Consider the following 141,249-nt stretch of genomic DNA (forward strand, 5'->3'; position numbering starts at 1 on the left):
AAAACATGAGGAAACAAGAACCCAAAAATAATGAGAATAGAATAAGCAGCCTCTGGGACAACTTCAAGCGTTCCAAAATGCACACCATAGGGGTGCCAGAAGGAGAAGAGAAAGAGCAAGAAATTGGAACTCTATTTGGAAAAATAATGAAAGAAAACTTCCCTAACTTGGTGAAGGAAATAGACATGCCAGTTCAGGAAGCACAGAGAGTCCCACTCAAGATCCATGCAAAGAGACCCACTCCAAGACACATCATAATTTAAATGCCAGTGGTTAAAGATAAAGAGAGAATCTTAAAAGCAGCAAGAGAAAAGAAGTTAGTTACCTACAGGGGAGTTCCCATAAGACTGTCAGCTGATTCCTCAAAAGAAATTTTGCAGGCTAGAAGGGATTGGCAAGAAATATTCAAAGTCATGAAAAGCAGCGACCTACAGCCAGGATTCCTCTACCCAGCAAAGCTGTCATTTAGAATCAAAGGGCAGATAAAGAGCTTCCTAGACAAGAAAAACTAAATGAGTTCATCATAACCAATCTATTATTATATGAAATGTTAAAGGCACTTATTTAAAAAAAAGAAGTTCAAAACTATGAACAATAAAATGGCAGTAAATACATATCTATCAACAACTGAAACTAAAAAACAAACTAAGCAAACAAGAAGAACAGAGCTAGCCTCATCTGTACAAAAAGCATTTTGATGGTTGCCAGAGGGGGTTGTAGGGGAATGGGTGAAGAGGTGAGGAGATTAAGAAGTATAAGTAGGTAGTTATAGAATGGCTATGGGGATGTAAAGTACAGTATAGGAAATGGAGTAGCTGAAGAACTTATATGCATGGCCCATGGACATGAATAATGGTGGGGGGATTGCCTTAGGGAGTGAGGTGTGCTGGGTGGAGGGGGGGGCAAAAAGAGAAAACCAGGACACCTGTAATAGCATAATCAATAAAATATTAAAAATAAATAAATAGAAAAGAAAAGTAAGCAAATAACACAAGATAAACAAAAACTCAAAACAAAACTCAATGGAACACCCTTCCAACTCCTTCAAAGTCCAGGAAATAAAGAGTAATAGTGATTTACCACATAGCTTCATTCTGAATAGAAAACAATTATAAAGTGAATACTCACTGTTTATCTAACTATCTCCTGTGTATAAATTATGTAAATTATAACAGTGATAAACATAAAAATATAAAAAGAAAGCAAAATTGATTAATTAAATTTATTTCACTTTTCTGGAAATAACTGTTTAGATTAAAGAGATGTTTATAATTATGAACTCTTGGAAAGAAAAAAAGCCATACTTATATTTCTTTATATTGGTCCTCAGCTCCTATCAACATTTCTGTTTGTTCCTAATATAATTATGTAAATATTATGTTAGCGTATGATTTTGCTTTTTCCAGAACTCTAATTAAGATTTTCAGTAAGTATGACGATGGGAATCTCTTATTCACCCTTGTTAAACACCTTTCCTATTTGATTATAATTCCACTTATTAATTCCTCCTGGCTTTTGTCTTCCAAACAATTTTTGATTTTTATTACATGAATGCAGTTTGAACTGGTTCAGAGATGGTTTACAAGGTCCAGGTGCAAAATAAATTGGCAAACTAAATAGAAAAGAAGACAACCATCAGGTAGAAAACAGTGATCAACATTACTTCAGCATATCTGGTAATTAGAAGGACCATGCTATGACTTTTTTTCCAATTCACTTTAAGTATTTTTAGACACCCACTCTATAGTGAGCTTTATGATAGTAATAACAGCCAACAGTCAAGTATTCACTGTGTGCTAGGTTCTAATTGTTTTACCTACTCCTAATTTAATTATTGCAGGAACCCTATTATGTAAATACTTATTATCCCCAATTTGTAGACAAGAACAATGAGGCATAGAGAGAATAGGTATGTTTTCTGAATTCTTTGGGAAATGGTGGAGCAGGGAATCAAACCTATGGAGGAGACCACAAAGCCAAAGAAGAGAGAAATGAATTAACTATTGAGTACTTTGCCATGGTCTAGAAAGTTCTATCATTGTATGTAGTTATCACAACAATGTAATGAATGATTATTACTTACTTATACTTGTGAAAGAGGTTAGGAAACTTGTCCAGAGTCACAGTGATAAGCCTCAGCCCTAAAGAACCTTATTTCTCCTGAAAGTTAACATCAACAATAGGAACTGGCACAACTACAGATGATGTCAAGTGTGTGCTATAAATAAAAGCATAGTAAGATCTCCAAGGAAGGAATGTGGAAGCTAAGGGAGATGCTGGTGAGGCTCCCTGGGCTCGATGTGTCCATGTTGGATAGACAAAGAGGAGGGGTGCACAGAATTGCTCCTGGTTATTGTTCTTTGCTGTATTTGATATTTTCCTCTTTTTAATAACTTTATTATTTTACAAAATATTGGTTTTTATGTTGACAAAAATAATTTCTAAATTCTCTTCTTTTTATAGAAATTTCAAAGTAAAGATAAAGCTTAAAAAATGATATGTATGGATGAAAGAGCAAAATATGGGAACTCAAGAAGATGGTTGTTCTTTAAGGTTAGAACAAAAGGGAGGAGAGGGTAAATACTGGGAAATGAAGAGATGAAAGGACAGAAACATTTAGAATTTAGGAAAGAAAATTAAATTATCTGATGGAAGTCTATTTTGAGAGAGGACTTGGATTCAAAGTCTTTGTGGCTCAGCCCATTGACCTGAATGCTCTTGGAGAGGTTTTCATAAATAGGATACTGCCACACTTTTTTAAAAATAAGAAATCCCGGTGTGTGGGTGATAAGAAAGGTTTCTCTCAGCCAAGACCTTTGCAGTTCCTTCAGATCAGTCTCAGTCTCAGGAAGTTTCTGCTACTGCTTAGCACCTTGGATGAAGTCAACAGTGATGGTCAGCAATATGGGTTCCATTTACTTGAAAATAATTGCCTTTGCATCTTGTGACATCTCCCATGGACTCTGAAATGAAAATCAGTTATAATCCCTTTTGGTGGGAGAAACTAAATTAGAAAGAAAAATGATTAGAAACAGAAGGCAGCTTGACGTTTGTGTTGCCAGATTTATTCAACATGTGATTCAAAAGCCGTGAATAAGTTTTCCTGGCTGTTCTCCCAACTAACAACCTTTAGCTTACTTAAAAGCCAAAATCCATGACTCAAAAGAGTGTGCTAGGAAGAAATTTTTAACAGATAAAATTAACTGTTCCTAGCAACATCAAATAACATATATACATACACTCTTGTACCTTTTTTTTGAAATGAAGCTCAAAATATATCAAGATCTAACTCAAACTACTCCCAGAGGCTCCAAAACTCAATCATAATAGCTAACACTTTTCAAGTGCTTACTATGTACCAGGGGTTACATTTAAATTTAACACCCAAGATCAAAAAGAAAACGACGGAGCCATGGCTGAAACTCAGACTCAATTGCACTCTTGATAAAGTCCTTATCCTCAAGGATTTCATAACCTTATAGTGGATTCAGACAAGTACCCTTCAGTTTGGTAAGTATACATAGTAAAAGTATGAAGGACCTATATAGGAAGACCATCTAACTTTGCTTTTGGGTATTAAGGACAACGAAAGGGCCAGCTAAACTAAGACAGAAGGTAGAAATGGTGAAAGGGAGAAAGTTCCAGAGATAAAGGCAATCTCAGAGAGGAAAGAGGGTGCCTGGAAGGAGAGGGATAATACAATGGAGAGTCATTTTGAAAGATTTTAAGCTAAGAATGGGCCTAATTTGCATTTCTAAAACTTTTTTGGCTGGTTTGAAGAATGACTTGTGATTAAAGTAAGAAAAGAAGCAGGGAAATTTGTTAGGAGGCTACTGCCTTAGGTGTAAACCAAGACAGACCAATCCAAGTGCAGAAAAGCAGAGGAAATGGAAAGTTATTCACATAGCAGACTCGACAGAATGACATCAAAGGCAGCAAAGGAGACAGAATCTGTCTTGGAAACTGGATGGATAGGATGCCATTCACCAAGAGGGGAAATAAGAAAGAGTAACGCATTCAAGAATGCAATTGAAAGAAGATAATTCCATTTTGACTGTACTGAGGTACTTATGTAACATATAAATACATAGGGGGATCATTCTTTGTAAAAGAACAACTCATGTGAGTTATTTTAATCGCCTAGTTCTAACATGTTTTTAAAAGCTTGAATCACAAAATATTTTCCAAGAGAACTTTTTTCTTTGCATCTGGTTATCTGCAACTATCAAGACATATATATACACATTTTATCTTATCACTAGGACATTTCAAACATCATATTATTTCTTTTTATTTATTTAATTAATTTTATAATTAATATATTATAGGATATAGAACTCAAAAACAAACAATAGAAAGGTTGGTGAAGATGAATGAGCAATATATTAAAAAAACAAGGGACTATTTAACATGTTAGCCTCATTAGTAATCAGAGAAATGGAAGTTAAAATAAGAGTAAGATCGTACTTCTACTTATCAAATTGGCAAATATTTAAAAGAACTAATTGTGAAAGAGGATATTAGGAAAAAGTTATTTTTATAGGAATATAAATTGTTACTTTCTGTATCATTTTTGGTCAATATGTATACACAAAAATTACTTGGCAATTATTTCTGGATGGTGGCGTGTTTAAAGTTGTCCCAGACATTCTAAAGCCTCTCCTCATTTTTTTCAATTCTTGTTTCTTCATACTGGTTGACTATTTCTTCCTTATGTTTCAAATCACCATTGGTTTTGTGTGGTTTTCCCTCATTTCACTTAGCTTAGCCTTCATTTCTTTCCTTATGCATTTGCCATACTCAGTATGTCTTTCAAGTCTGTGAGCATCGTTATCACCAGTGTTTTGAACTCTGCATATGTTAGGTTGGCTATCCCTTTATTGCTTAATTCTCCCACTGGAACTGCTCACTCTTTTGGGTCATACTTCTCTGTCTCCTCAACTTGACAAGCTCTGTGTTTGCCTCTATGTCTTAGGTAGAGCTGTCACACCTGTTACGTTGTAAGGGGCAGAGCCTTAGGTCATCATCAGTGCTGGATGACCAATTTCACCACGTTGTGGTGCTCTATGGGAAGGAGAAGTCTGAGAGGTAACAATGCCACTTGCTCAGCACTTGCCCCTTTTCCAGGCACTTCTCCCACTTCCCATATGGGACTGGTGCCCCTCTATCTGTTGCCCTGATGGTGGTTCCCAGAGTGGGTGGGTTTGCAGATGTTGTAGGACCGTGGGGGTCCTCTGAACAAATGAACTCTGCTGAGAGATGAGCAGTTTCTTCTGCTTCCCCAACCCCCACTGGTTTGCACAGTAAGAAGCAATGAGGCTTTATTTTCCCTGGTGCTAGAACCATGAGCTGCATGTTCTGGTCTGGTGCTGGGATCACTCCCCAGGGGTCCCTTCCTACTTTTATAATGTGTGACTGCACTTTTCACCAGCTGGCCACAGCCACTGACTTGCTGCTGCTGTCACTGCCGCCACCACAGCCACTACAGCCACCACACCAGATCCTCTCCTCCCCTTCTACCTGTCTAGATGAGTATTGCTTCTTTATATCTTTGTTTGTTGGACTTCCATGCAGTTCAATATTCTGGTAGTTCTGGTTGTTTTTAGTTTTGAGGTAGTTGTATTTCTTCTTATTGTTGTGGAGGATCGAAGCGTGTCTACCTATGCCTCCATCTTGGCTGAAAGTCTCTCAGGTTCGGCAGCAACTGTTGATGTCTACAGGAGTTAAGTACCAGACACTGTGTGAGGCCTTTTTTACTTGTAATTGTATTCAAAAGACAGGAAGAGGCTGATGATAACAGGACAGGGAGTGGATGATCAATTAACATGAAGCCTCTGAGAAGCTGGATGGTTGAGAACTAGGACACAGGTAAACTGATCAGCCTTGAGTAGTACAAGAAACACCCCCCCCCCTTTTTTTTTATTGCAGTGGACTGAGGATTCAGGTGAGTTTGTAGGTTCCACAAGGAAGTCTTAAGTATAGGACCTGGGTTCCAGGAATTCTGGTATAATTTTAGCAAGCCCCATTAAGTCTGCTAACCTTCCTCTCTCCCACAGTAACTTCTGACACCAGTGAAGGCCAGTGTCCTTCAAAGGTATCTTAGCCTACTGGCAAAAATTCAATAACTTTTCTGTTTCAGTAAGCCTCTATTCTCAGAGCCAACTCCCCCAAAGCCATCTACAGAGAGTCTCTTCAACTCACTTCCACCTTATCCCATTAAAAAAACCCTGCCTTTTTTTTTGTTTTGTTTTGTTCACTGCTGACACCTCAGGGTCTCACCCCACCTGTCACAGCTGGTCAAATAGACCTTTTAAACTCACGACCTGTCCTGTCATTTCTCTTCTCACTCTTGCCATACCTAACAGGGTGTTTCTTCCTAATGGCTTCTACTTTCTTTGTGAAGTTGAAGAAGTTACTGAGAGTGAGAGAAGATCTTTGGGTCAAGGGTTTAAAAACTATGGAGGCACCTTTGCCAGTGTAACTTGGTTAGAGCATTGTCCAGTACACTAAAAGTTTGCGGGTTAAGTTCTTGTTCAGGGCACATAACTAGGTTGCAGGTTCTATCCCTGATCAAAGGTAACCAATCACTGTTCCTCTCTCACATTGATCTCTCTCTCTCTCTCTCTCTCTCTCTCTCTCTCTCTCTCTCTCCCTCCCTCTCTCTCCCTTCCTCTCTCTCCCTTCCTCTTTCCCAAAATTAATAAACACATTTTTAAAGAATGTATAAAAAAAATATGGAGACACCTGTTGAAAACAGACAGAAGAGATAACCAGGGAAACAGAAATGCCGCCAGCTGGTGCTGAGAACCCCACTGAAGGAGGAGCTGGAAGTGACATTGACACAAATGTGACCATGATATGCTTGTGTCCAGCATCACTTTCAGTCTGAATGTAAAAATGGAGAAGTGGGTAAAACATAAGTCATGGCTCAAGCTAGAAAGCACTAAGAATTCAGAAAGGTAAATGTGCTTTTTTATCCCTAAAATGTGTGAAATTGAATCAGGTTCAGATGGATGGAATTTGATTTAATCAGAGGCCTTAAAACATTTGTTTAGATTTGGGTCTGTACATCACTGTCCCAGAAAAAAGGAGGCAAGAATTCTTCAGTTGAGCCCTGGCTGGTAGCTCAGTAGATTAGAGCATTGTCCTGATGTTACTGGACAGGGACCTGGCCCGAGTGGATCTGCTTAGGACCAGCTGTAATGTGTGGGTTCTTGACTTCAAAATATTTCACAGTGCAAGTCCAGGTGACTATAAGGGTCCATTTATTAAATCTGGGGACAGTAAAACAAAGAATGGCTTAGCATAGAAGCAGCAACAGGAGAGCCTAGGCTGAGCTGCCTTAGCTCACTGGGAAGTCAGAGAAAAGGGGGTTTTGGGGACAGGTTCAGGGGATCAGCCTGGGACAAGCTGAGAGCTGCCTATTGCCTTAGAGTTTAGGAGATTTGAGCCTGTGAAGAAAGTGTAGGGTGGGGGAAGAAGAGGGGGAAAGGAAATGGCTCAGGCGGCTTCCCAGGGGAGAGTGCTTACTGGATCCCTTGTTTTGAGGCTTTTTTCTCTGGCAGGCAGGAGTCTCAGGGGAGGGTTTTGGTAGCATATTCATCAGTTTTCCAGGTGTGCCCTTTCAGGGTCACAGTCTCCAGCGATGGGTCAGTGCCAGGGCAGGGGGTCTTTACTCATTGCAGTTGGTCCTGGCATCCCCTACCTGATTTTGCTGCTTTTCTGGGCCTGGAGTTGACATACAACTGAGGCCTAGATGTTATCTCTAGAGAGGAAGGCCAAAGGAAGAAAGGTTATCCTGGAGGCCAGGCCCTTGTTGCCCAGTTTTGCCCCTGCCATGCACTCTGCCCTGGTGACAATCTGCACCTGGCTGTAAATTGCTTGGCCAGTTTGTTAAGCTACCTGTCTCAGTTTCCCTATTCTACTTGCCAAGGAATTTTCCTAGCTTCTTACTATCCTATCCCACTGATACATGAAGGTTATGGGTCTGATCGCTGGTCAGGACACATACAAAAACCAACCAATGAAGACATAAATGAGTGGGACAAGAAATTGATATCTCTCTCTCTCTCCCCCTTTCTTTATCTCTCTAAAACCAATTTTAAAAAATTTTAAGTGTTCTTCAATTAAACATACCTATACATTCTTTATTATTCTTTTTAATCTTACAGGGATCCTAGTTCTAGAAGAAAGTGCTTTAAGAACACTTTTAGTTTTGAGATTTTTAGATTCTATAATTGGATTTTAAGATGAGCAATACTTTTAAATGACTTTTAAAATAATTTAAAAACTAGCCCTGGCTAGGTAGCTCAGTTGGTTAGAGCATCATCCCGATATGCCAACGTTGCAGGACTGATCCCCAGTAAGGCCACATATAAGAATCAACCAATGAATGTATAAATAAGTGGAACAACCAAGTGATGTTTCTCTCTCTCTCTCAAATCAATAAATTTTTAAAAAGTAATTGAAAACTAACATATGGACCTAGTAAAAAAAGAAAAACTCAGACAGTACAAAATACAGTAGTCCCTCTCTATATCATGGTTCACTTATTGCAGCCTAACTGTATTGCAGAATTTTAAAAAATATTATATTTAATTATTTATTGTGAATTTTTCACTATATCGCAGGATTTTGTGGTACTGTATACCTATGTTGTTAAAGTTATGTAGGTTTAAGAGTGTAGAATAAATGTAAGGTTCCTACTTCGTCAGAGGAGTCTGGAACATAATACCCGCAGTAAGTGAGGGAATACTGTACTGTGCAATAAAGGAATTCTCTTAATTAGTATGAACTTACATTTAGCTTAATAGATATAAGATAGTTACATATAGAAATATTATGTATGTGTTTATGTACATATTTTATAATATATTATCATATATAAAATACTATATGTAATATTATTTCATAATATACTCACATCTATTTCTTTGCTCTATCAACTGATAGGGCCTAGAAGCAATGATATTTCAATAGCAAAGAGCACACTTATTCCCACATCTTGATTTCTAGCAAAATTCTACGGTGAAAGAAATGAGGTTTCCTTGGAGCATCTTGTAGTGCCAGAAAGCAAGGAAGTGCAACAAAACAAAAAACAAAACCACCCTATGTGGTTTAGGGAATTGTAGGCCCGGCCTGAGCATGACTGCTGCCGGCATTCCAGCTGTGCTTGTCTTTAAGTCTCAGCATAAGGCTGTGTATGAAACATAACCGAACACCACTCAGAGGGTTTCCATGGGAATTCAACCTAAAGAATGCTTGTTATGCTTTAGAACTTGCTCTGCTTTCTTTTTCATTAATGTAAGATGAACACTCTCTAGCAAGGAATGTATGAAACCTTGCACCTATTGCCAGTGTGGCATCAAGATGTTTGATAGACCCTGACACAGACTAGTACATGTAATCTGTTACTGTCAACTGTAATCCTAACGCCTCCAAACTACTGATGATTCATGAATCTTGACCTTGTATCTCTCGTATGTATCCTTCTCAATAAAAGGCGTGATGGAAGAAGGTCTAATCGTTGTTCTCCACTGGAGAGGCAGCCACCTTCCTTCCCCCAGACATAATGAAATGTCCTGTGTAAAAGTTAGTTCACCAGACATAATAAGATGTCCTGGGTAAGAGTTTGTTCCGCCATGGTCACAAAGACTCTGCTGGACAGAGCAGCTTCCAACTGAGCTTAGGGTGTGTGAGGCACATCCGCCTCAACCGTACATGTTGAGGGCTTGTCAAAGGGGCACAAGAGCCAACTGAAAAAGCTTCCTAATGGACAAAGCTAGAACAATTTGATCAACAAAATAAAATACTATTGGGTCATAATGCAAAATATAAAATAAATACTCTGGTTCCATACTGACATAAATGATTGAACAAAATAAATGTGGAGCAGGGGAGACAAATGTCTATTGCATAACTTCAAGTAATTTATGTATATTTTCTGCCCTCAAGGACTCCTTAACTACAGGCTGCATGAAGTAACTTCCTTCCCAAGAGTACAGTATAGAAAAGGGAGTGTCAGTGGGGGAGGATCACTTTACTGTGGAGAAACCTAACAAACCCTACCTCAGCTAAATGATCAAGGTCAATATCAACAATGATAAATCAAGTTGATACTATGTATTATTAGTATGATGTGATGAAAATGCCTCTGTACTTTTCCTCTCCCAAAATCCATAACACTATGAGAAAAATTAGACACATTCTAATAAGGGACCATCCTACAAAATACTTAGCCAGTACCTCTCAAAACTGTCAAGATCATCAAAACAAAGGAAGTCTGAGAAATTGTCACAGCCAAGACAAACCTTAGAAAATAGGCTACCTAGCCATGTAGCTCGGTTGTTTAAAGTGCTGTCCCAATATGCCAAGGTTATGGGTTTGATCCCCAGTCAAGGCACATACAAGAATCAACCACTGAATGGCATAGATAAGTAGAACAACAAACTGATGTTTCTCCTTCTCTCTCTCTCTTCACCCCCTGCCACCCCAGTTCCTCTCTCTCTCTCTCTCTAAAATCAATTTAAAAATAAAAATAAAACATGACAACTAAATATAATGTGGTATCCTAGAATAGAAGAATGACAATAGATAAAAACTAAGTAAATCTGAACAAGCTGTTGACTTTAGTTCATAATAATGTATCAATTTTTTTTCAAATTGTAGTAAATATATCATACAAATTTAAGATGCTCACAGTAGAGGAACTGCGTATGGGATATATGGGAACTCTCTGTACTATCTTCTTAGTTTTTCTAAAATCCTAAAACTGTTCTAAAAATAAAATATGTGTTTTAAAAAGTCTTTTGCTTCCATCAGAACCTACTGTCCCATGAATCTTTCCAGAAATACTCTATACATGGAGATCGTCTCCATTCACCCCTTCTTTTCCTCTCTCCCTCTTTTGCTGCTCTGTGCCCTGAAGACTGACTTTATGGGCAATCAGTAAGCTCCTTAGCTCTCAGGCCTCTGCCTGTGGAAGGTGGACAATGGAGGAATAGTGGAGGAGGGATACACCTACCAGCAAATCAGAGGTAGGAGGGGAAAAGAGGGGTGTTTATTTTCCCAGCTCCTTCCTGGTTGGGCCTGGGAATTAGTAGTGGCTCCATTCCTCCCCTGAAAGCCACAGTTCCTGTTGGGCAGCCCTGTCCATCAACACTCTGGGTTCTGGTAATAGCTTCCTCCCTCTGCCCCTCAGGCTAGGATTGTTGACAGCTCTTACTAAACCACTGAAAACTCCCTGCACCTAGCTATCCCTGAGGGACTTCCCCATACCTTGTTTGTTTGGCCCTTTCCACTCATTTTAGAAGAGTCCCTGCATTAACTTTATTTCAGTGTGTTATTTCTTTCTTGCTAGGACTTTGATTACTGCATATATGAATGTGTATTCCCTTCTATGCAAATATAAGCATATTATACACATTTTTTTTGCCCCTTACTGTTTCTCATCAATAATAGATTTTAGGTTTCTTTCCATGTCCATATATATTGATCCACTTTGTTAGTATCCCATTGTCTATGTGTATCATACTTTCATATCACAAAAGGAAAATTAAAAGCTGAATTTAGCAGAGGGGACATGAAGCTTAGGATGGGGTAATAAGACTGACTAGAAGTTCTGATATAGTGGGGAGGTGAACTGATGCTGCTAAAGCCCTAGATAGTTTTGCAGAAAATTTAGAGAATGGGTTTTGGAATCAAACTGCTTGGGTTTGTATTCCAGCTCAGTCCTGCTGTGTGGCCTTGGGCAAACTACTTAACCTTTCTGTGTGTATTTCCTCATCTGTAAAATGGGAATAACAATATTTACCTCAAAGCAGTTTAGTTTTCAAGTCAACTTTCAAGTCAGACCACACGGAGCAACATGGCACATCCCATGGAAATTATTTTTATTTATTTATTTTTTTCTCCTCATGTGAGTTCAGGGATTATCTGGATTTTAGAGAAGAAAAAAGAAGCTCCTTTTCTTCCTCTTGTGATCTCAAGGGTTAGTTGCTGGCCTTTGTAAGTCTTTCTCCCTCCACTTCCTAATTGCCTGGGTTTAATTGCCACACATCTAACTGAGTACTCTAGGTTTTTTTATCTCTATATCTGACTTATCTGAATTTCAAACACCCTGCTATCCTTTTTATTTCTCAAGCTCATCAAGCTCTTTCCTGACTCAGCATTTTGTTGGCTGTTTTGTTTTCCAGGAAGGCCTCTCTTATTTGTACTTCAACTCTTTCTTCAAATGTCACCTCCTTGGAAAGGGCGAGGCTTTCCCTAACCACCCCATTGCAAGCAGTCCTCCCTCTTCCCATGCTGTGCATTTCCCTCTCAGTAATCCTACAAATCATTCTGCATATTTGCCTCATAGCTTTTTATAATGCAGAATATTATCTGATTTATTTATTTGCTTAGTCACCCACTAGACTATAAATCCTTTGAGGGCGGAACTTTGTCACAGTTGTTCACTGCTGCATCCCCAATGCGTAAGATGCTGTCTGACACAAGTAAAGGGCTCAATAAATACTCACTGAATAAATAAATAAATATATGTATGCATGGATGAATAACTGAATGAAATACTTAAACATCCAACTCAGGATAACACAGCACATCAGTATTTACTTGAAACATCCTTCAAGTTTCCTTTTTCTCCCACCATAGACAAACCATAGAGTTCATGGGATAAGGTGTGCAAGGATAATCTTAAAAGTTAAATATATTTAAATAATAAGAAACTTGAGCAGAACTTCAAATTATTCTTTGCTTAGAAAACTATGCCATTATTTCATGTGAATGACAAATTTACTAAACTAAATATCAAATTTGGATTAATATGAAAGAATATGGTATTTCCTCTATTGTTTGAGACATTTATTGAATTATATAAAAATAAATTTTATTAGCATTGAAAGTTGCTTTAAATTGGAATAGATTACCACATAGGTATAGAAAAAAAATTATCTTGTTTAGTGTTTTTCTTAAAGAATGGACTCTCATCTTTATAAAATAGTTTCTTTTCTACCCAATGATTTCTTAAGGTCCCATTATTAAATGATCGATCAATCAATAATTTAACACGCATTTTTTCCAGTGCCTCTTACATTGCCATAATATGCCAAAGTATTCTGGAGAGAAACAAAAGAAAACATAATTTTACTTACTTGAAATTCTTCTGAATAGAGAACTTTTAAAATTATATTTTAAAAAAGGAAAATAAAAATCTGCCCTTTAGATCAGAAAAAATATGGCAAAGACTGATGGCTATTAAATCATCAAATCATTCTTGTGACATACAAAGCAACCCCAAAACATAGACACACTTATGATTTTATACATACATATCTGCATTTTATCAATTCTAGTATGCCATTGATTGTAAAATTCACAATTATTTTATAAGCCACTAAGAAAGAAAAAAATAGTAAAAAAAAAAAGAAAGAAAGAAAGAAAGAAATAGTACCAACTGAATTATAGCACACTATCAATTGTAAGACAAGTCCTGATAAAGTGTGAAGAATGTGCATTTTAGAATCAGTGAAATAGGGTATACATTTTTGTGGCCATTTGATAAATGTTCGTTGCACCCACAGATATGAGACCTCGGTCCATGCTTCTTGTGTTCATCATTATGCCATAGCCAGCACTATTATTAATAAATTCTTAACAAATCCTTGAATGAATGAATGAATGAATAAGTGAGTGTGCAGATCTAACAGTGAAATTGGCCTTACATTTCGAGTGCCTAAATGATAAATAGGAAAATGCATTTTAAATCAGCATTAACTGCTAAGTAAGTGCTGGAAAGTGACAATTTATTTTGAAGTGACATCTGTCAGCTTGAAAAGAAGTCCTGAAAATGATTAAATTATCATAAATAAAAAGAACCACCCACCTCCATGGGAAACAGGTGAAGCTTGATTTGTAAAGCATAAGTGAGTAATTTGAGGTGTTTAATATAACAAGTAAACTGGGTGGGGAGAGCAAGCTGTTTTCACCTCCTACTCTTCTCTGTTTTTAAAAGACAGTCAAAATCAGATCTAGGAGAAAAGCAGTTTTATACTTTTATAGAAACCTGTGAAGGAGATGCCATTTTGCATACACCATTTATTTCTTCTGTTGAAAAGGCATTTAACAGAAAAAAAGCAATATCTTCATCTAGGCCCATGCTGGACTCATTATTGTGTGATAATTGTTTAATCAATCCCTATGTAGAAATATGCTCAGAGAAGAATTCTGTCTATTCTCCAAGGGAAGTTACACACTTGGCTCCTAGTGTTATTTGATAGTCTATTTTCTCCTCTGTCTTCTGACGCCTACCTCTCTCACAACTCCTTATTATTCTTTGGAATCACCACCACCACCATCAAATCATCATCAGGTTCTGATCCAAAGTGGTCCACAAAAGTGACTGAACCAGACAGACCAAAACTGTCAAAATAGATGTAACAGGGAGCAAAAATGTCTCTTAGAATGATATATGGGTTATATTTACATTTGCACAGAATGCCTCCTAATTAACTCAAGGAAGAATTGTTCATCCTCTAGGTGAGTTACTGTGGAACTCAGTGTACAAATGAGTAGATAGTATTAGATACTAGGCAGCTGTTGACAAAGTTAAAAAAAATTCATATGTACTCACCTAGAAAAATATTTATGGCATAGCCTTATTTTTTTTTAAAGTTGTAGATCAATTTGTAATGTTTTCTTTTAAAAAAATCTTTGGGCTATAGATATATCTGTTAGAAAACATCATAGAAAATAATGGTTGGAAGAAGTTATAGTGTTTGTCCTCAAGAAGATTTTGTCTGGTGAAGGAGATAAGACTTGTATGTAAATAAAATTATGATGCCAAGGTAGATAGTAAAAGGCATTTAAAGAGAAGATCAGATAAGGTACCAAGAGAATCCAAAAATGAAATTAGATTAATTCTGACAGAGAATCAAGGAATGTTCATGGAGGAGACAGTGACTTAACTGGACCTTAAAGACATGTGTGAGGGTGTACAGAGTGGGTATAATCAGAATCAACTTAAAAAAAATTTTTCCTCTCAGTGTATTTGAGTTTCACATCCAAAAATAATGTGCTTATAGAAATGCATGCACATTATGTATATGTGTGTGTTATATATGTCTCCATATATATGGAAAAATGCATGTTTAGTACACATAGAGTGAGAGAGAGAGAGAGAAACATTGATTTCTTGTTTCACCCATTTATGCATTCCCTGGTTGTTTCCCATATGTGCTCAGACAGGAGACTGAATTAGCCACCTTGGTGCATTGGGACTATATATATTCTAACCAACTGAGCTACTCAGCCAGGGCAATAAATGTGCATTTTTAATAACATGCAGAATCTTAGAGGGACTGCATACTACATCATAGGATGCTTAGTAGCAACCCTTACCTCTATCCATTAGATCTCAGTAACATCCCCATAGGTATGACAACCAAAAATACCTCTAGACATTGCCAAATGTCTCTTGGAGGACAAAATAATCCTTAGTTATGAACTACTAGTTCTTAATTCCTATCCACTAAGAATTTTAAAGTTTATGATTTAGATTTTCGTTTTTAGGTCCCTTTTTCAAGAGTTTATAACCGTGTTGGGTCAAGAAAGCTTTTGAAAGCTTTTGACTCATTCATTCCTCAGGAAAATGCTCATGCTCGCATCATGTCGAAGACAGTTTCAGGGATTTACACTTGGGTTCTCCTGGGAGTTCTGTTTCTGGGAGCTTGCAGAATCGTCATGGTCGGTGTTTTTGAGCTGGGTTGCTGAGTGCTGGTGTCCAGAACGTCCACATTTTAGAGCCTCGTCTGTGTTTGCTTCAAAACACTGATAACGAGAGCCATCCTGTTCACCGCACTCACCTTCCCTTCATCTTAAATTGCATCTGCCAGTTTTAACAAGATTATTCCCAGAAGATGAGGAAGAATAGATCTGACTTCCCCATACTGCTTTCTAGACTAGATCCCTGTCTAGTACAGCTTATTCCCTCTTTGATTGTCCAGATAAATGAGAAAATAGAAAGAAGCAAAGAGTCAGGCAAAAAAGAGGGCCACCTGGACACTTGAATTTGATTGTGAAGTATGCACACACACAGAAGCACAAAGTATGTATCTAAATTTTATGAATAAATAATGGACTCTCTATAGCACCACTTATTGGATACTCCTAAAGAAAAGAAACCCAAAGCCTTATTAAATATAAAGCTGGCCACTGCTCCTTTCCTCCCTTCCCCACCTGGCGTCAGAGCTGTGTGCCAGCCTGTGGAGCTTCCTGATTCATACAACCCCCAGCTATCGCGGACCTCATCTACGTGGGGCGCTCTGTATTTTTATAACAAGCACCCCAGGGTTGTCGCGCTTCTGATCTCGTAGCTTCCATTAGTAATGGGGGGAGTAGTGAGGATCCAGTGGCACTGCGAGTGACATCCAGTAAAATTCTCAGCCTTCGTGTTCGGGAAAGAGCAAGAATGCGGGAGGGTTAGGATTTCTTTCCCGGTAGAATAGAGGGGGAAAAACCGCTGCCTGTGTGTCCCTCTTTCGACTTAGGTGTCTCTATTGCTCCATAAATAAAACGTGTCTCAGCCTTCTGCTCGAGCTATAAAGGCAGAGAAACGGCTGTGCTGGGGCATACCGGGCGGGGCACGAGCAGAGTCACAGCAGGTGAGATCAGTGCTGAAGGTGTAGCCTACGCCAGGCCGGCTGGGCTTGACTCCTAGGAAGACATCGCTGTTTGCGGTGGATCTAGTGTGGGGCCTGAAGGGGACCGGCAAGGTGCTGGACAGCCTTTCTGAGACGGTGAGAGTGAGAAGGAAGCTAGGAAAACAGGTCTGGGGAAAAGATCTGCTTCAGCTGCCCAAAGTTCTGCCCCCAGGATTGCTGTGAGCTGCACCTGGAATCTGCAGTGCACACAGCCTCAGGACCTGGGAGCGTGATCAGAGGGTCCCACGACTGGCCCGGGGCTGTGCTTCTCTCCAGTGCACACCTGGGGCTGTGCCCCGAGTCCGGTGCAGGGAGGGAAGGACGCTCACGAGGTCCTTTTCCAGCCCTTCTCTCGACCCAGGTCCCAGCTCGGGTCCGGGGAGATTTCAGAACGCGGACAGCGCCCGGGCTGCTCGCAAGAGGGGACTGACTGGGTCGAGCTCCCGAAGCCCCCAACGCGGAGCTCACTTTCTTTAGAGTTTAGGAGCCCGGGGAAGCAGGTGCAGGTTACAAGACGCAGAAGTCTTCAGGTGCCCCCGTTCAGTTGCTGGTGGGCGCCCCGGGGAGGCGGGCCCCGAGCGCCCAGGGTGGCTGAGCGCGATCCAGGCTCTCCAAGATCCGCTGCAACAGGTGGGGCCGGGAGGGGGCTACCCCACGGTTGTCTCTCCCTGTCCCTTCCTCTTCACTGTTCCTTCTCCTTCCTCCCTCCATCACTTCCCTCCTTGTCCTCCTCCTGCTCGAAGATCATGGAAGCACCCGGCCGCAGATCAGAGCCACCGCTCCCGGAGTACAGTGGCAGCTACGTGGTATCGAGGCCAGTCTACAACGAGCTCGCCTTCCAGCAACAGTGTGAGCGGCGCCTGCAGGAGCGCAGGACGCTGCGGGAGCGACTGGCCGAGAGCTGCAGGTAGCGGCTGGCGTCAGCCGTTGTGGTGGGGACTCCCGCGTTTCTACTGACAGAGGCAGGACTCCAGCTCCGCGGTCAGCCAGGTGTCCTTCCTGGTGGGAGGAAGGCTTCATCGTTCTCGGCGCGAAGTTGACTCTAGTCTCAGAAACTTATCTTTGGGGAGAGTGTGTTCCGGGAGTCCCTTCTCCCCTTCTCTTTTGTGGACATCTGGAGTGCTCTTGGGGGGTCCAGGGGGCCCCAACTACCTTTTGGTGAAGGCTGAGGAGAGTGGAGAAGGAAGGGGCTCAATTAAAAAGAGATGATGGGTAAACCCATCACCTGACCAGTAGGAATTGTTGAAAGCCCAAGCTCATCTAGGCAGGATGCACTCCGTTAGACACACTGAATGACAGCCAGAACTCGGGAGAGCAGGCCTCGCTCCAAGTCCTTCACAACAGGCAGTGGGACTGCAGGAGAACTTCCACCAGTCTCAGCCAAAAAGGGACACCAGTCATTAGATACCACAAACAAAGAGAATTAGAAAATTGGCAACTGCTAGATTTTATTTCTTAAAAACAAAACAAAACTATATTTTAAGGACATTTCAAATGCATACAAAATAGACATATTAGTATAATGAACTTCCTCTCCATGTTTTTAACCATCACCCAGCTTCAATTATGACCTACTCAAAGTTAATCTTGTTTCATCTTGCCCCCCCCCACAGTTTTTGAAGCAAATCCCACTTCTCTTTAAAAATATAGCCACAATCCCATTATCAGGCATCAAAGAATATTCACTTACTGTTAATATATTTTCTTTTATCTGTTGGTTGTGGAATTAAAAAAATACTAAGTAGTAAGGTACAGCAAGGTACAGATGTTAACAGTTTTGTAAAAACTGGTTCCAAGCTTGTATTGCCAAAATAAACAAAGCATGTTTATTTGTCTTAAAAGAGAAAGAGAAGTAGAAAAAGGCACTTGGGGGTAGAAGTCTGAATATTAATCTCCATTAAGAGACTCTACCTTGATCAATGTATGGCTAGAACAGAAAATGGGTTCTTATACAGGGATATTTTCTCAGAGGATTGGGGTGGGGAGCACTTAATCCTGTGTCTTTTAGCACACTACATTTAAAAGGGTAGATAGAGTTCTTGGCAAAAATGTGGTGAGCATTTCAGTGTTGGTATTTGCAATTTTTATTCTTTTTTTAAACAGTTGTAAACATCAGCAGAGTTTAAGTTCAAAACTTTTTTATTGCTTGTGGCTGAGATTATATTGGAAACTCACTTCTCTTCCTTTTTGACAGTTGTTCAAGAAAGAGAGCCCTTGGTGTACTGAAGACTCTCCTGCCCATCGTGGACTGGCTCCCCAAATACCGAATCAAGGAATGGCTGCTTAGTGACATCATTTCAGGAGTTAGCACTGGACTAGTGGGTACGCTACAAGGTAAGGTGTTGTATTGTGATTGGCTCCGAGTGACTGCGAATGATAGCCTCCTGAAGCAGGTCACACCTTTCCCCAGGCTCTCATGGATCTGCACCAAATACTTGCTCCCCTTGAAGACCTCATCTTTCCTCTAGAGCCCCTTGGTAGAGAAAGTTGCTTCTTTCTTCCACCTCTTACTTAGAGTTCTTTTTCTGGGAAACCAAGCTGGTTCTTCAGCTGCATGGCTCCAGTGGAGCCCTATTACCTAAGCAGTGGCTTCCCAACTTGTCTTGACCATAACTCACAGTAAGAAATATGCATTACATTATGATCTTTACACATTCAGCTCAGGTTTTGTCAAATAATACTTACCCTCACCACAAGTGGTATACTCTGATATTTTCTATTGTCTTATTTTATTATGCTTATATATATATTTAAAATGATAATTGCAGCCCATTAAATTACTTTATATCTCACACATGGTCTTGACCTGCAGTTTGAAACTGGCTTAAGGGAATGTGGAAAAAGTATTTTAGCCTGGATTACTCATAAGTGTTTTTTCTGTCTCCCTCCCCCCTCCTTTTTAATCTGTCCCCTTATTTTAATCTCTGGAAAAATCTTCCAACATAGGTGGTTATTACTTTTTAAAAACTGGCTTTATATCACATTTCCATTAGCATCTTGTAAATCTGTTGCCTAGTTGGTGAATAACATTCTCCTTTGTCCCCCATTCCCATCATCTTGCTTCTGCCCTCCTCACAAAGCCCCTGAATCGTGAAAACAGAAATCTCATTTATTTATTATAATTTTATGGAGCACTCCGTATGTGCCAGGTACTAGGTATGCTGACAAGAATATGATGCATCACTTGCTTTCAAGAAGCTCATAGTCCAGTGGGGGAATAGATAACAATTGGATGTGAAGCTGGTGGCAGGAGTACTTAATGTAACCTTGCTTGCTATGGGAGTGCACACAGCCTTAGGGGATTGGGAATGGCTTTCTGTAGGTTGAGTTCTCAGAGCTGAGTTTCCCTAAAGGTTAAGTCTGAGTATGCCAAGTGAGGGAAGTAAGGTGAGGTGGGGATGTGTGTAGAAAGATGACTTGGAAATAGACTGCTTCAGAAGTTAGTAATAGTTGTAGAGCAACTCATGAGCCAAAATTTGCATGTGGAGCTCTCAAGATAACTCAGAGCAGACCGTGTAGATTCCCAAAGAAAAGGAGGAGTTTTTGTGGTCCCAGGGTGGAGTCTCAGCCTGGTCAGCCATGTTTTCAGTCACAAAGGTGGATGGAAGTCTTTGGTGGGGCTGGGCAGGTCCTAAGCTAAACAAAGTCAAGTACCTGTGTGCACAGTGGACTCTCACAGCTGTGACATGGCAACACCCTGTGACTTCTGGGGGACAGGAAGCATCAAATCCATGTTTGTTTAGTCAGTGCTTAGCACAAAGACTGGCACAAAATAGATGGCACTGTAAACATTTAGTGAAGAATATTGAATTGTATTTCTGGTAATCAATCATCTTTATGTATGGAAAACAGTATTTCAGGTTTGGTTTCTCCTAAGTTTTCATAGACAAGTACCTTATAAGAATTCATTTTAATTTTAGTTTTATTTATTAATTACCAGGCACTACATTAAGGGCTTCAACCAATTAACTTACTTTGTCCTCACGACAACTATTATTACTCTTTTTTAACACATGAGAAATCTGTTTGTTTTTGTTTTTTTTTTTCTCCTTGGAGGACATGTTCATTGCTTTTTAGAGAGAGGGAGAGGGTGGAGAGAGAGAGGGAGAGAGGGAAAGAGGAAAAGAGGGGGAGAAAGAGAAACATCAATGTGAGAGATAAAAATGGATCAATTGCCTCCTGCACATGCCCCAAATGGGGACCGAACACGAAACCTGGGCATATACCAATCAAACTGGTGACTCAGGTGAATGGGACAATGCTCTAACCAACTAAGCCACATTGGCCAGGGCTAGATGGAAAGTTTATTAAATCTTGCCCAAGATCATGGAGCTGGTAAGAGGTAGAGCTGAGATTTGAACCCAGACTTTAATTTCTAGGATCTTAACTTGTACACTGCACAGTTCCTTATTTTATAATAATTTGTTTTCTGGAAACATTATCTCTATAAAATCATCTCTGTAAGGTGAATTTCTGGGAGGTTAACCTGGTTCATTCATGCATTCATTTATCATTCATGCACTTAATAACATTTGTAGAACAATTCTGTATGCTAAGCGTTCAGTCAAGGGAACTCTGGTTTTTGACAGGCACCAGTACTGACCCCACAGAGCTCATTTCCAGTGACTGGTAGGGGAAATAAAGAAATAAATAGATAGATAAATATCTCAGAGGTCATGGGTTAAATATGCAACAATAGGGATTAATTTGGGGAGAGTATATTTTAGATAGAATGGTCAAGGAATGCTTTACTAGGGGGAGCTGAAATTTAATCAGAGACTGGAGGATGAAAAGGAGTGGCCATGTACTGATCAGAAAGGAATGTCTCAGGCAAAGGTGCAAATGCCTTGAGGTCAAAGTCATTTGGTATTTTCAAGGGAGAAAAGAAAAGAATTATGGTGCAGGTGCAGTGCAATGAGGAGAGAATGGGTAAACAAAATGAGATAAGGTTAGGTAGGACTTGGATCAGATTGAGGCAAGTGAGGCACTCATTCTCAGGGACCCTACTTAAATATCACACCACAGACACCTCACCCTCATCTCAGTCCCAAGAACAGGTGTGTCAGCTTTGATCAGTTCAAGCAGGAGGTGGAGAGAGTTGCACAGATCTATGTTTTGGGAAAAGAATCACTGAGATACACTGATGAATTACATGTAGATGAAAATTACAGATGTCCTCAAGGTTGTTGGCTTCAGCAACTGGGTAAATGGTTACATCATTTATTAAAATGGCAAAGACTGACTGAGGCTTGGGATGGAAAATCAAGTTTTCTTCTGCATGTGAGACAACAAAGCAGACACCAAACATAGAGTTGGAAGCACTACAGGTGTGAAGGGCAGAGGAGAGGGCCGAGTTAGACATAAGAACCGGGAAAGCATCACTCTAAAGGTGATATCTAAAGGAGTGGGAATGCCTGAGATTACTTACGGAGAAAGGGCAGATGGGAAGAGAAGACAACTGGAGTACTCTAGGTCAGGAAGATGAAGAGGAGGCCACAAAGAAACGTGAGGAAGTTGGGCTCAGGAAGTTAGAGAAAAAGAACAATTGCAGGAATGTGAGATCAGAAACCAAGAGAAGAGGTTTATTTAAAAAAAGAGGAGCCAATAATGTTGAATATTCTTGAAGGATGAGTGTGATGATGGAATACAGACTACACTTGTAAGGAAGTTTTCTGTGAAGCAGAATAGAGACATGGCTGCAGTGGAGGGAGATAAGGGATGAGGTAGAGTGAAAGGAAGATTTATTTAACTTTTCCAATTACAGTTTATATTCATTATTATTCTGTATTAGTTTCACGTGTACAATATAGTGATGAGACACTTATATTTTATAAAGTGGTCCCCCTTGATATTTTAAGTACCCACCTGGCACCATACATAATTATTACAATATTATTGACTATGATTTTTCTTTTAATGTAGGAGATTTTAGAACACATTTGTGACTTAGTGGGAATGACGTAGCAGAAAGAAAGAGATCTGTGGTCCAAGAAGTAGAGGAGAAACAACTAAAAGTGGTGAGAAAGGGAGAGTGTGGATGAGGACGGAAGTGAGAAAGTTGTTCCTTAAAGACAGAGGGGGATAGCTCCACCATTTTCAGAGGAAGAAAGACAGGCAATATAGTGCAGATGCAGAGACATTTGACATTTTGGTAAAAAGCAGCTTAGGGGCATCTCACAGATTCTATATTTTGGATGAAGTCCAAGATTCATCTCTGAACTGCATCTGTGTGGAGAAGGAGGATGTGCAGTTTGAGAAAAGTAGAAACGAACAAAACACACTTCTGGAGGAAACACAATGGGATTGCCAGGCAGTACTGAATGTCTACTTGGGGTTCTGATCACGAATTTTACATGAAACTTGTCAGCCCAAATATAGATTTTTTTTTATTTTTTATTTTATTTTATTTTAAAAATATTTTATTTATTTATTTTTAGGGAGTGGGAAGGGAGGGGAAAGAGAGGGAGAGAAACATCAATATGTGGTTGCCTCTTATATGTCCCCAACCTGGGACCTGGCCCACAACTCAGACATGTGTCCTGACTGGGAATTGAACCAACAACCCTTTGGTTCTCAGGCTGGCACAAACGTAGATGTTTTTAGTCCAGTTTATCCAGCTGCTCAAATGCTTGTCATGAAAAAGTGGGCATTTAGGCTTAGCCAGGTTGGGGTTTTGCCAGACAAGAAAAGGGAAGGAGAGAGAGAGTGAAGCAAGGGAGTTCAGAGTATTGGTGAAATTCCATGGACAAGGAGACAGTGAAGACAGGAGGCTACCAAGGATAGGGAGAATTTGATCAGTTAATGGATTAGAAGCCTCATGAAGACAAAGAAATGTTGCAATAAGGGTACTGCAGCAGGTGAGTGGAAAAGCTAGGAAGCTGTAGTTAAAGAGAAGGGAACTCAAAATTGAGATTTCTGAGAGGGTGCTGCAGTTTCTAGTGATGGCAGGTCCACAATATAATAGGTGGCTAGGCAGCTGAGGAGTGAGGGGAAAACTCAGTAGTGAGGTCAGGTTCAAGTTACTGAGAAGCCAGTTATTGCTAAGGATAAGGAATCTTTTTGACCTTCGTTATTTAAAAAATTTCCACCGACAAGCAAAAGATCAATGCAGCCCTTTCAGTGTTACCTTTCTGTACAGCTATGGGGAGCCTGCTCTCTTCTTTCTAATTTTGCCTTGTAGATGCTTTCAAATGTTTGCTACCACTCCCTTTATTAGTCTACGGGGGCTATCCTACACAGGAAGGATATCAACAACAGAAAAGCTACAATTTAATTTAATGGCTTAGATTTCCTAACTAATTGTATTGTTTCAAAAATTGTTGTACCAAATCCGTTTATAATAAAGATAATTACAGTATATTTAAGTAGCGGTTGTCCCTAAATAGGACACTATATGAAAACTAAAAAACTCCCCATTTTCTAGGCCTGCAAGAACAGCAGAGCTGAGTTTAGGGAAGTGGACGTTTAAGAAGGACTTGAAAAAAAGGACATAGAAAATAGGTTGTTTTCATTTCCTACTCCTTTCCTGGTCTTCCTTTTGTGGAGTTACCTTTTTTGTCCATGTTCTTGGGATGATTGGTTATTGCAATTCCTTCTTTTAATGTTATATATTAAAACAATTGCATCAGTAATACAGATTTTTTTCTAGATTGTAAACTCTGTAAGGGCAAAGACTTTTTGTACTTCTGTATTCTTTCAAACCTAGAACAGTGCCTAGCATGTGGTAGGTTCCTAATCAATAGTTGTTGAGTGAATGAGTGAATGCTTATTGTAGGAAATTAGAAAATACATGAAAAAATATCTCCTCAACAAACTATAAGTTTCCTTTGATCCTACCATACAGACAACCCATTAATATTTTTAATTAATTAATTGAGATGAGAGAGAGAGAGAAAACAACATCAATTTTTTGTTCCACTTATTTATACATTCACTGGTTGATTCTTGTATGTGTCATGACTGGGGGTCAAACCCAAAATCTTGGTGTATTGCAACCCATTAATATTTTAGTAAATGTTCTACTAGATGCATAAATGCATATCTGTATATAAGTATAAAAATATCTGAGAATGATAAGCACTAAATTCAGCATGGTGGTTGTCCTCTTGGGGTAAAGAGAGGAAAGGGGATGTGCTTGAGGAAGAGTATGCAGAGTTTCAACTGCACTGGCAAAAATCACTCATTTCTAAGCTGGACGGTGGACACATAGGTGTTTATTATATTATAGTCTTTTTGCATATGTGAATTACTTTGTATTATATTGAAAATCTTTCCAGATTATTTTCATCCATACAATGTATTTTACGAAAGTGGGAGCATGCATACTTACTATTTTAAATTCTGCTTTTTCTCACTTTTTTGTACTTTACATATCCCCATGTAAGTGTATTTCTACACATCACATCGATTTCATTTCATCGAATAACAGTGTATAAAATATAATTTAATTTAGTTAGCTATTTCTTTGTTTTGAGGTATTCATTTGAAAAATAATTTTGGGCACCTGTGGGCCAAAATATTTAGGTTGTTACCATACTTTTTCTTTTTTTATTGTTATAAATGTGATTGTTTATTAATGACCCAAGAGAAAAAGAGCTTGATTTTTTCCCATGGTACGCAGACGAAATATGAGAAGGTAACATGGACTAAGATGTGCTGCCTATGTAAGAAGTCTCTAACCAAGGAAAAAAACACATCATTATCATCTTCCAACCCCTATGTACCCAGAAAGGTTCAGATTTCTTCATACTAGATGACATTTATGCTGGGTTAGCTTAGTGGAGAAGTTGATCTCCTAGTGGAGACTCGAAGGGAGTTGTCTTGCCTGTCACTATGTACAATTGTCATTTTTTCTTTGTTTCAATCTACTTTCTGTTCCCTGAGAAGAAAGGAGGAAGAGCAGAACACCAATGACTGTGTCCCTCAGAACATAAAAAAACACTGCATTCAGATGGAACTGTCTACATGCAAAAGTGGTATAAGCCTTTGGACTGAACTGACGAAGTTTTTAATCAACAACTGATTGGCTTCTTTTTTCCACTTGTGTGATCAGTGAATAATTGAATTACTGATCAGCTGAGCCAGTTCATTAGAGCAGCTGATTCATGTAGGTGCAATCATTATTCTAGCATAGTCACAGGCTATATGCACAATAAGGGGAAGCTTAGGACAAGCTGCAAATTGAGGATCTCTATGAAAAGTTCTTTCTTTGTACAGTAGAAATATACTGTAACTTTTGTTTGCAAATTCAATCATTTTGGATGTACTTTCAGGCATGGCATATGCTTTACTAGCTGCGGTTCCTGTTGGATATGGTCTCTACTCCGCTTTTTTCCCTATCCTGACATACTTTATCTTTGGAACATCAAGACACATCTCAGTTGGTAATTATAAGCAAATACTACAATTGTATTATTCATGTTTAACATATTTTGGCCATGTTATGTGTATTATGCTTCCATATCTTTGTTAATGATTTCCAGGGAAATAGGGTTTCAGTGCTTTGCCTGCTTTTTCTATTCAATAATGCAAATGGCTCTTCTTAGCTTTCAAAATACTATGCCTTTAGTTTGCTTCATACTTAACTTTTTAAAAATTTGTTTGTTTATTTATTTATTTTTAGAGAGAGGGGAAAGGAGAAAGAGAGGGAGAGAAACATGACTGTGTGGTTGCCTCTCACTTGCGCCCCCAACTGGGGATCTGATGTACAACCTAGTCATGTGCCCTGACTGGGAATCGAACCAGCAACACTTGGCTCGCAGGCCGATGCATACTTAACTTTTTTTTCATGAAGAAGAAAAGTTGAAAAATTATTAAAATGATAGCCTACCTCCAAATTTTAGCAGGGTTTTATTTTTTTAATGTAATACATTTGAATTCATATTTAGAAAGTGTTCTCTTCCGAAACAAAATGTGACAAGGAAAAAAAAAATCTTCCAGAGGTCTTTGAACCTACTGTTTTACTAGATTAACTTAACATTTACTAAATTATGTTCATCAAATGCATATTCATTATTTTATTAAAGAGCATACTTATTTTAAGTCACTAAGATTGGAATACTAGCAAAATAATGCCAAAAAAATTTAGAAACTTGGTATGGCTCAAAATGGGTTTATTTCCTACAGTTCTAAAATTTGAATTCTCTTTTGCTAGAACATTCTAGTAAATAAATGTTTTAATGCTACTTTTCAACTTTGATAATTTTGTGCCTACATCCAACTGCTGACTAGACATGTCTACCTGGACAATCTTCATCAAACAGCTACAACTGTCCATTATATTCCCAATCCATATCCTTGCCCTTAGTTGTATTTCCCCCAATATCTGGCATATTGCTTTGTGGAAGGAGGTCAGGAAGAGGTTTTTGATTGAAAGAACTTCACCTGAGAGAATTGATCAGTATCAAATACTTGATAAGGTAAGGAACATAGAAGTTGATTTTTTTTCTCTTTGGCATTCTATCCATTTAGACACTTGGGTTACTGGAGTTTGGTACTGAGCCTCCCAGTCATAAAAGCCTCCATGATTGAAGGATAGGATAAGCATCATCATGGATAAACGTGTCAGCAGGGACTGGAGCAGTTGCTGGAAGAAAAGGAGTACTTTTTAAACATAGAATTTTACAAACTGGCATTTTATATGAAAAAAAAAATTTAACCTGGAAAGAGAATAAAGGAAACTGTACATTCCTTTTGCTGTTTCTTTACCCTAATTTGAACTCTGGGTATTGATGAAGGTCCTCAGCTCCACAGAGCAGGACATTGGATGCTCTAGGAAATGAACTTCTATAGCATAAAAATAAGACAGAACAAGTAAGGGCTCGGCTTGTATATCACCTCTACCAGGAAACCTTTCCTGAAAACTTGCCCCCACCACACACATGAAGATCACACAAAGATAAGTTAGACACCCTTTCTGTATACTTAGAAAGCATCCTGAATGCTGTATTAGGATTACCTACCTACAAGTCTCTCTTGCCCATTTCTAAGTCCTGAATGCCTTTTTAGCTTCTTACGTGAAAAAATAACATATTCCGAATCACTACTAATTATCTCACACCCTTTTAATCCTATGTAGACATGACATGTTGAATCTAAACACTTGTGAATTATAAGTATTAACTGATAAGACTTTTTTCCCCCAGGACCTTTCCCAGTGGTCAGTTTAATGGTGGGATCTGTTGTTCTGAGCCTGGCCCCGGATGAAAACTTTTTCATATCCAGCAGTAACGGGACTGTGGCAAATGCTACCATGATAGACAATGTGACTAGAGATGCAGCAAGAGTATTGATTGCAAGCACCCTTACTCTTTTGGTTGGGATCATACAGGTAATGGACTTACAAGTAAAATATTGATTGGCATCATTTTTATTTGAAGCAACTAACCATTGCTGACCCCCAAACAAAAGGCTCTTCAAAGTGGGAGGCAACAATCATTTACTGAGATCAAAGAATAGCTGTTCCAGAAGCATTAATTCAGGTAGAAGCCAAAATAATGTTCCAATTAGGAGGCAAAGGCACTGGGTATTTATGAGAAAAGGTAGGGGAACAATTATATCAATTGAAGGAAGGCATTTCTATTTGTGCAAATGACATAAAACAGTGATATTAATTCTAAATCATGTTTTTAATTTTCAGTCCACTAGTCAGAATAACCTATTTCTTTTTATCTTTGCAAAAGGTCACAGAAATAAGCTACATTATTTTTTGCTTTTCTTAGTACATATCTAGAAATACTTCAAGGCTCATATGCCCCATGGTTTTCAAATTTTACAATGATGTAGGGGAGAGATAGAGCATTAAAAAAAATTCAGATTTGTTTTCTACAAGAATTTTCGTGTTAAAGGCAGGTTACCAGAGTTTAAATTGGTGTTAAGTTTAACTTGTTAATAGTTCAAGGGAGTAGTTTCTTCTCCCAGGCAAATATTTGATTTTTCCTTCCTTTTCTTGTTCTAGTCGGTGTTTGGGGCTTTGCAGATTGGATTCATAGCGAGGTACTTGGCTGATCCTTTGATAGGCGGATTCACAACAGCTGCTGCCTTCCAAGTGCTGGTTTCACAGCTAAAGATCATCCTCAATGTTTCAACCAAAAACTATAATGGAGTTCTCTCCATTATCTATGTAAGTGCTTCTTCTTACTTTACGGATGCCTCACTAAGAACAATGTGTTCTTTTCTTTTCTAACCTGAGTCTGTAGAGCCTATGTTCCTCCCTGCCATACTTGCAGACCCACTGAAAGCATTCGTTTCTGAAAGAAGCAATAGAATCAGGAGTAACATCAAAGAAGGCAGATTTTGCAAATCATTATTCTCAACTGGTCAAAATAGTTTCAGAAGTGTCAGTGCACTTAAAAATATTAATGAAAACGAAGTGATATAGTGAAGCTAGGACTGATCTGGGATGCAATAGACTGGAGCTCCAGTCTCAGCTTTGCCACTGACAAGCACATAGATAGTGGCTGAAAGAAGCTCAGGTTTGGAGCTGAATGACCTGGATTCAAATCCTGGCTCTATTATTTACTAGTCATCTGAGCAAATCACCATGCCTCAGTTTCTTTCTCTGCAAAATGAAGTTGGTAAAAGTATCTATCAACAAAGTTAAATAAGGATAGATGAGAAGTGCTTCAACCCAGAGGCTGATACAGAACAAGTACTCAATACAAGTAGTTATTTTGAAATTATTATTCCACATCTCAAGACTTCTCTTTTAGTTTGTAAAATGAAACAATTGGCCATGTAACTCTAAAGTCCTTTTTAACTCTGAGTCCATAAAATGTAAAATGTAAATGTCTCAGCAATTATAGATGAAAGGAATATTAGATTCAGAGATGATACAACATGCAAAACAAAAGAAAGATGTAGATCATACTAATTAGACTGGAAAGTGATGATAATAGTAACATGATGTAGCTCTAGCTTGGAGAATGATACTACAAAAAAAGAAAGAGTCAATATTAAGAATGGAGTCCTTTTATGATCCATGTATTAGCTTCTAGAACAATGTAAGGTCATACACACATATCTAAAAATAATGATGTGGTCAGGAATTTGCTTAATTTCACAAAAGTGCCATAATGCCACATTACTCCATCTGTTCAACAAATATTACCCAGTACCTACTACAGGCCAGGTACCATGCTAAGCAGGGGTGGAGGAGGCAGTATAACACAGTAATTAAGATCATGGACTTTGAACTTCAATAAGCTTGAGTTGTAGTCTTGGTTCCACCACCTACTGACCATATGATTTTGGGCATGTTATATTTCCCTAAACCTCAGTGTTCTCAATTGTAAAATGGGGATAATGATAGTACCTCTTAGAGTTGTGAGAATTACAAAAGAAAATTGTATATAGCACTTAGCACAATACCTGGCACACAGTAAAAACTTGTAGTAATATTATTATTGTCATTATCATGATGAACAGATCTCATTGAGCTTACTGTTCACTTCACAGGCACTCAGCCTATTAGAACACATTAATGCAGACTTTTTTTCATGCTGTTTTTGTGATTTGGGATTATTTTTGTCATTGTTGCTTTTTCCCTACCAAGTCCTTGGTTCACTCTGAAACCTCTGACTGCCTTTTTATGACAGGCTCTCTCACTTTTGCAGTTCCTGACACAGCTTGCTTTTTCTTGCTTTCACACTTTCCCCTTCAACTATTCATTCATTTATTCCTTCATTGTCATTAATTCAATTCATCTGTTCATCTGATTACCTACCATATATCAGACACTGTTCATTCCCTACACAAACCCAAAGATCCCTGAATCCACCAAGGTCCCCGAATCCACCAAGATCCCCGAGTCCACCGAGATCCCCTTACTGAGTGTACTCACCTCCTCCTGTGAACATTGCTAGGTCAGCATCCACACAGATCACAGGAGGCCTAGGCCAATGGTTAACCTGGGTCCTTGGCTGTTGTTGAGCCTCTGTAGACAGAGAACTGAAGTAGTTCTTCTGGTCACCTAGGACTATGTTTAAGATGAAGCTTGCTGCCAATGATCCCATTATCAACAGGGTCAAAACTAACCAGGAAACACTAGAACAAGGTCAAAAAAGGGTTTTTTAAAACTAAACACAATTATTATGTGACATGTCCTGTTAAACATTATTCTTGAAGTCTCAGGCAACAATCTGTCATAGAATTTTGCAAGAATTCTTCCCAGGTCATCCAAGTTGGATGAAGATATTTTTCAATCATCCCTGTGTGATGATGAATATAAGCTTCCTCTTCTGAGAAGAAAGAATCAGTATGTGGGGAATAATTGCACAAGGCTTGAATGAGCCACTCAACACATGAACAGAGAATTTTGTTTGTGACATTACCAGTTGCACTTATTCATAAAAGGATCCCGCAACAAACATAGAGTGGTAGTGGATTCTTCCAAGAAAGACTGTAAGGTTGTTGTAATATGCTTTCCTTAGAATGTAGTTAACTTAACATTCCTTTTGTTATAAGGTAGTGCTTTGGATTGACCTTCGATCCTGCAAAAAATAACAGGAAATAATGACTACAAAAAATGGAGGATGAGATATTGGAAAAGAAAATATATATAAACATTAATTCACAAATACCAGAGATGCTGGGTATAGGATGCAGAAAGAATTTAGAATTAGTAATACTCTTCATGCTACCATGTAGCTACTCAATTATCTAAGTAAATAAGAGTCTATATCAGCGATTGTTTTCCTAACATTCACTTTGAATGGTCTGTCTCAACAGACAAAGGAAAACTTTCTTCATGCTTACTAAATTGATGCTACCTGCCCCATTTTTCTCCTAACAAGGAGGAAGACCATATTGAAAGTTTTGCCTAGATGGTGAGAATTTTGAAAACCACCCCTAAGCTTGATCAGTTTCATGACTTTGAATCTATTTAAGTATGTAAATTTAAGCCATTATAATAAAGAAAGTAACACTTTAAGGGTTGATATATATATGCATACGTATCCAAGTTCTGATAGCAGGAAATGCCTGACAGTAAAGGGTGATTATAAAGGGTCTGTTATATTTATAGAAATAAGATGAAGTGAATAAATTTGCTTTTAGAAGTTAACTGAAAATTTTCCTCATATTTAATATCAGGTATAATTTTTTCCGTATGACTTCAAACACCCAGGCAATGCTAGGTAAGAATGAAGAAATTATCTAAATGAAATGGTCCTAAAATTCTCCAAGCATGGTAGAAAATATAGTAAAATATCATCCATCCATTAGTGAAAAGCTCATTTTTGAATTATTTAGAATACTAGACTGAATATGTTTATCCATATTTAAATATATATTTTAAAGTATTTTAATAGCCAACTAAATTAAAATTAATTTTCAGTGCTTTCTATTTCTCATTTCTATATCTTTGAGCACAATCTGACTACTTCAGTTTAGAAGGGTGAGTTTTATTTCCACATAGGTTGAATTTTCTATTGCTGAACTTTTCATAAGAGATCCTGAATGATTGATTATTCAATATATAGGCAACTAATATATTCATATGCAATATGCATATATTTGATGCAATTGTGCGATATAAGCTGATTTTGTGTTTTGAAATTCATGTTACATTGTTAACACAACAGAGGTGCTTTTTATTCAAAAGTCTATGTGACTCTCACACATTGAATGAGAATCTTGTAGTGACTACTTTTGTAAGGTGAAAATATTTTTATGATTGGGATAATTATTCTAATTGTTTTTCAGTTTGTATATTTCCATCTTGAGTTGAAAGTAAACCTTTCTTGCATAAACAATCAAAATATTACATCTAGCTCATGAGTTAATGAGGATCATTATGAGAAAATTGCTTATGTAAAGGGCCAGAATACAATACCTTCAAGACTTAGGGCTATTTACTTCTATGGTAGGTACTCTCAGGTCTTGAGTTGTTGTGTCTGCTTTTGGTAGTTTCTTCTTTTTTTTCTTTTTCAAGCTGCTATCACTTGCCTCATTTTGTTATTATCAGTGTACCTGCAACTAGAAATTTTTACTGACTTTGGGAAACAAAGTTAATTTGTTAATACTGAGTTTAAAGCAAGAGTAAATACTCTGAATGAAAATCCAGGAGGCTTGCTCCAAGTCAAATGCTGGCACTCTATTTTAAGCACTTGGTGGAATGTATTTTGTTTGCACTATAACTTCTTCCCTCATTCCTTTACACTTAAATGTATTCCAGAGAGTTGTGGTTGCTGGCAAAATGACTCCCAGAATACTTAATGTTCATAATACATCAAATTGTACTGTAAGTCTTTTAAGCATAGTTCATCTATAAAAATAAAAAAGATACATGTTATAAACTATAAGATGCTCCATTCCTTTATCTTCACATAAAACTATATATAAAGAGACATTTAGAGAAAAGTAACCTTCACTGGGAGATTAACTTGTCTCAAAGAATTGATGAAAGCCTTCTTAAGTCATGCCTTCTTCAGGACTGAAGTTGCTGTAACAAAGATATTAGTGTTCTTTCCTGAGATTCTCTCTTGCTAATATCTCTCTATTCCCAGAAACCTCCTGTTTACAAAACAAGACTAGTTTTTCTTCAGCTGGCTTATCTTTCCACTTGGAAAGAGTTACTTTCACTTGTCATCTTAGTTCAAATTTGAACCAAGTCCCAAATATTTATACCTAACCCATATAAGAATCCAATAAATTTTCTTTGTCATAATAAATAGGTCAATCCATATGTACATACATATGAAGTATTTTAGGTATTTTAATTATCTCCTGTATCATTCAGGTTTAGGAAAGAGCTTTTCCTAAAATACTGGCTAATTGGGACTTTTGATTTATCAGTTTTTAGTTTCAATGATACTACATCAATAAGGTAAAAATGAGGCCAGTTAATAACACATGTAAAACCACTTTAAAATACAGACTTTTAAAGTTTTCCTGCAGCCCTGGCTGCTGTGGTTCAAGTGGATTGAACGTCGGCCTGCGAACCAAGTGTCGCTGGTTCAATTCCCAGTCAGGGCACATGCCTAGGTTGCATGCCAGGTCCCCAGTTGAGGGCGCGTGAGAGGCAACCACACACTGATGTTTCTCTCCCTCTCTTTCTCCTTTCCCCTCTCTCTAAAAACAAACAAACAAATAAATAAATTAATTAATTAATTAAAAAAAATTCCTGGTGAATGGAGCTAAGATGCTGGGCTCCCTTAAAATAAATAAATTAATTAAATTAAAAATAAAGTTTTCCTGCAAGTAAGAGACAGTAGATAATTATATTTTTCTATTAAGATATCTCATTTTTATTGTAAAAAATACAGATAGCAAAAATAAGAAAGTAAAAAATCATCCATAGTTTTATCACTCCAAGTAAACCATCATTAATAACTTAAGATACATACATACACATATATATCAAAGATATGTATTTATATCAAAGGTATATATATATCAAAGACTGGATGTATTTAATGTTCTCTGTATTAGTCAACATATTTTTATGGTTTTACAGAGAGTTCTTAAAGTGCTATTTTATAATGAATCATGATTTTTTCATATGGTAAGTATATAAAAAAAATTTTTTTTTTTACAGACTCTAGTTGAGATTTTTCAAAATATTGGTAACACCAATCTTGCTGATTTAATTGCTGGATTACTCACCATTATCATCTGTATGGCAGTTAAGGAAATAAATGATCGATTTAAGCACAAAATCCCAGTCCCTATTCCTATAGAAGTAATTGTGGTAAGTAGAATATGTAATTAGAAAATTCAGCATTAAGACCTGGCTGGTGGCTCAGTGGATTGAGTGCTGGTCTGCAAACCAGAGAAGGGTTGCTGGTTCAATTCCCAGTCAGGGCACATGCCTGTGTTGCAGGCCAGGTCCCCAGTTGGGGGTGAACAAGAGGCAACCACACATTGATGTTTCTCTCCTTCTCTTTCTCCTTGTGCCCCTGTCTCTAAAAATAAATAAGTAAAATCTTTAAAAAAGAACTATATAAAAAAGAAAATTTAGCATTAATTAGTTTGACAAGAAAGGAATTGTTAAAACAAATGGATTTTTTCAAACCTCTTTTGTTTTATTTCAGACAATAATTGCTACTGCTATTTCATATGGAGCCAACCTAGAAAAAAATTACAATGCTGGCATTGTTAAATCCATCCCAAGAGGGTGAGTATAGCATTTCTCTTAGGCAATACTAATATATTAAGTCAGTACTTTCTATTTAAATGTAACCTTTTATTACAAGCTTCATCTCATTGATGCTCCTTCAATAGTCCCATTTGTGTATGATCTTGAAACACCCATTTGTTCAAACTATCAGAAAAACAGCATGTTTGTAGATAAAGTTCAATCCGTTTGTTTAAAAGTAGCCCCCATATCTCTCTGTCCTTCATTTTCTTAAAAAGTGGCAAGGCCTGTACAGTTACCACCAGACTCCTGATTTAAACTTATGTGTATAATTACAATATAATAATATAAATAGAATCGTGTATAGTAACTTTTTTTTGCACTGAGAACAATCTGCTTAAAGAATCAGAGATGTCTAATCTAAATTCTCCATCATTTAGTTTAATCAATCTTAGGTAATACTTATGTCATTTGTTCCTCTAAGTAAAATGCATAACCTGCAAATGAATTTTTATATATGTTTGGTAGTTTGGTGAATCAGGAGAGTAAAGAACTAAGGTCCTTTGTCCATCTCTGACACCATCTGGTCCTGTGGCTCTGGGGTGGAGGGTTCTCTTGTAAAATAAGGGTAATGACAACTGCTGAAACTTCAACTCGAGCTTCTTATGAAATACTAATGAGGTCTCTCATAAAATGCACAGAGTGGACCAAGTGGAGCAGAGAGAAAGGTTGGGCTAGCCCACTTTTTTATTCAGTCTCCCCTTCCATCCTCCAATAAGGGCATAAATGTGAGGCTGCTGTTGGCAGTCTCTTTTATCCTGTTGAAGATCAATACCATATGTTAGGATTGGTCCCCAATAAATCCATATAAGAATCTTGTATCTGTAAGAATCTTATTTCTACTTTACCACATTCTTCTAAGTATAGAGAGGAAAATATAATTTCTTATTAAAGGCACTTCAGGCTTAAGTGAAATACAGGTATAGGAGATTTTTTCCCCCCTTAGGACCTCTGAAATTACACCGTATGGATAATTATCAAGATATAGGTCACGTGAAGGTCTTCACCCAAATGTTCATATTTGGAGATAACCACATGATTATAAATTAATAGCTTTGTTTTCTTTTTTTTTTTAATTTTATTTTTTGTTATTCAATTACAGTTGTCCCATTTTTCCCCCATTGCTCCCCCCTCCCAGCCTATCCCTTCTCCCACAATTATATCCCTCCCCGTTGTCCATGTCCATGAGTCATTCATATACGTTCCTTGACCTGACCCTTCCCTTACTTATCCCCCTTTTCTCCCTCCCCCCTCCCCCCTACTGACTACTATTCTAGTCTTTGCCGATTTAGTTCGTTTGTTTGTGTTGCTCTTTAGTTTCCTATATTGGGTGATATCATATGGTATTTTGCTTTCTTTGCCTGGCTTATTTCACTAAGCATAATTCTCTCTAATTCCATCCATGTTGTCGCAAATGGCAGGAGTTCCTTCTTTCTTTCTGCTACATAGTATTCCATTGTGTAGATGTAGTTTGTAGAATAGCTCTGGTTTTTTAAAGCAGTAGTCATTTGACTCCACCACAACCATTGGAATATGTTAGTCATTGTGACTATGAAGCATTTTGATAATTATGTAAATTTAATCTTTTCTGAACTGAAAAAGATTTTAAATATCATGGCTCTTTTAAAAAATTGATTTGAGAGAGAGAGAGAAAGAGAGATGGAAGAAAGAAACATTGATTTGTTGTTCACTTATTTATGCCTTCACTGGTTGATTTTTATGTGCCTTGACCAGGGATCAAACCCACAACCTTGGCACACTGGGACAATGCTCTAACCAACTGAGCTGCCTGGTCAGGGCTAAATATCGTGGCTCTTGAGATTGTCCACTTAGCTCTTTAGCACTGTACATTTGTTTCTTTAATAAGCCATACATATCTTCATACAGGGTAAATCTCATTTTATGGCTAGTATATCCTTTAAATTCAAAGATCTTTAAGATGAAATTGTATAAGGAGGAACACTAATATGCACAGAGCATGCCATAGGATTTTATGATATTAAAAAACTAGTGGTGACAGGTTTGTTCATGTCAGAGGTATACATGAGACGGCATTTATAGGCTCTCAATAGGGGACAAAAACACCAGCCAATGAGAGGGCACCGACTTCTGATTAAAAATTATAAAAACAGATGCTGCCGCTTATGCACTTTTGCCCTCTTGGACCAAATTCTATCTTTTTTTTCCTATTTTTATTTATTTTAAGTCATTTTTATTCTTATTCTACTACAGTCATATGAATTTTTTCCCCTTTGCCCTCCTCCACTCATCCCAACCCTGCTCCCACAGTCAATTCTCACACTGTTGTCCATTTTTGTGGGTCATTCATACATGTTCTTTGTCTAGTCCTTTTCCCTTCTTTCCACCATTCTTGTCTACCTTGTGGCTGGGTTGACAGGGTGGGAAAAGACAATTATGGTCAAGTATTCACAGCACTTTTTATTTAAAAACTCACTAGGTTCTTGCCGCCTGCACTGCCACCTGTGAACTTGTTTTCTAAGATGCTGGCTGCATCGTTTTCCATTGCCGTGGTGGCCTATGCTATTGCAGTGTCTGTAGGAAAAGTATATGCCATCAAGCATGATTACACCATTGATGGGAACCAGGTATGGTCACGCCTTTGCTAACTGGTTTTGAAGGGCTGAAAATAATAAAAATAAATAAATGGGAAAGATTTTATTGTCGCTAAAGAAGAGATTGGTTTCTTCCACCAGTTCTTATTGAGTTGGTTTCCCTCTTGTGCATGCTAATTGGAAATTATTTAAAAATATTCACATTGCATCACTTTAGTTTTTAAGAAATCAGTTAAAGTAATAAGAATTTTAAAAGAATTAATCCAATCAGGTCATAAATAACATTCAAAGTTAACATATTAGGTCAGAATAAGAATTCTTCATGTAATCCCATATTGCCTGGTAATATTTTAAATGGTGGTTATAATATGGCAAAACAGTACAAAAACACTTTTAATAATAGTTGTGGCCACTTTAAATTCAGGTGGTTCACTGCACAATTAACATACACAGGACAGTTTTTGTAAGCATCTGATATATTGCCAGGTGAGCTCACAAATTCTCAGTTATGGTGTTTTTCTGAAAACACAGCATAGCAATTATAGCAGTTAAATGATTAGTAATCAAGCAGAATAATAGCTCTCCTAGTCATAATATGCTTTATAGTAAATAATCAACCACAGAAATAACACTTTATGTGAGAGCAGAAAAATGTTTTATGTGAGAGCTGTAGCAGATATTCCACTGACCAGGAAGTGAAATAAACAATTCAGCAAAACATCAGTTACTATTCCTCATCAACCTTTAAAAAATGATTGAGGACAGTAGGCCCTCTTTTAGCCTCTAAGGACCCCAAACTCCTGATGTTTTTCAGGACCCCAGGCAATTATCATGTTAAAAATTAAATTGGGACTATTAGGCAGTGTGGGTTTGGGAGTTTGCTTTCATAACGTTCTTCCTTAAACATTTGGTGAGGGTCCTGAAAAGATTATATTTGTAGCATCACAATCATCCAGTCTCTCCCTTAGGAATTCATTGCTTTTGGGATCAGCAACATCTTCTCTGGGTTCTTCTCTTGTTTTGTGGCTACCACCGCCTTGTCCCGCACTGCTGTCCAGGAGAGCACTGGGGGAAAGACACAGGTAGGGAACAACAGCATGGTCATATCCATCCACTGCAAAGAATGAGTCGGGCCCTGGCCAGGTGGCTCAGTTGGTTGTAGCATCATCCTGTACAGCAAAGGGTTGAGGGGTAAATCTTGGTAAGGGCATATACCTAGGTGGTTGGTTCAATCCCAGGTTGCGATGTATATGGGAGGCAACTGATCAATGTTTCTCTCTCATATTGATATTTCTCTCTTTCTCCTCTCTCTAAAAATCATTAAACATATCTTTGGGTGAGGATTTAAAAGAAGAGAATAAGTTAGGAATGGCAGCTCAGAAAGGCTTGCCTAAGAACTGAGCAGGACAATTAGCCTTTCAGAAGAGAGAGACCTGCTTCCTGATCTGATTCCACTGGGCCGTCTTGTTTCACCCCCTCACCAAAAACCTTTTCAACAACAACATTTATGGTTTTCTGAGGCAGCAATTTTCAGATCTCTTGGTGTCAGTGCTGAGCTGGCAGACAGTTTCACTTACCTGCTTTTCCAGGGACAATAACAATTGACAAAGAACCAGTAATGAAGAACTCTGACTCTTATCAATTTGTTATCGTGGAGCAAGAGAAGGCCTGGTAAAAGCATATTTCTGGCTTAGTGAGTTACTATATTTTCATAAAATTAAAAGCATCTGTTTACATTTCTTTTACAAGGATCAGGAACTCGTTCCAGAGGCCTTTGGTCCCACAGAACAACAGTTTGCTAGCCAAGAATATTTTTGTTGAAACATTTTGACATTTCTTCTTCAGTAAGGTTTTTCCCCTGTAGTTCTGATTGTGGGTTTAATCTTGCCTTTTATATATGTTCTTAAGTTGTTGCCTTTACAAGGTGGCCCCAAAACCTGCATCCCAGTTAATCTCTGGACAACCTCTCCTTTAATTGTCCAGAAAACTGAAGAGACTTTCTCAAGGGCCATGCTTTCCAGCCAAACACGGAGTTAAAGATGCCAAATCAAGTCGTTGGGGGCAAGGGGCAGGCTCAAGAATTGTGTTTCTGTTATGTCTGGAGGGTTTCTCCTTCTAGCACAGAAAGAGCTATTATTTAAGAGTAAAGAGTAAATTGAGACTATAAAGGAGAACAGTAAATCCAAAGTAAATAGTATAACACATATGCGCACACGCACACACATAGAGCCTTTAAAATAGAGTTTTATTAAGGCAGAGACACTACAAATAAGTATTAAAAAAATGACTGAGAAAACCAATGACTTCAAGAGTGGCTTGCCCAAGGAGACCTTTAATTGTCCCCAAGGTGCATGTGATGCTCTTTTCTTATTTACAGTGGGTCTTTATGACAAGTTTGGGAGAAAGAGTTTCTTCCAATTTCTCGGCTCCTATTGAACAAAAATTTAATTTTAAGTTTTATAATGTTTCTTTGTAAAATTGAGTTTACTTTTTTGAAAACATTTCTAGGTCTGAGGGTGCAAGTAAAACAAGACAGCCCATGTCAGAAAGCATAACCAGAGACCTGTGGTCAAAGGGGAAGAGGTCAGAGGTGATTTCAAAGCTACACCCATGTTTGGAGGCAGCTGTCAGCAGCAAGAGTTACTGCTGCTTTCATTTGAGATGGGGCATTGACAAGCTCTCCAGAGCACATGGCTGTAAGCAGGTACAGGCAGATCCCCAACTGCTGATGTTCACTGTCCTGCTGTCACCTCCAGGTTCAAATGAGGCACAGGTTGGCTGCCAAAGTAAGAACGCTCGTGTAAGATGATTCCTTGGCAGAGGGTTGAGGGATAATGGTGTTATGGTAAGCTAATACTCCACAACCACACACTGGTGTGTATTATATTTAGGAGTGAAGAATGCCAGGATTTCAGTATTGAAGAATAAAATAAGCACAGAAATGGCTTGATATTTAATTAACGAAATGTATACTAAGTTCTGGGGTTAAAAGTCTAAGTACCTGAACTGAAATCCAGGGACTCATGGTTATAAACCAGCCAGTCTTCCCTTGTGTGGTGTCTCATGTTTTCTTTTACTTTGGAGCCTCAGTTTCAGCATCCTTTCAATGGGCATAATAATTGTATCTACCTTAGGGATGTTGTGACGTCCTGCCACATATGCACTTTTAAATGCTCGTGGTTCCAGTCATTAACTCCTCAAGATAAGAATTGTCTTAATACCTATAATACATATAAGTATATTTGTCACAGAACCACCCAGCATATATTTGTTGAATGAATGAATAGAATAATGAGTGTTGTTGGATTATTAACAGTTTCAGCACAACTGCAGATTGTAGAAGAGCTCAGCATTGCAACCTGTTCTTTCTGTCACCTCCATCTGATTCCTACTGATTCATGAAAAAGGAATTCTAATTACAAACTATTCTCTAGCTCTGATTACCCTCCCACTTAACAGAATAATGAATTTTCTAGTAATTGAATCTGCTCATAGATACAAAATCTACAGCATTTCCTGTGAACCATCCTTAGTTAAATTAAATACAAGTAATGGGCCCCCTCGCAGATTTTAATATAGTAACCAAAATTAGTCTCGATCCCCATAATTAAAGGCTTATTATTACATATACTTGGCGAGTAGATGGCCACCCACCTGGCATGAGCTGGGCAACTGCTGTAGTCCCTGTCCCCCAGTCTCCATATTGCTCATTAAGTCACAGAGCCCTATAGCCACAGTGAAATTAAAGTGGCTCATTATAGACAATAATGGGAAATAATTGCATGGGAAAAAAAGAATGAAAGGGATGAAGGAGGAAGGGAGGGTATTAGCTTCTCTGCTTAGACAGGACAAAGAAAAGTTCACCAAGGTAATGGGAATCTGGAGGCATTGTGCTAGGAGGTAACAAATTGCCTAGAAGAAGGGATGTGGATACGAAGTAAAATTTTTAGTACCTCATATACATAATATTGCCTCAGGCTGACCTCGCTGTACTCTGAACATGAATGATCAGTTTGCTAGGTGAAGTGAATGAGTGAAAGTATGAAATTTCCTTAAGTATTTTATCTCTCTCCTTTAACTCAAACATCTTACACTAGGCAGTACCTGTGCCCAACACAACCTTTCCTGTTGCTTCCTCTCTGATTGCTTTGCTTCTGGATCCCTGTGTCCTTTTCTTCTTTGTTTCAGAGCTTCTAATCTTCACTTTGGCCATGCCCCACCTGTCTCAACAGAGAATTCATTGGTCATCTAAAACCAGCGAATAGTCCCCAACCCCTCAGCCTCTCTCCTAACTATTTATGGATCTAGGAGAGCTTTTTTGGCCAGCGAAGGTAAAGTTTCTGAAGCTTTCGTTACCCTGCTATTGCCTGTCATTACTCAGGCAACTAGAGTGTGAAGTTCTGAGCCTGCATCTGTGAAACTGTTAGAGGAAGCAGGAGACATGGTCCCACCTCTCAGGAAGCTCATGTGGCATTTTAAGTTTGCAATAAGACTGGCAAATTTATTTCCTCTGGGGTTTTGGTGGCAACAACGTACAACAAGTACAAAGTGTTATCAGAATTGTTATTATGGCTGCTGATTGAACAGTGCAGAAGAATCCATATGTGCTCTGAGAATTTACTTCCCCAAAACATTACCATGGCCTGTTGTTCTGGAAGGGGGATGGTCCATGTTTCCTGATATGGCAAGCAATTAGAAGTTTGTCCTGAATTGACACCAAAAACTAGAGGTCTAATACATCCAGATGAAATCCAGGTCAAACGGGCTTTACTTTAGCAGACTCAGTCTCCACATTTTCTTTAATTTCTCTGCCATAGCCACTACATTTTTTGTTTTTCTTCAGTTTCGTAGAGTTTTAGCAAATAATTCTTATTTCTCTCAATAATATTGAGCAGAAGGGGAGAGGTCAGGCAACATCATGTGTCCCATTGAACGAGCTCTCTGGCATGCACATCCGGCAAGCTGGGAGACATGAGGGAGAAGAAAGAACTCTGCTCAAGGGAAATGTGTATCTTTCAGGTTGCTGGCATCATCTCAGCTGGGGTTGTGATGATAGCCATTGTTGCCTTGGGAAAGCTGCTGGAACCCTTGCAGAAGGTATGACCCTGCTTCTCAGCACACTGATTGAACTATTTCTCTGCTCTCCCACCAGAGAAATAACAGGAGATTTATAAATCATCACATGGAAAAGCATTCCCTGAATAACACAACCTTCCCTGTCTTTCTTGGCAGTCGGTCTTGGCAGCTGTTGTAATTGCCAACCTGAAAGGGATGTTTATGCAGGTGTGTGACATTCCTCGTCTATGGAGGCAGAACAAGATTGATGCTGTAAGTCACCAATTTTTCTCTAAAATAAGATTTGTTTTTTATATGCTTCCTGCTGTATCGTTATGTTTTCTTATCTCCTAAGTCTTATGTGCATTTTGGGAGCCCCAAGGCAAAAATTAAAATTGTGTACATAAGCCAAAGCTTTGAACTCTTCCTTGTCCACATGAACTATGTTTTTGAAGGTTCTGTATCTCTGGGAAGATCCATTTTAATTAACAATCCCGTGGGAGCTCATTCATGTACCATTTGCCTTCTAGAGCCCAAAGCCAAATAAGCAAATTTAAACAAACAACAAAAAAACTTCTAATTTAGAAGGACAAATAAAACAAAACACAAATCAAAGCAAAACAAAACAACAAAAACAAAATACAAAACTCATGCTGATTCTAATTCTGACCAAAGTAACCTTCACAACTAGTATAAGGAATTATAAATACCAGAAACTAATTTCTTTAGATTTATGCTCTAATTTAAACCAGAAGAGATTAAAGGAATGAGAAAATTTCCTATATATGATATGGAAACATCTCCAAGACAAATTGTTAAGTGAAAAAAGAGACCAGTACAGAATAGAATAGTGTGTATAATAACACTAAAAGATGGAAAAATAAAACATGCTTTGTAGTCATATTTATTTGTATTTGCAAAAAGACGTGCTCGTGAAAAGTGTGCATGTGTGTTTGTACACACACACACTCAGAGAGAGAAATAAAAGAGGATACAAATAGGGAGAGAAAATGGTAATGAGTGAAAAGAGGAGAAGGTTGAAAGCAAGGTTTTTTACTGTATTCCATTTTTATATTAATTCTATTTTGAGCACCTTAATATATTACCTATTCAAAAATTAAACTAAAAAATATTTAAATGGGACAGTTGGTCTATGTTGGGAATGCGAATTTCCACTTCTACTTAAATATGAAATGAAATCAGAATATTAAAAAAACGTGGGGGGATAGAGCACTGACTCCCTGCACAGTCAAAATTCCACATATAACTTTAGACTCCCTCCAAAATTAATTAATAGCTTACTGTTTACCAGAATTACCAATAATATGATTAGTTGACTAACACATTTTGTATGTTATATATATTATATATGCATCCTTACAATAAAATAAGCTAGAGAAAAGAAAATTTTATTGATAAAATCATAAGGAAAATACATTTGCAATACTTACTGAAAAAAAAATTCAAGTGTAAGTGGACACACACAGTTCAAATCTGTGCTGTTCAAGAGTTAACTCTAATTTGTTCATGGACAATTGATCTTATTAATTTTACAGGTAACCTCTCACCTGATGGTACATGATAAATTAATATAATTCTTTTTATTCCCATTTTTCCTAGGTTATCTGGGTGTTTACATGCATCATGTCCATCAGTCTGGGATTGGACCTTGGTTTACTAGCTGGTCTTATATTTGGATTACTGACTGTGGTCCTGAGAGTACAGTTGTGAGTAATATAAGACCCAGGTTACTTATGAACAGGACAACACACTCTGAGATTTCTTATATCATTTTAATAAATACAGTAGAACAACTCCCTTTCATAATAGTTACTATATATTGTGTGTTTCTATGAGTTAAGCACAGTGAGTGCTTTACACACATTATATTTAATCTTCAAAAAAGTCTTTTGCATAGGTTATATTATTTTCATTCTACAGGTAAGAAAATTGAAGTTCAGCAAGGTTTGGAATCTTCCTTAAGATCACATAGCTAGTAAGAGGCAGAACTAGGATTTGAACCCAAATGCATCTCACCCCCAAATCTGTGCACTTAGTCATATGTTTTAAGGTTGGTGCTCTCTTCCTAGTCATGGTAAGACCAAAATATTATGATTCAGCAAAAGACTGAGGTTGCTTTGCAGTTTCTTTTTTAAATGAGATGAAGTCTGTGAGGCACTGGGCCCAAGGTTCAGGACAAGATACCTGCTAAGTATATTTTAACTCATTTCTTTTGAAGCTAGGAATCCAGAAGTTATGTAACCCAGAACGGGAGACTTTATGACAGTTCACTGTAGTCAAAATTTATTCAGATCTGCCAAATAAGGCATGTACCCAATAAGCCACACAATTATATGAAGAAAACACAATTAGATCATCTTCAGAATGAAAGCAGCCAAGTCAGTTAAAAGTAATAGAAAAACATCTATGAGGCAGCCTGAAGAGGTATGTTTTTTGTGGTTTTGTTTTGACTCTTGAGAGGCTTTTTGTGTGTGCCCTTCTGGGTCTATGAATTGTCTGAACAGAGAGGGAAACAGAGCTTCTCTCCCACATCAAAACTTGTTGTCTTTCTGAACTTCTGGCCCTTCTCTTCCTGTGCTTTGGGTGGTGAAGGAATAAAAACCGAAGAACTATCAACATGGATGTCTTCAGTTTAGCATACGCCCATCTTTCGTATTCCACCAGCTAGTTCTCTCCCTTCTTTTCTCCCCTGGCATGCAGGAGGCTACAAAAGGCTGCTGTTTACTGCCTTGCCACCCTTAAATGGTGCCCAAAGGCCCAAAAGAGTTCACAAGCTCCCAAAGTGCCAATTTGCTTCCATGTAACTACTCAGGAGCTGTCTTTCAATGAGGCTTCCTCTTGTGCTCTGTTTGCCTCAGCATTTACTTTTCCTTGTGTGGGTGTGGTTGGGAGAGAGGGTTTTGTGGAGAGATACTATATAATTTATGAGCCTTAAGTTAAAACTCAGCACAGCACAGTAAGCCGAGGAGAAATTGGTGGCGCGTTTTAGCTGCTGAGTTGGTTTAACTGGGCTTTTAGCCAACAGAAAGCAGTATCCTCCACAGTATTTAATTTCCAGTAATTATAAGGCTGATCCAGAGAGCACATTGCTCAGAGTACCCCACACAGATACTCTTTCTTCAGGAATTGTATTTAGCATTTGTCCCTAGTCACACTTGAAGAATCACAAAATTTATTTGATTGCCACAGGAACAGGAAATAGGAAGTGCTTAATTCTGGCTCTCCCAGCTTCCTATTTCTGTAAAATGAGATTGATTTTTATCACTGTAGACTTTCCATGCTTCATCAGAAAGCTGCGATAACTCACAAGTAAGTTCCAGGCGCTGGCACTATACCAGGCACTGAAGATCATTGGGCTAAAGATAGAGACCAGGCTACTCCTGACTTCTGGGGCCTTTCTGAACTTCTGATCCTCAATTTACTCACCAATAAAAATGAGGATAATATTGCTGACCTTTCAGGGTTATGGCGGGGCTTAAATAAGATTTAACAGATGTGAAAGATTTTTGCTTACCCTATAAAGTGTTATACATATGAAAGTCTGATGCTCATTATTTCTCTCAGCCATTGGGAAAGAGTCACAGTTCTTCCTTTTCCTCCAACTGCACACAAACACCAGCTGTTCACTTCTGAGTTAGCTATGGAAACATGTCATCTGCAGTAGAAACAGAGCCCAAAAACATCAGAATGATAAGTTTTTAGTATCTGTTATTTCTTCTAAATTTTTATTCGAAGACATGCCTGTTCCAAAAAATCCTGACTCTAATTCTGTTTTAGCCCCTCCTGGAATGGTCTTGGAAACATCCTTAACACAGACATCTACAAAAGTACCAAGAACTACAAAAATGTGAGTGCCTTTGTAAGATATGTGCTGGACAAGGGTTTGCTAGCCTGGAGTTTCAGGGGTCACATAGTTCTCTTCTAGTATATTAGGGACAAGGTAGGCACAGGTGGGGGCCTTCTGTAAGAAAATTCCAAAAGTCCATCAGGATGTTTTGACTCAATGTGCTTTCTGCTATCCATGGTTTACATGAATCTTGTCCATGCTAGTTGAATGTTACTTTAATGTCAAGTCACTGTAAAAATAATTTTAAAATATAAGCAATTTATTTATTTCCAGAAGTTGAATAAAATTCTATTTCTCTGGATAAAGGGGGTTAAAAGGTACAAATTTCTAGTTATAAATTAAATAAGTCATGGGAATGTGATGTACAGCACGGTGACTATAGTTAATAACACTGCATTACATATTTGAAAGTTGCTAAGAGACTGGGTCTTAAAAATTCTCATCACCAGGAAAATAATGTAATTATGTATGGTGACAGATGTTAACTAAACTTATTGTGATGCTCATTAGAATATATACAAATTACGGTATACACCTGAAACTAACAAAATGTTATGTCAATTATACCTCAATAAAAAACATATGGACAGAACCTCAGAGACTCTAGTACAAAATAAAACATATTAACATATATATAATGAGAGTCCCAAAAGAGGAGGAAAGGGAAAAAAGACAGACACAATATTTAAATAAATATCAAAATTTCTCTAAAATTGATGAAAAACATTACATAAAAATCCAAAAGGCACAATGAACCCAATCACTATACACACAGAGGTCTACACCTGGACACATTACTAACATTGCTAAAGCCAAAGCATTAAAAAATTCTAAAGCAGCAAGAGGAAGAACAGAATTCTATTTCTCTGCTATGTAATCCTTATCATCTATGAAATTGTCTAAAATCCCTGGAAGATTTTCATTCATTTCTAATAAGAGGCTTTCATATACTCTATGTCACCAAGAAGCACATTTGACATTGTGCTTCATCCTTGCAATTGGAAGAAATAATATACAATACAAGAAATAAAAAAACAAAGAAAATAAACATCTTACTGATGGGCTTGTGGTCCCTGCAGATAAGACTGCTTAGTGATCAGCAAGGGAAACAAAAATGAAAAAGCAGAGAAATAAAATGAAGAAAGCACTAAATTAGCAATAAATAAATAAATAAATAAAAGTTTAAAAAAATAAAAATAAATTAAAAAATGTGAACCCTAGGAAGTTGTAGTCTAATTTTACCTATATATATATATTTTAAAGTTGGACACTGACTCTGGAATTCCTGTAGTTACTTCTTAATTTATTTCCATAACCTTCTTCAGTTATGTTGAGCCAAGTGCCATTAAGAGCTAAAAAGGATTCTAGAGAATCTCTCAGCTTTTGGTTCTGAATTCTGAATTCTAGGCTCCGGCTTGTAGAGACCTTGCCCAAGTCATCAAGCCTCTCAGGTCCTCCGTATCTTTCTCTGATGTGGCTGGACTAAAATTGTTGATTCCTAAAGACTAGACAAGCCTTTGATTCTGGTTTTACTTTGGGTCTGGTCACTCTGTGTCAGGGTAAGAACAAGCAAATGACATCATAGGCCTCAGCTCCTGCAGATCCCTTTGAATTTGCTACTTTTTTCTATTTTAAAAGAATCTGGGAGGGACTTCCAGTCAAGATGGAGGCATAGGTAGACATGCTTCACCTCCTTGCACAACCATCAGAAGGATCACAACTAACCACAAAACAAAAAATACCCAGAACTGCCAGAAAATCGAACTGTAAGGAAGTCTGACAACCAAGGATTTAAAGAAGCCATATTCATCCAGACGGGTATGAAAGGCAGAGACAGGGAGCTGGGGCAGAGAGGATGCAGTGTGTTGGTGTGGCAGCTGTGGCAGCGGCTGGTGGAATGGGTGGTACCACATTCATATTCAGTGGATAAAAAATTAGGGTGGATACCTTGGGAGCAAGCAATCCAAGACACAGGCCAGACTGCACAGCCAAGGGTTCCATCACTGGGAAAATAAAGCCTCATAACTTCTGGCTGTAAAATCCAGTGGGGGTTTGGGCAATGGAATAAACGTCTGGTCTCTCAGGAGAGTTTTGTTTAAAGGGCTTTCATGGTACTAGAATGTATGCAAACCCACCCACTCTATTAACCACCACCAAGGCAGTGGCTGGAGGGGTCCCAGTCACATACAGGAAGGGGGTGAAGTAACTGGAAATGGGGCGAGTGCCAAGCAAGCCTCCAGCAGCCAAGCAGCAGCATTGTCTCCTCTCCAACCCCTCCCCCACGTACAGAGCCACAAAGTGGTGAAGGGAGTTGCCCTACCCTAGTGAATACCTAAGCCTCCACCTCATACAATGTAACAGGTGTGCTAAGACAAGGAGTCAAAGTGCTCTACCTAATACACAGAAACAAACACAGGGAGGTTGCCAAATTGAGGAGACAAAGAAGTATGGCCCAAGTGAAAGAACAGAACAAAACTACAGAAAAAGAACTAAATGAAATGGAGATAGCCAACCAACCAGATGCAGAGTTCAAAACACTGGTGATAAGGATGCCCAGAGAACTCAGTATGGCAAAAGCATAAGGGAAGGAATGAAGGCTATATTAAGTGAAATAAAAGAAAAGCCACAAGAATCAACCATAAAGGGATGGAAGCCAGAGTTAAAATCAACAAATTGGAACATAAAGAAGAAATAAACATTCAACCAGAACATAATGAAGAAACAAGAATTTTTTTTAAAATGAGGAGAGAATAAGAAGACTCTGGGACATCTCCAAATGTGCCAACATCCAAACAATAGGGGTGCCAGAAGAAGAGAAAGAGCAAGAAACTGAAAATGTATTTGAAAAAATAATGAAGGAAAACTTCCCTAATTTGGTGAAGGAAATAGATACATAAGTCCAAGAAGCACAGAGAGCACCAAACAAGTTGGAGCCAAAGAGGATCACACCAAGACACATCATAATTAAAATGCCAAAGGTTAAAGACAAAAAGAGAATCTTAAAAGCAGCAAGAGAAAAGAAGAGAGTTACCTACAAAGGGGTTTCTATAAGACTGTCAGCTGATTCCTCAAAAGAAACTTTGCAGGCAAGAAGGAGCTGGCAAGTATTCAAAGTGATGAAAAGCAAAGACCCACAACCAAGATTACTCTATCCAACAAAGCTATCATTTAGAATGGAAGGGCAGATAAAGTGCTTCCCAGACAAGGTAGAGCTAAAGGAGCTCATCATCACCAAGCCATTATTATATGAAATGTTAAAGGAACTTATTTAAGAAAAAGAAAAAAATTAAAACTATGAACAGTAAAATTACAGCAAACTCACAACTATCAACAACAGAATCTAAAAACATAAAAACAAAAATGAACTAAGCAAACAAATAGAATAGGAACAGAATCATAGGTGTGGGGATCATTTGGAGGGTTATCAGCTGGGAGGGGGAAGAGGGACAAATGGGGAAATGGTGCATGAATGAAGAAGCATAACTGGTAGGCACAAAATAGACAGGGGCTTGTTAAGAATAGTATAAGAAAGGGTGAAGCCAAAGAACTCACATGTATGAGCCATGGACATGAACTAAGGGGGGTGGGATTGCTGGAGGGAAGGGAGTACTGGGCAGAGGGGAGCAAAGGGAAAAAAATTGGGACAACTGTAACAGCATTATCAATAAAATACACTTTAAAAATTTAAAGAAAGAAAGAAAAAGAAGGAGGTCAAAATTATGAACATTAAAATGACAACAGCCTTAGCTGGTGTAGCTCAGTGGATTGAGTGCTGACTTGAGAGCCAAAAGGTCACTGGTTTGATTCCCAGTCAGGGCACTTGCCTGGGTTACAGGCCAGGTCTCCATTTGGGGGCGTGCGAGAAGCAATCAATTGTTTCTCTCACACATCAACATTTCTCTCCCTCCCTTACCCTCTTTCTAAAAATAAATAAACAAAATCTTTAAAAAATAAAATGACAACAAACTCACAACTACCAACAACTGAATCTAAAAAAACAAAAACTAAGCAAACAACTAGGACAGGATCAGAATTCTAGATATGGAGGTCATTTGGAAGGTTATCAGTGGGAAGAGGGAAGTGGAGAATGGAGGTAAAGGTGCAGGGATTAAGAAGCATAATTGGTAGGTACAAAATAGACAGGGGAATGTTAAGTAGAGTATAGGAAATGGAGAAGCCAAGGAACTTATATGCACAATCCACGGACATGAACTAAGGGTGGGGGGATTGCTGGAGGGAATGGGGGTGCTGGGTGGAGGGGGACAAAGGAGGAATAATTGAGACAATTGTAATAGCATAATCAATAAAATATACTTTTAAAAAGAATGTGGGGGATATATAGAGGGGCAGTGATATGAACTTGAGGCAACTCATGTCATTCTTTTGAGCTTGTTTTATTTCATCTGGAAATCAGAGGGTTGAATAATTACTTTCTAAAGCCCTTTCAATCATCACCTTCTGTGGGACTGTGGGGAGTTCAGAAGTTTGGGCAACCTATTGCTCCCAACTGGGATTAGGCCCCGATAATGTTAGTTGAGTGCTGCTACCCAGCTCCTCTGATCAATTGTAACCCAGCTTCTACCTGAATAGCCAGAAATTTAATTGAATATTTGAAGCCTGAAATTATTTAACCTCTGACAATTTTTTTTAATGCTAGATTGAAGAACCTGAAGGAATGAAGATTCTTAGGTTTTCAAGTCCTATTTTTTATGGCAATGTCGATGTTTTTAAAAAATGTATCAAGTCTACAGTAAGTATTTTATCCCCAGAAATTTGTTTGCTCACCTCTGTTGAGACTTCATTCATTCTACAGGTATTTATTGGGCTCAAACCGAGCATAAAACCCTATATGCTTTTCCCTTACTGTAGGGCATAAGAGTTGTACCATAACATCCTTACCCTCAAATAACTTATGTTCTGTTGAGGAAAGGAAAAAACCCCAACAATAACATGTATGTTAATATCTAGGTAGCAATACCTATGCTGGACAAAAACACTAGAGTTGTTTCCAGGCAGAATTTAAGTAAGTTTCAAATGAATAATATAGACAGTATGTGTTAAGAGTCCTTAGAAGGGAGTGGTCCATTTTAGTTGAAACTTACCAGGCAGTGTGGAAGTGAACAGGAAGAAGATTATAATCAGGTGTTTGGGAACTATGGTAACTGAGAGGAAAAGTGGGAACATGTCTTGGGGAGAGGGTTGCACAATTGGAGCAAAAGGTTAAGCATTTTAGGTTGAATATGGAAGTAGGAAATTCTAGTCTTTAATTCCATGCTATGCCTCAAAGTTGCATTTTGTTTCTACATCAGTGTTTTATTATGTGAGTTCTAGGGTAAACTGCTGGTTCAGAGGGACATTCATAGATTTTGCAATAACAAAAGAGCTCTGTAATGTCAAAAAAATTGGACAATACAGAGTTAAAGCTAATAAAGTTATTTTTGCTATTTTGTTTTCTACTGTCTTGGAGTCTTTAATATCCTACTGTGTTCCCTGAGTCTCTGGGTAGGTGGGGTAGATGACCCAGTAGCGGTGACTTCAAGAATTTCTTATTTGACAGGATGTTTCAAGAAATAATACTACTTGAGAAATACTTTCCAGGTAACAATTGCCATTAATGAGCATTAAGAACCAGATGTTTTAAAGTAACTTCACGTTTATTTTCAAAGGTTGGATTTGATGCCATTAGAGTGTATAATAAGAGACTGAAAGCACTGAGGAAAATACAGAAGCTCATCAAAAAAGGGCAATTAAGAGCAACAAAGGTGAGGCAACATCTTTTTTTCCCCTCTTAAATTTTTTCTATTCTCAGATGAAAATGAAAGCAATTAGTCTAAAATTAAACCCACCCCCTTTGGTACTCAGATGTGTATAAGCACATGACATATACTTGTCAGAGAACAGCTGAATTGTTCTCATAGCCAAAAGGGGGTGGGAGGAAATAAAATGAAATCAGCAGACAAAACAGAGTGTGAGTTCATAAACTTTTAGAGCTATTATCTTCTCTCTTTTTGAATATTTTATTTATTTATTTTTAAAGAGAGAGGGAGGGGGGAGGGAGAAAGAAAGGGAGAGAAACATCAATGTGTGGTTGCCTCTCACACACCCCCAACTGGGGACCCGGCCTACAATCCAGGCACGTGCCCTGACTGGGACTTAAACCAGCAACCTTCTGGTTCACAGGCTGGAACTCAATCCATTGAGCCACACCAGTCAGGGCAAGAGCTATTATCTTTTATTGTCCTGCCAATGTATCCCTTGGCCAATTCCACAACCTTCCAGAAATCAAGAATTTTCTGGCTCCTCTGCTCTTCTATTTTTCTTCCTAGATAACATGAAAGTTTGGGCTGTGATGAGCCACGTTTATTAAGCATTCATCCCCTCAATGTTTTGCTTACCAAGGAACATTGTGTAGGACTTTTAAGTAATTTGAAATACATTGTTAAAAAACATCCCAAATCATTGGCAATTAAGTTGGCAGTATTTTCTTTGTTCAGAATGGCATTATAAGTGATGCTGGTTCATCAAATAATGCTTTTGAGCCTGATGAAGATATTGAAGATCCAGAAGAACTTGGTATCCCAACCAAGGAAATAGAGATTCAAGTGGATTGGAATTCTGAGATTCCAGTGAAAGTGAATGTTCCGAAAGTGCCAATCCATAGCCTTGTGCTTGACTGTGCAGCTGTATCTTTCTTGGATGTTGTTGGAGTGAGATCATTGCGAGTGGTAAGGTTTAAGTGTTTTGAACAACAGATTAGGAGCTTTGGCAATAGTAAAACCACATGGGTTGCCTAGTCTTGCAAAAGGGTGATTGATTGCACAGGCTTTGTACTTTTTCTAAGGGAATGCTTTTGCAGTAGAGTTTAATATTTAAAGCACAAGCTATGGAGCCAAACTACCTGGGGTTGAATCCTGGCTCTACCCTTTGCTGCAGTGTGACTATAGGCAAGTTGCTTAATCTGTCTGTACCAATTTCTTCACTGTAATATGAGGACAATAACAGTACCTATTTCATATGGTTTTTATGAAGATTAAATCAGCACATATATGGTTATGGTTTAGAACAGTATCTGGCACATAGTCACCCCTCAGCAAATATTAACATTTATTATGTTTTATTTTTCTGAGACCATATAAGAAATGGAATATGAAAAGGAGAAATTTTATGTAAAGTATTATGTTTTTATTTGTTATGTGAAGAGCAGCAGAATGAGGAATATCGAGTACATGGTAAGACTAGAAAAACCAGGCATTATTAAGAGGTTAAAGCAGGTAGCAGGTCAGGCATCTAGGAAGTCAAAGGGTTGAGGAGCATGTAGGACAAGAACATTCATGATACCAGACACCAGTCAAGCAAGGTCAACTTCATTCTTTCAACAAATAGGTGAAGTGCCTAATATGTGCAAAGCACTCAGCCAGGCACAAGATACAAATGATGAAGTAGTCATAGTCTCTATCCTCATGAGACTAAGCAGCCTAGAGGGAAAGGCAAACATTAAGTAATCTTTTAAATAACAACTATACTAAGTGCTACCAAGCAGACAAACTGAGGTCTCAACTTGATTAAGAGTGTTAAGTTTAGGTGAAGCTTCCAGTAGGTATCAAGCAAGTCAGGCAGAGAAGTAAGCAGGTTAAAGACACCAACAATCAGATGTAATAACAGAGAACTGACCTTCAACTGAGGTTTAGCTTAGCTGGGGCTTCTTGGCTACCTCTGCAAGGGTAGGAAATCATTCCAGAATGTGGGTAGTAGGCAGCTACAATAGAAAGTGATTATACTTGACAAAAGAAAGTGAGACCATGCTGACAGGCTCTCTTCCAGTTCTCTTAGCAGACCTGGTCATTAGCTCATTTGAGAGCATACTCTTGTTCTTCATTGTGTATTTCACTCTGGGCACTGACTCAGATGCATTGTAGATTGTGTTGGCCAAAGGTTTAATGAATTACTTTTGGGAAGAGTCTTGATATATTTAATGACAGAATATTTTTCATATTTAACAAATAATTGCTTTCAAATGCTATAATGACAATTACGAACAATTCAACCTTTAAACTTGCATAGAGGTCTCGATCTTCTCCCCAGAAATTTCAAGTTCTATTTTATTATAGACCATAGGTCTTACACCTTGATTTTTTAAACTTTTTATTTTGAGATATCTGTAAAGTCCCATGACGTTTTAAGAAATTACACAAAGAAATCCTTTGGACCCCTTATCCAGTTTCTCCCAATGCTAATAACATCTTGCAAAACTAGCATCCAAAATCGCAATCAGAATACTAAAACTGATACAGTCAAAATACAGAACCTTGGTTTTAGGTCAGTTTTTACATTCAGAATCTGGTGATCACAAGTCTATAGCCATATATTTTCCATTCAAAGATATAAACTCATACTGTTGTCTCTGATCTCCATGGGCTATATCAGGAAGTCTCCTGTGCTCCCTTCTTTTCTTCCTTCCACAAATACTTATTAGGCATCTTTGTGTTATTGAGTGCTATGCCATTGAGCACTGGATGTTTCCACTTCTTGAGATACAGTCTTTTCATCACTAATCATATCATTACTGTAGGTTGAAAACCTCTGTGGTTTTCCAATAACGAACTTTCCTCAAAGTCCTGTTCAACCATGAAAATATTGAAATTTCTCCCGAGCAAGTAACTGAATACTACTAAATTATGGGCAGGTCAAGTTACTCAAATTCTTCTTTTTAAATTTTTAGATCATCAAAGAATTCCAAAGAATTGATGTAAATGTATACTTTGCATCGCTTCAAGGTAAATGCATGTATGTACATATCTACATATAAGACCTCTCCCTAAGTCCTTTCTCCTATCTTGGAATATGGATACATCACAACCAATTTTTTTTTATTGTGATAAAAATGCATAACAATATTTGCTATTTTAGTCACATTCAAGTGGCATTTAATTCAGGGGCATTAACTACATTTATAATGTTGTGCAACCATCACAACTATATCTTGTCAAAAATTTTCATCGCCACAAGCAGAAACTTTACCCATTAAGCAATCCTGCTGAGGGCCTTTTTGAACCCAGGGAGATATTACTTGCAGTTGCACCAGAGAGCTGGTGATGCATGGCAGCTGATGTCCTGCCAGCAGTGCTGGATCAATGTGGGAAAATCGTCTTAGGGAGAGCAGAGCTGGACATGACTTAGATCCCTTAAAACTAAAGGATCCTCCAGGGTGTGATTCTGTGTCTATGTATGACTGTGTGTGTGTGTGTGTAGGAAAATAGAAATGCTCTGTTCTCTAGAAACAGAGACTGAGTTAAGGATTAATGCACAAGTGATTTATTGAGATCTGGAAAAAAAATTCACTCTGGGAAAAATTTCATGAAGGAGTGAGGGTAGCCGGATATGGCAGGGAAAAAGCTGGACAAAGATATGGTTGCAAAAGTCTACCTTAGCTTAATTTCACAGGGAGCACACAGCAGGAAAAGCACCAGCGGGTTATTTCTCCTGGAGGTAGTGGAGATAGCCTTTTTACTTCCATATCAGTTAGTCAGTGGCTGCAGGCCACCCAAGGGTGGGGGTGTAACCTCCCAGGCCTTTTCAGGTAAGACAGTTCCCATTGGCCCAGGAACGAAGGCCACAGCTGTGAACCTTTAGCAGCCAGACTCACATTAGCAGCTGGAGCATGGGGACTCTAGCAAAAGGGACCTGGTCAGGAACAACCAGTTCTGGTATAACCAGTTATGGTATAACCATGCCATGTGCTATTGGAAAAGAAACTCTGCGTAGGGCATGGTCACATTTGGGAAACAAGAAAAAGGTATTAAAAGGAGGAGTTATCAAAACTTAGTATTGATTGATGCTACAAGAATATCCTAGAGACTAACTAAAAACTCTTTCTTTTAAAGATCACGTAATAGAAAAGCTGGATAAATGTGGTTTCTTTAATGATAACAGAAAGGACATATTCTTTTTGACTGTCCATGATGCTGTCCTCCATGTACAGCACCAGGTTAAATCCCAAGAAATTCAAGATTCCATTTTAGAAACGGTAAACATTTAACCTTTCTACATATGTGTCTTTCTTGAACTATCATGATTTCTGTAAATAGCAGAAGTCCCACAAATTTATGTTTGAATTCCATTCTAGTATGATGTTTAGCCACTGGTTAATGTCTCAGAGCCTCAGTTTTCTCATCAGTAAAATGGGAGTAAAAACATTTACTTTGCTGGGTAGATATGAAGACTAAATAAATATAGTTTATAGAAGGACATAAGGAAGTACCTAGTATTCAATACATATTAGTTCTATAATGTGTAGGTTTACTAATAATACAAGTAGGCTTTAGCTATAGTGCCTTTTAAGAATATAGGCACTTCCTGGGTTTTACCAGCCTTACTGCTTGCCTTCCAAGGGTTGGGTCATACCTGTCAGAGACACATGTTTCTTCTTGATCAGGAAACATCTTAGTAAGAGAGTGATAGTGTAGTCACATCCTACCCTGAACCCATGAGGCCTCTGAATCAGGCTCTGATCTAGTATACTACAAGGAGAAGCAGGTGCAATGGCAGCTTTGCCTGCGACCTGAACTCTGGGCCACTCACCCCAAGAGAAAGAAGGGAGCTGAGGGAGCTGACCTCTATGCCCCATGTACCCTATCCCAGTGGAGAAGACCCTACTTGATGTGTTGTTTCCTAAAATACTGTTTTATCAACATTAAAATGACTATCTCTAAAAGAAAAAAAAAAAAGAATATAGGCACTGAATCTCAGGTCTTCTGGGATTTGTATATACAAATGCAATTTAAATTCTCAGCAATCTAGAAACTCCTTATCATAAATATCTTTAAACAGGATCAATTAGATTATAAGTGATCTTTGAAAGAGAAAACAAATTAAAAGCCATGAAGAGTTAATTATCCCCTACAAAATAGAATAGACACTGATTTCCTATGGCACTTCTTATTTTGTTAGTTCTCTTGTCGGATATCTGGGAGAGTTGAGCATTCTGGTCTGGGTATGGGGCTGGGTCTACTGCTGGGCCTGGCTCGAGAACTTCTTCTCTCATGGATCCTGCCACAGTGAATTTGGGAAACTGAAACAATACCTATAAAAGTAATAATAATAATTATTCCAGTGACCTGTTCTCTATATTTTAAATTGCTTCCTTCCCCCAACCCCCAAAATTAGGATAGAGTCTTATTATTAACTGGAAGTTAATGTCTGAAGTAAAACTAATTTAGAAAACAATAGTACATTATTCTTTTTAAGCTATTGTTAGTGGAGAGATTGCTCTGCTTAATGCTGCAGGAGAAAATACAAGATCTGGATCTGAAATACGAAAAAAGCAAAAAAAAGGCAAGTAGTAAAACCACAAATCTAAGAAAAAAGCTTCATGCAAGCAAAATGCTCATCTTTGAAAACTCATAAACCTTTTCCTATCTAACGTAAAATTCTCTAACCCATAGATAACAACAATAAAGCAGGATCTTATAAAGTATCTAAAAAAGGCCCTTTATCAAAAGTAAAATAGAACCAAGGTATTAAGTTCTTTTTCAACATGAAAAGTTATTTTATTTGTTTATACCTTGTTCTGATCCAAGATCTCAGATCCCATAAATGTCACAAAGCCACAAATGACAGTGCCCCTACCAGTGTTAGACTCAACATTATTTGTAATCAGGGAGACATCGTGAGTGGCTGGGATGGATTTTTTGACCCTGAACAAATGTCAGAGTGAGTATAACTGAGTGCTTGTATATGTACTTACTGGTTCACTGGATAGTGGGTTGAGCTCTAGTGGTGGCCTCTCAGATCAGGAACTTCTGTGTACCCTCAGTACCTAGCACAAAGCCCTTTAGGTGGTAGATGTATAGTAAATAATGATAAATCTTTCCTGTGGCACTTTCCTTTTCTTCAGGAAGGGTAACGTATGTTATGGATATTGTGGATGCAGTGATAACCATCACAAGGACTATCCCAGGACAGTCCCAATTTGTAATTACACCTAACCTCTTTCTCTTATTATGTTTGACTATCTGCACAGAGACTGAAGTCTCTAATTCATTTCCACACTAGCAGAGAGAATTGGATTATTTATTTGTGAGATGAAAAATAGCTAAAAAGCTCTTTGAAATGTCACTCTTTACCTTGATATACATTTGGTGTTGCTTTAGGAATATCCTTCTTTATGCATCAGATAAAGCCCAAACTGTTATCGGTTTCCTCTGTTATTGATTACCACTAAAAAGCAGAACTTTCCTGAACAACCATTTTGGTCCATAGATGTTGCTTTCCACCTCTGATGAAATTAATATCCATCCAATTTAACTGGTGACTGTTCATTGTCATCAGTCACGAGCCCATTTAGTGCATGCTTAATGCTGTACTAAGTGCTGTTAGTTTAGCCTTCGAAATAAAAAGACCTAGGCTACTGCATCACTCAGGCAGACAGGGTGATTGCTTAAGAGGCACACTCCATAGGATGGGGAAGAGCTGAAAAGGAGGTTAACAACGGAGGACAATACCAGTTCACACCTGAATGTGAAAAATGGTACAGGGAAAATTCTAAGTGATAAATACAAAAGGACAAGAAAGCTGGAAAGATTTTGAAGTATGTAGATTATTTTAAATGAGAAACACCAGCAGTGCTTCAAGTCATTTTCAGTAGCATACCAGGTGGGTTGATGCTATTATATTTTCAGTAAATATTCTCTGTGTTCTCTTTGTCAAGATCTCCCTCATCCAAGACCATAAAGATCCTCTTGAATTAATGGAAGCAGAGCTGACTGAAGAAGAACTTAATGTTGAGGATGAGGTATGAACATTATTTTCTTTCAAAGAAAATAATTTAGATTAAATCTTGAGTAAATAGAACAACACATATAATAACTATGTCTGATACAAACTATTCAGAGAAAATAATTTTTAAAAATACCAAAAAGATGGTTTAATAGAACAGGGAAAATGGAAAACAAGAATTCTCCCTTGAAGACATTAAGAACTTGAGGAGCCTCTGCCCCAGGCATACAGATGATCAGCAACTGGAAGCAGCCAACACTCTGGTCCTGGTTTTATATCTAAGCCTCCACCTACTTTTTCTTCCAAAAACCTAAGGAATGTAGGAAAGGCAGTTTGAGGATGTTTCTAAACCAGAAGTTTCATAAGCTTCAGAAATAGTATGTGCGGAGCAGAAAGCTCATGATCTTTATTCATCTGACTGATAATGGCTTAGAAAAGACTGATTTTATATATATTTCTGATGCTTTGGGGGGCATGAGTCAATTCCTAGGAAACCTGACTGAAACTTGTATTTTTCTGGATCAACTTTGCGGCTCCACCACTGAGTAAAATGGAACTAACAAAAGAAGACCATAGAATTTTAAAGTTGAAAGATGTCTTAGAAATCAAGTAGTCACACATCTCAGCCCATGCAGAAATCCCTCCGACACCACATCTAAGGATGTTCACTCAGATTTTGTGTGAACATTTCTAGACATTGGCCACTAGTAGCTTTTCCGGGAAGTTTGTTACATGCTTGGAAGCCTCCAAGTGTTAGTTGTGCTTGCAAAACTAGATTTGGCCTTCTCTAATAACTGGTGACTGAGAGCTCTCTTTCCTAACAATACAAACCCTCCTATTGAACAGCCCTTAAATATTTGAGAGTGTCTCTCAGTCTCCACCAAACTCTACTCCAGGCAGGACTCCTCCCATTTCCTTTACTATTCCTAACAGACACAAAATCTGTCAATGCTTCTCTGCCAGAGAAGAGGACACAGAGCCCCAGACAGGGTCAGGCCAGCATGGAGATTATGCAATCATGACCTACCTTGATCTCATGAAGATATTTCTATTACTATGATTTTAAAATGTGCTTATTTGCATAATAAACAACTACATCAAAATCTTTCCTTCTGTTACAGGGGTCAACTAAAGACTTAGGCATTTTCACACAAATTGTCTTCCAGCTGGGCTCCTCATTTATATTTATATAATTGTTTTTTGATCCCTAGTGCAGGACTATACATTTTTGATAGGTTACATCTTGTTTGTTTCAATTTTTCTACATCCTTTTGAATTCTGAATCTATCATCCAGCATATTAATTATGCATCCCAACTGGTATCATACACAAATCTGATAAGCATGCCTTCTCTGACTTACTCCAGGTCCTGATAAAAATGTTGAAAAGCATAATATTCAAACCCCTATGGTAAAATCAGGCAGTGAGGATGACAGGAGAGAAAACTTTTTGGTGGAAATACACTGCTAGGATGAAATCTAAGGTCCTACATCTTAGCCCAGAAGCTTAGTGAGCCCAGGAACATCATCATTGAGCTGTGTAGTAGTTTATGACTATGGATATCAGGCCAACCTAGTTGAGTGCAAACTCATATAGTAAAATTGGAACTTAAGAAATTACTACATTATATGGAGGTATTTATTTTCAATTACCACATAAAAAGATTATTCAGGTACGATTTCTGTAGATAGTGAGGTAGTATTGAAGAGTGATTTTAAGGTCATGGACCAGATGGTTTTGAGTGCAAACCTTGATTCTGCTACACAACATTATTGGGCAAATTATTTATCCTGTATTTATATAAGATAGAGATAATAATACTTTGAAGAGTTGTGAAAATTAAAGGATGCATAGTAGTACTAAATGAATAGTAATTATTGTTTTAAAAAATCTAAGTATTATGAGTTACAAACTTAAGTTTTTACCCATCATAATAAATATGATGATATACACCCAAGATGAGTCAATGTAAGCAACCAATATTATCAAAACATATTTGTAAAAGGACTTGAGAATTCAGTTGTATTAACACTTTCTTCTCCTTTGTTTGCACAGGCTATGCGTAGACTTGCTACCTGAAAGTGGGCTCAGGAGGTGACTATAAGCAAGGACTGCAAGGCAAAATTTAACCAGCAATGTAATTCTATGCAAGCATTTTTTGCATTGATTATTTCTTTGGACTTGAAACACGCACTCTTTTTCCATTAGATTTTTTTTTTTAATCTTTGATTTTTTAAAACCTCTTAGCCATTGAAACAGAGGCACTTATGATTATGTCTCAGCTTCATTTATAAAATAAATAGCTTACCTCTAAACTGTGCAAAATGGTGAGGAGAATTATCCTGGTGATTAGCAATGTCTAGGATCTGTTTATGTTATGTTATGTTGCTGTACTTCCATGACTTATTTGCTAACAATGTTCACATGGGTACTGGGGTAAGTGTGACCCAACAGCCTCTGTGGGCAGGTGAATCACAAATGATTATCATAAAAAAAATCTATTCCTGACTGGCCTTGATACCCATGAGCTGCACTGATCACAGTGTAAGGGCTCACTAAGTAAGTGCTAAACATAAGTGTTAATACATTTATCAATAAAAGACTTCAAAAATCACTTTTGGTCAATATATCAAAAATGTCTTTAAAATGCAAATTATAGTTAGTACTTAATAATGAATGTTATATTTGTTGACCATATATTTAACCAGAATTCAGAATCAAGAAAATGGTTCACTTCAAAGCTACAGAACTGGGCTGATGTATTTTAAAAACATTGATTTAGAGATGTGAACCAATAAGAAGATTATTGTGGTTTATAATTTCATTTTTTGATATGATAACCACGGATCACAATTAAGGTCAAATAAAATATAAGAAAGACTATCTCTACGTTAAAAATGCAATTTTAACTTAGTTTATAGAAATAATCATTAGGTAGAGTACAGAGTGGCATGGTCTATTTAAAATCTAACACAAAAATTGTGTTATTTTGAACAAAAAACAATTTTGATATGTTTATAAGACTGTAGTAATTAAAACAAGTTTATGTTTTTCTCTAAAATTTAGCAGTGTGTAAAGTAAGTGGTCTTTAACTAAATTCTGACCACCTTTCAAAAAAAATCTAAAAAGTTAACAACCTGGATATAAATCTATATTTAAAATGAGTTTTTCAAAACAAAACATTCTACATAAACTAAATAGCAAAGAAAAAAATGGTTTGGGATATACACATTAAAAATGTATAGGTTTTTAAAAATCTATATTTTAAGTCAGAAAATATTTAAATTTTTTAGTTTTACTTAATCTTTTCTGAGTGCCAACAATTTTCTAGGTATTATACATAATATAGAGGCTGTGGTCCTATGAACTATTCCCATATATTTTACACTCAAATGAATGAAGTAGTGCTTTATTTCTAGAGAAAAATAAACACTCAAGTCCCCAACCGAGATAATGTCTTGCAAGATGGAGATTATTATATTACACCTTTGGCACAATTGTGTGAAATTCCCCAATGTGTTTGGCTATCCAAGACAGCATGTCTTATCTCTATTTCTAAGAAAATACAATGAGAAACAAGGTGTCTAATTCTGAAGGAATATCATCAGTGATAATATCAACTTGGTAACTAAAAGAATCATCATCACCACCCCCTCCAATTTTGTCCACTGGAATTTGAGTGAATTGTAATTGCCCATGATGTTATAATATTCTTTCTTCTCATGGGTTATTCTGTCTTTAACTGATTTAGAACAGATTTCTCCCCATGCTGGGTACAGTATAACCAAGATTATAAGATTATCTCATTTTCAAAGTGATACCTGCTTATAAGGGCAACAAATCATATTACTAAAGAGTGAATATAATAGTAATGCAGAAAATGGATGAATACCTCTGTTCAATAGAGAAAATATGCACTGATTATTTTTTTATGAGTTGAGGGAAGTATCAAAGTTACCCTTTATAATAAGGCTAGAGTTTTGTGAAATCCTGGTTCTATTTGTGTCTATATAAGACCAGTCTATTTGACTAGCTTCATAAGCACATTCTAGGAATACTAGCTCTTCTATGCATTTTTTGAATAACAAGCATATTTTAATCCTTTATTGCCAATGAAAATTTACTTGAAATTAAAATTGTCTTGTTATGTTTTGATTTATAAGATTCCAGTGTTGTATATGAATTTCAATAAGTAAAAATATCAAATCAGGTACATTTGGAAATAATTGCACATATTTGTATTAAATGTAAAGTTACCTTTAAACTACTCTGATATGTCCTTTCTGAACAAAACTATTAAATACAATTAAAGTGCTACATTTTAAGTTTGCCATTACTCTTATCACTCATCAGTTTGATGTATTTTTTAAAGCTCTACTTTCATTTTGTCTGTGTGTACAATTTATTTTTGCAAAAACTTAGTGCAATAAACAATGCTACTCACAAATGTCTCAGTTAAATCTTGTAATTTTTGTGCAGATACTTCCAGCTTATTTTGTGCAATGATTTCCATTACTTAAAAAAAACTTTTTGTGCTGGTACAACAGACATATTATAAGGATACAAAGCATAGTTAACTACTTGAAAAAATTTCACAAACAAGCACACTAGTATAAAGAGCACCCACATCAATAAGCATAACATAACCATATCCCACAAATCCTTTCATACCCCCTCCCAGTAATTTCCCCAAGGGCTAATTACTGTCCTGACTTCTGACACTTGCTTTTTGAACTTTATATAAATGAAATCAAACAAGATTTTTTCCCCCCTTCTCTTCTGTGTCTTTTTTAAATCCTCACCTGAGGATATATTCATTGGAGAGAGAGAGAGAGAGAGAGAGAGAGAGAGAGAGAGAGAGAGAGAGAGAGAGAGAGAAATCAATGTGGTAGAGAAACATCGATCAGTTGCCTCCTATATGTGCCCCAACCAAGGATCAAAACTGCAACCCAGGTATGTCCCCTGACCAGGGATCAAACCCGCAACATTTTGGTGTATGAGGTGATGTTCAACCAGCTGAGTCACCTGGCCAGGGCTTGAGTCTGTGTCTGATTTTTTTTAACTCAACATCACAATTGTGAGCTTTATCCATGTTAATGTTATTACATATAACAATCATTTTAAATTTTCACTACTGCATAGTATTCTACTGTCTGAACTTACCATCACTTATTTACCTATACTACTGTTTGGGGACATTTGTGTTGTTTCTAGTTTTTGCCTTTCATGAATAGTGCTGCTATGGACATTCTTGTTCATTTTATTTTGGGCGAACATATGTACACAATTCTGTAAAGTATATACCTGGGAATGGAGTTACTGGGGTCACATACATATGTTCTACTTCAGTTACTGCAGTGGACATTTTGTATCTACAGCAGCCTTTTGGCCAAAGTGATCACACCAATTTATACTTCTTTTGAATGTGCGTTCCAGTTGTTGTACATTTTTGCCAATAATAGGTTTTTATGTCTTTTTAATTTGCACTTTTGTTGTGGGTGTTTAGTAGTATCACATTATGGTTTTAATTTGCATGTCACTGATGACTAAAGAAGTTAAATACCAGAGGCTTCCAACCAAGATGGAGGAGTAGGTAGACATGCATCACCTCCTTGCACAACCAGTAGAAGAATTACATCTACTTCAAGACAAAAAACAACCAAAATTGCCATAAAAATTGAACTGTATGGAAGTCCAACAACCAAGGAATTAAGAAGGAATATTCATCCAGACAGATAGGAGGCACAGAACTGGGGCTGGGGTGGAGAGAATGTGGTGTGGTAGAGGCGAGGGAGCGGTGGCCAGGTAGTGGCTGCCCCAGCAAATGAGTACACCTGGTCCCACATTCACGTGTGGTGGATAAAAGCCAGGAGGGACACTGGGAGTGATCCCAGTCCCAGGCCTGACCGTGCAGCTCATGGTTCCAGCGCTGGGAAAATAAAACCTCATTCCTTCTGTCTGTGAAAACCAGTGGGGAGTGGGGTGGAGGAAGAAACTGCCAGTCTCTCAGGAGAGTCTGTTTAGAGGCCCTCACAGTCTTAGAACATATGCAAACCCACTCACTCTGGGAATCACAACCAGGACAACAGTTAAAGGGGCACCAGTCCCATACGGAAGTGGGAGAAGTGCCTGGAAAGGGGGCAAGTGCTAGGCAAGCAGCATTGTTCCCTCTCATACCCCTCCCCCACATACAGAGCCACAACATGGTGAAACGGCTCACCCTGTACTGACTGACAAATGCCTAAGGCTCCGCCCCTTAAAATGTAACAGGTATGACAGCTCTACCTAAGACAAAGAGACAAACTAGGGAGGCTGTCAAACTGAGGAGACAAATAAATATGACCCAAATAAAAGACCTGCAGAAAAAGAACTAAGCAAAAAGGAGAGCCAAGTTAACAGATGCAGAGTTAAAAACGCTGGTGATCAGGATGCTCAGAGAAATAATTGAGTGTGGCCACAAAATAAAGGAAGTAGTGAAGGTTATACAAAGTGAGATAAAGAAAAATATACAGGGGACCAAGAGTGATGGGAAGGAAGCTGGGATTTGAATCAACAATTTGGGACAAAAAGAAGATATAAGCATTTATCTGGAACAGAAAGAAGAAACAAGAATTGAAAAAAACAAGAAGAGGATTAGGGACCTCTGTGACAATTTTAAACATACCAACACCTGAATAATAGTTGTGCAAAAAGGAGAAGAGGAAGACCAAGGAATCGAAAATTTATATTAAAAAACAATGAAAGAAAACTTCCCTAATTTGGTGAAGGAAATAGACATATAAGTCCATGAAGCACAGAGTCCCAAACAAGACACATTATAATAAAATGCCAAAGGTTCAAGATAAAGGGAGAATCTTAAAAGCAGCAAAAGAGGGAAGATGGTGGAGGAGTGAGGGGAGGCTGCACTTTCAGGCTCCCGAGACCTGTCTGTAGTTTGGACTAATTGCAGACAGAACATCTCAGTGAGCAGCTGGACACTGGCAGGAGTTGAGCCTTGGCACTGCTGGATTAGAAAAAAGCCATCTGGGAACAACCTGTTTAGTGAGGATAGTGGAGGAAAAAGGAACGAGACAGGATTCCTGACTGGGGTGGCTGACCAAGCTGTGGCTGGAAGTACACAAAGGCTTTTTGGCGATCACAGGCTTCCCCAGAGAGGAGTCGGGAGGAGAGCAGATCTCTGCCCACTGGCAGAGACAAGACTCGACCAGGTGGCATTGGCGCTGAAGGACAGGAGACAGCGTACTGCTGTGCAAGTGAGAACATAATTTTTCTTTATATTTTTCTCTTGTGGACTGCAGAGAGGGGTGGAAAGTTTGGGGGTGGTAGGACATTCTTGAGGAGCGTAGGTGCAGAGGTGTGCTCGTCCACTCCCCAACCCTCCCCTTGGGTCACTAGGGTGCACATAGGGAAGTGCCCTCATTCACTGGCCCAGGTGCGTGGGGTCAACAGTCCAGGTGCCCCTCAGACACACCCCAACAGACATAAGATCAGTGCCCCAACAGGCACAGGGAGGGCCCACTGTACACGCAGAAGACCGTGCACAGACACCCCTGGCCAGCTCCAGTGGGTGCCAAGCCAGAGCGCAGACCACTTGCCCAGGTTCTTCTCGTGCCCGCCCAGGTGGGTGTGGGAAAAAACGGGTGGCTGTGGCGTGGGAACAGTGGGCGGCAGTGACTCACAGATGCTCACTTCCACTTTGCACAAGTGTCCGGGGCCCCGCCCTAAGAGGTGAGAGACCAACTCCAGGAGCACGGCTTGGCAGGACTGAGGCTAGCTCTCCGGCTGCCTTGCGCTTGCACAGGTGCGTGAGCACAAAAGCACCTCAGCTGGCTTCAATAGGTGCCAATCTCTCACTTCCACTGTGCCCAAGTGTCTGGGGCCCTGCCCTAAGAGGCGAGAGACTGCAGGCCTGAGGCAAGCTCTCAGGCCGCCTTGCCTGTGCAGGGGCGCGCATGCAAAGGCATCTCAGCTAGCTCCAACAGGTGACAAATGAACACTCCAAACCGGCCACCTCGGGCGCACACCTCTGATCCGCCTCATTAGACCAGCTGTGGATGCAGAAAAAGAAGACAACACACAAAGGCTGAACTGAAACTCAAGACAAAGTGGATAGAGTGACTCTCAATGAACTAGCCAGGAGGAAGATCCTACCTAAGAGCATATGAAATATAACCAGACAGCATAAACAAACGACATAAAGGGTAACCCAAGAACATCAGGCTCAGGAGATCAAAGAGACTGCACCACTGAAACCCCCAGATCTCCTATAAAGAATCTCATACCACAAAGGTGGGAAGTCAAAGCAGATAAACCCAAAAAACAAAACAAACAAGAAGAACCCAACATGATAAAGGCAGAAATAACCTCTCAATGAAAAGAAAAGAGTAATCCTCAGAAAGAGAGGTAGATGGAATAGACATAGCCAAATGTCAGACATGGAATTCAAAACAATGGTAGTGAAGAAGCTCAATATACTTGACAACCTTAAAAACAACTATAACAACCTCCAAGGAAGTTACCAACAGCTTCAAGAAAATTACAAGGAACTTGCAGAGAACTACACCAGCATAAAAGAAGACGTAGAAACTATTAACAAGAACCAGGAAGAAATGAAGAATTCAATCTCTGAACCGAAAAACACAGTAGAATCAGTCTAAAGCAGACTAAATGAAGCAGAGGATTGGATTAGTGAGTTAGAAGATAATGTAGAGAAAAACTCCCAGACAATACAGCAAAATGAAAAAAGATTGAAAAAATATGAACAAGATGTAAGGGAATTACAGGATAGCATGAGAAGAAATAATATCAGAATCATCAGAATAAGAGAGAAAGAAGAAGAGGAGCATGAAATTGAAAAACTGATAGGAGAAATAGAGACAGAAAATTTTCCAACCTGATGAAAGAAAAACTTATACAAGCTCAGGAAGCACAGAGAGTTCCAATGAAGGGGAACCCCAAAAAACCCACTCCAAGGCACATCATAATTAAAATGGCAACATTTCAAGACAAAGAGAGAATCCTAAAAGCAGCAAGAGAAAAACAGCAAATAACATATAAGGGAGCTCTGATAAGGCTATTGACCAATTTCTCAACAGAAACGATACAAGCCAGAAGGGAATGGTCAAAAATATTTCAAGCAATGAAAAACAAAGGCCTACAACCAGAATACTTTACCCAGCAAGGCTCTCATTCAAAATGGAAGGTGAAATAAGGAGTTTCTCAGGCAAAGGAAGACTAAAAGAATACATCTCCACCAAACCAAGATTGCAAGAGATGCTAAAGGGAATGTTCTAAGAAAAAATAAGAAAAAAAAAAAAAAAAAGAGGAGAGGAACAGAGGTACAAACGGAAATGAATAAATACACGTTAATAATAACCTTAAATGTAAATGGGTTAAATGCTCCAATAAAAAGACATAGGGTAACAGAATGGATAAGAAAACAGGACCCACATATTTGCTGTCTACAAGAAACAAACCTCAAAATGAAAGATTTACATAGACTGAAAGTAAAGGAATATAAAAAAATATTCCAAGCAAACAGACCTGAAAAAAAAAGCTGGGGTAGCAGTCCTCATATCAGACAAAACGAATTTCAAAGCAAGGGCAATAAAAAGAGACAAAGAAGGACATCTCATAATACTTAAAGGACAATCCATCAAGAAGATATAACACTGATAAACATATATGCACCCAACATAGGAGCACCCAAATGCATAAAGCAAATACTAGAAGACCACAAGAAGGATATTAACAACAACACATTCATAGTAGGGGACTTCAACACTCCATTATCAACAATAGACAGATCATCGAAGAAAAGAAACACCAAGGATACACAGGCATTGAACAACACACTAAACCACATGGATTTAACTAATATATATAGAACTTTTTACCCCAAAGAAGCAAAATATACATTCTTTTCAAATGCACATGGGACATTTTCAAAGATAGACCACATGATGGGACACAAAACAAGCATCAACAAATTCAAGAAAATTGAAATCATATCAAGCATCTTTTCAGACCACAATGCCTTGAAACTAAAAATCAATCTCAGAGAAAAAAAATCAAAGGCACCCAAACTCATGAAGAATGACTAACATGCTATTAAATAATGAATGGGTTAACAATGACATCAAAGTAGAAATCAAGAAATTTCTAGAAAGTAATGAAAATGAACACACAACAGCCCAAAACCTATGGGACACAGCAAAAGCAGTCCTTAGAGGGAAGTTCATAGCAATACAGGCATATCTGAAAAGGATAGAAGAATCTCAAATAAAAAAATCTAACCCTAAAGCTAGAAGAACTAGAACAACAACAACAAACAAAGCCTAGGGCAAGAAGAAGGAAGGAAATCATCAAGATCAGAACAGAATTAAATAACATAGAGACTAAACAAACAATCCAAAAGATCAACAAAACTAGGAGCTGGTTCTTCAAAAAAATTAAAAAAAATCAACAAGTCTCTAGCCAGGCTCATCAAGAAAAAAAGAGAGAAGACACAAATAAACAAAATCAGAAATGAAAGAGGAGAAATCACGACTGATACCACAGAAATGCAAATGATAGTAAGAAATTACTACAAACAACTGTATGGCAAGAAATTTGACAACCTAGAAGAAATGAACAAATTTCTAGAAACATATAACCTTCCAAAACTGTATCAAGAAGAAGTAGAAAGTCTCAACAGACCAATAACAAAGAAGGAAATTGAAACAGTAATCAAAAATCTCCCTGCACACAAAAGCCCTGGACCGGATGGCTTCACAGGTGAATTTTACAAAACATTTAGGGAAGAACTAACTCTAACCCTCCTCAAACTATTGCAAAAAATCCAAGAAGAGGGAAAAATCCCAAACTCTTTCTATGAAGCCAGTATTAGCCTAATTCCAAAACCAGGTGAAGACACAACAAAGAAATAAAATTACAGGCCAATATCACTGATGAACATAGATGCTAAAATCCTCAATAAAATATCGGCAAACAGGATCTAGCAATACATCAAAAAGATCATACACCATGATCAAGTGGGATTCATCCCAGGTATGCAAGGATGGTTTAATATTCGCAAATCAATAAATATAATACATCATCTAAACAAAATGAAAGACAAAAATCACATGATCATATCAATAGATTCAGGAAAAGCACTCGATAAAGTACAACACTCATTTATGATGAAAACACTCAGCAAAATGGGAATAGAGGGAGCATACCTTAACGTAATTAAGGCTATATATGAGAAACCTGAAGCCAACATCATACTCAATGAACAAAAACTGAAAGCATTCCCCCTGAAATCAGGAACTAGACAAGGCTGTCAACTCTCTCCACTCCTATTCAACATGGTTTTGGAAGTCCTAGCCACAGCAATCAGACAAGAAAAAGAAATAAAAGGCATCCAAACTGGGAAAGAAGAAGTAAAACTATCATTATATGCAGATGACGTGATAGTATACCTAGAAAACCCTATAAACTCCACTAAGAGACTACTGGATATAATAAGTGAATTTGGCAAAACAGCAGGGTACAAAATAAATATACAGAAATCTAAGGCATTTCTGTACACCAACAATAAAATATCAGAGACAGAGACAAAAAAGAAAATATCATTTACTATAGCAATAAGAAAAATAATGTACCTAGGAGTAAACTTAACCAAAGAGATAAAAGACCTGTACTCTGAAAATTACATGACATTGAAGAAAGAAATTAAGGAAGATACAAATAAGTGGCAGCAAATACCATGTTCTTGGAAGGGAAGAATCAACATCATCAAAATGGCCATACTACCCAAAGCAATTTACAGATTCAATGCAATCCCTATTAAAATACCAATGACATATTTCACAGACCTAGAACAAATACTCCATAAATTCATATGGAACCAAAAAAGACCCTGAATAGCAAAAACAATCTTGAGACAGAAGAACACAGCAGGAGGAATCACAACACCAGATATCAAACAATACTACAAAGCCACTGTGATCAAAACAGTCTGCTACTGGCATAAGAACAGACATACAGGTTAGTGGAACAGAATAGACAGTCCAGAAATAAACCCAGGCCTCTATGATCAACTAATCTTTGATAAAGGAGGAAGGAACATAAAATGGAGTGAGAAGAGCCTCTTTAACAAATGGTGCTGGGAGAACTGGACAGGGACTTGCAAAAAAATGAAACTAGACCACCAACTTACACCACACAACAGAATAAACTCAAGATGGATCAAAGACTTAAATGTAGGCCATGACACCATAAAAGTCCTAGAGGAAAACATAGGCAGGAAAATTTCAGATATCTCACATAACGATATCTCCATGGATACATCTCCTAAGGCAAGAGAAATAAAGGAAAAAATAAACAAATGGGACAATATCAAACTAAAGAGTTTCTGCTCAGCAAAAGAAAACATCAGCAAGATGAAAAGGAAACCAACCATATGGGAAAACATATTTGCCAATGACATCACAGACAGGGGACTGATCTCTAAAATATATAAAGAGCTTATATGACTCAACATCAAGAAAACAAACAACCCAATTAAAAAATGGGCAAAGGACCTGAACAAACACTTCTCCGAAGAGGACATACAGCAGGTCCATAGACACATGAAAGAATGCTCAACATCATTATCCATCAGGGAGATGCAAATAAAAACCACAATGAGATACCATTTTACACCAGTCAGAATGGCCATCATCAACAAATCAACAAACAACAAGTGCTGGCGAGGATCCGAAGAAACGGAAACCCTACTGCACTTTTGGTAGGAATGCAGACTGGTGCAGCCACTATGGAAAACAGTATGAAATTAACTCAAAAAACTAAAAATGGAACTGCCTTTTGAACTAGCGATTCCACTGCTAGGATTATACCCGAAGAATCTTGAAACACCAATTTGAAAGAACTTATGCACCCCTATGTTCATAGCAGCACTGTTTACAATAGCTAAGTGCTGGAAACAGCCTAAGTGCCCATCTGTAGATGAGTGGATCAAAAAACAGTGGTACATTTACACAATGGGGTACTGTGCAGCAGAAAGAAAGAAGGAACTCCTGCCATTTGCAAAAACATGGATGAAACTAGAGAGAATTATGCTTAGTGAAATAAGCCAGGCAAAGAAAGAAAAATACCATATGATATCAACTAATACAGGAAACTAAAGAACAACACAAACAAATGAACTAAATAGGACAAAGAGCAGAATAGCAGTCAATAGGGGGGAGGGGGCAGGGAGAAAAGGAGGATAAGTAAGGGAAGGGTTTAGTCAAAGAACGTGTATAAATGACTCATGGACATGGACAACGGGGAGGGATATGATTGTGGGAGAAGAAGTGGGCTGGGTGGGGGAGAGAAATGGGGGAAAATTGGACAACTGTAATTGAAAAACCAAAAGATAAAAAATAAAACAAAACAAAAGCAGCAAGAGAAAGGCAGAGTCACAAAAGGAGTTCCCATAGGACTATCATCTGGTTTCTCAAAAGAACTTTGCAGGCAAGAAGGGACTGGCAAGAGGCATTCAAAGTAATGAAAAGCAAGGACCTACGACTAAGATTACTCTATCCAGCAAGGCTATCATTTAGAATGGAAGGGCAGATAAATTGCTTCCCAGTCAAGGTAAAGCTAAAGAAGTTCATCATCATGAAACCATTATTATATGAAATGTTAAAGGGACTTATTTAAGAAAAAGATCAAAACTATGGACAGTAAAATGACAACAAACTCACAACTATCAACAACTGAATCAAAAAAACAACAAAAACTAAGCAAGCAACTAGAACAGTAACAGAATCATAGATCTGGAGACAATTTGAAGGGTTATCAGTGGGGAGAGAGAAGCAGGAGAATGGGGGAAGAGGTACAGGGATTAAGCATAATTGGTAGGTACAAAATAGAAAGGGGGATGTTAAGAATAGTATAGGAAATGGAGAAGCCAAAGAACTTATATGCATGACCCATGGATGTGAACTAAGGCGGGGGACTGCTGGAGGGAAGGGGGATATCTGGCAGAGGGGGGCAAAGTGGAAAAATCTGGGACAACTATAATGGCATAATCAATAAAATATACTTAAAAAAGAGGAGTTACTTGCAGGTGTTTAGTATCATTAAATCCTTTTTTGGGAATTCTCTTCTCAAGTCATTTGCCTATGCTTCTTATTGGTCATCTGCCTTTTTTTAATTGCCTTGTAAGAGTTTATTTAGTAAGCATACAAATCTTTTGTTGAAAATATGTATTGTAAATATTCTATTCTATGGATTGCCTTTCACTCTTTTAATCATGTTGTTTGATGAACTGAAGTTCTTTTTTTTTTTTTTCAGATTTAATGTGTTTTATTGATTAAAATATTACATTTGTGCCACTTTCCCTTCCCTCTGCTCCCCTCCACCCGGTGGCCCCCTCCCTCCAGTTGTCCCCCCCTTTTAGATTATGTCCATTAGTTGTGCTTACAGTTCCTCCCAACCTCTCTCCGTCTATTCCATTCCCTCCTACCATGATCCCCAATTCCTATATCATCTCCCTCCCTCTCCCCACTCCCCCTCCCTGTTGACCTCCCCCCACTATGCTTCCCTTACCCACAGTTCCTTTTCCACTCTCGTTGCCTGTTTCGTTTGCCTTTGTTTCATCTCCCTAGCTTCTGTTTTTTAAACCAGTCCCTTTAACTTCTCATATAACAGTGGTTTGGATCTAATGAACTCTTTCAGTTTTATTTTGTCCTGGAAACACTTTCTCTGTCCTTCTATTCTGAATGACAATTTCGCTGGATAGAGTATTCGTGGTTGTAGGTTTTGGATTTTCATTACTTTGAATATTTCTTGCCAGTCCCTTCTTGCCTGTAGTGTTTCCCTTGAGAAGTCAGCTGATAGTCTAATTGGGACCCCTTTGTACATAATTCTTTTCTTCTCTCTTGTTGCTTTTAAGATTCTCTCTTTATCTTTAATTTTTGACATTTTGATTATAATGTGTCTTGGAGTGGTTCTCCCTGGGTCCAGTCTCTTGGGAACTCTCCTTGCTTCCTGGACCTGCAAGTCTATTCCCTTCCCCAAGTCTGGGAAGTTCTCCTTTATTATATTTTCACTCAATTTTTCAAGTTCTAGTTCATCTTCCTCACTCTCTGGCAAACCAATGATTCTTATGTTGGGCCTTTTATAGCTGTCCCAGAGGTTTCTGATCCTCTCATTGTTGCTTCCTATTTCCTCTCGCTGCATTGGTTGACTGCTTGTTCCTTCTCCATATTCCAGTTTGTTGAAATGAACTCTGGATTCCTCACCATCTGTCTCGTATGTGGTTTTGTTCCTTTCGTTATGAAAGTTTTTTGCTTCTTTCATATCTTTTTCCTGCTCTTTTGTGAATTCTGTAAGCCACCTGATAACAATGGCCCAGAACTGAGCCTCTGACAGGTTTCTTATCTGTTCATCTGTCAGGTTCTCTATCTGCTGTCTGGTGAGTTGTGCCACCAGGATCTCTATATTTGTCTGCCACATTTTGACAGATGCGTTTTGTTTTCCTGGGCCGGCTGTCGGGGGCGGTGCCTGTGTAAGCGTCACAAATCAGCGACCGGCCGGCGCCTGCCTGTCCGCGACCTATTTCGCAGCCCTGTGGTGCTTTCTTTGGGGGCGGGGGTCCAAGATGGATTCACACAGTTATTCAGCTAGGAGACCGGGATCCGTCCTCCCGCCCCCCTGGGCCTCACTGTTCAAGGCGATGCTGCGGCTGCTCCCCAGCGCCGGAGTCGGGCACGCCAGGGGCTTGATTGGAGTCGCGAACGCCAGGGGCTTGATTGCCTCCGGGATTTTTCGCCGCCCGCCCCGCCGCTCCGCAAACAGCTTTGCCTTCTTTAACTCTTACCTGCCCAAATGGCACCGCTGGTTTATAACTTCATATGTTGGGCTTCCGTGTAGCTTTATTTTCTGGAATTTCTAGTTATCCTTTGTTTTGAAGTTGTTGTATTCCTCTATAGTTGTAGAGGGAGACCTAGCGTGTCCGTCTAAGCCTCCATCTTGGCCGGAAGTCCCGATGAACTGAAGTTCTTAATTTTAATGTAGCACTGTCTATCATTTTTCCCTTAATGGTTAGCCATTTTTTCTTTCGGTATCTAGTTTAACTGTTTTCTTTAAAAACTTTGATTTACCTCTCCTGTTTAGATATACACTATATCTGAAGTCAATTTTTGTGTGTGATGTGAGGCAAGGAGTTAAGATACATATTTTTTTTTCAAAAAGAGTTATTCCATTGACTCAGCACCTTTCAATAAAAACACAATCCTTTCTCCTTCTTCAATGGAGTATCGCCTTTATCATAAATCAACTGACTGCAAATGTTTGTGTCTGTTTGTGGACTCTACTCTGGCTTTTTAAAAAAATATGTTTTATTGGTTATACTGTTGTAGTTGTCCCAATTTCCCTTCACTCTGCTCCCCTCCACCCGGTGGTCCCCCTCCCTCCAGTTCTCCCCCCCTTTTAGTCCATGTCCATTGGTTGTGCATATAGTTCTTCTCAACCTCTTCCTGTCTATTCCATTCCTTCCTACTATGCTTCTTAATTTCTGTACCATCTCCCTCCCTTACCCCCTTACCCCTCCCTGCTGACCTCCCCCCAATATGTTCCCCATACCTATAGTTCTTTTTTCCACTCTCGTTGCCTATTTGCCTTTGTTTCAATTCCTTAGCTTCTGTTGTTGGTTGTAGTGATGCAGTTTTCATTTTAATGTTCAAAGTTTTGATCCTCCTTTTTCTAAACCAGTCCCTTTAGCATCTCATATAATAATGGTTTGGATCTAATGAACTCTTTCAGTTTTATTTTGTCCTGGAAACACTTTCTCTGCCCTTCTATTCTGAATGACAATTTCGCTGGATAGAGTATTCGTGGCTGTAGGTTTTTGCTTTTCATTACTTTGAGTATTTCTTTCCAGTCCCTTCTTCCCTGCAGGGTGTCCCTTGAGAAATCAGCTGATAGTCTAATTGGGACCCCTTTGTACATGATTCTTTTCTTCTCTCTTGCTGCTTTTAAGATTCTCTCTTTATCTTTAACTTTTGACATTTTGATTCTAATGTGTCTTGGAGTGGTTCTCCCTGGGTCCAGTTTTCCTGGAACTCTCTGTGCTTCCTGGACCTGTAAGTCTATTTCCTTCCCCAAGTTTGGGAAGTTCTGCCTTATTATATTTTCACTTAATTTTTCAATTTCTAGTTCTTCTTCTTCACCCTCTGGCAATCCTATAATTCGTATGTTTGATCTCTTATAGCTGTCCCAGAGGTTTCTGATCCTCTTCTCACTTTCCTTGCTTTCTGTATCCTCTTTCCACACTGGTTGGCTGTTTGTTCCTTCCCTATGTTCCAGTTTGTTGATTTGATCTCTGAATTTTATTTCCTCACCAGTTGCCTCGTATGTGTTTTCGTTCTTTTCAGTATAAGTGGTTTTCAATTTTTTCTTGTCTCTTTCCAAATCTTTTGTTAATTCTGTAAGCCACCTGATAACAATGGCCCTGAATTGAGCCTCTGACAGGTTTCTTATTTGTTCATCTGTCAGATTCTTCATCTGTTGCCTGGTGAGCTGCGTCACTGGGATTTCTATAGTTGTCTGCCTCATTTTGACAGATTTGCGTTTTGCTTTGTTTCTTGGGCCGGCTATAGGGGGCGGAGTCTGTGTACTCATTACAACCCAATGACCGGCGGCAATCAGCAACCTTTTTCGCCACGCTGTGGCGCTTTGTCGTCACTACCCGGTGACCCACGGCATCCGCAACCTTTTTTGTGGTGCTGTGGCACTTTGTGTGGGGGCGGGGGTCCAAGATGGATTCCTGCCGTTATTCTCTGCTGGGAGACCAGGATCCGTCCTCCCACCCTCTGGGCCTCTCCTTCCGAGGCAATGCGGTGGCTGCTTTTCCCAGTGTTGGGGTCGCGAGCTGCTGGGGCTCAACTGCAGGGAGGATTGCTCTCCCTGCTGCTGTCCCTGGTGCTACCTCAAACAGCACCACCCACTTTCATTCTTCCTGCCTGTCCGATGAGTGCCACTGGTTTATAACTTCGTACGTTGGGCTTCCATGTAGTTTTATTTTCTGGAATTCCTAGTTATCTTTTGTTTTGAGGTAGTTGTATTCCTTTCTAGTTCTAGAGGGAGACCAACCGTGTCAGTCTAAGCCTCCATCTTGGCTGGAAGTCCTCTACTCTGTTTTATTGGTCTGTTTTTCTGTCCTTGTACCAATATTTTAACTGTCTTGATTAGTACAGATTTTTAGTAGCTCTAGATATTTGGAAGTATAATTACTCCAGTTTGTTCTTTTTCTACTATATTTATGGTTAGCCATCTTTATTTTGATATACATTTTAGAATAGCCTAAATATTAGGCTATTAACAAATTATTACTAACAATAATTATTAATCAAATTATCAATATTAACAATTGTTATTCTTAATATATTTTCTAGAATTAGCAAAATTTTTCATCCAACAATAACCCTCAATAAATTAAATTATGCTTTACATTGAATGAAATAATATATGTTGAAAGCCATATGAATTAATCATGGTTATGTTTTATTAGATGATACAAAATACAAAAACAATTTGAGTTTTGTATTTGTAAGTTAGAAATACAATTTTTAACTCATGTGCTTCATAAACTTATGTTATAAATTTCAACTCATATGCTTCATAAACTTACATGGTAAACTCCTAGTTTGAGGTCAGGTGTCTAATTGGCTTTGATATATGTCCAGGCACTGCCACTGATAGGGAAGGCTAAAGAGAAGTTTGTTTAATGACTGCGGAGCCTCCTGGGAGAGAGGCAATTCATTCTAAAGCAAGAAGGATCAGATTTAAAGACCTGACCCAGTAGCAGGGCTTAGTTGTTACTGCACAATTGTGATTGGGGGTAATATAGAGCTTGTCACTCTGCGGTATATTCCAGAGCCAGTTTCATAAACTCATGTTTGGGTTCTGTGAAGAAAATAAGTTTGTAAATATACAATTCAAAGGAGTTGCTTTAGATATCTCTATAAAGGGATGGGACACATGCAATGTTCTTGGCAACCACTGAAACAATGTAACTGCCAGGTTAAAGGAAGGCATTCTGCCCTGGTCTCCAGGCACACCAATAGCTCTGGACACCTCAGGTCTTAATGATGGTGCCCTGTAAGAGTACATGGAGGAGAGCAGTCCTTGGTAGAATGGGCTTGCCCATTAATACATGTGAAGCACTTGGAACTTTTAGAAATTTTGAGGGGTCCTCTATCTGGGGTTTAGACATATGTGAGCAGATGAGGTGAGAGTTTATAAAGCATCCATTACACAAACAATATAACAATGTAACAAAGGCACATTAACTTTAGTCATATAAACTTCAGTTTCATTTTAGAAAGCCATATAATGACAAATCAAAAGAGAGAAAAATAAAAATAATGAGGATGGAAGAAAAGGAGGGTCAAAGGGAGAAAGGAGACAGACAAAAAGTAAAAAGGTAAAAAAAGAAGTCACTGATGGCATTAAGGAAGGGAGAGAAATATGAAAGGGAAATTAATTGAAAAAACAGGAGAAAAAGAAAGCTAAAATAAAGTGGAGAGAAGAGTATCGTGAAGGCCCATGGTTGGTATTGACATGATGTGATTTCTGCAGCAGTGCTCTGAATGTGAAAGTGAAGAAATTCGATGAAGTACGGGTATATGGCAAGAGTAACTATGATTCTCTTAAGATAGTCAAATGCCTTGTCATCTAATTAGTGACATGTATGAATGGATGAATGAGATTCCTGATGCCTCTATCCAATGAAACCACAGACAAGACAATGGGCTTGATGGATCAGCAGGGAAAGAAGACCTTGTTGAGCTTGAGCTTAGTCTGGCATGGTGAAGATACATAGAGACATGAGAGGTGTAGATTAAATTGGAAACCCTTGGTCCCTTAACACCTCCATGAGGTGGTAAGGCCAGCCTTGCAATCTATAGATTCAGTACAATTCCTATCAAGATACAGAACTAGGCCAAATATCTCAAAAATTTATATGGAACCACAAAAGGCCCAGAATAGCAACAGTGATCCTGAGAAAGAAGAACAAAGTTGGAGGAATCACACTACCTAATATCAAACTATACTATAACGTAAGGCCATAGGATCAAAACAGCATGGTACTGGCATAAAAACAAACACAAATATCAATGAAACAGAATAGAGAGCCCAGAAATAAACACACATTTTTATAGTCAATTAATATTTGACAGAAGAAGCAACCACATACAATGTGCTAATGATAGTTCATTCAATAAATGGTGTTGGGAAAATTGGACAGAAAAATAAAGCTAGACCACCTTCTTATACCACACACAAGAATATATTCAAAGTGGATTAAAGACTTAAATGTCAGATCTGAGACCATAAAATTCCTAGAAGAAAACATAGACAGTATAATCGCAGATATTGCACCCTGGCTGGTATGGTCAGTGGATTTAGTGCCAGCCTGTGAACCAAAGGGTCACTGATTCAATTCCCAGTCAGGGCACATTCCTGGGTTGCAGGCCAGGTCCCTAGCTGGGAGCGTGCAAGAGACAACTAAACATTGATTTTTTTCTCCTTCTCTCTCTCCCTTCCCCTTTTTCTTAAAATAAATAAACAAACAAATAAAATATTGGATATTGCTCATGGCAATATTTTTTCTGATATATCTCCTCAGGCAAGGGAAACAAGAAATAGTAAATAAACGGAACTACATCAAACTAAAAAGTTTTGACACAGCAAAGGAAACCATCAACAAAATAAAAAGACAGCCCACTGAATGGGAGAACATATTCACTTATACATTTGATAAGGGGTTAATACCAAAATTTATAAAAAACTTATAAAACAACACCAAAAAAAAAAAAGATCCAATTAAAAAATGAGTAAAGGACATGAGTAGACACTTCTCCAAAGAGAACATACAGATGGTCAATAGACATATGAAAAGACGCTCAATGTCACTAAGTATCAGGGAAAAGCAAATTAAAACCACAATGAGATATCACTCCACACCTGTCAGAATGACTATCATCAATAAATCAACAAACAACAAGAGCTTCTAAGGATGGGGAGAAAAGGGAACCCTTTTACCCTGTAGGTGGGAATGCAGATTGGTCTAGCCACTGTGGAAATCAATATGGAGATACCTCGAAAAATTAAAAATGGATCTGCCTTATGACCCAGCAATTCTACTTCTGGGAATTTATCCAAAGAAACCTGAAACACTAATTCTAAAGAACACAAGCACTCCTATGTTCATTGCAACATTATTTATAATTGCCAAGATATGGAAGCAACCCAGGTGTCCGTACATAGACTAGTGGATAAAACAACTATGGGGCATTTATGCAATGAAATACTACTTGGCTGTAAAAAAGAAGAAAATTTTATCCTTTGGGACAGCATGGATGGGCATGGAAAACATTATGATAAGTGAAATAAGCTGGTCAGAGAAAGACAAATACCATATGTTTTCACTCATATGTGGAACCTAATGAACAAACTAAACTAATAAGCAGAATAGAGACAGACTCATTGATAGAGAGTGGGATGACAGCTCTTGGCTTGGGGGGAGGAGTTAGGGGATGAAGGGAACAAGCAAAAAAGAAAAAGGACTAATGGACATGGGCAACAGTGTGGTGGTTGTCAGGGGGAAGAGGGCATAAGGGGGATAAATGGTAGCAGAAACAATACAATAAAAATATATTAAAAATGAAAATTAAAAAGTTTTAAACTAGCCCTAGCTGGTATGGCTCAGTGGATTGAGCGCCAGCCTGTGAACCAAAGGGTTGCCAGTTTGATTCCCAGTCAGGACACATGCCTGGGTTGTGTGCCAGGTCCCCAGTGGAGGTGTGTGGGAGACAACTACACATTGATGTTTCTCTCTCTCTCTTTCTCTCTCCTTTCCCCTCTCTTTAAAAATAAATAAATAAAATATTTTAAAAAATTTTAAACTAAAAAAGAAGAAACCAGGAAGAAATAAAAAGGAATAGAGAATTTGGTAGTGGGCAAAGAAAAGTTAAATAGAGGATTAATTTCAATACAATCATGTCATTTAAGAATGCAGAGAATTTAGCAACACTCCTCTCACACACCACACTATCTCTTGACTCCTGGTCCCCCCTTGCTTGGCTCTATTTTCTTTCCACATAATATTTATCTCCAGCTAGAATGCTCTACAATTCACCTATTACTGTTTACTTTCTTTCCCAGCCTCCTCCCCTATGCTAGAACATAAGCTTCACTAGGGCAGGGTTCTTTATTTTATTTCTGGACATAGCCCAAGCACTAGAAGAGTAAAGAGTGCCAGGCACACTGTAGGTGCTTAATCAATATCGTTGGAAGACTAAATTAAGCTGCAGTGATGCTGAAGAAGGCCAACACAGTTAGTGAAAAGCAGTCATCTAACCATATAAGACATTTAGTGTTTCCTGGGCATCTCAGGCCTATTCTAGCATTCCCAGACTATTGATTTTGAATCTGCTGACTGAGGTAGCCTACTTCATCCTTTTCTTCAGGAACAGCTTTGGACCTGGACACAGAGAAACTGTCTTTGCACAAGATCTTCTAGCTTCAAGGCCATCTCCAATGCTCTATTTTATATTTTAAAGCATGCACTTCAGTATTCTGAGTCCCCCTCCCTCTTAAAAACTTTATCTTTTGAAATACAGATTCACAGGGATTTGCAAAGAACAATATGGCAAGATTCTCATTCACCATTCACCAGCTGTCCCAAATCTTAACATATGGCATGACTACAGAGCAACATAAAACTCAAGAAATCAGCATTGGTACAAACCATAGATGTTATTCATATTTCACTAGTTATACATACACTCATTTGTGTGTGTGTGTGTGTGTGTGTGTGTGTGTGTGTCTATGCAATTTTATCCCAGGTATAGCTTCATGTAAACACTACCACAGTCAAGATGCTTAACTGTACCATCAGCACAAGACTCCTGAAGGTCCTTTTTAAAAAGCACTGCAAGGGCAGACACACCTCTGCACATCACAGCATCCCAGGCTTAATGTCTGGGGTTGGAGGTGCATCTCTCATATTATACTTCCTATAGCCAGAATAAGTCAACCACTAAATATTCTGTTATAGGATTTGTTTGTGATTTTCTCCATCTTTATTCATTACTCACCCAGGCTTGGAGGAGCCCTAGGACATACAAGAGGGGCATCTGAAGGTCATCCTTTAGAACAAAAGAATGACACAAGTCCTTGAAGAACCAGCCCTGCAAGTTGGTGGAGATTCTTCAGAGGGAGACCAGGTATGGCTCTTGTCTTTGTTCAGGCTGCTATAACACATTACTATGGACGGGGGGGGGGGGGGGGGGGGGGGGGGATAAAACCACAAACATTTATTTCTCAGTGTTCTGGAAGCAAGAAGTCTGAGATCAGTATGCCAGCATGGTCAGGTTCTTGGTGAGTGCCTTCTTCCTGGTTTATAGGGCTTTGTGCTCTTGCTGTGTCCTCACACAGTTAGCTCACTCTCTGATCTCTTCTTGTAACAGCCCCAATCCCATCATGCGCACTCCATTCTCTTGACCTAACCACCCCAAAGGCACCCACCTCCAAATTCCATCACTTTGTGATTATCATTTCAACATATAAATTTGCTGGGAGGACACATTTGGTTCACTGCTGCTTTCTTCAAGACACCTGTGAACTAGGTGGCATTGCCACACACTTGAGGACAGATTCTGATCTCTGTGAGTTGATCAAAGTAGTCAATCTTACTCCTTCTAGGTAAACTTACTTCTTAGCTCATTGATTTGTGGTAAATCTAGCACACCATGATCCTTTAACCCATTCCCCCAAGCCTATACCATATACAAAAGGAGGCCTGGTCATCCTTCTATACCCTGGCACAGAAGTGTTCAAGTGAATAGGAGAGGTCTGGACCATTCAAACACACTTGTGAACTCATGACCTTTCTCTAGTAAGCTCCCAATTAAGGGGGTAAGGGAAGGAAGTGGTGAGAAATGAGACTGAAAGGAGGACTGGAGCCAGATTATGAGGGGCCTTGTGAGCCACATTAAGGATCTTGGATTTTATCCTCTCTTCTGGTCAGAGATAAGGGCAAAATGGCTGGGTTACATTACTTAGCTAATCCAGTCAACTGACCTGGATACCTAGAAATAAATTCAGAAGGTGTAATTAAAGTAGAAATGAATGAAGCTTTTGTTTAGTTTCCAAGGAGAGTAACAGATGGACACAGACATATTAGCTTTTGTGGTTTAGAAATAACAAGCCTGTTCTGTGGATGTGATTTTTATTTCCCTAGTTTATCCTTTTGAAGACAATTTTAATATTCTATTATCTATAATGATATGAGGCATTACTTTTATAATTAGGAAAACATGTGCTATATTAAAGCACTTAGGGCAGAAACAGATACTGATTTGAGATTGTGGAGTTAATATTTCCTTATAAACAAGTTGCTGTTTCTATGTAAGAGTCATTGCCTCTCTGGTTTTACTTGCTTATAAAACAGAAAGAATTTTTGGTCCCTAAAACAAAGGAAGAAGTGATTGCTTAATATTTCTGTTTAAACTAGTTATTAAATGTCTGTGACAAAATACAAGGTATGGCAAAGCACTCTGTGCTTGTTGCCCCTTTCTCTCAAAAGAATTCAAGGTCTTGAACCCTTCGGAGTGACGATCAGCTCTTCTTTTCCCCACCTCCTCCTCTCCATAGTCACTGGTTGGTCTAAACAGGGACACAGTTATCTATACAGTATGAGGAAGTTCAGGATAAAAATCTGCACTTGGGGGAAAAACAATATGAAGACCAAACTGCACACTTAAATAGCTGAAGCTAGTTTCACTTTTTAGTATCATCTGTCCTTTTCCCCCTGGACACTAATTTTTCTATCAGTTTCTCATTCAGTCATTCACTAAGTATTAACTGTGCACCTATTGTGTGATAGGCACAGAACTAGGAGCTGGGTATACAGTGTGGTAAACAAAATAGACGATCTCTGTTCTCATGAAACTTATGGTTCAATATGGGAAATAGCCAACAAACATCCTAATAGATACATGATAACTACTTGTGGTAGGAACTTCAAAGCAACAATGCAGGGCCTTCTGTTACAGAGAGTAACAGGAGTGGAAAGGCTATGTACTCTCTGAGGAGGTAGTATTTAAGGAAAGAGTTAGTATGCACAGACCTGAGGGAAAATTGTCCAAGCAGAGAGCACAGCATAGGTAAAAGCCCCTAGACAGGAAAGATCTCAACTGAGAAGGCAGTTGTCTGGAATTCAAAGATCAGCAGGACTAGGGGAGCCACCAACACAGGGTTCTAAAATTCAAGAGTTTGTAATGGGAAGGTGTTGAAAGGCTTTAACTAGGGAAAATATGGCCAGTTTTGTGTTTTTGGAAGATTACTCTGAGAGATACCTAGATTTATTTGTTACTATGTGCTGCTTTCTTCAAGACACCTGTGAACTAGATGGCACTGCCACACACTTGAGGACAGATTCTGATCTCTGTGAGTTGATCAAAGTAGTCAACCTTACTCCTTCTAGGTAAACTTACTTCCTAGCTCATTGATTTGTGGTAAATCTAGCACACCATGATCCTTTAACCCATTCCCCCAAGCCTATACCATATACAAAAGGAGGCCTGTGCAGAGCAGCTCTTGAGGGGTACAAAAGGATCTAGTCATTTGGGCTGCCTACAGGAAGAGGAACTGGGTGGCCAGAGGACACAGCATGCAGGAGAAATTTATTTTACTGTAGATCCTTATGAATTTGATTTTGAAGGTATTATATATATATCCCAAGACTGGAAGAAGGAACAAGAAGAAGGCTGTTGCAGATATCCAGGATAAATTTGAGACATACTTAGGAAAATCTGGTGATCAGATTGGGGGAATGAACAAGAAGGAGGAATTAAGATGATCCCTGTTTTGGGATTCAGGATTGAGCAACTAAGTGCATGGTGATGAGAACTGAAATTGGTGAGTTGAAGAGGAACTGTTTGGGGGCATTGGAAGCTCCAGGATTTTTATTTAATTGAGGCTTAGAGGTGGCCAGTTAGTTGGGAGTGGGAGCCAGAAGAGATCTGTCTGGAATATGCATTTGCATAGCATTTGTATCAGTCAGGACACATTTTATTATACTGCAGTAACCTAAAATATACACGTGTACACACACCTCAGAACTAAAATAGCAAAGTCTCAGTGACTTATAAAACAAAGGTTTTTTTTTCTGTTTTTCTTGCTTGCACAACACTTGCTGTCAGTCTGAATGACTCCCTGAGCAGTCTTCCTCCATGTGGCCGCCCAGCATTCCAGGGTGTTTTGATCTTAGGCATCTACAGCCCAACAAATGAGAGCCCTGAAACTAAGAGAGGTGAAAAAAAGATAGCAAGGAGAATTGTGTGCCTGTTTCAGAAGCAATACATATAATTTTCACTCACATTTGAGTGGCCAAGGTAAGTACCATAGCCACATCTAACTTCAAGTACGTGGATACAATCCTCTCAAGTGTCTAGGGCAGAAAGGAAAGCTAGAAGTATTTGTGAGCTCTAGTAATGTTCACAATGCTACTTTACATAAAAATGAAAAAACTTCAAAAGTCTGTATCAAAGAATGCGGCAGAAGCTATGAAGAGAGGCAGAACCTGGGACACCAATGAGCAAACCCTTCTTCCCACCCTGCTTCCAGTCAATGTGGTGTTTTGTATGTTGAGGGTGGGGAAGCTCAAGAATCCCAATTTTGGACATATCAGAGTCAAGATGCCTTTATCCAAGTGGAGATGTCAAATAAATAGTTAACTCAGAAGGTCAGAGGACAGGTCTGGGCTGGAGATATAATTTATTGGGGAGATTTATATATATATATCTCCAGTTGGATATGAGAGTGTGAAACCCAAGAGAGTGGTCTAGCCTGGTGCTTAGGGACATGGCTGTCTAAGGAAAAGGTAAAGAGGATACTTAGAAAGCAGCTGTGGACAGAACCCTGCTGACAACCACAATTAAGGAGGGTTCTGAAAAGAAGACTGAAGGGGAACAAAGAGGAGTGGGGAGAATCAAGAGTGACATTGTTGAAACTAAAAGAACTTCAAAAGTATGTGTGTTTCTGTTCTTATTAAAGCAAACCCCTGTACTTGTGCTATGGATCCTTCCCCTTTTGTGTCTCAGTTATCCTTTTTCTCTACTTGATCATATCTATTAGTACTTAAACATGCTCTAGTGACATTCCCTTTTCTTATAGAACAAAGCTCATCTCTTCCATGAGCTTTTTCTGTCATGTCGCAAAGTTTTAGGCACACGGGTTGCCTTTCAGTTACATCAATACCCCAAGTTCTTCCTTCTTCTTGGCAGGATTTCCCCAAAGTTTTTCTAAAGATTAACTTTTTTTAAATCTCAGCTTAAATGTCATCTTCCCAAAGAGGCCTTCTCTGATCACGCTATGTAAAGCAGTTGTCCATCCCTACCCTTGTGCCATGGGTAGTTGTCTTAGTCCATTCAGGTTGCTATAACGAAAATGGAATAAACTCACTGGCTTGTAAACAACAAACATTTATTTCTCACAGTTCTGGAGGCTGGAAAGTCAAAGGCTATGGCCTTGGCAGATTGGGTATCTGGTGAGGATTCACTTCCTGCTTCATAGAAGGTACATTTTCAATGTGTCTTTACATGGTGGAAGAGGGCAAGGGATCTCAGTGGGGTCCTTTTTATAAGGGCAGTAATTCCATTCATCGGAGATCCACCCTAAGACTTAAGTATATCTCAAAGATCCCATCTCCTAATACTATCACTTTGTTGGTTAGGATTTCAATGTGTGAATTTTGGAGGAACACAAATATTCAGACCATAGCAGTGCTTTATATCACATTGTCCTGCTCTGTTCCCTTGAAAGCACTTGCACTTCTCTGAAATTATTGTTTAATTGTTTACACATATACTGTGAGTTTCCTCCCACTAGAAAGAAAGCTACAAGAGGATAGAAGGATAGTTTATTGGGGGGAAGAGAGAGGGTTTAGGAGCATAAGGAGTGGTCATCTCCCAAGGTATCACATTTTCAGCAAGTTTAAGATAGTATGTTGATAAGAGAGTTGTTAAAAATATTATGTAAATAACATTTGAGCAAGCAGTCTGAGATTCAAATTGTGATGCAAGCAGAGAAGTTAGTCAAAGGTTGGCATTTTTATAAGTGCTTGCTGCTCCAACTGAAGTTGTGGGCTCACCATTCTGCTTGCTCTGGCCTCAGGCCAGGGAACTTTGATGTTATAACCTGGCCACACCTTTGAGGCAGGACCTCATCTATCTATACATCACAGTGCCTAGAATAGTGTCGAACACAGAGTAGGTGCTCAGCAATTATTGAATGGATGTTAACAGTTGCAAACGATGCAGAGAGCTTAGATTCAGGCAGAAAATCACCCAACGATTTTTTTTTTTTTTTAAAGATTTTACTCATCTTATTTTAGACAGAGGGGAAGGAAAGGAGAAAGAGATGGAGAGAAACATCCATGAGAGAGAGAAACAACTGGTTGCCTCTCATGCGCACCCGACTGGGGACTGAAGCTGCAACTCAAGCATGGCCCTGACCCAAATCAAACTGGAGACCTTTTGCTTTGCTGTACGATGCCAAACTAACTAAGCCACACTGGTCAAGGCTCACCCCATGATTTGACATGAAGAAGTTTACTGGTAACCTCATTGGGGCCATTTGCAGTTGGGTATCAGGAAAATGGCCTGTTTGCAGGGAGGGGATAGAAAGAGAAGAGAAGGAGTAAAACCAGATCCCTGCTCTTTCTAGAAGCTTGGTTGCAAAGGGAAGAAAGAATAGGACAATAATTACAAGATGCAAAATGACAAGAGAGGGTCTTGTTTTGTTTTAAAAGGTAGAGAATTCTACTTTTTTGTATTTCAGGGGAATAGAACCAGTAGTGAAAGAATTGAAGCTGTTGGGAGGGAATAGATAACTGATGGTGTGTGGATAAGAACAGAGTTAGCATATATAGAACAAAAAATTGCCTTTCCTCTGGGATACCAAAGAAGTAAGGATGAGTTGGGGTGGGGGTCAGGAAGCTGAAGGAGTGGGACTGCCACTGGCCTTTATTTTTTTTCTAAACATAAATCTCAGAAACCTGACCTCACAAATAATCATTCTTTTCGATTTCTCCTCTTAATCACTTTAATTCTGCTTCACATTTGTTTACATCTCCTCTTCACTTTTGCCCTGTAGTTCTTTGTTTGCCAGCTGCTCCCTGTTCTTGCTCTATCTGCAGCCCCTAGGCTTCTGCTGGGTTAGTGTATTACCATGGCCAGCCTTCTGGAATTGTCCTGCTTTTTGATATCAAATTACAAAACCTTCCATTCTAAGAAACTGTAAGATTTCCAGGGTTTTATCTATTTTTTCTAAGTATTAATGAGGATTCCCAGGGAGTCTTTTTACATTCCACACACTTCATCACCTTACTTCTACAATTCAGTTCCACTTGGTTTAATAATCCAACCTGAAGATGGACACAAACCACTCTCTTAACTCCCTAAAATATAACCAAGCTATTTTTAACAAGATTTTATTTGAAGGTTTAGGGATAACAAAAAGGAATGACAAGAAAGAAAAGTAAAAATGTGTTGTAACTCCAATGTCTAGCCCATTTTGTTCCTGCTCTACCCTGAGATCATTTTCTAAGATGTCTTTTAGTAAAAGCACTATTGATTTTCTTTACCACATAGAAAAATTTGCTGAAAATCCTATCCGAACTCTTCTGCATTTCTAACCAAGTTTCTGTCCCTAAGTCATCTATCTGTTCCCTTGTCCATCTCTGCAAGAGTTTCCTCACAGAGCACACAAAAATCTCTAGCCTTCTTCAGGGCCCTTCTCCAAATCATACCCTACTCAGCAAAACAAAAGGTAAAGGAACAAATTTCTGGGGGGAAAAAAAGCCCCAGTTGTTAGTCAAACCTGACCACACCAAAATAGAAAATGGATGCATTTCCCAAAGTCTCTCTGCAGATCCCTGCAGAGAAATCTCCTGGGGTCTGGGAATCAAACCAGAACACATTTGACTTGCAATTGTTTTAGATATGCTTTCGGTAATTATTATGGATCAAATGCTTAGTTTGTGGGCCACAATATATTTACATCTATGTATGTACATTTTCTTGTTACCATGGCAGTTTTATTTCTGCCTCTTCATAAGAATTCCAAACTTTTGGTGAAATACAGTATGCAGTATGAATTATGTGGAAGATTTTATTTACCTGTAGCTGGTGCCACCTAGTGGATATCATCTCCTAAATAGATTTGAGTTCAGGATTTTTTACCTACCTGGCAAAAGTGGTGATGAGATGGCTAACATTCATTAAGTGCTTATTATTTTTAGGCATGCTAATCTATTCATTGGCTAATTTAACCTCCAAAGCGACACTAGGAAGTGGAAACAACTATCCTTATTTTTCAGAATATGGAAACTGAGACAAAGAAAGCTTTAATTGTCCACGCCCTTATTTACTATGCCAAAACCCTGAGTCAATTCTATGGACGACTCAGTACAATGTGTTTATATATTGGGAGGTGAGTGGATGTTGATGATATGGTTTAGCACCTGGGAGATGGTCTAAGAAAAGCACTAACAGATTTCGAAGAATGTCTTGGCAGACAAGATTCATTCTCAATTCTTCTGATGCTTTAGTTGCAAGAAATAAACAAGTATTTGCAATAAATGGGATAACTAAGTAAGGTAAAGACTGATACTCTGTCTCCCCCCACATGAATTAGAAATCTCAGACTCTATGCTGAAAATATGAAGCATTTATTCCTGATAAAGGAAGTGTGTATTATTTTCTAGCTTCCCAGTGAGAAGCTCAATACACTCAAGTGCCCATTTTTCTCTGTTGAGTAAACCTTATAACTCATGGTAAGGTCAAGGATTTTCTGTGTAACTGAGGAAAATTGAGTCATTCCAGACTGCCATAACAAAATACCATGAACTGGGTGCTTTAAACAACAGAGATTTATTTCCTCACTCTTTTGGAAGCTAGAAGTCTGAGGTGTGGGGGTCAGGTTCTCATGAGAGTTCTCTAGGAGAAGGCAGCCAGAAAGAGACCACTTCCAAGAATCGTACTGGGTGAATGTGCAGGAAGAGAGAGCAGGCAAGTTCCCTGGTGACTCTTCTTGTAAGGGTACTGAACCTATCATGAGGACTCCACCTTCATGGCCTCATCTAATCCTAATTACCTTCCAAAGGTGTACTCTCCAAATACCACCACATCGGGGATTAGGGCTCAACACATGAAGTTTGTGGAAAGATATTCAGTCCATAACATCAGCTATTGTTTAACTTATTTTGTTTACATTTATTTTTTTCCAAATGAGTCTTTCTATAATTTTTCCAACTTTTTATTGTATAGTAATTTTAAACATCAGAAAAGTTGAAAGAAAGGATCAATAGTACACCACCGCCTGGATTCATTGTTATATTTGTCTTATCTATATGCCTATTTAACTATATATTTTTCGTTCAAAGTATATTGCTGAACTCATGATATTCTTCCCCTAACTATGCTAGCATGTATCTCCTAATCAAATACTATTATAAAACTTAAGGAAACAATTTCATTATATCATCTGCTAGCCAATTCATATTAAAATTTTCCCAATATCTTTAAGAGCTGTTTTCCCCTGAATTTGGATCCAACAAAGCTTCAGGCATTGCGTTTAGTTATTATAGCTCTTTAGTCTCATTAATCTATAAAAAGTTCTTCTATCCACCCACCCCCCTACCTATGACATTGTGCTTTGAAGAGAATTAGGTGTGATAATGGCACTGTGAGTTTATTATCTCATAGAGATTTACACATAATATTTACTAAGGAAATGGGGGAATTGCTGTTACAAAAACACAATACATAACTGTCCTCAGATTTAATTTAAACTTCTTACCTAAGGGGAATCAGAAAGCTTACCAATTGCAGAGGTTAACATATCGTTATGTGGTAATAACAGAAAGAACACTGTATGTTCATGATTCTAGAGCTCTGCCTAAATTTACCGTAGTTTTAAATTAATGTTCATTAATGGTTCAGATTATCAAAATGTGTGGATGAAAAAAATTTTAAATCTAACTTTAAAAATTCTCAAATAATGCAGAAAAGTACAAGGATAAAATCACAAGACTCACTCAAAATAAGTCTATCCAGAAGTAACTATTGTTAATAATAGGTGAACAGTGAGATAAAAGCAGTTTGCCACCTGAAAATATGCCTTTTGGGATATTATTTTAAGCTGGTGCTTTTTAAGAAAAGACAGACTCAGGAAAGACTTCAGACCTTCCCCCCAACTGCTGGGGAGATAATCCTCATAGATAATTACAGTTTAATATAAAGTAGTGCGTGATAGAGAGTGAGAAACCTATTAAGGCTCATTTGATCCAAGTCCTCTCTGTGTCCCATTGTTAAAGATGGCCAGCCATGTGAATTGCCTTCTTCCCCATTGAAGCTTCAAATTACAACCCCCCTCCCTGCTCTCCTTAGCTCAAGGTGGTATATCAGCCTTACCTACCCCATCTGTTCTCAGGTCTCATATTCTTATGAAGTCCCCCTATGTATATCTGTAATAAATTTGGTCATTTTCTCTTGGTGATTTGTCTCATGTTAATTTGATTATTAGTCCAGCCAGAATTTAGAAGGGTAAAAGGAAAACTATTTTTCCTCCTCACAACAGCAACATCCTATGTTTCTTGAGTTCCTTCATGTTTGAAGACATGTTACCTTCTGGAATTAGATGTTCTTTGCTCATTTTATTGAGTAAATTCTAAGTACTGGTGTAATAAATTGCCACAAATTCTTTACAGTCCTGGTGGTCAGTGTACTCCTATAATAATTAGTTATTTTTTATTGTGAGTTTTTATCCAGTTGTTTGCTACATTCATTTGTGTACAAAAGTTTTATATATTTAAAAAAATCCTCACCTGAGGATATATTTTTAATATGTTTATAGATTTGAGAAAAAGAGCAATACATCAATCAGCTGCCTCCAGCACCTGCCCAGACCAGGGATCAAACCTACAACCTAGGTATGTGCCTGGACTGGGGATCAAACCCACAACATTTCTGGTGTATGGGATGATGTATCAATTAACTGAGCCACCTGGCCAGGGATAATTACTTTTTTAAAATTTTGACAGGGCCATATTATCTCTGATGATATTTTTCAGTAAGCCAGCAAGTATTTTATGAGCACCTTCTGCTAAATTCTGTGTATTATACAAATATGGATGGCCAATGAACCCTAGCCTCAAGGGTGGATAAAATAAGCATGTTGCTACAATATGAAGTGATGTCTTAAAAAACACAGTGCCTGGATGTTCTGAAGGGGCTGTAATTACAAAAAGGAATGAAGGAAATGAACACTTATTGAAAGCCTGTTATTTGGCAAGCAACAAAGAGCCTTCACAGATGTATGGCCTTTGATTGTCAGGACAACTCTGTAAGGAAAGTTATCATTACCCCAATTTTACTGATACAGAAATTAAGCTTAAGTAATTGACAAATTACAACACACAAAGACTTGACATTTGAACCCAGTTCTGCCTGGTTCCAAAGCTCATGCTCTTTCCCTACTACATATATTACCTGTTACAAGAATGAGCCAGGGAAAGCTTGATGGAGAAAGCGGCATATGAGCAAGTGTCTTGATAGATAGGTAGGTTTAAAGTGCGAGTAAAAAATGATAGATTCATGCCTAGCATTTTCCTCAACTAAGGGACTGTTAGGTATTAAATCTACTGTCAAGAAATGGCTTTGTTCATTTGGAGACCCAGTTCTCAGGAGGTAGCCATTATAGATCATAAGAAAGAAACTCCAAATAGCCTTGTTCTTGAGTTTCCTGGCATTCTCTGGTCTTGGATATCCCTCTCTCTTCCTTCTCATCACCCCTTTGCAGAGTCACACAAGGATTAAGTCCTCCTGATGCTAAGCTATATTTTCCTTGCAGAGATTTCTAGAATAGCATAAGCTCTTTGAAACACCATGAGAAATATAAAGCAGTGGTTTTCAAACTTATATTCCAAGCCATTAGTATATTTTGACATTTTAGTGAGACATAACCAGCACTTTTTAAAAAGGGGACAGAATACAGTAGAAATAGTAGAAATCATTGTATATGAGAAGGGTAAATATAGTTTCCTGAGAGTTATGTATGTGTGTGAGTTTGTGTTTATGTACTGGATTATGATGTAAAATGTACTTCTGATGGTGAGAGACATTTAAACAGTAACAGGGCCTATTTACAAACTAAATATCCCAGGAAAAACTGAAAAGCCCTTCCAAGTGGCATGGAGAGGCAGCTGGGGTTAGGGTCAGTGAGCCCTTGTACAAAAGCTTCCTAAAATCTACAAGAAAGTATCACAGACTGCTTGTTTACAAACATGGCATAGCTATAGAGCAGTTTAATATTCTAACCATTCTTCTAGGAGTGAGTTGAACAGAAATGTAGGGAGAAAAAAGAAAAATATCTCTTAGCAGAAGAGGAAGGGAGGGGCAGGCCTATCCAGTTCAAAGAATACCCCCTGCAAAATTTTCCTTCTCAAATGAGAAGGCAGGTTGCAGGGCCTCTAGATCAAAGGACTCCTGCCCTGGCTGGTGTGGCTTAGTTGGTTAGGCATCATTCTGCAGTCTGAAATGTCGCAGGTTTGATTCCCAGTCAGGGCACATGCTTGGGTTGTGGCTTCGGTCCTCAGTCGGGGTGAGTGCAGGAGGCAACCAATGCATGGTTCTCTCACATGGATGCTTCTTTCCCTATTTTTCTCCCTCCCTTCCCTTCTCTCTGGAATCAATAAGAAAGAAATGTTAAAAAAGGACTCCTATCTGAATGGGTATCTATACTACCAGGGTTCAAAGAATGAGAGTGGAGAAATGTCTTCAATTAACAATGTTAAATCATTGCAGTCTTCTTTCTCATTCCCTGAAAATATCTCTTGCCCTGTTCAGTTTTTGATGATGCTTGGAAAACCAGCTGCCATACTTGATAAGTCCTGGCTGTGGTAATATGTGGGGACCCAGTTTCAAGACTTGGGTGGGGGAAGAGAAAGCTGGGACTTTGTGAGGCCGCAGTTAAGTCCACTAACCCAGTTTGAAAGCAGATCACTTCAACTAACTCTAGTATACAAAAGTCAGAGTCTTGGCTAAGTACCAGACTTGCTTTGTGCATGCCTCAGTATGCTAAAAGGTCCAAAGCAGCCTTACTGATCTTATCTTCAAAACCTATTTCCAGTACTTTTTTTTTTAGATAACATAACCAAGCAGCCTGGGTTCTGGCTGCCTACTGCCATGTGCAAACATAACACGAGGACTGCTAAAAAAGAAAAAAAGGTTTTTATTAACAGGGTACCCAATTTGGAGCATCCCTGCTCCAAGCCAACCTCTTCCACAAAACCCAGAAATTCCCTTGATCCCAGAAAGACAGAAATCCAAACCCATGCCCAGAAGTCCCCCATCATGCCTATCTGTTCTTCTGGAGCCCAAGGGTCTCCATCTCTCCAGCTTTCAGGCTCTCTCTCTCTCTCTGGAGTGGACACTTGTGGGTTTCAGAGTTGCCATCATCTTATGCAGCTTCCTGACTCCCTGGGCCTGTGGTGTGCTGCCAGATCATTTCAGCCCGTCATGCAGGGGAAGTTCTATCCATGGGGCCACAGCAACCAGTGGTAATGATGGGCGACTCGAATGATGGAAAATTTTAGTTTCAGGTAACAGCTAATAAGCTTAGTAATCAATGTATGTAAAAAGCTATTGTTTCAGGAACTGGAAGTATGACCCACCTTGATTCCAGGAAACCAGAAGCAGTTCCACCTTTGTGCTTCATGAGGACTGTAGGCAATAAAGATGGTATCTGAGCCATTGTACTCCAGGGTGAGATGACCACTGCCCAGGACACAGATGAAGGAATACTGTAGCTTTTATCTGAGTAACCTTTCTCCTGAATTGCATACCCCTTACCTAGACTTTTTCTTCTCCTTATAAAAAAGATCCACTTATAATGGAATTGAAGACAACCTGTTAGGGTACAAACATGCTGTCTTCTCAGTTCAGTTATTCTTATCCTCATGGCTAGTGAGTGTTCCCATCCCATGCCTCCATGTGCTGCCCTCTGCACAAGAGCAGGGCGTGCAGTCTCAGAACCCTGCTGTGTGGTTCAGGGTTGCAGCATCCTCGAGGGCCCACACCCCGCGAGACAAGTCCCGGCGCGGGACTCCACCTTGGCAAATTGGCTCCCAACTGTGGGAGAGGAAAACCCCAAGTGGACCATTGCCTGTGGTCCTGCCAGTGCTCCCATGCCCCATGACAATCGGAGGTGCGAGGCAAGGACAAAAGATTGCTTCTGTGTGATCTGTTTTAAAGCCTGGGCTCAGAAACCCATGTGCAATGGAACATCCAGCTTTTCAAACAAACGTGAGCTAATGTCAACTATGTTTGTCAGTGTCTTTGTCCCTTTTCCAGCCTCCACTTTCTGGAAGGGGGCAGTCTTCAGCCACATGTCAGTTACATTGGCTTTGTTTATAGTTGCCTGTGTAAGGGACAAAGAAGCCAGTGACTCTCAAATCAATAGGAGATAGTTAACAGATGAGTCATGGAAAAGGTGCAAGGAAATGACATTCTGCAACTCCTCATACATATCTCTGGGATCAAAAGGAGGAAGATTGTCATCACAAAACAGAGAAATGGGAAGATGTAGCTAGATAACTTTGCAAATAAGTTGGAGATAGACCTATAATAAGATTACCCTTAGTTAATCACACCTTTAGTTAAGTAGTTAATCACATTAGATTGTGAGCCCAGATTAACCAGTAACGGAGAAACAGGGGAGAAGGAGAGGGAAGTGGGAGTTAATTACTTTAGTATAAAACCAGTTTACTTTGTTTACTTTGCGCGCGCATGCTCCTGGCTGGTTGTGCGCCCGACTCTGCAGACTTGTGAATAAACACTCACTTTGCTGCTGAAGTCCTGCGTCCCAGTGTTTTATTGTGAGTGTTTCTCACAATTTGAGGGCTTGTCTGGGATCCTCCGCTTGCGTGCAGGAAAAGGCTCTGAGCCAAGGTGGGGAGACGGGTCCTACCCACTTTTGGGTGGCCCGCTTGACCCAGGGCACCCCTGCCTCACAGTGTCCAGAAATGGACCCAAGACTTCTTGTTGGGACAGCAGTAGAACTGATGCGGGGAGGAAACAAAAGCAAACACCATGGTAACTGTTAGAAATAGTAAAAACTGAAACCAAGGAAGCTGAGATGCAAGATTTATTAAGAGGAACCTGCCGGACTGTCTCAAAGGAGAAAACAGCAGCTGGCGTACAGGCTGACAAGGTTTTAAAGGGAGGGATAGAGAATGACTGGAACAGGGTATCGGGGCGCCTAGTGATTGATTGGGCCTGGGGGTAATGGCACGAACAATGGGTTGAGTCTGGGGGGTAACGGCAGGCACAATGGTGGGAACAACGAGGTACTTGGTGTTTTGTTGGGTATGTTGCTCGGGAGAAGGTACTTGGTGATTTATTGGGCATGTTGCTGGGGAGAAGAATAGAATAAGGGAGTAAAAAATTTTCTACCTCCTACTGGTGTTTTGCAAGATTTGAGGAACTTTTCACTGGATTCCTCAATAGTCATTGTTTGTGGTTTTTTCTTCCTGCTAATCAACTTATTGGGTGAGGGTTTTTGAGGCTCTTACTGAATCTAAGAGTAACCAGGCAACATCGTGCATGGGTTAAAGTAGGAAAATTGGGTTAATTACTGCCTTGATGGTTGGACATCCTCAGAGATTGAATGTGTGTGTGTGTGTGTGTGTGTGTGTGTGGCTGAGACATATCTCAAGATATGAAGTGAGTTCAGAGTCCCAACCCACAGTTTTGTTCTCCTGTGAGGGAAATGGCCGGACACAGACGGAGCGAATCTTGGGCTGTGTGCAAGAAATCTCTAGTACAGGGGATTAAGCACACAGGGTGCGGACAAGAAACCTCCAATAAGGGAGGTTGAGTTTGTTACAGGGTGGGGGTTTCCAAACCCCCCCAGAGCCTGCAGGTTGGGGGATGGGGAAAAGGGAACAGCTTTTAAGATGCCTTTGCATGACTATGGCTAGCAGTAGTGTCTTGGTTATGCAAATGGCTTTGGTTCTACCAAGGCCCCAAGAAGATGGGAGGAGTTTTGACCAATGGCTCTTTCCTCCTCTCTTTAGGGTCCTGTTTCTTCCTCTGGCCTCTCCAGCCTGTTTTAAAGAACATCAAGTCCTGTCTCTTCTTTTCTACTCCCCTTGCATGGTAAACTTTAAATGCGATGTCCACTAACTGAGAGGGGCTCATTCCTAATACTCCGTCTATACGCTGGAGTTTCCGTCTAATATCTGGGGCACTCTGCCCAATAAATGTCATGTTCACCATTCTTAAGTTCTCTTGTGCCTGTGGATCAACATCAGTGTACTTTCTATAGGCTTGATAGATCCTCTCTAAGAACTCAGAAGGATCCTCATCTGGTTTTTGCTGAATAGTTTGTACCATATTCAGGCTTTTTGGCTTGGGTACCCCTTTTCTAAGTCCTTCCAATATACACTTCCTGTAGTGTTTCAAATGAACTAGGCCTCCACCATTTGGGTCCCAGTTAGGCTCTGTCCAAGGAATTTCCACAGTTGGGTCGGGGGTCCCATGGGGATCCTCTCCATGGAGACGCTGAGCCTCTTCATTAGCCTTACTTGTAACCAGTCGCTTCTCATCCCCAGTTAGCAGAATATTTAGGAGAGCCTGTACATCTGCCCAGTTCGGGTTATGAGTGGCAAAAATGGAGGCAACAAGCTCTGCCATTTTCTGAGGATCTTCCCTATATGAGGGGTTAGAATTTTTCCAATTTAGCAAATCTGAAGTGGAAAATGGAGTATGGGCCCAATAGTAGCCAGAGGGCTGGCCTTGCTGATTTATTCCACCTATTGGGTACTGCCGTAGAGGGAATTGGCTTGCTCCGAATTGGGAGGCCCCCTGACTATACTGAGTTCCTTGGCGGGTTCTGGCGGGGGAAAAAAACGGTGGTGCGAGAGAAGTCCCTTGAGTTTCCAAAAGGGCGGGCACCACGGAAGCCGCTTCCATCTCTGGAGGTGGTATGGTGGAAGCAACCTCCACCTGCAGAGGGCGCTGCGCCACAGGAACCGCCGGCCCGGAAGCCTGGGCCTCCTGCAGAGGAGGTGGAGCCACTGCTGCGGAAGCTATGGCCTCCTGAACCGCCCCCACCTGTGCCTGGCTTGGTGCCAAATTAGGGCCTTTGTCTTCCGGATTTAGAGAATTAAAGAGGGTTACTTCCTCATTCTCCCTTTCTTCCGGCGTTTGACTCTCAGGAAAAGGCTTTGAGACCTCTTTTTTCCTCTGCACCATTATTTGGGCCTCCATTTCTGCTAAGGTCTTATTATGCAACTCTACAAATGCATTTAGATAATAAACATCTTCCCAATTTCCTGATTGCAGACAGTACCCCTTTAATTGATTAATCACATGGTAATTCAGAGAACCATTCACAGGCCACCTTTTCTTACCACCCAGAACATACTCAGGCCAAACAGTGTTACAATAATAAATTAATATTTTTCTAGTCATAGGATAACAACAGTATTTATCCCAATTTTCCAAAATTCTTCCCAGCGGGCTGCCATCAGGGACTTTCCCAGAACTGCTTCCATTAACCCAGACATATATGCTAATGGCTATAACCAAAACAATCCCAAGGACTAGAAAACATATATACCACTCCGGCATCCATAATTCTATTACTTCCAGGAATTCTCCTAACCGGACAAACAAATCTAGTATCCACGATGCCATTATTTCAGAAATGCTCAGAAATAATTTTTAGCAAACAATCTTACTTCTCTAATCTCTTCCCAGTTCTGTTTTCTTTTCACCACACAGGCGTACTTAGGCGGTCGGCGCCCTCAGAAGGTGTCTCCCAAGGGGGTCGACCTGCCACGGGCAATTATTAACGTCCCATCTGGGGTGCCAAATTGTTACAGAACCCCTGGGCTGTTCCAGTTGAAAACAAACCCACGGGCTCTTTGGTTAGGGGCCCGATTGCCCGCCGCCAAAATTATAACTCTCAATACCAGAGTTTGGTGAAAAGAAAAAGAATTGTTTATTTAACAGTTATATAGATTTAGTTATTTGTGGATTTCTGTTATTAAGTCTTATGCTCTTTAAAATACCCACAAACACATATCCTTGCCTCCCCCCCCTTCCAAACCAGGCTAGTTTTAGGGAAGTCAGAGAAACCGTTTCCCTACTTTCCCAACACAGTTCAGCTTTACCAGCAGCTGCCAATCATTCAATCCTGATTGGGGAGGTCCTTTCTGTGCTGTGGTGCCCTCCAGCTCTCAATGCAGAAGCGCCTGGGTTCTCAGCCTCCTTGTAAACTGCCTTCTTCCTGCAAACCGCGCGGATCTCCTCTCCTTCTCAAAACCGCATGGCGAGAGCCTCTTAAAGCAGCCTGAAGACCCCTCCTCCAAGCCACATGGAGAAGGCCCCGTCACCAAGCCACGTGGAGGGAGCACACGAGAGAGCGAGAGAGCCCGAGAGCTAGAGTGAGAGCCCGAGTCAGAGCGCCAGAGCGAGAGCGCGAGCCAGAGAGAGTCAGAGAGCGAGAGTCAGAGCGCCAGTGAGAGCCAGAGCCCGAACGAGAGCTTGAGAGAGTCTCAGAGCGAGAGTCTCAGAGAGAGAGCACGAGCGAGAGCCAGAGAGAGAGTCTGAGAGAGTCCCAGCGCGAGAGTCCGAGAGAGTCAGAGCGCCAGAGCCAGAGCGCGAGAGAGCCCAAGTCAGAGAGCGAGAGAGTCTGAGAGTCTCAGAGAGCACGAGCGAGAGCCAGAGAGAGTCTCAGAGTGAGAGCCCGAGCATGCCAGAGAGAGTCAGAGCGAGAGTCTGAGAGAGTCTGAGCTAAAATGTCTGCAGCTGCCTATATATCCCCGACTGCGTCATCTGACGCAGTGGGCGTTGCAAACAGTTCTGACCATTCACAGAACCTTACGTAGGCTCTGTGTGCTTTCCATACCGTCCCCTGGTTCAAGACTCCTCCCATCTGCCTGAGGCTTTGGATGCATTAAAGCCATTTGCATAAGAAAGACACTAGCCACCAGCCTCAGGCATGTGGAGGCATTCCAAAAGCTGCTTCCTTCTCCCCATCCCCCAGCTGCAAACTCTGGGGATTTTTGGACTCCCCTGTTTCTGTAACAGTTATAGTTTTAATTATGCCTTTTAACTCTGTTGCCAAATCTGTTGCCCTCAGAATATGACAAGGATGCCAGTTTGTTCAGCAGTGCCAGCCCTTTGAAACTGAGCATGCCACTGCCTGGGGACAGCCAACTGACCTGGACTTTACAAATTCCTTCCCCATGTGAGAAACACTCAGAATAAAACACCGGGACAAGCCCTGGCTTCTGTGGCTCAGTGGATTGAGTGTTGGCCTGTGAGCCAAGTGTTGCTGGTTCAATTCCCAGTCAGGGCACATGACTAGGTTGCACGTCAGGCCCCCAGTTGGGGGCGCAAGTGAGAGACAACCACACAGCGATGTTTCTCTCCCTCTCTTTCTCTTTTCGCCTCTAAAATTAAACAAATAAATAAATAAATTATAAAACAAAAAACAAAAAACACTAGGACACAGGACTTTAGTGGCAAAGTGAGGTGTTTATTCACGAGTCTGCAGAGTCGGGAACACAGCCAGCCAGGGGTATGCACATGCAAAGTAGACAAAGTAAATTGGTTTTATATTAATGTGATTAGCTCCCCTCCCTAATATGATTAGCTCGCCCTCCACTCCCTTCTCCCCCGTTTCTCCATTACTGGTTAATCTGGGCTTACAATCTAACGTGATTAACTACTTAACTCAGGATGTGATTAACTAAGGGTAATCTAGTTGTAGGTCTATCTCCAACTTATTTGCAAAGTTATCTAGCTACATCTTCCCATTTCTCTGTTTGGTAATAACAATCTTCCTCCTTTTGATCCCATAGATATGTGTGAGGAGCTTCAGAATGTCATTTCCTCGACCCTTTTTCATGATTCATCTGTTAATTATCTCCTCCTAGTTTGAGAGTCACTGGCTTCTTATCCCTAACACCCATGTGGAAAGGCCACCATCTCCTCCTCATTCCCACTCTATTAGGGATTTCTAGACCCAAGGGTAGGTAGGACAACAGCCGTGTCCAGCTTGAAGCAGCTAGAGGAGCATGAGACCTTCGCCCATTGTCCTTTATAAGATTATAAAGGGTCTTAAGTCTGAGAGGAGGAATTGTTATAGAGTGAGGTTCCCCAAAATTCCCCAGAGCCTGTGGTTGGGGGATGGGGAAAGAGAACAGCTTTCAAGATGCCTTTGCATAGCTATGGCTGGTAGCTAATATCTTAGTTATACAAATGGCTTTGGTTCTTCCAAGGCCCAAGGAGATGAAAGGGATTTTGACTATAAAATGGTGATGAAAAAGAGGTCTACAGCCCCTGGTGGACCATTCAATCCTCACATCTATATCAATGCCATTGGAGTCCCTAAAGGAGTTCCAGATGAATTTAAGGCTAGGAATCAAAAAGCGGCAGGGTTTGAGTCAGTCCTCTTCTGGTGGTCAACAATTAATAAGAATGTTGGTTGGATAAGCTATATTTATTATAATCAGCAGAGATTTATTATATCAGGGATGCCATAGAAGAAATAGCCCAATAGTTAGACACCACCAGTCAAATGACCTGGGAGAAGAGGATGACACTGGATATGATGCTAGCAGAAAAAGGAGATTTATGTGTAATACTCAGGGGACAGTGTTGCACTTTTATCCCCAATAATACAGCTCCTGATGGTACTATCACTAAGGCTCTGCATGGACTGATCATCCTAGCAAATGAACTAGCAGAAAACTCAGGTATTCATGATCCTGTAACAGGATGGTTAGAAAACTGGTTTGTCAGTTGGAAAGGAATTATCATACCAGCTCTTGTCTCCCTCATAGTAGTAGCAGACGTCCTTACTGCTTTAGGCTGCTATGTTATTCCCTGCATCAGAGGTTTAGTTCAGAGATTAATTGAGACTGCACTAACTAAATAGATACCAGTAATTTATCAACAGAATAAACTCCTCCTGGAAGGCGCAGAAAATCCTTGCTATAAGGCAGAGAGCCGAGAAATTCTCATAAGGTTTGAAGGGACAAATTAAAGGTTTGATTATTCAATTTTCCAAAAGAGACAGGGGGAATTGTAAGGGATAAAGGAGCCAGTGATTCTCAAGCCAGTAGGAGATAGTTATCAGATGAATCATGGAAAAGGGGCGAGGAAATGACATTCTGCAGCTCCTCACAGTATCTCTGGGATCAAAAGGAGGAAGACTGTCATTACCAAACAGAGAAATGGGAAGATGTAGCTAGATAACTTTGCAAATAAGTTGGAGATAGACCTATAACTAGATTACCCTTGGTTAATCACACCCTTAGTTAAGTAGTTAATTGAGTTAGGTCGTGAACCCAGATTGACCAGTAACAGAGAAATGGGGGAGAAGGAGAGCGGAGGGGGAGCTAATCACATTAGTATAAAACCAGTTTACTTTGTCTACTTTGCTTGTGCATGCTTCTGGCTGGCTGTGCGCCCTACTTTGCAGACTCGTGAATAAACACTTTGCTTTGCTGCTGAAGTCCTGTGTCCCAGTGTTTTATTGTAAGTGTTTCTCACACCTGGGCAGCCTCCCGGAGGTGGCCTCTCTTCTTCAGCAGCTGTTTCAATCTGCTGTCTGGGGTTTCTCCCCACCCTTCTTGGGGAAGGTGCTAGCTCTGGCGCCTCTTCTGGGGTTTCCACTTCTGCTCCCCAGTGATCTTGCCTCTTGCCCAACACTTCCTATTATAATAATAAAATTGTAGTTAACATTTAGTACTCATTTAATAACGTGGCAGCAGTTCTACTAAGTGTTATTTCATTTACTCTTCACTATCACCTCCAGAAGCAATGAATATAGTTAACTACCATGGTCATAATTGTCGGCAGCCGTCCGTCTCGAGAGACGATGATGTAGCTTCTTAAGAGTCTATCTGCACCGCCGAGAATGGTTGTGCAGTCCGACTCGGGAGTGACACGGTATCTGTCTCCTCCCGTGTTGAATCGACATCTTGCGATGACGCTGGAGTGTCCTCTCCAGTGAAGCTGAAGCTACAGAGCCTGGGCAGGGTGATATGGAGGGTCTGCTGTTGCCCATGCAGCAGACCCACCCTCTCTTCGCAGCTGAAGGGTCCAGGGGAAAGACGGAGTCAATACAGCTTGGCTTCAGGTGCGCCGCAGGAGTTGCCGGTGTTGACTACAACGTCAAACTGCCTTAGGGACTCCGGCTCCGGATTTTCTGTCGGGGTTTACTCCCTTAGCCTTTCCCCTGAAGAGGTATGCCGCAAGGCAGCGGAGGTTTTTTGGAGTCAGAGTTTTCCTTCTCTGATGTGCCCTGACTGGAAGATCGAACCAGCGACACTTAGCTCGCAGGCCGACGCTCAATCCACTGAGCCAAACCAGCCAGGGCCCCATGGTCATAATAACTACCAATTAATGAGGATTTACAGCATACCTGAGGGTGCTAAGTGCTTTAGATACCATTCAATTCTCTCAACCCTGAGGTAGTTACTATTATTATCCCCATTTTACAAATGAAGGCAGTCAGCCACAGAGATTAGGTAATCTGCCTGGTCTCATAGCTGATAAATGGCAATGCTGGTCTTGGAACCTCTAGTGTGTAACTCCCAAGTCCATATATCTAGTTACTATTTTCTACTACCTTTCCCATACATTTCTACTTACTCAAACTTAATAATGTATATGGACACTATCCTGATTAGTTCTTCCCTTATTACCAGTTCATTCACACTTGCTGGTAGTTTTTGGCCCTCATAGGGGTCTCTGGCTTTTTGGTTAATTATCCTTCTCTTAACTGTAACAGTATTATTTCACTCCTCCCTTGACATATTTAAGATCTGCTCATTGTTTTTTAATATATCCCTCTGAATTATGTTGTTTATATATCTTGCTAGGTTTTGTTTATATATTCTTAACAGTTACTCTAAACTTTATCAAAATATACACCTTAAATATGTACAGTTTATTGTACATTGGTTATACCTCAATGCCCCTGGCTGGTTTGGCTCAGTGGATTGAGCGTCGGCCTGCGAGCTAAGTGTCGCTGGTTCGATCTTCCAGTCAGGGCACATCAGAGAAGGAAAACTCTGACTTCAAAAAACCTCCGCTGCCTTGCGGCATACCTCTTCAGGGGAAAGGCTAAGGGAGTAAACCCCGACAGAAAATCCGGAGCCGGAGTCCCTAAGGCGGTTTGACGTTGTAGTCAACACCGGCAACTCCTGCAGCGCACCGGAAACCAAGCTGTATTGACTCCATCTTTCCCTTGGACCCTTCAGCTGCGAAGAGAGGGGGGGGTCTGCTGCATGGGCAACAGCAGACCCTCCATATCACCCTGCCCAGGCTCTGTAGCTTCAGCTTCACTGGAGAGGACACTCCAGCATCATCGCAAGATGTCGATTCAACACGGGAGGAGACAGATACCATGTCACTCCTGAGTCAGACTGCACAACCATTCTCGGCGGTGCAGATAGACTCTTAAGAAGCTACACCATCGTCTCTCAAGACGGATGGCTGCCGACGACGACGACGACTCTAATATCTTACTTTTCAAGGTTCTTTGTAATGAATGTGAAACTGGAAAAGCCAGTGTTCATGCTGCCTGTCACACCAGACCCAATAAGCAGAGACAGGGATTGAATTTCTATGGGCACTTTATTCAGATGGTCTGTGATCTGAGAAGACAGCAGGTTTGTACCCTAACAGACTGTCCTAAATTCCATTATAAATGGGCCCTTTTTATAAGGAGAAGAAAAATGTAGGTAAGGGGTTTGGAATTCAGGGAAAAAGCTTTGGGTCCTGGGCAGTGGTTCTCCCACCCTGGAGTACCATGGCTTAGATACCATCTAGATTGCTTGCAGTCTTCCTGAGGCCCAAGGGTTAGAACTGCTTATAGTCTCCTGGAGTCAAGGTGGGTCATACCTTCAGTTCATGAAACAACAGCTTTTTACATATATTGATGACTAAACTTATTAGCTGTTACCTGAAACCAAAATGTTCCAACATTTGAGTTCTCCCTCAATATCTTATTTTTCATTATTTTGAAGCAATGTCTGTTTTAGAATCTGTAACAATTCTCACATTTGTGCTGTTACTCTTTCCTGTTTGATTTGCCTCTTTCATTGTTCTCTTCTCCAAATCCTATCTGTTAATCAAGGCTCAGCTTAAATCCCTCTGTAAAGCCTAACCATCCTCAGTCCTGGTGCACATTATCTTCTCTGAATGTAGGTGGCACTGCATTCCCTCGAAACACAGAGGATTATATGTCTTTTAAATTATTTCTGCATATGTTATCCTTATGGTACTTGAGTTAGGAACCATTGTTTATACAGTTTTTACCTTATGCAGTCTTAGGCACTACAGAGTGACACAACTCAAAGAGCATGAAGGAGATGAAGATTAATGTCATGATCTTGTACTGAGGAGTCTCAAACAAGCTCCTGAGGAAATAAGTTCTCTGATACCATCCTATTTTTATTATAATGTAAATAGTGCTTTGTAAATGGAAAGCTACCAAAACATCTTGTAGAACATTGGCTTATAATTCATAGGCTAGCAGATGGTCTGTCACTAAGATGAAAATATGCACCTCAGTGCTTCAGATGGACTATTGTGACAATGTTTCATTTTTATAAAGCTTAGGAAAGTACTATGCTACAAAATAAATGTGAATGTCAATTTCCAATAAAGAAACTGTGACTGATTATGAAATTGGAAAAAGCTGGTGTCCATGCTGCCTGTCATCTACTAGACCCAATAAGCAGAGGCAGGGATTGAATCTTTATGGGTGCTTTATTCAGATAGTTGGTGATCTAGAAGACAGCGGGTTTGTACCCTAACAGACTGTCTTAAATTCCATTATAGATGGATCCTTTTTATAAGGAGAAGAAAAGTGTAGATAAGGGGTTTGGAATTCAGGGAAAAGGTCAACCAGATAAAAGCTTCAGCATTCTTTCATCTGTGTCCTGGACAGTGGCCCTTCTGCCCTGGACAGTGGTCTTTGTGCCCTGGGCATGGTCCCCTCACCCTGGAGTACAATGGCTTAGATACCATCTTGATTGCTTGCAGTCCTCCTGAGGCACAAAGGTGGAACTGGTTATGGTTTCCTACAATCAAGGTGGATCATACCTCCAGTTCCTGAAACAATAGCTTTTTACATACATTGATTATTAGGCTTATTAGCTGTTACCTGAAACTAAAATTTTCAAACATTTGAGTCCCTCATCCAAAACAGATGTTATATCAAATAATTCAATAAATGTTTTTTCTAATATTTTATCAACAGGAAGGTTAAAATAAGTGAGTCTTCTCTCAGTAAATTTTTTAAACAGGTCTTTCTATTATTTTTTTAGTGGTGGCACTGAGTCACAAGATTTTAAGATTTTATTTATTTGAGAAAAAGGGAAGGAGAAAGAGAAGGAGAGACACATAGATCTTGCATGCACCCAACTGGGGACCTAGCCTGCAAACTTGGCATATGTACCCTGACTGGGAATCAAACCTGCAACACCTTTTAGTTTGCAGGCCAGGGAACAATCCACTGAGCCACACCAGCCAGGGCAATAAATTTTCCTAACCTGGTGGGCCATAAAATGCTGACAAAACTTCCAATTTACTGATTAAATTATGCAAAATAGTTTGAAGTTTCTTTTTATTCTAATTTTTAAAATATTAGCATTAGCAGATACTGATATTATTCAGAACCTGGATTTCCATCAATCTGACGTATGGCTGATAGGCTAAATATGAGGATAGAAAAAATAAAAAGAGCTCTTTCTAGGTGAAAACTACCTTCTTTTATACCCCAAACTAGTGAAATGTCCAATCACATCAGTAATATATTTAGAGAAATAGGGAGGTTTGAAAGGTTAAGCTTCCTCCAACCTCCAAAACAAAATATAAGCCCAACAACTGAAGGCATCTTGAAAACCACTTAGTAATACAGAAATTTACATTTTAACAAAAGTAGTGGTAACTTTGATTTATAATTGTTTAGTTGTGAATGTACTTAAAAAGTTGTTTATAAAGCTGTAAATATAGTGGGAGTGTCTTTTAAAAGATCCCCAGTAAAATACTCACCAAATAACACAATACTATAGTATCGATCATATTATTATTCAAAGCTGTTACTGTATAACTATACAGACAGCGCACATTGCTACGCTTAATTTATTAAGAATTCAGTACCACAAAAACATTTTTGTAAAGAGGTCAATATAATCTCTTATTGATCTAGGAACTCTGGCACCGAAAGTGTGAATAACCCCATAATGATGTCGTCACCATGGGAGGACAAGAATAGAACCCAAATCCCTTGACTACCCAGCTTGTGTTTTCCACTAATTGTGCTCCTACTTATTCAAGGGCATCAAGTGTAAAGGGTTGGGGAAAGCAGGGGACACAAATAAGGCAAGTCCGCGTGGTGGGGACTGCATTGAAGGTCCTGAAGAATCACTCTTGGGCATGTGACTTTGCTTTGGCCAAGGAAGATGAAAGCAGGAGCAGCCACACACCCCTGGGACCAAGAACTGGAACTAGGTAGTACTGCCAGTTGCGGTAACTCTCTCTTCCTCCTTTTTAGGCCTTTCCTTTTTAACCTCACCCTTCCTGCAAGGCTTAAAGGCGCTCTCTCCACCTCACCCCGTGTCTATCCGCTTCTTCAGCTCCGCTCTGTTCTTTATTGCCGGCTGTAATCTAACCCCTAGTAACAGACTGCTGCGCTGCACGCGTTTTCCACCTGACCCTGCGTCCAATCCTTAGGAGGCGTGCTCTCCGGGTTCCTAGCGGCACTAGCGTTTTCTCTGGAAAATGAATATCAGTCAAACATTATAAATGTGTTGCAATGGTTAGAAACGAAAGAGGTGGGAACCGGGGCAGATACCAAGTCCGTTGTGCGTGGATCTATGTAGCTCGTCACGACAAAGCGACATTTAGGCATTGAAAGTTTCTCTTTAGCTGGGAGCTTCACACAGGTCAGCCGTCCGCTGGGCAACCTCCCAACCCAGGACGCCTTCCGGAGCGCGCGTATTTACATTTTTCCTAGACCTAGGGGAAGAGACCAGGTCGTGGACCTTGGTGGGGAATCCAAACCCTTACTCCGCCCGCGGGGTGGGGCCAGCCCAACGGCCGAGCCTGCGCATTAGGCCCGATCGGCTGAAGGGCTCTGACGTACTACAAGTCACAGAAAGCAACGCGCCGTGGGTGCGGATGTCCGCCTTACCTGCCCGCGAGTTTATTCCACCGGGTACTACCGCTTTCTTTTTCCCCGGTTCCCGTCACTCACCTTTCAACAGTTAAAGGTTCCTTTCTCTCGAAGCACGTTGAGGAGCTCTTCGCCAACTCGCTTTTTCTCTCTCAGCCCGAACTATGTCTGACTCCCTCTCAGGAATTGGGTAGTGTACGCTAGCGAGGAAAGCCCTTGGAGGCCAAAGCCGGGTATCCTGGTCCTATTTCCGACTCCTGGGCTCCGGAAGGTAGCGCGCAAGCGCTCCCCGCGACTCAGGCGCAGTTGACTTCCGCTCCCACTGTGCTTTGGGAGCCGAATCATGGATCACACTGGTAAGGAGGCGGAGGCAGTGGGGGTCCTGGTACCATGCCCCCTTGGCCGGCCTGGGACTGGTCGCCTAGCGGGCAAAGAGAGGTTGTACTCGCCCTGCAGCACTGTGGCGTGGCGGTGAGAAAGAAATCTCACAGACCCCTCCCTGTGCCCGGCAAGCGCCTGCTGCTTCCCGGCCTACTCTCCGGTGTGGTACCCACAGACTCGGTGCCTGTGATAGCTGCTTCTTATCTGGTTCTGCTGAGCTTCGAGCCCGGACGACGGGCGGCGCGGGCTTTGTGGGGAGGAGGGAATGCTGGATTAAAAAAAAAAACAAACTCATCCCGGGTGTTCTGCCCTACATTATGGGGACTGGCGGGTAGATTTCAGTCGCGGAGTGGGGAAGCCTTATTACGCTGGGAGTCAGTCAGTGCTCGAGAGTGGGTTGAAGACTTCCTGCTGTCTCAGTCAGCTTTGGGCGGGTACTGCGGTAATCACCGCCAGTCGTTATTGTCTCGCCGGTCCTTCATGGACTAAATAGAGGTGGGAGAAGGGAATCACAAAAGAGTGTTCGGAAAGATACTCCGAGAAAGCTTTTCCACCTAAACCCAAAGCATGCCCCGCGCTTCGGCTGTGGTACTTACTCATTATTGGGGGCATTTACTAAGGAGATGTTTCCATTTCTTTTCTTAAGTAAGAATGGCTCCACTCTTCGAGATGTGGTTTATTATTATTATTATTATTATTATTATTTGCTTTTGCTTCCTTGTGGTTTTTGGATAGTGAACGAGTGCACTTCGAGTTAGAAGGTCCCCCACACAGTTATGTCAACCATATCGCAAGTAGGGAAAAAAGTCCTTTCCCTCTATTAAGTATTGTTTGGAATGTCCTTTGGGCCTGGAGATGGAATAATGGAATGGTAAGCAAGACAGACAGAGTTACTGCTGTCATAGAGGTTACATTCTATTGGGGAAGACACAGTAACATTAAAAAAAATCCCTTGTGTTTAACAGATGCTGGGGTAAAGACTAATTGGAGGACGGTTCAGACAGGGTGGTCAGGGAAGGTCCTTCAGGAAAGGTTACATTTATAATTTGAGGTCTGATGGATGAGAAGAAGCGAGCCATGGAATAAATAAGGAGGAAAGCAAGTACAAAGACAATAGGAAAAAATAAGAAGACCGGTCTGCTACAGTTTAGTTACGAGGAAGAGGGAAAGAGCTGGAAGATGAGATTGGAAAGGAGGGCAGGAATCACGTTGTGCAAGACTTTGAAGACCAAAGCAAAGGTCTGAATTTTAAGTGCAATATGAAGACATTGAACTGAAGTAGAGGAGAAACATAATCTCTTTAAAAACATATAATAGGTTCTACGGAGAATGATGTAAGAGGGAGGCAAGAATAATAGAAAAAAGAAAATTTAGGAGGTAATTGCAGTAAACAAGAAGGAAGGCTTGGCTTAGTAAAGGTTGTTCCATTTAGTGAAAACAGGAGTGGGCAGATTCAATAAATATTTCAGTGGTAGTACTTAGACACATACTGATGGGTTGGTTTGGAGATAGGTGAGAGAAGGGAGATGCCTGGGTTTCTGGTTTGAGCACTAGGTAGTACCTGTTACTGAGTTTGGGAGAACTTGGGAGAAAAACTTTTTTAAGGAGTAGATGTGATTCATGGGAACTAGGGAACAAGACTTTGGACTGCTAAGTATGGGATATATATGGGGGGGGCTCAATATATATATATTGAGTCATACAAGGGGAGATATCAGGTGGAGGTCAGAGGAAATATTTGGGCTGAAAAACATTTTGGCCTGAGTATTGCATAGTTGATATTTTAAGGCCTGAGGATGGACAAGATCACTTAAGGAAAAGGAACGCAGAAGGGTAGAGGGCCTAGAACTGAGCTTTAAGGAACTCTAGTCCTAGTTTGGAAATACAGAATTAAAGATCTGGGATCTTGATGTGAGAGTAACAAACATCCAACGTTAGCAGAATATTTCTCATTTGAGCCTATTACTGGAAATGGAAGTCAAGCCCTGTCCAGAGTTTAGAGAATATTACGTTAGGAAATTGTAATATGGGTGGGTGTGTACCAAAGTATTTAGTATCCCAATTCTCCTAAGTTAAAAGGTTGCCATAAGAAAGTGAAAGTCATCCTAACATAAAAATACTCACTAATGAACTGACCACTAAAAAAATCAGGTCCTACTTAGATATCCCTGCTGTTTAACACTAGCTTCTTTTCTTTTAGGTAATATTGTTATATCCTTGATGTTTCATATCAGGCAACAGTATCAAATGCTGTATATAGATTGTGATTACAAACCTTACAAAAGACCCAGTTTTTCATGAAATTCATAAACTATTTGAATCACAAAATCATTGGCAAGTGAGGAAATGCCAGTTAATTGGAGACATCATAGCATAGGCATTTCAAAAGAATGATTTTAATATCAAAGGATTAAGAGCCGTCCTTGAGGAAATTGCTGAAACCCTTGAAGATTATGCAGAAATGACCAATTTTGAACATGCTGAAAAAAGTCAAACATAATGAAGACTGCTATTTCGGGGTGTTCTAATAGAATTTGCTGGGAAAATTGCTCCAAGAAACTTTTAGTTAACAAGTCTTTGCTCATTCTGAGAATTAGCACCTAGTTGTAACTGTAACCTAAATTTTGTAAAATATTTCTTGGTTCTTTTAATTCCAAGGTAAAATTCCAGAAACACCTTGAGGGAAAAAAAAAACTAATATAAAAGTGGATTCACCTTAAATGGACAGTTATATCCTTAGTTCTCACTTTCTTTTTAATATCCAAAGGCTTGATACAGGCTTTGTGTTTTTATTTGGCATATTCAAAAGGAAATTATGCTGTATGTTCTGCTTCTTAAGAAACCAAAAAACCCAAGAGAGATCTGGAATGAGGCAGACAGCTAGATATTAAGGGCAGCAGGTAGTTGTGGTAGGCTAAGCAAGCAGCAGTAGTGATTTCCAGATGCTGAGGGTGATGTGAAAAGGACTTGTAATAAAATGTTGGTATTGCGACATTCACCAAGGTGAAACCATGAAAAGTTATTTTAATATACGAAGGGCAATATTGAACTGTTAACTCTCTGTCTACAACTTGTATTTTTTTAGTTATTGGAAAATCAGGAATACCTTTGAGCAAAAAAATTCATTCTGTTATATCTGTCCTTTGGCTGTAATAGTGCTTGTAGTAGTTAAGTAACTAGAGTGAAAGCAGTTGAAATACATTATTTAGCATGTTAATACGTTTAGCAAAGTGTTGAAAGTTGATTAAGTTGGGTTTATCTGAACTCAAGATTTTAGCTGTCTGTAAGTCCTTTTCCATGAATTTCGTCTTAAGGGTTAGCTTTTATAAAAGTAGTAGTATAAAGTAGACTGAATATTTCAGTTAAGGACCCATATTAAATTTTGTTCTATATATTGTTCAGAAAAAGTGCAAATCATCATTGTGAATTTAATATGTCTGTAATCCTATTAACCTTCGAGGTTGCTAGTTACTGCTTCCAAATTTGGCTTTACTGAATTTAATGTTGACAGCTTGGCCAACAACCTTGGTTCTACTATCTCCTACAGTGGCAGTTACACAGCCTGTTCAATAACTTGTCGTGTTTAAAACATTACTATTTTTTTGAAAAACCAATTTATTTGCATTTCTTACTTTATGGCATTTTCCTTGTCTTTGGCTCATGAAAGGTTTTATGTTTCTATAAAGCCCTCTGGAATTACATGAGAAGTTTTATTATCTACTTTTTGGGGGGAGAGTTCTATAACTTCTGTCAACTTATTGAAAGGTTCCATGTCTCAAAAAGCATTTCTTTAAGGCTTTATCCAAAGTAGAGAAAATTAGCACTTAAACTTATGTTAAATAATACATATTTATAATCAGAACCCAGATATTCAACACTTGATTATGTTGATTTAATACCTGTGGCAAAATAATCAAAAAGAAAAACTAAAAGAAATTGCAACTTTTTCTTTCCTAATACAGACAATGAATTACAAGGCACTAATAGTTCTGGATCATTGGGTGGTCTTGATGTTCGAAGAAGAATTCCTATAAAGCTCATCTCTAAACAAGGGAACAAAGCCAAACCTGCACCTCGAACTCAAAGGACTATAAACAGAATGCCTGCAAAGGTTCCACCTGGTGATGAAGGTAGTTTGTTTAAACTAACAGGTCCAAAAATCTTTTTGTTGTATCTGATTCCACCAAATAATCCATATGATTTTACTTATTTATAGCTACCTTTTAAAAATCTTACTCTCTTTATTCTTTTGTCTTAATGACATCTCATTGTGGCACATTGTACTTTTCTTTCTCTTTATAAATATTGGGTGCGACAAAAGTAGGTTTACAGTTGTTTGTATGGAAAATAATGCAATAATAAATAATAACACGAGAATAAACTCTGTATCTTGCATATTCACAACTGTAAACCTACTTTTGCCCCACCCTGTATTTTGGTTTGGTTTTCTTTTGTTGTTGAAAGTAACACTGCCTATTGTTAAAATCTAAACAGTATTACAGAAAGCACAATATTAGTTGTATGTGGGACATGTAAACTCACATTTTTTACAAACCGTGCAAAGAATACCTTTATCTTTCATAATAATGATGAAGAATACATCTAAGGTAAGAAAATCAAAGTTTCATAAAGAAAATTCAAAGTAGTTTTCACTTTATAGTGATTTTACGTAAGGACAAAATTCACGTGCATACTTCAAAAAATCTACTCCTGCCATAATGTGTCGGCACTAAACGCCCACATACAGTGTGTTAAAAGTAAAATTGTCACTCTCTCCCCCATAACTGTTCTCCCCCAAATTGATATTATGACTTCATTTATTTATTTATTTATTTATTTAATTTATGTTATGTTATTTTAGAGAGGAGTAGGGAGAGAGAAAGAGAGGGAGAGAAATATCAATGTGAGAGAGATACATCGATTAGTTGCCTCTTGCATGACCACAACTCAGGCATCTTCCCTGACTGGGAATTGAACTGGTGACCTTTCAGTTCACAGGCTGGCACTCAATCCCCTGAGCCACACGAACCAGAACTGTCTTGAATGTCATATATAAAATTTTTGTTGTGCGGTAGCTCAAAGATTCTAAGTACCAGGTAGCCAGTCTTTTCTGTTATGATTTCTAGGTTTTATGGCCTTCTTAGACAGGCGTTTCCCATATTCCATGAGTATAAAACAGTTTTCCCTTCTTACAAACTGGCCTGTGGGCCAAATAAAGTGTTACTGGAACATAGCCATGCCTATTCATTTAAGTATTATTTATGGCTGCTTTCACACTATAATGGCATAGTTGAGTAATTGCATAAGTGAGTATTTACTTATCTGGCATTTTACTGAAAGTTTGCTGACCCCTGCTTTGGAACATTATGGATGATAATGTATTCTGTTTTTCTTTTTTTAAGTGGAGCTGACTTTATATATTTGTTTTTTTTCTATAAAACAGCTAGCTATTTGTCCCAACCATTGAATAATCTGTCTTTTCCTTATTGAGTAGGAATCACCATTATCATAAATTCAAGTTCTACGAGTATTTGTATCTATCTTAGCAATCAGTCTATATTTCCCTTTTAGAATCAAACCTGATTTCTCTTTCCATCTAAACAAGCATTTGAAGTTAAGTGTTACAAATTGTGGTAGTACCAACTTAGGGCTGCTTCTGCACTATCAGTAAGGAGAGTTTCCCCCATTGGCCTTCTTGTCTTTTAAATATAATGTACATGTCTTGTAATAATCCAAATAATGCAAAAAAGCTAAAATCCCCCTTCTACCCTTTTCTTTCAGGTATCCCTTTATCACCCCCTGCCCCTCAAAGCCCACAGACCATTACCAGTCTCTCTATTAACAGAGCAAACTAAAGCTGAAGATAATTTTTGGATACATTAGATTTTCTATTTGGGTTAAAAATTATTGATTGCTTTTTTTCCCCCCTAGGGATTATTCAAAATAGGGGGCTTTGGGTGCTGGTAAGGTATCTATACATATGGTTTAATGATAGATGGCAGTGCAGGTTGAACTATTATGAAAAATTATGATGAGCTCCTAATTTACTTGGCTATTGTTCTGCTCAATATTTTTTTGAGTTTTAGATAAATAAGAAAAATTGATTATTTTGAGTTTTAGATGATACCAGCTTTTGTAAGGTATAAATGGGCCATAAGGGAGTCTACAGTCACTCAGATGTAACTTACAAGAGCACTTGTTGAACTCTACACTTGATCGGAGATAATTACATAGCAGTACACTAAAGTATCTGTATAAGCTTTAAAAAATTCTTGCATTGGTGTGGTGTGTGTGCGTATGTATTTCCATGTGTTCGTCCATCTGTCCGTACTGGTTTATATTTATGTGCTATACACAGGTGCTGTAATTTAGCCATGTGCATATAGTTAAAACTTGTGTGCTTCACTACTGTATTTACCAGTTCTAGGGCCAAAAGAGTCATGAGAAACCTGGCACTTTGGAGGGATAGATTTGTCTTCTCAGGTTTACTTTAGTTAATTGGATTCTACCTAGAATCCCCATTAGACTGTTCATTGTTTTTTTGTTCTTTTGTATGTAATAAGATTACCATCAACCTTTTCATTAGGTCAGAGAAATTGAGTTCATTTAATCTTCATATTGTTTTAAGTTTACTGATACTGATATATGCAGTATAGGGGAGGATACTTGTAAGTAGATATGATATACAAATAGATATGCTATGGCTTCATCTGTTTGGGTGATTAACCCAGAGTGGTTTTAATTGAAGGGATAAAGTATCAATATGTTGATGTTTCTAAAATCAAGCTCAGTTTAAGGCTGAAGAAGAAGATAACCAATTTACCAAGTCATAAAAAAGATTTGCAGCATTTTTGTTTCATTATATTCTTTTGGCCTACTACTTTTATAGATAGATTGAATGATGGTCTGTATCTTTAAAATTTGTGTAGTAGGCATGATGAGAGTAGGTTAGTAAAGTTTTATACTAGAGATAGGTGGGTCAGTAATAAGAGCACTTGAATGGAAGTGAAGAGATCTGAGGTCTGTTTCTAGCTCTTCCTCTTACCTTCTCTGTGTTGTTATGGTCTTCTTACTACAATATTCTCAGTTATGAAGTAAGAGTTGGACTACATGAGCACCAAGATAATTTCTAGTTGATGTTTAAACTAGTCTTGGTTATCCTGTTCATAGAAGAGCTTTGAAAACATCAGGGAACTAGGCCTATTTTACCATGTACATGTACTTCCAAAATGAAATGTGAGATATAAAAAGTTAATAGATAACCCTTTCTCTTCTTAGAAGGATTTGATTATAATGAAGAAGAACGGTATGACTGTAAGGGAGGCGAACTGTTTGGAAGTCAGCGAAGATTTCCTGGACACCTTTTTTGGGACTTTCAGGTATAAATAAAGTAAAAGCATTTATTAGAACAGTAAGATATTTTAAATATTTTATTAGAACAGTGACATGAACTTTTATTATAGCTGTCTTTCAGCACATACAACTCATTTGTTTATTAGTGCCCTATTTTCACCACTGGCTGAAATTTGAAGCAATTTTTTAATATAGTCAAATCAATAACCATTAACACTGTTTAAGAAGAAAGAAACAACAAAAAACTGGTAGCACAGCCAGTGGTGTGGAATATGTGAGGATACCAAGAAACTTCTACTTCTAATTGTTTTAACATTTATAAAATATAGAGTCATTGTGTAAATTGTAGGTAACAGTTTTAGAAATGCTTAAAAAGGAAATTTTAATTATATCATTTCAACAGATAAACATCCTTGGTGAAAAGGATGATACACCAGTTCATTTCTGTGACAAATGTGGATTGCCTATTAAGATCTATGGACGAATGGTAAGTATAATTAAATTAAATTCTATTTTTGTAAATTAAGCATTTTTGTAGAAGTAGGATTCTGAAGTTTAAGTAGATAGATTTGTCACTGTTTAATGGCTAAGTTTATGACCTTTAAAATAAATGTGAACTAACTAAGGGAAATTTTGGGATAATTTGCATTTAATGTAATTATCTTGACAAATTCTTGAATTGCTTATAAAGTATTAATTCTGGGAACTAACTTTTGAAAACTAATTCTTTGGACTGTTGGATACCTGTTTGTTTATATTTATCCTGTTTACTAAGGAAAAGGTTTTTTTTCATTACTTAGTAGAATAAAATCAGTTATTCATTTTTGAAGACTAATTTTTAATGTAAAGCTGAATTAATGATATTTTTATTTTTGAGAACTGGAATTGTAATCATTAAAAAAATTTCAACCCTAACTGTAATTTTATAGTATTTTTGACATATCCCTTTTAAAAAGGTAGTTTTACATTTGTGTTTGAAAAAAATTGAATTCAGTAATATATTCGTGATAGTAGAGGGCATTGATTGTGCACTGTTGCTTTGCTGTATAACATAGCTAAATAACAGTAATGAGCTGTGAATTTTAACACATTGACTGCCACACTAGAAAAAAAACAAAACATTTTCCCTAAAGCCATGACGTTTTATTATGGAAATAGAATAAAAACATTGAAAACAAAATATTTCTTTGTGATTTGATGAAAAAGTAATGGGAAAACTTGGAAAGAGTTCATAAAGGAAGTGTTTTTGTTTAAATGTTAGATTTAGTGAAATTTAAAGGTTAAAATAAATAAAAAATTAGCTTCTATTCCTTTGATCCACATTTTTAAATTGCCAGTATTAATTTAACAATAACACCATCAGTAAATGAGATTTTCACAAACTATCTACGGAGTTTTATCCATGAGGCCACTCTTCATGTAATTTGTATGTTATAGCATGGTAGCAGGAGTTGCCTGTGCACCACAAGGCATCCAAGGTAAAGAAGTGATGTGTGAGTTGTGTATGCTTCACAAAGCTCCAGGCTTAAAACTAGGGTGACTTAAATATAACTCACATGGCAGTTAATGTGTTAAAATGGCCTAACATCACTTTCCTGTGTCCTGATTTATTTTTAGATTTTTATAAGTTTATTACTATAAGGCTACCAGGGGAAAATGCTACTTATGTTAAATGTAGGAGACATTTGTTATCTTATTGCTTTGGAATAATTTCAGGAAGAACAGGATAAGAGATAAAATATGGTTATAGTATTCCTTTTGAGGAGCTTTTAACCAGTAGGGACCATGGATGAAATTCACAGCATTTATACTTTCAGAAAGTCTAAGTGAATGTGCATGTATACATGTATTATGGAAAGGGCCAAAGTTTTTCATCATAGTCTCAAAGAGCTTTGTGACTGAAAAAGGCTTATTGCTTGTAATGTTCATTTTAACAAATAGTTCGTATGTGCCTTTTATATCTAGGTCACTATTCTTAGTGTTATTTTTGGGAAATATTTAATTTGTTCTAATATGTATAATTGTATTATGTCTGTTCACAGATTCCATGTAAGCATGTTTTTTGCTATGACTGTGCTATTTTACATGAAAAAAAGGGAGATAAGATGTGTCCAGGGTAAGATCATCATTACATTTTTTTTTTAAGATTTTATTTATTTTTAGAGAGAGGAGAAGGGAGAGGAAAGAGAGGGAGAGAAACATCAATGTGTGGTTGCCTCTTGTGTGTCTCCAACTGGGTACCTGGTCCACAACCCAGGCATGTGCCCTGACTGAGAATTGAATCAGCAACCCCCTGATCTGCAGGCTGGTACCCAATCTACTGAGCCACACCAGCCACATTTTTAAATAATAAAGTTTGTGCTCTAGAGATATAATCTTGGTTAAAGGTAAGAAGTGATATATATCAATGGCAGCGTATCAGCTGTATAGGCATAGCTATTCTTTCTGTGTGAGCCCAGAGTTGGCCTTAACCTTCCTAGGATAGGGGTAGATAGCTGTTATCAGCCAATACAGATTGGCCAAATTGACAAAATATATTTGTCATCACAAAATTTGTTATAAGCCAAAATAGTTATTTTCTTGTTTTGATAGAACACTGGAGAGTTAGTATTAAATAGTGATTGAGAGCAAAGACTTTGGAATTAGAATTACTGGGTTCAAATCCCTGTTCTGCCATTTATTTATTAGTTGTCTGATATAGACTGTTTATTCATCTGTAAAATGGAGCTATTATAATAGCATCTACCTCATTGGGTTATTAATGTTAATAATATATTATTAGATATCTCTTTTTCTGTATTACCTAGAATATAGTAAGTACTGTTTGTAAGTATAAGCTCTTATTTATTACATTCAAATCTGATTGTTATGTCTTGAGGATATTTTAGAACACCATGATGGCATAGACTCAGTCAAGTTATGAAGATCTAGAGGCATTGGTTCATATTGATCTATACTGGAGTGGTCTTGAAGGTTCCAGATTAAATTAGGAATTTTTATATCAATGTAGAACCCCTGATAGAAGGCTTGAGGAAAGCTTTGAGGGAAACTTCCTTGTCCTAGATTTCTTTTAACCTATGTCAGAAGCTATCGCAAGAATCGTTCTTTTGGTTGATAGCAAAGCCTTGGACAATTGTAAAGGGTGATTTCCTTTTATGGTGTAGGAAGGTTGGCATCACTGAGAGAGAAAGGATAAGTCATTGACAAACCAGTAAAAACTGATTGTCTTGGCATATTTTTATAAACTCTTTAAAGTCACAGATTGTAAAATTTGTAGTATGACTAAAGAATATTTCTTTTGTGGAATTATAATTCAGAAGAATTGTGAAATTAAAAGTACATATTTGCCTGTTTGCCTAATTTCCTCTAATGCCTAACTTTCCAATATGGTGTACATTCACTCAAAGTTATACAGTAAATTTATTTGATAGCTTCATTGGGATAAAGGGTTTTTAGATGTTGTAAAACACTAGTAGAGTAAATTAAAAGCTTTTCTCTTTGATATAGTGTCCTAATGTTAATATTTAAAAGGGAATTTAATTTTCAAGGTATTAAATGTAACTCCAGTAAGCAACTCACTGTTTGGCCCTTAGCTACTTAGAGCATAAGCCTATCTGGGTTAACAGACCCAGATCAGAAAGTGAAGAAATGGCAATCCAAGTTAATGTAACTATTATATACTACTGCTCACATCCTGTTACTGTGGAGATGCTCTTGAGCTTACAGTGAAAAGAAGCAAAGAAAGTGAGATGTATGTCAAATGGCTATTAAAAGGAAACCTATTAGTTTCAAGAAGGAGTGCCAGCCTTATACAGCAAGGATGGAAATACAGACATGACTCAAAAGTCAAGAATATAGAGCCACTCTGGCCAGTGTGGCTCAGTTGGTTGGAGTGTTATCCTGTAGACCAAAAGATTGCAGGCTCCATTCCGAGTCAGGGTGCCTACCTAGGTTCCGGTTCATCCCAGGTCAGGGTGCATGCAAGAGACAAACCAATGAATGTTTCTCTCTCACATTGATTTTACTCTCCTCTTTCTCTCCCTCCCTTTCTCTCTCTCAAATCAATAAGCATGTCCTTGGGTGAGGATTAAAAAAATTAAAAAAAAAAAAAAAAAGGACATCTAATATAGTGTCCAATAACCTGATACACATATTAAATGATAATAGATTATAGTGATATAGTGTTTAGTGATTAACTACTGTTATTTTCATTGTTCCATTGATTTAAGGATACACTTTCGGCAAAGTAGATATAAAAACAGTGAGTTAGAGTAGATGTTTTAACCTATTTATAGATGAAGAAACAGATTAAATGACCTCTCCAAGATTATATAGTCAGTACGAGGTGCCAGTTCTTCTGATTCCTAGTTTAGTTCTCTTCCTGCTATTTCAGAAGAATAAAGGCAAAGTAGACTAAATATAGAGAATGAAGAATAGTTATAATTTTAACCCTGAGTCGTTAAAATTAGTGTTGACAATTGAGAAAGGCAGGAGTGTGTAATGCTTTTTAGTAATAAATTTGACCATCCAGAAAGGTCCCTTCCTCAAGAGACTCTTGATAATCAGTGTTTGAATTTAAATTTTATGCCGTTTAATGTTAAGAATCCTGATATTAGGATAATATTGTTTTAGTAGTCCTTGCAGCATCTTCCACTTAGTGTTCTTTCACATAGTATTTGCTCAGCAAATGCTTGTTGCTCAAATACCATACAAGTTTGAATTCCATGATTGTGACATTTGGTTTGCACTTTCTGGATTTTTTTGCAAATGGATGCAAAGCATAGAATTGTTTGAGAAAATCAGATCAATTCTGGGTCTCGGGAACAATAAGGTGATAAAATATATTCTGTTTGATACACTTTCAGTTTTTTCTTGTATTAAGATTTCTGAAGTTAGAAATGCTGACGCTTAATAGTGAACAAAGTGGGAAAGATTAAAGGTTCATTTACAGTACAGTTTTTAATTGTGAACTTTTGCAGTATTTTCCATAACAAGTTTTAAAAATAAGCATATCTTTGAAACTAAGTGCATTATTTTTAAAGTCTGTTTTAGTAAATCAGGTTTTTTCTTTTTCTAATTTAGCTGTAGTGATCCTGTGCAGCGAATTGAGCAGTGTACACGAGGTTCTCTCTTCATGTGTAGCATTGTTCAAGGGTGCAAGAGAACGTATTTGTCTCAGAGAGACTTACAGGCTCATATCAACCACCGCCATATGAGAGCTGGAAAACCTGTTACCCGTGCTTCACTTGAAAATGTTCACCCACCTATTGCCCCACCACCAACTGAAATGCCTGATCGTTTTATAATGCCGCCAGACAAGCACCATATGAGCCATATTCCACCAAAGCAGCACATCATGATGCCACCACCTCCTTTGCAGCATGTGTCACATGAGCACTATAATCAGCCACATGAGGATATTCGTGCTCCTCCAGCAGAATTGTCCATGGCTCCACCTCCACCTCGTTCAGTCAGTCAGGAAACCTTTCGTATTTCAACAAGAAAACACAGCAATTTAATAACTGTCCCTATTCAGGATGACTCAAATTCAGGTGCTAGAGAACCACCACCTCCTGCCCCAGCACCTGCTCACCATCATCCTGAATATCAGGGTCAACCGGTGGTATCGCACCCTCATCATATTATGCCTCCACAGCAACATTATGCACCACCCCCACCTCCTCCACCACCAATAAGCCATCCAATGCCACATCCTCCCCAGGCTGCAGGTACTCCTCACTTGGTTTATAGCCAAGCTCCACCTCCACCAATGACCTCTGCTCCACCACCAATCACCCCTCCCCCTGGACATATTATTGCCCAGATGCCACCTTATATGAATCATCCTCCTCCAGGACCTCCCCCACCTCAACATGGTGGTCCACCTGTAACTGCACCCCCTCCTCACCATTATAATCCTAACTCTTTACCCCAGTTCACTGAAGATCAAGGAACTCTGAGCCCTCCATTTACACAACCAGGGGGAATGAGTCCTGGTATATGGCCTGCACCGAGAGGGCCGCCGCCTCCTCCACGAATGCAGGGTCCGCCTTCTCAGACCCCACTTCCTGGACCACATCATCCAGATCAGACAAGATATAGACCATATTACCAATGATAATATAGTATTTTGAACTGAAAATATGATGAAAAAAAACTTATAGTCAATCTTTTAAGCTTTGACTGTTTTGGGAAGGAAAAACACCTCTTATCGAGGTAGCTATAAAACACTTAGGGTCTTGTCACTTAAAATGGTTTTAACTCTCCACCTTAGGATTGATTTCAAGTACTATAGTGCAGATAAGTAGCTCAGGAGAGCACAACTATATTTTAACAACTTTGTGCCCCTAGTGTGGTAAATTGACCCAAGGGTCATCATTTGTAAAACATTAGAAAAAAATTTTTATTCCACTTTCAAAAATACTGCTTTTGTTAAACCCAGTTTCATTTTTCTTGTGATACATTTTGTTAACCTGTGTAAAAGGATTAAATTTCAATATGGTTGTAAAAATGCTATTTTTATGTGAATTTAAGTGCAACCACATACTGTTTTTTAAAACCATATGTTTTACCACTAATTTCTCAAAGTTAAAATAAAACCTTAAAAGTAAAAATCTAGAATTTACTGTAAGGCAGACTGTTAAATGCTAGAGAATTATTTCACATTTTAGGCACTGAAATTTTGAGGTATGTTAAGTATATAATGCACTTCACTTGGATGCCTTTTCATATTTAGGCAGCCTCAGGAGCACCAAAATACAATGGAATTCCAGTACTGAGATACATTTGTGTTTGTGATATTAAAGGCATTACTCTTTACTTGGAAAGATAAGTCCAAAATATTAGGCTCTGCAGGCTTCAGGCTGTTGGGGGATGCTGTTATTCATTAACGCTTTTTACCGAATGGTTGGAACCACATGATTCACCGTATGTATAATCTTAGTAACATTATATAGAACTGTTTAAATGGTGTTCTTTAGATGAAGTGTGTTCTACTCTGCTCATTGTCTTAAACTAAATATTTAGGGCTGAATAGGCTTTATGTAATTCCTCATTTCATGACAGTTTGATCCTCTGCTTAAATGGGGTCTTGTTTATTGGGTTTTAAATTACAATCTGAATGCCGTGGAGGAATTTGAATACTGTATTAATGAAGGATGTTCTTGTAGTCACAAACTTGCATTGCTCAGGTTTCATTACTGTGTGATAAGCATTCTTTAACTTGAAATTTTAAAACTATTGATGATTTTCTTTTTCTTTTATTGGTTAAGCAGTCTAAAACTTGGGATATTTTAACGTGGAATCAGCAGTGAAGACTACCAGATGATTTTGTATTGGAGAAGAGAAAAGAAATGACTAAATTGTGAATTTCAGTGCTTTATAAGGTGCCTTTAGAGTCAGCTTTTGCATTATAGGGGCTTGTTATAGTCCACCTAAGATGACCACTCAGTTTCTACAGAATTCATGTACAATTCATTATTCATAGGATGTTATTATATATCCTTTGAATAAACCCCTGTGAAATATTTCCTCCCCCCTAAAATGGTGCATAATATAAACATGAAATGTGTAGTATGCAGATAATCCTTTATTGAATAGTTTGTAGTGTATAAATTTCGAACATTTCTTTTTGACAAGGGGTGAACTGATTGCTAATTTACCATTTGATTCTGTTAGGTCCAGACAAAACAGTTTCTCATCTTGGATAATCAGATACAAAGTCATCTGTGAACTTAGAGCTGAAGTTAGAAATAATAATAAATGGCCATTTCAACCTTGATCAGTCAAAAATAACTTAATACACTCTTTTAAAGTGATTTTTCACACCTATCAATTTGAGAGTCCACTGTTAATATTTCTGGTGAGAAATTTTTGTCATTAGAAGCATAGGAGTGAAATAGTGTGAAAAATTGGTGGTGAGTGCTTCTATCATATTACTGTAGGTACTTGGACTGGTGCAAACTTGATTCCTGTTCATGCTCCTCTTTAGGAGCTGTTATAAAGTGGTGTTGAAAATCCAATACCATTCTTTCATGTAATAAGAGAATAGCCAAGTTCATTTTAGACCTTCTCAACTATTTATGAAAAACACCTGTTTTTACTGAAATTCGCTAAAGGTGGATGTGGTTATGAAACCACTTAGTCTATGTATTGGACAAAATAGTATAAAATTCCACATATTAAGAGAATTCTCACAGGCTTTTTAAAAATGACTTATTTTCAGTTAGGTTTAAGAAATACAAGTTATGCAAGGAGGCAGATCAGATGAATGTGTTGTAGCAGACAAATTTTTAAGTGTGTTAGACTTGAATTCATCCAGTTATTGTTTGGACGAGGGTGGGTAGGTATAAGGATAACAAAATTGCTGTTAGTGTTTCTTTCCTTAAAGAAAAAAGATGTGAATTCCAGCCGTTATTTCAGGGAAGCCTTTGAAACTATAATGGATATAGTCTAAATTAAATGTATGTATGTTTCATTATATTGCTCTTAAGACTACTGAGGTGGCAGTTTAATTCTTAAAAACAATAAAATGAAAGCATAAATACTGTTTTGCCTAAATGAGTTCTTACCTAATCATGACACATTTGGAAGAATGCAGGATTTTTTATGTTTCTGTTGATAGAACTTTACAGTAAAATTAGATTCACTTTTGGAGATTAAATGAACAATTTGAATGTTAAATTTCTTCAGTGGCATGTTTGTTCAAAGTATTATGTAGTATTTGGGGAAATAGTTGCAAAGCCTTATATCCATTTTGCCCTGTAAATACCACTGGCTCAGAATTATTTTGTAAATACTAACGAGATACCACTGAAATATAAATGGAAAAGATACCTGAGCGTATTTTTAAACTCACATAGTGAACTTACTGTGTGACGTATACAGAGATGCTTTAGGCTTTGTTCTAAATTACTGGAAGAGTATCTTTCATACACCTTTTTGGAAAAGCCCTGTAGTCCTATCTCATAAAAAGAAAATTGTGAAAAGTACATGGAATAACTCACAAATATCTAAAACAAAAATAATGTTTTTCTAGTTATTAGATTAGCCATCAAGTTGGTATATTGATGTTTTTGAAGTTTAACAATCATTCATACATTTTCTGAGGTGGATGTATTTTTCACTGTAACTAATCTCTTAAATTGTGGCCTTGAAACCAAGCAGAATTTACTTACTGCAATTTATGCACAATCTAACAAAGCAATGGTGGATATCCTAGACTTAAAGAGAGGGAGGCAATACTTAGTAGTGATACTAATAAAAACATTTGGATTTTCAAACTTCTTTTTTTTTTTTTTTTTTTTTTTGGTTCATGCCCCTTCAGTTTCCCATCATTGAGGGAAAAGATGTTAAGGTAGAATTTTTAAAGAAACATTTTAGTGTTAAAGTTACATTGTCCCATTTCCTTATCTTTAAGAATTTTTAGGCATTACAGAATCACAGGATTGAAATGAATGATGATAGGTCACATTTGGACAGGGCCATATCTTTTAAAAAATCTAGAATTTTGAAATGTTAATTTATTACCTCAGAATATCCCATTTCTATTCTTAGTAGTTGTAAGCACCCAGTTTCATATTGTATTTAAGTCCATTTCTTATTAAGCTACCTTTAAAATTGTCCTCTTTTTGCCTTTCTTCAGATTGAAAAATCCTGCCCCCTTTTCTTGCTGTGTTCCTTTCAAAACCTCTAATTTTTTTTTTTTTAAATCTGTACTCATTTTAATGACATGAGTGTTACATCTTTTGGGGGGAAATGTAATAATACAAATAAAGATCCCCTTGCCCACTGATGCAATGAACATTATCCTCCCAGTGGTAACTACTGTTATAATTTTGCTGTGTATAGCTATCTAGTAATTTTAGTTACAGAGCTGACATTTAAATAGGCTCCATTCTCTGGTTAAGCATCCTAATCCATGATAAATGTAGTATTTCATGGTCTATAGTCAATAAATATATACTGAGCACCTACTGTCTGGGATATAAACATTCATTCATTCAGGTATTTACATAGACACCATTCTACACTTGGGATGCAAAAGTCTTTCAAGACATGATTAAACACATCTCATTAAATTATATGATAAAATCCTATGGGATAAAAGAAAAGTTGGGATAATTGGGTGGTGGTAGATTTGTAACTATTGGAGTGGTTTGGGTAGAACTCATTGAAAAGACATTTGGGCAAAGATATAAGTAGATGAGAGTCATGGAAATAACATGGGCAGAGCGTTCCAGAAGACACAATGCAAAGATCTTAAAAATAGGGTTGTACCTGAAATATTTGAGGGGACAGTAAGGTGATTGGAGTGGAATGAGTGAGATGACTGTTAGGAGGTCACAGAGGTATAACGGAGTGGGGAGGTGACAGGCTTTCTAGGCTATGGTAAGACTTCTCTGACATGGGCCTTCCTCTGACGTGGGAAGACATTGTGGGATTCTGAGCCAAGGAGTGAAATATCTGGCTCTTTTTAAAAGGGTTATTCTGGCTGTGTGCTGAGAAAAGATAAGGGAGATGAAGATAGACCAGTTAGAACATTGCTTTAATTTACACAAGAGTAGCATTATAGGTATCAAGAATTGAGTGACTGGTGGAAGGATGTATACATATATACATGTGTAAAATATACATGAAATATAAATATATAAGAAAAATAAATTATAAATTATATATATATAAATTAAGCACTTATTATATGCTAGGCATGGGTATGTAATGATAGACAAAATAGATATGGTCCCTGCTTTTTTAGGAGTGTACATTCTAACATCTAGGAATTGTTCGTGGTAGTTATCTCTAAATCTCAAAATTTTTCTTAGATTCTTCTCCAAAATATAGTGGCCAGGAAGAATATATTTTAAAAACGTAATACCAAAACATGCACACAATTATAATGAAAGCAAAATATTAAGTTTATTTAATTCTGTACATTAATAATATATTTCCTAACAGCTTTACTGGGTACATTTACTTGTACAATGCTAAATTAGTGCCTTTGGAACAAATCTGTGGAATGCACATATATTGTTCCTGAGTTTGGTCCTGCCTAGTACTAAATCAGTTTTAGACAGATTTTAATTTCTTTAGGGAGGTAATATTTCCTGATGGTTAATAACCTGGGCTCTGGAGTCAAACTGTCTAGACTGAATTCTGGCTCCAATACCTGCAACTAACTTAGACTAGTTAATCCTCTTTGAAGCTTGATTTATTTTGCTTTTCTAAAAAAATGAGGACAAATATAGTACCCATTTTATGGGGGCTATTTTCAGAATCAAATGAGTTGGTCCTAGATATACTTTAAAGGTAGGGTCAATAGAATTTCCGAACAGATTTTTCAGCCTGAGTGTCTGAAAGGATGGAGCTGGCATTAATTAAGGTAGAAAAGATACCGGTAGAGCAGGTTAGGGGAGAAGGTCAGTAGATCAGTCCTGACTTGTAGATGTCCAGATGAAGATGGCAGAAAAATGAATTAAATATTTCACTTCTCTATTCTTGTTTATGCAATGTAAACTCAAGATTGCATATAAAGCATTCCATTTACATTTCTAAACTTTAATTTACTGTTCTTAAACAAGATTTCAAATGTTTAAATAATTATTAGAAAATGATTTTATTTTTATAGTTTATTTTCCACTTTAACTTATTAGTTATTTTTTATTTTCATATGTTCAGCAAATATAATGTACAAAAATTTGCAGTTAGATATTTAGAGAAAACAATTTTAAAGATAAACCACTCAATGTGTATTAGCTTCAACCTTTTTTAATTTCAGTAATGCATCTGTCTCTTCACAAGTTATTCTGCCTCCCAGGTGCATCACTGGATATGCTCTCCCCTTCCATCTTGCTCTGGCTTATATATTTTATTTTCGTCTTCTAACATGATCTCTTGGTCTCTTTCTAAATTGGGGATCAGACTTTTGTACTAGTCGACTTCCAGTATCTTCTCTAAGCCAGGCAAGTAGAGGTCCAGTCCCATGTAGTCCCATTACTCAAAGTCTATTCGTCTTAGAGGCCTCAGAGGAAAAATAATTAAGGGTGAGGATAAGTGAACCTCTAAGATGTTAAGATTGAATGGACTGTGATGGGAGCATAAAAATTGGAGTGCTTGTTCAAGAGTATAGAGGGCACCTTTACTTGGAAAGATGTAGGCATCAGTGACAATCCTATATAAGGATTTTGCCCCACTCCCAAGCCAAGGGATCAATTAAATAGTCTCATTTTTTTGTTTCTATTTTTGCTCTCTATAAAGAGCTCTTAACTTGAAACTCATAGGGCATCATATATAAATGTATATATGCATGTGTATCTTTTCCTAAGGTCCATAGGGTATATGAGGCTCTATAAGGAGTGTTGGTATTGTAGTTTTAACTAAGAACAGCTATGTAAATAAACCTTTGTTTTACTTTTCTGTAATTGATTTTAAAGTCAAATAGATAAGCCCACTCAGTAAAGACATTAATAAAGAATGGAAGCGTATTTTTAGAATAAATGTTTAGAAGTGGGATCTAAATAACTGGAACAACATTCACAATTTTTTAAAATTATATTTTATTATGCTATTACAGTTGCCCCCATATTTTTCCCTTTGCCTCCCTCCACCAAGTCCCTACCTGGCTCCTTCAGGCAATTCCCACATCATTGTTCATGCCCATGGGTCATGCACATGTTCTTTGGCTACTCTATTTCCTATGCCGTACTTTACATCCCCATGATTATTCTGTAACTATCAATTTGTACTTAATCCCCTCACCTTTTTGGCTCATCCCCACCTCCGACCCACTTCCCATCTGGTAACCATCAAAATGTTCTCTGTATCTATAATTCTGTTTCTGTTCTGCTTGCTTGTGTATTTTGGTTTTTAGATTCAATTTGTGATAGATATGTATTTGTTGCTCTTTTATTGTTTATATTTTTGATCTTCTTCTTAAAGAGGATCATTTAACATTTCATATAATACTGGTTTGGTGGTGAAGTCCTTTAGCTTTTTCTTGTCCGGGAAGCTCTTCATCTGTCCTTTGATTCTAAATGATAACGTTGCTGGGTAGTGTAATCTTGGTTGTTTGTCTTTGCTTTTCATCACTTTGAATATTTATTGGCATTCTTTTGTAGCTTGAAAAGATTCTTTTTTTAAATTTAGTCTTTATTGTATATTTTCAATTACCATTTAGTCCCTTTATATCTCCCACCCCTAGCAATCACCACACTGTTGCCCACGAGTCCTTTTTCCTTTTGCTCAATCCCTCCACCCCCTAACCCCGCCCACAAGCTGTCACCCTGATCTCCATGTATGAGTCTGTCTCTATTTTGCATGTTAGTTCAGTTTGTTCATTAGAGTCCATATATGATGAAATCATATGTTTTTTGTCTCTCTCTGACTGGCTTATTGCACTTAGGATAATGTTTTCCAGGTCCACCCATACTATGGCAAAGGGTAAAATTGTCTTCTTTTTATACGACTGAGTATTATTCCATTGTGTAAATGTCCCATACTTGCTTTATTCACTCATCTACTGATAGACACTAGGGCGGCTTCCATATCTTGGCAATTGTAAATAATGCTGCAATGAACATAGGATTCCTGTGTTCTTTCAAATTAGTGTTTTGGGTTCCTTCAGATATACTCCCAGAAATGAGAACACTGGGTCAAAAGTCAGATCCATTTTTTTCTGAGATATCTCCATACTGCTTTCAACAGTGGCTGCACTGATATAGTCTTCGGGCAAAGATGGAGGCATAGACAGACATGCTATATCTCCCTCCACAACTAAGAGGGAATACAACTACCTCAAAACTAGAAACAACCAGAAATTCCAGAAAATCAAGCTGCATGGAAGTCCAGCAAACAAAGATATAAAGAAGAAATACTCATTCAGACAGATAGGAGGGTGGAGAGGATGCGGTGTGGTGGCGGCAACAGCGGCAGTAGTAGCAGGCTGGTGAAAAGCACAGTTATGCATTTTAAAAAGTCAGGAGGAACACCTGGGGAGCGTTCCCAGCTCCGGACCAGACCGTGCAGCTCACAGTCCCAGCACCGGGGAAAATCAAGCGTCATTGCTTCTGGCTGTGCAAATCAGTGGGGGTTGGGGTGGAGGCAGAAACTGCCAGTCTCTCAGCAGAGTCTGCTTATTTAAAGGGCCCCCATGGTCCTAGAACATCCACAGACCCACCCACTCTGGGAACAACAGCCAGGGCAACATCTAGAGGGGCGCCAGTCCCATACGGAAATGGGAGAAGTGCCTGGAAAAGGGGTGAGTGCTGGGCAAGTGGCATTGTTCCCTCTCAGACCCTTCCCCCACATACAGCGCCACAATATGGTGAAAGGAGTTTCCCTGTACTGACAAATCCCTAAGGCTCTGCTCTTTACAACATAACAGAAGCGACAGCTCTACCTAAGACACAGAGGCAAACAAACACAGGATTCTGTCAAGATGAGGAGACAGAGAAGAATAGCCCAAAATAGGAAATGGGTCAAGGTTCCAGTGGGAGAACTAAGTGATGAGAAAATAGCCAACCTAACAGATAAGGAGATAGCCAACCTAACAGATGCAGATTTCCAAACACTGGTGATAAAGATACTCACTGGCTTGGCAGATATGCTTGAGTATGGCAAACGCATAAGAGAAGAAGTGAAGACTATGCTAAGTGAAATGAAGGCAAACCCACACAAAACCAGTGGTGAAGGGAAGAAAACCGGGGTTCAAATCAATGATTTGGAACATAAGGAAGGAAAAAACAGTCAACCAGTACAGAATGAGGAAACAAGAATTGAAAAAAAAAAAATGAGGAAAGGCTGGGGAACCTCTGGGATAACTTTAAACATGCCAACATCCGTATCATGGGGATGCCAGAAGGAGAAGAGGAGGAGCAAGAAATTGAAAACTTATGTGAAAAAATAATGGAGGAAAACGTCCCAAATTTTGCGAAGGAAATAGACATACAAGCCCAGGAACAGAGAGTCCCGGCGAGCTGGACCCAGAGGGGACCACACCACGGCACATCATTAAAATGCCAACGGTGAAAGATAAAGAGAGAATCCTAAAAGCAGCAAGAGAGAAGCAGAGAGTCGCCTACAAAGGGGTGCCTATAAGACTATCAGCTGATTTCTCAAAGACACTATGCAGGCAAGAAGGGATTGGCAAGAAGAATTCAAGGTGATGAAAAGCAAGGACCTACAACCAAGATTACTCTATCCAACAAAGCTATCATTTAGAATGGAAGGGCAGATGAAGTGCTTCCCAGACAAGGTAAAGGTAAAAAAGTTCATCATCACAAGCCATTATTATATGAAATATCAGAGGGACTTACTTAAGAAAAAGAAGATCAAAACTATGAACACTAAAATGACAACAAACACAACTATCAACAACTGAATCTAAAAAATAAAAATGAAATCCAACTAAGCAAACCAGAATAGGAACAGAATCATAGGTATGGGGATCATTTGGCGGGTTATCAGCTGGAAGTGGGGAGGAGGATAAAGAGGGAAATTGTACAGCAATTAAGAAGCATAATCGGTTGATACAAAGTCGTCGTCGTCGTCGTCGTCGGCAGCCGTCCGTCTCGAGAGTCGATGGTGTAGCTTCTTAAGAGTCTATCTGCACCGCCGAGAATGGCTGTGCAGTCCGACTCGGGAGTGACACGGTATCTGTCTCCTCCCGTGTTGAATCGACATCTTGCGATGACGCTGAAGCTACAGAGCCTGGGCAGGGTGATATGGAGGGTCTGCTGTTGCCCATGCAGCAGACCCCCCCTCTCTTCGCAGCTGAAGAGAGGGGTCCAAGGGAAAGACGGAGTCGATACAGCTTGGCTTCAGGTGCGCCGCAGGAGTTGCCAGTGTTGACTACAACGTCAAAACCGCCTTAGGGACTCCGGCTCCGGATTTTCTGTCAGGGTTTACTCCCTTAGCCTTTCCCCTGAAGAGGTATGCCGCAAGGCAGCGGAGGTTTTTTGGAGTCAGAGTTTTCCTTCTCTGTTGATACAAAGTAGACAGGGGGATGTTAAGAATAATATAGGAAAGGGTGAATCGAAAGAACTTATATGCACGACCCATGGACATGAACTAAGGGGGGGTGGAATTCCTAGAGGGAAGTGGGGGTACTGAGCAGAGGGGAGCAAAGGAGAAAAAATTGGAACTACTGTAACGCCATAATCAATAAGATATACTTAAAAAAAAAACAAACAAGCTGGGACTGCACCAATCTGCCTTCTCACCAACAGTGCAAAAGTGTTCCCTTTTCTTCACATCCTCACCAGCAATTATTTGTTGGTTTATTCATTAATAAATATAACAGGTGTGAGATAATATCATATTTTGGCTTTAATTTACATTTGTCTGATGATTAGGGATGTTGGGCATCTTTTCATATGTCTATTGGCCATCTGTATGTCCTCTTTAGAGAAGGGACTATTCAGGTCCTTTGCCCATTTTTAAATTTTGGGTTGTTTGTTTTCTTGGTATTGAGTTTTTAAATTATTTATAAATTTTGGATATTAACCCCTTATCACATGTATCAGCAAATATGTTTTCCCATCCTTGGGTTGTCTTCTTATTTTTATTTTTATTTTTTTTGATGATATCCTTTGCTGTCTAAACCTTTTTAGTTTAATGTAGTTCCACTTATTTTTTCTTTTGTTTCCCTTGCCTGGGGAGATATAGCCAATAAAATATTACTATGAGCATTGTCTGAGATTTTGCTGTTTTCTATGTTTTCATCTATATTTATGGTTTTGAGTCTATCAATTCTTTGATCCATTTGAATTTATTCTTGTATGTGGCGTAAGAAGGTGGTCTACTTTCATTCTCCTACATGTATCTGTCCAATTTTCCCAATATCATTTATTAAATAAACTATCTTTAGCCCATTGTATGTGCTTGCTTCCTCTGTTAAATATAAATTGACTATAAAGGTGGGGTTTCTTTCTGTGCTCTCTATTCTGTTCCATTGATCTATGTGTCTGTTTTTATGCCAGTACAATGCTGTTTTGATTCCTACTGCCTTACTGTATAGTTTGAAATCAGGTAGATTGATTTCTCCAACCTTGTTCTTCTTTCTCAGGATTGGTGTTGCTATTCTGGGCCTTTTGTGGTTCCATATAAAAATTTGAAATATTTATTCTAGTTATGTGAAATACATTATTGGAATCTTGATATCAATTGTGTTGACTCTAGATTGCTTTGAGTAGTATGGACATTTTAATGATGTTAATTCTTCCTATCCATGAACATGGTATGTACTTCCACTCATTTGTATATTTTTCTCTTTCTTTCTTTAGTGTCTTATACTTTTCTGAGTACAGGTCTTTTACATCCTTGGTTAGATTTATTCCTAGATATTTTATTCTTTTTGAAGCAATTGTGAATGGGGTTGTTTTCTTAATTTTTCTTTCTGCTAGTTTGTTGTTGGCATATAAAAATGCAATTGATTTCTGGATATTCATTTTGTATCCTGCTACTTTGCTGAATTCATTTGTCAGTTCTAGTAGGGGTTCTCTATGTACAGTGTCATGTCATCTGCAAATAATTACAGTTTTATATATTTGTTTCCAATTTGGATGCCTTTTATTTCTTCTTCTTGTCTGATTGCTGTGGCTAGGACTTCCAGTACTAAGTTGAATAAGAAAGGTGAAAGCAGGCATCCCTGTCTTGTTTCTGATCTTAAGGGGAACGCTTGTAGTTTTTGCCTACTGAGTATGATGCTGGCAGTGGGTTTGCCATATATGGCCTTTATTATGTTTAGGTATGTTCCCTCTAATCCCACTTTGCTGAGAGTTTTTATCATAAATGGGTATTGGATCTTATCAAATGGCTTTTCTGCATCTATTGATATGATCATGTAGTTTTTATCTTTCATTTTGTTTGTGTGGTGAATCACATTTATTGATTTGTGAATGTTGTACCAACTGTATTCATGGACTATATACCACTTGATCATGGCATATGATCTTTTTGATGCATTGCTGTATTTGGCTTGCTAATACCTTGTTGATGATTTTAGTGTCTATGTTCATCAGGGATATTGGCCTATAATTTCTTTCTTTGTAATGTCTTTGTCTAGTTTTGGAATTAGGATAATGCTGGCCTCATATAATGAGTTTGGGAGCCTTGCCTCCTCTTGAATTTTAGGAAATAGTTTGAGAAGGAGATGTGTTAGCTCTTCTCAGAATGTTTGGTAAAATTCACCCATGAAGCCATCCAGTCCAGGGGTTTTGTTGTTTGGGAGTTATTTATTTATTTATTTATTTATTTATTTATTTATTTATTATGACTTCAATTTCAGATTCTCTGATTCTTTCTGATTTAGTTTTGGGTGATTGTATGTTTCTAGGAATTTATCCATTTTGTCCAGGGTGTCCAGTTTGTTGGTATATAGTTGTTCATAATATTTTCTTAAAATCCTTTGTATTTCTTTGGTGTTGGTTGTCATTTTTCCTCTTTGATTTCTGATTTTATTTATTTGGGTCCTTTCTCTTTTTTCTTGATGAGTCTGGTTAAAGGTTTGCCAGTCTTGTTTATCTTTTCTAAGAACCAGCTCTTGGATTCATTTATATTTTGTATCTTTTTTTAGACTCTATTTCATTTATTCCTGCTCTAATCTTTATTATTTCCCTCTACTGTTTGTTGTTCTTTTTCAAGTTCCTTTAAGTGTGAAGTTACGTTTATTTGAGCTCTTTTTCTTTCTTTCTTTCTTTCTTTCTTTTCTTTCTTTCTTTCTTTCTTTCTTTCTTTCTTTCTTTCTTTCTTTCTTTCTTTCTTTCTTCCTTTCTTTCTTTCTTTCATTCTTTTTCTTTTTTGAGATAGGGCTGTAATGCTATGACTCTCCCTCTTAGAATGACTTTCCCAGTGTCCCACATATTTTGAATTGTTGTGTCTTCATCTTCATTTTCATTTGTTTCAAGGTATCTTTTGATTTCTTTCTTGATCTGGTTGTTGACCCAGTCATTGTTTAATAACATATTATTTACCTTCCACGTTTTTGCGTGTTTTCAGTGTTCTTCTTGTAATTGATTTCTAGTTTTATAGTATTGTGGTCAGAAAATATGCTTGATATGATTTCAATTTTCTTAAATTTATTTAGACTTGTGTTTGTGTCCTAACATGTGGTCTATCCTAGAAAATATTCCCTGTGCACTTGAAAAGTATGTATATTCTGCCTCTTAGAGATAAAATGCTCTGAAGATATCAATTAAATCCATTTGATCTAGGTGTCATTTAAGGTTGCTGTCTCCTTATTGATTTTTTTAAACTATATTTTATTGATTATGTTGTTACAGTAGTTCCAATTTTTACCCTTTTGCTCCTCCTCTCCCTCCTCCTCCTTCCCCCTCCTCCTCCCTCCTCCTCCTCCCTTCTCCTCATCCTCCTCCCCCCTCCTCCTCCTTCCCCCCTCCTCCTCCTTCCCCGCTCCTCCTTCTTCTCTTCTTCCTCCTCTTTCTTCTTCTTCTTCTTCCTCTCCCTCTTCTTCTTCCTCTCCTATTCTTCTTCTTCCTCTTCCTCTTCCTCTTCTTCCTCTTCCTCTCCTTCTCCTCTCCTTCTCCTTCTCCTTCTCCTCTCCTTCTCTTCTCCTTCTCCTTCTCCTTCTCCTCTCCTTCTCTTCTCCTTCTCCTCTCCTTCTCCTTCTCCTCCTCCTTCTCCTCCTCCTCCTCCTTCTTCTTCTCCTCCTCTTCCTCCTCCTTCTCCTTCTCCTCCTCCTCCTCCTTCTCCTTCTCCTTCTCCTCCTCCTTCTCCTTCTCTTTCTCCTTCTTCTTCTTCCTTTAGCTTTTCCTTATCTGGGAAGCTCCTTATTTCTCCTGTTTTAAATGATAATGTTGCTGGGTAAAGTAGCCCCAATTGTAGGCCCTTGACATCACCTTGAATATTTCACACCACTCCCTTCTGGCCTGAAATATTTCTGTTGAGAAATCAGATGACAGTCTAATTGATGCTCCTTTATAGGTAACTACTGCTTTTCTCTTGCTGCTTTTAAGATTCTCCTGTTGTCTTTAATCTTTGGCATTTTAATTATGATGTGTCTTTCTGTGGGCCTCTTTGGGTTCATCTTGTTTTGGACTCTGTGCTTTGGGACTTGAATGTCTATTTCCTTCACCAAGTTAGGGAATTTTTTTTTTAATATAAATTTTCTTTATTTATTCATTAAATTAAAAATAGCAATCAATTCATTATATGTAAACATAAGTAATATATTTCTAGGAAAAATAACTCTGTTTACTAAAACAAAACATGATCAGAACAGTGAAATTATCATATGTGTTTGAAAACTTTTTTTTAAGTATATTTTACTGATTATGTTGTTACAGTAGTTCCAATTTTTTCCCCCTTTGCTCCCCTCTACCCAGTACCCCCTCTTCCCTCCAGGAATCCCACTCTCCTTAGTTCATGTTCATGGGTGGATATAAGTTCTTTAGCTTCACCCTTTCCTACATTATTCTTAAAATCCCTCTGTCTATTTTGTGCTAATTGATTATGCTTCTTAGTCCCTGCACCATTTCCCCATTTATTCCCCTCCCAACTCCCAGCTGATAACCCTCCAAATGATCCCCATACCTATGATTCTGTTCCTATTCTGGTTTGCTTACTTGGATTTTATTTCTGTTTTTTAGATTCAGTTGTTGATAGTTGTGAGTTTGTTGTCATTTTAGTGTTCATAGTTTTGATCTTCTTTTTCTTAAGTAAGTCCCTCTGACATTTCATATAATAATGGCTTGGTGATGATGAACTCATTTAGCTCTACCTTGACTGGAAAGCTCTTCATCTGCCCTTCCATTCCAAATGATAGCCTTGCTGAATAGAGTAGTCCTGGTTTCAGGTTGCCTTTCATACCTTGAATTCTTCTTGCCAGTCCCTTCTTGCCTGCGAAGTGTCTTCTGAGAAATCAGCTGGTAGTCTTATAGGCACTCCCTGTAGGCAACTCTCCACCTCTCTCTTGCTGCTCCTGACTCTCTCTTCATCTTTCACCTTTGGCATCTCAATCATGATGGGTCCTGGTGTGATCCCCTCTGCGTCCAGCTCACCCGCAACCCTCCGTGCTTCCCAGCCCTGTATGTCCATCTCCTTCATGAAATTTGGGAAGTTTTCCTCATTTTTTTCAATTCTTGCTTTCTGATTCTGCACTGGTTGACTGTTTTTTTTCTTCCTTATGTTCCAAATCATTGACTTGAACCCCAGTTTTTGTCCCTTCACCATTGGTTTTGTGTGGATTTTCCTTCGTTTCACTTAGCATAGGCTTTACTTCTTTCTTATGCGTTTGCCATACTCAAGCATATCTGGCAAGTCTTTGAGCATCTTTATCACCAGTGTTTTGAATTCTTCATCTGTTAGGTTGGCTATCTCCTCATCTGTTAGGTTGGCTATCTCCATGTCACTTAGTTCTCCCACTGGAACCTTGATCCCTTCTCTCTTTTGGGCCATACTTCTCTGTCTCCTCATTCTGATAGGCTCCTGTGTTTGTTTGCCTCCACGTCCCAGGTAGAGCTGTTGCTTCTGTTACATTGTAAGAGGTGGAGCCTTAGGGATTCATCAGTACAGAGTGACTTGTTTCACCACATTGTGGTGTTGTATGTGGGGGAAGGATCTGAGAGAGAACAATGCTGCCTGCCGAGCCCTCGCCTCTTTTCCAGGCACCTCTCCCACTTCTGCACCAGACTGGTGCTCCTCTAGCTGTTGCCCTGGCTGTCGTTCCCAGAGTGGGTGGGTCTGCGGACATTCTAGGACTGTGGGGGCCCTTTAAACAAGCAGACTCTGCTGAGATCAGCAGTTTTTGCCTCCACTCCAACCCCCACTGGTCTGCACAGTCAGAAGCAATGAGGCTTGACTTTCCCGGGTGCTGGGACCATGAGCTGCAAGGTCCAGTGAGGAGCTGGGAATGCTCCCCAGGTGTCCCTCCTGACTTTTTAAAACGTGTGACTGTGCTTTCTGCCAGCCTGCCACTGCCGCCTCTGCTGCTGCCACCACACTGTGTCCTCTCCACCCCAGCTCCGCCCCTCCTACCTGTCTGGGTGACTATATCTTCTTTATATCTTTGTTTGCTACACTTCCACGTAGTTTGATTTTCTGGAACTTCTGGTTGTTTCTAGTTTTCAAGTAGCTGTATTTCTTCTTAGTTGTGGAGAGAGAGGCAGTGTGTCTGTCTATGCCTCCATTTTGGCCACAAGTTAGGAGGTTTTTGTTATAACTTTTTTCTATAGGTTTTCAACTTTTTGCTCTCTCTCTTCTCCTTTTGTCACCCCCATGATGCTAATATTGGTATGCCTGACATTGTCCTAGAGGCTCCTTACACAATCCTCATTTTTTGGTATTTTTTCTTCTTCTTGCTATTCTGATTGGGTGTTTTTTGCTTCCTTATATTACAAATCATTGATTTGACTTTCAGCTTCATCAACTCTACTGTTGATTACCTGTAAATTGTTCTTCATTTCAGTTAGTATAGCCTTCATTTCTGACTGGTTCTTTTTTATGGTTTCCATGCCCTTTTTTATGTTATTGAAGTTCTCATTAAGTTCACTGAGTATCCTTATAACCAGTGTTGAGCTCTGCATCTAGTAGCTTGCTTGTCTCCATTTTGTTTAGTTTTTTTCTGGAGTTTTGTTCTATTCTTTCATTTGGACCATGCTTCTTTGTCTCCTCATTTTGGCAGACTCCCTGTGTTTGTTTCTATGTATTAGGTAAGCTGCTATTTCTTCCAGGCTTTGTAGAGTGGCCTGATATAGGAGGTATCCTATAGTGTCCAGTGGCACAGCCTCCCTATTACTCAAGCTGGGTACTTGAATTGTGCCCACTGTGTGGGCTGTGTATGCCCTCTTGTTGTAGTTATGCCTTGATTGCTGTTGGCACATCCAAGGTCCGCCACTGTTTATGTTGTGTCAAGGGTCACACAGCATAAGTTACAAAGTGATTTGCTGGCTGCTATTTGTGCTGGGCTTGAAGGTGTCCAAGGAAGGCCAAGCTGTGAACCAAAGCCACCTGCTGCTAGTACGAGTCCTGAGGCACCTTAGTGACAGGTACAAGATTTGCAAGGCTTGTTGAAGCCCAATGATGTTTATTTGAGATAATTTAGGAAAATCTGAAGCATGGGCCAATACAAGCCATTCATATGAAAAGCCACTGAAAACAGCTTGAGTTGGCTAGCAAGAGGGTGGGCAGGGCCTCAGAGAATCACCAGGGTGGCACAAACAGTGCGATCGAGATTGATGGAGTCTCAGATATGGCACCCATATGCTGGCTCTAGGGTCTATGTGGGGAGGGCTCAGCAAAAGAACAGTGGCCTCTGTCTGGGAGAAAGTTGTCTCCCACCTCTCACCCTGGTACTGGACAATTGAGTTCCACCCGGAATGTCTCTGATGCCTTTCAATTTCCTGCCTCCATGCTCTAATTCAGAGGGAGTGAGCTTGGGTAAATATGTGCATGGGCCCTTTAAGATGATTTGCCAGGGAGCCCAGCAGTTTCTGTATTCCACAGCCTCAATCTCTGCTGATTTTTACAACCAGAGGTTTTCTTCCTGGCACTGGAGATCTTGTCTGGGGGTCTAGTGTGGGACTGGAACCCTTCATATATCCCTCCCAATTTTTATCTGCCATAAGTGGATGAAGGACCAGCCTGTTACAGGTCTCTGCCCTTCCTACCAGTTATGACGTGGTTTATTTTTTAATTTCATAGTTGTAGGATTTCCATTCAGCTCGATTTCTGGTGAATCTGAATGACGGTTGTTCTATAGTTTAGTTGTAATTTTGATGTGGTTGTGTGAGGAGGCAGGCAATGATAACCTATGCTGCCATCTTGACCAGAAGTGGACCCAATATCTACAATTGATAAAGTGCTTTGATGTTGAAAGGAGGGCACTGAATTTTTTTCTGTTGATGCAGATGTTTAATTTCTCACTATTATAGAAATATAATTTGTACCAAGAACAGTGCTAGTGAGAAAGAGAAGTAAGTGTGCTGATTCTCATTCACTAGCCAAATTGAGCTTTAGAGCTGTTATTCTCCCCTGTGAGTTACAAATAATTGTAAGAGGTGGTCAGGCCAGAAAGCTAGGAGCAGGGGAGATCCCAGTCCAGAAGAAACTCTGATCTGCCAGATCCTGCACCGCCCCCCCCCCCCCCACAAAAAGGTGGGGAGAAATGCCTAGGCAGCACATTGAAATAGCTACAGAAGCTGGAGGATGCTGTCAGAGGCAACAGTGAACAGTCAATGCATAGCCCCAGTAGCTCATGACCCAGCCAGACAGAGCTTGTACTGAGGCTGTACAGGGCCAAAAAAGGCAAAACACATGTGTATGGTGAAGGTCAACAAGCTGCCGCAGGTGCCAGATGGCCTGCCCTGGGCTGAGACCTGGTGCTTTATGTCTGATTGGAGACCATGTTTTGCAAAATGGCAGTCAGAAGAGGAGCTAAGACAATGGTGATAAACATGGCAGGTGTTGGCTCACAAGGTTGAAGAGCTGTACCTTCCATAGAGTGTGGGATTTTGGGTGGGGACTTTAAAACAGAACGTGTGTAGAAGCCATTCTCTCTTTCTTGCCTTTCACCCCCAGTTGGAGAGCACTCGTGGGACTAGCAGACACCAGGCCCACTTTGGGCTTAGGCCTTGCCTGGGTGGGAGCCAGTTCGCAGAGGTGGAGTCCTGCCCTGCGACGTGCCTCCACAGGTGCCAGCCCTTGGGATGCTGTGACCCTGCAAAAGTGCATGAGCCTGGAATGCTTCAGTGCAGGGAGAGAGAGAACACCTGAGGTTGGAGACCCATTAGTGTAGCTGCCATGAGCTCCAAAGGGACAGATAATATGAGGCGAAGTGTCTGGACACTGACTCTGGTCCTGGGGGTGGCTGGTTTTCTGTGCTTTGCAGATGAGATTGGCTTAGAGCAGAAATGCTCCAGCCCCCTCAAATTGGGAACCCTATTAATACAAACTTCTTTGCTTCCTCATAAGTCTTCATATTATGCTTGTACATGGTGGTATGCAGCTGGACCCAAGGCTGCCTCGTTATATAATGACCAGCAGTGAAGAAATTCGACTTTCTTCTGTTCTCTTTTCTTTCCTCCCAGGAAAACCAGGAAGAACCAGCTACTCATCAAGTTTTCTCACTTCTTACCTTTTTGC

The 141,249-nt window shown here is 38.9% G+C and overlaps 2 protein-coding genes across 2 annotated transcripts; both read left to right on the top strand.

Moving 5' to 3' along the window:
• Nucleotides 1-17,443: 17,443 nt before the first annotated feature.
• SLC26A4 (solute carrier family 26 member 4) lies at nt 17,444-61,319 on the top strand. Its single transcript, XM_090287350.1, has 20 exons — nt 17,444-17,604; nt 18,892-19,031; nt 25,970-26,080; nt 27,842-28,026; nt 28,654-28,818; nt 34,234-34,386; nt 34,730-34,812; nt 37,292-37,439; nt 38,375-38,488; nt 42,426-42,503; nt 42,639-42,734; nt 44,082-44,188; nt 46,260-46,329; nt 50,987-51,079; nt 51,996-52,091; nt 52,824-53,054; nt 55,049-55,103; nt 56,211-56,353; nt 59,036-59,119; nt 61,159-61,319. Exons 1-20 carry the CDS (start codon nt 17,444-17,446, stop codon nt 61,180-61,182), a joined length of 2,337 nt encoding a protein of 778 aa, XP_090143476.1. The 3' UTR covers nt 61,183-61,319.
• Nucleotides 61,320-108,474: 47,155 nt separating this feature from the next.
• Nucleotides 108,475-124,180, top strand: CBLL1 (Cbl proto-oncogene like 1). The gene is made up of 6 exons (XM_090287351.1): nt 108,475-108,776; nt 112,764-112,931; nt 116,080-116,180; nt 116,558-116,641; nt 118,197-118,270; nt 121,237-124,180. The coding sequence occupies exons 1-6, from the start codon at nt 108,764-108,766 to the stop codon at nt 122,270-122,272; spliced, it is 1,476 nt and encodes a 491-aa protein (XP_090143477.1). The 5' UTR covers nt 108,475-108,763; the 3' UTR covers nt 122,273-124,180.
• The last annotated feature ends 17,069 nt before the right edge of the window (nt 124,181-141,249 follow it).

This window comes from Furipterus horrens, unplaced genomic scaffold, assembly GCF_987537825.1.
Source record: "Furipterus horrens unplaced genomic scaffold, mFurHor1.1.pri manual_scaffold_9, whole genome shotgun sequence".
In the NCBI taxonomy this organism is placed as follows: Eukaryota; Metazoa; Chordata; class Mammalia; order Chiroptera; family Furipteridae; genus Furipterus; species Furipterus horrens.

Coding starts and splice junctions, on each gene's coding strand:
- SLC26A4 (XM_090287350.1), top strand. CDS start 17,444: ATGGAAGCACCCGGCCGCAGATCAGAGCCACCGCTCCCGGAGTACAGT. Junction 17,605..18,891: donor CGACTGGCCGAGAGCTGCAG/GTAGCGGCTGGC, acceptor CCTTTTTGACAG/TTGTTCAAGAAAGAGAGCCC. Junction 34,387..34,729: donor TTCCTATAGAAGTAATTGTG/GTAAGTAGAATA, acceptor GTTTTATTTCAG/ACAATAATTGCTACTGCTAT.
- CBLL1 (XM_090287351.1), top strand. Junction 112,932..116,079: donor GGTTCCACCTGGTGATGAAG/GTAGTTTGTTTA, acceptor TTCTCTTCTTAG/AAGGATTTGATTATAATGAA. Junction 118,271..121,236: donor GGAGATAAGATGTGTCCAGG/GTAAGATCATCA, acceptor TTTCTAATTTAG/CTGTAGTGATCCTGTGCAGC.